Source organism: Archocentrus centrarchus, chromosome 18 (assembly GCF_007364275.1).
Source record: "Archocentrus centrarchus isolate MPI-CPG fArcCen1 chromosome 18, fArcCen1, whole genome shotgun sequence".
Lineage (NCBI taxonomy): Eukaryota > Metazoa > Chordata > Actinopteri > Cichliformes > Cichlidae > Archocentrus > Archocentrus centrarchus.
In genome coordinates this window covers 10862836-10984237 of record NC_044363.1, presented here as the reverse complement: position 1 = coordinate 10984237, position 121402 = coordinate 10862836, and the positions used below count along the sequence as shown (strand labels likewise).

The 121402-nt window shown below is 41.1% G+C and overlaps 4 protein-coding genes and 1 long non-coding RNA gene across 10 annotated transcripts; 1 reads left to right on the top strand and 4 right to left on the bottom strand.

The window, feature by feature from the left end:
• Positions 1–10202: 10202 nt before the first annotated feature.
• LOC115796880 (serine/threonine-protein kinase DCLK2-like) lies at positions 10203–32042 on the bottom strand. The gene is made up of 15 exons (XM_030753353.1): positions 31607–32042; positions 22887–23284; positions 17843–17969; positions 17118–17243; positions 16267–16337; positions 16078–16153; positions 14960–15065; positions 14327–14384; positions 14071–14190; positions 13681–13827; positions 13138–13271; positions 12005–12082; positions 11743–11839; positions 10940–11020; positions 10203–10817 (listed from the first exon to the last, which is right to left on the bottom strand). Exons 1-15 carry the CDS (start codon positions 32040–32042, stop codon positions 10692–10694), a joined length of 2181 nt encoding a protein of 726 aa, XP_030609213.1. The 3' UTR covers positions 10203–10691.
• Positions 32043–44477: 12435 nt separating this feature from the next.
• Positions 44478–61945, bottom strand: LOC115796876 (NLR family CARD domain-containing protein 3-like). 4 transcript variants are annotated; one of them, XM_030753347.1, is made up of 11 exons: positions 61360–61447; positions 59283–59425; positions 58761–58845; positions 55161–55265; positions 54799–54870; positions 49670–49860; positions 47504–49274; positions 46829–47002; positions 46267–46440; positions 46099–46145; positions 44478–45963 (listed from the first exon to the last, which is right to left on the bottom strand). In XM_030753347.1, exons 3-11 carry the CDS (start codon positions 58829–58831, stop codon positions 45431–45433), a joined length of 3138 nt encoding a protein of 1045 aa, XP_030609207.1. In that variant the 5' UTR covers positions 58832–58845; positions 59283–59425; positions 61360–61447; the 3' UTR covers positions 44478–45430. The 4 variants fall into 4 exon arrangements, with proteins under 4 accessions (XP_030609207.1, XP_030609204.1, XP_030609205.1 ...); XM_030753344.1 differs by lacking the exons at positions 59283–59425; positions 61360–61447 and adding an exon at positions 61643–61945; XM_030753345.1 differs by lacking the exons at positions 59283–59425; positions 61360–61447 and adding an exon at positions 61643–61945 and having other exon boundaries at positions 58761–58842.
• Positions 61946–62640: 695 nt separating this feature from the next.
• Positions 62641–63539, top strand: LOC115797552 (uncharacterized). The gene is made up of 3 exons (XR_004021432.1): positions 62641–62729; positions 62795–62860; positions 62936–63539. It is a non-coding gene; the product is annotated as an uncharacterized LOC115797552 (long non-coding RNA).
• Positions 63540–65554: 2015 nt separating this feature from the next.
• LOC115797091 (NACHT, LRR and PYD domains-containing protein 14-like) lies at positions 65555–85465 on the bottom strand. 3 transcript variants are annotated; one of them, XM_030753566.1, is made up of 11 exons: positions 85387–85449; positions 85217–85273; positions 83147–83213; positions 82799–82900; positions 82195–82296; positions 80266–80477; positions 78015–79803; positions 77638–77811; positions 77098–77271; positions 72173–72219; positions 65555–71415 (listed from the first exon to the last, which is right to left on the bottom strand). In XM_030753566.1, exons 3-11 carry the CDS (start codon positions 83206–83208, stop codon positions 70886–70888), a joined length of 3192 nt encoding a protein of 1063 aa, XP_030609426.1. In that variant the 5' UTR covers positions 83209–83213; positions 85217–85273; positions 85387–85449; the 3' UTR covers positions 65555–70885. The 3 variants fall into 3 exon arrangements, with proteins under 3 accessions (XP_030609426.1, XP_030609424.1, XP_030609425.1); XM_030753564.1 differs by lacking the exon at positions 85217–85273 and having other exon boundaries at positions 85337–85465; XM_030753565.1 differs by lacking the exon at positions 85217–85273 and having other exon boundaries at positions 85387–85443.
• A 7483-nt stretch (positions 85466–92948) lies between these two features.
• Positions 92949–102747, bottom strand: LOC115797448 (protein NLRC3-like). The gene is given in 16 exon segments (XM_030754030.1): positions 92949–93197; positions 93199–93389; positions 93392–93485; positions 93487–93551; positions 94393–94439; positions 94978–95151; positions 95800–95973; positions 96238–96391; positions 96394–96555; positions 96558–96692; positions 96695–97048; positions 97051–97974; positions 97977–98012; positions 98322–98533; positions 102122–102199; positions 102686–102747. Coding segments are annotated over 16 exon segments (3036 nt in total). The 3' UTR covers positions 92949–93023.
• Between the last annotated feature and the right edge of the window lie 18655 nt (positions 102748–121402).

Genomic DNA, 121402 nt, shown 5'->3' with positions numbered 1-121402 from the left:
CATGGCAAAAGTTGGGAAACTGCTGTGTTGTGTGGCAGTCACATGAAAAACAACCTTGCTCCATAACATAAATTTAATAACTGCCACGGCTCCCCAGAGCCCTGTACCCCTCCCCTCTCCCTTTGTTCTCTCTCACTCCCTTCCTCTGGCCTCTTGCTTTCTTTCCAGCTCTCAGGTGTTTGCATGACTGGGGTTTCCAGCAGGTGTGCTCAGGGGCTGCAGCAGCTGTTTCATAGCACCTGAGTGTCATGTGATGCTGTAGCAGGCAAGGCAGAGGACCCCAGTGCAGCACTCACTCGGAAAGAACTAAAATTAAGCTTTGGCTTTATTGGCGAGGATATAACATAAAGCGTAGCTGTGCGGGACCAGCAGCACAAAGAGAATACTCACAAGCAAAAGAACATAAACAAAAACCTAAACATCAATGAAGACCTAAGAACTATAAACTATGAGCATGGCATGAACTATGAACTAAGCATGGAATGTAAGGCACGCAGCAGGGAAGTGATGACCACTACACTTGACCGCAAAGATGAGGACGCTACGAGGAACAAACAAAGGAGAACACAGACAATCTGGTCTTTAAGTCTGACATAATTTCCGGGTCCAGATGCCCCTAAATGGACAGCAATGGCAGCCCAGTGACAGTTCACTATTACATTCGGATTGGTCAAAACAACGAGGGACACAGCATTGCGGCATATTGAACACAGGACAGTTTGGACTGGAAATGGAATTCTATGTCATCACTTAACAACTGGATTTGTACACAGAAGGATAATGAGGGAATAGGCAAAGGGTGAGGAGCACACCTGAACATAATTACAGAGATGAGACAAGATGAAGCAAAACCAAACACAAGCGCACAGGACAAAGGACTGTCAAAATAAAACAGGAAGCAAACAAATATGGTACATGCAGACTTAACACATAGGGAGACTGGCACACAGAGGGAATATAAACACCATACGTACACATTACTGACATCATATGTGCTCTGAAATAGGAAATTTTGGAAGAGGAAAGCATTCGACATTTTAATGTCAAATGTTATGTTCAGAAACCTGGCAGCACGACTCTGACTTCCGGTCCAGGAGAAGGTCTCGCTGCATTATTTCAGAGCCGGTTCTTATGTCATTCAACAAAAGTTGGACATTTTGCTTCATTTGAACTACAGCTGGGTAAAGTCGGGAATAAGGATCCTTTTTATTGTGCTCTGGTGCATCGTCCACCCGGCCCAAACAGCTTCTTTTTAAAGGAGTTCAGAGACCTCTTATCCTCCACTATGACGATAGGGTGTATAAGGTGTATAAACCAAGCACCTAGGCATGCAGACTGCTTCTACAAACATTTGTGAAAGAATGGGTCACTCTCAGGAGCTCAGTGGATTCCACCGTGGCACTGTGATAGGATGCCACCTGTGCAATAAGTTCAGTCATGAAATTTCCTTGCTATTAAATATTCCACAGTCAACTTTTAGTGGTATCATAACAAAATGAAAGTGACTGAGAACAATAGCAACTCAGGAATGAAGTGGTAGGCCACATAATATGAGCTTTGAGGTGACTGTTGTGCTTTGGTGCTATATATAAATACAATTTAATTAAAATTGAAATGAATTGAATGATATCACAAAGCGGGGTCAGCAGCTGCTGCACTTTCTGCAGACTCAATCACTACAGACCTCCAAATTTTATGTGGTCTTCAGATTAGCTCGAGAAACCCATTCCATGAAGCTCTCTACACACCCATTCCGTGTAGAGAGCTTCATGGAATGGGTTTCCATGGCTGAGCAGCTGCATTCAAGCTTTACATCACCAAGAGCAATACAAAGCATTGGATGCAGTGGTGTAAAAACTTGCCACCACGGGATGCTAGAGCAGTGGAGACGTGTTCACTGGAGTGATGAATCACATTTCTCCATCTGGCAATCCAATGGACAAGTCTGGGTTTGGTGGTTGCAAGGAGAACGGTACTTGTCTGACCGCATTGTGGCAAGTGTAAAGTTTGGTGGAGGGGGGATTACGGTACGGGGTTGCTTTTCAGGAGTTGGGCTCGGCCCCTTAGTTCCAGTGAAAGGAACTCTTAATGCTTCAGCATACGAGACATGTTGGAGAATTTCATGCTCCCAACTTTGTGGGAACAGTTTGGGGATAGCCCCTTCCTGTTCCAACATGAGTGCACACCAGTGCACAAAGCAGGTTCATAAAGACACGGATGGGTGAGTTTGGTGTGGAAGAACTTGACTGGCCTGCACAGAGTCCTGACCTCAACCGAGCAGAACACCTTTGGGATGAATTAGAGTGGAGACTGTGAGCTAGGCCTTCTTTCGTTTGTTGTGATTTGGCGCTATATAAATAAAATTGAATTGAATTGAATTGAATCCAACATCAATGTCTGACCTCACAAATGGGCTTCTGGAATAAGAGTAAAAAATTCCCATGAACACTCCTAAACCTTATGAAAAGCCTTCCCAGAAGAGTTGAAGCTGTTATTGCTGCAAAGGGTGGGCCGACATATTAAAAACTATGGATTAAGAATGGGATGTGACTCATGTTCATATGCATGTGAAGGCAGATGAGCAAATACTTTTGGGAATGTTTTATATCTAAGTTTCCAAGACACAACACTTCAACATTATGCCATTGCATTAGTTTAATTTTCACAGTTGAATGCATTTTTTTCTCAGTACAAATCAGGGTTTTTCCCATCTTCTCCACCCTGACATCAGCAAACATACAAGTTTCATATCAACACACATCACATTACAGATCATTGTTAGCATTAAAACATGTCTACAACATGTCAAACGCTGTTCTTCACTCTTCTCCTTTCACGTCAACCCAGGACTAGTTTTCCTAAAAAGTACCTCAAGGAGAACTTAAGGTTAATTTTCCAGAATCTTGGAGAAATTTTCTGGCTGTTAATGTCCAGTTAAAGGCTAATGGATCCAGTGTGCCTGTTTTAACAAATGGATTGTGTTTACATTTAGTAATTCAAGAATTTGTGTACAAAAATTCAATTATTAAAATTTTCAACACACTTTAGCCGATTGTACTGGCCTTTAAAAAAAATAAAAAAAATAAAAATCAACCTCAGATTCAGAGATTCCTTTTTGGAAAACCAGCCCAGTTTGGTTCAAAATCCTAATTTTTCTAGTGCATTAAAAGAAAAAAATCTGTTCTTGTCTATAATGAGGCATGATGTGAAATGTTTACACAAAAACACAGACACACACACACACACTGCATTCAATCAAAACACAAACAAAGGGCCCATTAAGCACAGCCACCCTTGTCAAATTACTGAAACTGAATCAGCTGCTCTGCACAATCCAAAACTTACTAATGACATGCTGGGAAATCCTTCCTTTTAACGATTAACATGGATTGAATGGCAAAGATTGTTCTTTCATTTGTCAGCTACTTTTCCCTGGTGAAGTGAGTGCAGCAGGGACCAAACATCTAAAACTAGAAACACTATTTACAGTGAAAACATGACAATGATGATGCACTCACATCCAAGAATGAATGCATTTTCTGCATGTTTGCAAAACACAAAGGAGTCAGTAACTTCCAGGTAAAAAATATCAGGCAGACTAATAGTACGAATCAAGATCTAAAAAACTAAGACTGACACACAGATTCAGCTGCAAGCTTACAGCATTTTGTAAAGTCACTCTTGATGCTGATTGTGAAACTCTGGAGGAGCTCAAAAACATTAAATTCATCTCTTGTTTTCTTCTGGTTTAATTGACCGCACAGCCTGAACATTTTGTCTCAAAGTCCTTGAATGCAACAACGAACAGTTTATAAATCATATTTTCATTTATTTATTTAGCAAATTTCATTACCTGATAAAGTGACACAGAAGGCAGGAAATGAAGCTAACGGAAATTTGTGGAACTGGTTAGCAGTTAAATTTGCACACTGGGCCCAAACATGCAAATCTGACGAGCTAAAACCAACGTGCCCAAACACAAATGCCACATTTTAGCTTCTTGTTGACGCGGGTGGCTGCAGCGCTATCAGTAGCAACAGAAGGCTCTTCTTTGTTTGGTATGAAGCAAAGAGAAAATAATTAAGACTACTGGGTTCATAGCAGGCATAGAAGGTCAAAGGCTGAGCTGCTGAGTGAGAGTTTCTGAACGAGGGTTCGGTGTGAGGAAATAAGTAAGGCTGGCTTTTAGCAACATCCTAAACACATCATCAGTGCTACTGATTATTACTGAGTGTTACCATAACCAGTTATTGAATACATTACATTATGATTTTGACTTTCAATACTGCAAAATATATAAACATAAAAAGTAGGGCAGTAATGTGGTGCTGATAATGACAGTCTGGCCACAATTACATTGTTATGGGTTCTGCTGACGATTAAGCTGCCTTTTTCCCCCCTATCTCAACACGAGTCACAAAAAATAGCAAAGAAAACTGAACAGCACATTTTAGAGAATTCCCTGTCCCTGCTTATACTAAATGCCTTTTTATTTGAACCTTGAAAAATGAAATCTTGTGCAGTAAGATGCAATGGGACATCTTGGATCCAGCATGGACTTAGAAAGGAATGGGAGGGTAACCTCTAGAAATAGGTTAGTCAAGTTAGTTTGCCCTGCAAATAGTGCCTTTTTACTGTCTATATCATGACTGTTGGACAAAGGATTAAATAACTGGTGTTTTACAGAAATGATCTGCGAGCAGATCTTCCACTCAGATTACTTATCTCTAAAAACAATTATCTACACCTTAATATGTGGATTCGGTTGGCTAGGGAAGATTTAAGCTACTTGAAACATTCAGGTTTCTGTTTGTCATGGTCAGGTTTGAGCAGAGTTTGGCTAGATACAGGTCCACGAGGAGACCTAAAGAGGGAATATTAAACATTTTATGTAGAAATCTTGAATTTTATGTCCACTATCCTAATGATCTGGCCCCAGAGGGAGTGTGCAGACTAGCTGATGGATTCCAAGATTAGATGATCACAGATGGTGCCATCAGCCTGTTACTCAAATTATTGTCCACCCATCCATCAATTTTCTGGCACTTATCTAGGTTTGGGTTATTGGGGCAGCAGTCTAAGCAGAGAAGCCCAGACCTCCCTCTCCCCTTCCAGCTCAATCGGGGGGACACTGAGGCCAGCTGAGACAGATAATCCCTCCAAATTATTGTCACGCCTGATGTATCTTGCAAGCCCTGCAGCTGTTGCTCCTTCTTATGCATCGCCTACACGTCTGGTGTTGCTGTAGCTGGACTTTTTGGATTGAAATGTGAGTGCACCAGGAAGCTAAACTAGCTGCTTTATGTGCAGTATGTATTAGTCGTAAGTTTCCTGCTGTTCTTAAACAGTTGCAGATGCTTTTTTTCTTTAAACAACTTTTCCCATGTTGTTGGAATTAGTTTATGCATAATTACAATTGCATTATTTATTAAAAGCTTGTGCAGCAGTGTCTGTGATCACCCAGTTAGAGCCCAATAGCTGTAATTCATAAATATGTGAATGTGGCAGAATGCACTAGTCCTTTGAAACACTTTGTGAGCTTAGAGTTATTTCATTAGTTTCAGCCATGAACACATCAAACGCTCCTGCCAAACTCTCAGTGAGCAGCTCCAGCCAAAGGTCAAGGCCATGGAAAGGTTGTGCTAGGCTCAAAGGTTGCGGTAAGGTCATAACACTGCATTAGGTCAACGCATTTACCCAGATGACGATTGACACTTGGTTTCAAGTTTTAAAGAAAGTAATCCCCATCCCTTGACACACATATACACTCTACTAACTTACAAACCTCTAATGTTCCAGTTTTTCCACAGGAGATCAAACATAATGCCGTGGAAATAAGCTACCTGCACACATACACACACACGCACGCACACACACACACATTTTGTTTAACAACAGGCATTCCTTCATCCTCACTGATGTATTATCAGTAAAATCACAGACAGCATGATGGATATGGGGATGGAGCGATATGATTGGTCGATGTCACATCTTACAGACACATGACCACATAAGGAAAGAGCTCCGTCGCTGTCCAGTCCTTCATTGCTACCAAATCTATCAGGAACTTGGCTTTAAGGTAAGAACTCTTCCATTACAGTTCATCAACACCCTTCAGAAACCTTGAATCTCATTTTTCCTCTTTCTTTTAGTTGAATAAGTAGCTAACTATTGAAAATACATTTTAAAATGTCAAAATGTTCCAATATCAATGTGGAAAATTATTTGTTTCATCCAAGAAACATCGGCTCTTTGGGTAACAAGGTTTTTTCAGGGTGCTGACACCAAGTGTCTATAATGAAATTGTTTTTTTCATTGTAGTACTATTTGTTCAAATTGCTACTGTTTCTCTACTTCACAACTGGCTCACACAGACAGACACCAACAGACAGAATGATATTTACAGTATTTACAACATATTTTATCCTCCGTAAACTGCTGTAAACCGAGGAGAGGCAGCGAGCTTGGGGACTGGACTCAAAGGTGACCTTTATCTCAGCCATACTGCAGGTAGAAACTTTCAAAGGTTGTTGAAATTGTTTTTGAAAATGTGACATTTTGAAGTCCCTCAGTTAATTTCAGATACAGTACGAAGCCTGGGGGAACAGGTAAAGGACACGGAGGCGAGTGAGATGGTAGGACACATCCTTCAGAGGAACAGAAGAGGATTCAGAGTCTTTGTAGATAAGGCTCATTGTTTTTGGTTTTCAGTGTCTGAAAACTGGCTTGGGAAAAAAAAAAAAAAACTCTACTGAAAAAGTGGTAATTGGGCTTTAATTTAACCATGTAGCCGTTTAGCTGCTTAATTTTACGTAATTTGTTTGATGATATATTTTAACTGTTCTTCCGCACTATTAGCTAACTAATAGTTGTAATAGTTGTGTTGTAATTTTACCTTAGCTGTATGTATACTTAGCTTGCTATTTATTTTTTGAGCACTATACAGTAATGTGAGAAACAAAGCTTTCACAGGACTCTATGCAGTCCTGTGAAAAACTAAGTGCACCATGTGATTCAGTAGCTTGTACAATCCACTTTAGCAGTGATAAGTTTAAGTAATCCTTCTCTGTATGACTTTATCGTCTCTCACATCATTGCAGAGAAATTGTGGTCCACTATTCTTTACAGCGTTGCTTCAGTTCATTGAGATTTGCAAGCATTTGTTTATGCACAGCTCAAAGATCTGGCCACAGCCTTTCAATCAGGTTGAGGTCTGGATTCTGGGCCATTGCAGCACCTTGATCCTTTTTTGAGATATAGCTGAGATATAGTGTTTTTCAATCAAATTGTAATGGATTGTTTTTTCATCCTGACCTGATCTAACCATTTCACTATCTGGTTAGCCCAAGCAGACTTTTTTTTTTTAACATGCTGTATATCATTTGTTTAAACTACATGCAAACTTGTTGTACAAACAAAAGTTTGCCATTATTGGCTTTTATGAGTTTAAACTATCAAAATGTGAACTGTGAGCTGTTTTCCTGTTTACAGTCTTTAAGCTAATATGTCTGATATGCCAATGTCTCTCAGAAATAAATCATATTTCCCAAAATGCAGACTAGTTCTGAATGCTTTAAAACAAAAACAATGAGCCTTTACCTGTTGCTATAGTGAATCTTAACCTTCTGAACATATAGGAAAAAATACAGAGATATAGGATACTGAAAGGAATTAACCAGCAGTGTAAACAGGCACAGTACTCAATCATCTCCTCGGTTTGTGGGTACCAAGTAGAAGAAATGAGAGACGTCCTTCGGGCCAGCAGAAGGAGAGCTGGAGGGCAAAGTCAGAAGAAATGGGACGTTTGCTGGAACAAATGGAAGACATCCTGGTCACCTAGCGGCAGGGTCTACAGAGACAATAACCCCTAAACCAGAGGGAGCATTTGAAAATGAGTCAGGTGTTCATATCTTAATGAAAGTGGCTGAGGCCTTTTCACAGCCAGTCACTGTCAGTTTTTCAGTGTCATCCAGATAAGAGGTAAGAGCCATTTACGGGAAATGGCTGTATAGTCCAATGAGACACTGGATGATGAAATAAGATGAGTCCAATAGCACCTTCATGGTGTCCCGGTGTTGATATGCTGTGCGTCCTTCAAGTATCCGGGCGTTTATTTCATTAGTGTCTCATAACACCAAAATGAGTATTTAATAGCTATCTAATGGAGCTCATCAGCAGCAGAGTCAGGTCTTGTAAAAGTCTTCAATAGATTTAATGGCACAGGCCAAAGGTGGGGATGGTGTTCACAGGATAAACAATACTGGGGAACCTGGTTTGCTGGCAGTGAACAAAGTTTCACTGTTGCAGACCAGAGATCAGAGACTTATGTGGCTTCCAGTAAAAAAAGAAAAAAATGAAAAAACTACAGCCTTAAAGACCATCCATCCAACCAAGGGATGCAAAACAACTCTAGAGTAAAAGAAAGGGAACGTGTTTGGTTTCCAGTAAATCAAATAAGAGAAACAGATTGCGAGACCAGTTTAAGGGAAACGTATTTGGTTTGTTCAAGATGACACAGGTTGTGTGTTCTAGATCTTATAAGAAGGGGACTTGTTTGGTTTTCAGTTGATACAAGGAAACTTATTCCGGTGATGGACTTGGTTTTCCAGAAGATATAGAATGTATTCTAGGTCAGATTTGAGTAACTTGAGTACAGTGACAAGAACACATCATCTTTCTTTAAATAATTATACAAAAACATCTTCATTTTTGACTGGATTTGAGGGCACTTATTTGGTTTCCATCTGGTGAAAAGAGGTGTGTTCTTGACCAGATTTGAGGGAATTTAATCTCCAGTTTCCAGGACATGACAAGTTCATAACCAGATATGAACTTGTTTGATCTAAAGGTTGATGAAAGAGGTCTGAATGAACCTGTTTAGAACCGATGCACAGGACTAGAATGAACCTGTTTAGAACCGATGCACAGGGCTAGAAGCTAAAACAGGAACTATTCTGAACAGGTTTGAGGGAATTTGTTTGGTCTCCAGGTGACGAATTAACTTTCTGTTTTCAGGACATTAAATGAAACATACTCTACATGGATCAGAGAATTTTTTTGGTTTCCAGTTGATGACATGGGATTTGTTCTAGAGCAGGCCTGAGAGAACCTGTTTGTTTTCTATTTGATAAATGGTGACATGTTTTAGGTCAGATTAGAGGGAACCCATCTAATCTTTCACAAGATGAAGGCCAGATAGACAAGAGAACATTTTGATCAAAGAAGACGAAATTGAACATACAGTGGTCCCTCGCTATATCGCGGTTCACTTATTGCGGCTTCACTGTATCGCGGATTTAAAAAAAAAAAAAAAAAAAAATTCTGTTTCGCAGAGTTTTCACTATATTTCAGGATTTTGCAGTTATATGGGTATTTCTGTTACACCCCATAACTCTGTTCATCACTCGGACGAAGGGATAAGATACGCCTACGCCTTTAACGGAAATAGAAGTTATGGATGAGGGAGAAGTTGCTGCACCACCTTCATTGCCATCAGTTCTGCACAGGTATATAATTCATCATCTTCATCATCAAGTTGTAGTAAGTGAGTGAGAAAGGTTTATGGGAGTGTGGGAAGGATTTATAAAGCCTTAAAAATATATATAAATAATAAAATAAATATATAATAAATATTACGCTGCTACTTCGTGGATTTTCACCTATCGCAGTGGTCTCTGGAACGTAACCCCTGCGATAGGTGAGGGATCACTGTATTTTAAATTAGATTTGATGGATTTTTTCAGAGAATTTGATTTTCAGATTAAAACAGGACTGGCCAGGAGACGTGCTCTAGACCAGACATAAGGAACTTGTTTGGTTTCCAGACTACTAAAAACGATGCACTTTAGATGAGTTTTAAGGGAGGTGTTATTTGAAGGGAACATATTGTAGACAGAGGTCAATGAATTATTTCATTCTCAGAAGATAATATAAATGAATGTATTCTAGATCTGATTTTAAAGACAGTTGGTCGGTTTCTAGTCAGTAAAGTTAACAGGTTCCAGAGGAAAGGATAAGGAAGCCTGTTTAGTTTTCGATCCAACAGACCAGTGGTGAGGGAACTTGTTGGCTTTGGTCAGATTTCTGGTAGAAGAAACGGTAACAGGTTCTGCACCAGAGGTATAACAACGTGTTGGATTAAAGGATATGAAAGGACTGACTTCCAAGGAGAGAAACAGGCTGGTTTTCACACCACAGGAGAGGGCACCTGTTTTACTGTATATCTCGTAGGCAAAATGGTATTATTTGTGGAATAGAACTGAAATAATTAATGAGGCATGATGGGGCTGGTTTGATGTCAAGTAGATTTAACTGGATTTATTTCAGATGAAGGAATCTCTTTTTGGTCTCTAGGAGGAACAGGTGGGTAAATTTCTTTAGCTCGATCCAGATATGTTCTGTTCTGTTACCTGAAGGTGAAATTAAATAACAAAGGGGTAGTAATTGGTTTGGTTTCAGACACGGACAAGAAAAAGTCAGAGTTCCAATCAGACTTGCTGACTTTCAGACAAAAAAACTCATTTAGGTTCCAAATTAAGGTGACAAGATGTTATATAACAGGTACTAGACCAGAGGAAATTCATCTGGTCTGGGAATTCATCAGATATCCAAACATAAAGAAAGGTTTTGGGTTTCCAGTGGACCAAACAAAGACTGTTCTGTTCTTCCGTTCAGTGAAAGGGGGATGTGTTTTAGACCAGAGGTGAAGGAACTTGCTTGGTTTCCAGTACTGGGGATTCCTGCTCTGGATCCAGTGTGTCCCCACTGCTCTGGTCTTCAGTGCTGCTCACAGTGTTGGATTCTAAGGGTGCCTCATCCTAGACAAACACATCATGATTTACTATGAAAATAAATATACGCAGTGAGTATCAATGGCCACAGAACACAAGCCTAAGTATTTTTGCAGTACTGATGTGTTTATGTGTCTGAGGGTTCTTACCGTCACCCAGGGGTGCGACAGGACCTCCTCGGCAGTGAAACGGGCATCAACATTCACCTGCAGCATCTGACTTATCAGCATCTGAGGGGCAGGTCATGCAACAGTTAAAAATCTGCAGTAAATTGAAGCAACATGCTGTTTTTTGTTTTAGTTTTCTACATAACAGAAATATATATATATATATATATATATATATATATATATATATATATATATATATATATATATATATATATATATATATATATATATATTTATATATATATATATTTATTTTTTATTTATTTTTATTTATTTTTTCTACAGGATGACCTGTTCTTATTTTACAGCTCTTTTGAGCGCTGCTTTGAAACCTTTATTTGTTTATATTTTTGGCAATTTGGCACCATAAAAAGCAGGCTGAATTTGTTATTGTTTGCAGTGTGCCCACACATGTACAGACATGAAGGAAGCTTCCAAACACAATAATTCACAGTTCAGGTTCTGTAGCACCTGTCTCCTGTGATTTTTAATTTGTGGGTTATAATATGCAATAGTCATCAGAACTAAGATCTTATGGCTAGTCATTCCCTGCTTCCTGATCCTGCCAAATATGAGATAATCCCACTGAAACTTCACAAAAACAGGCAAATAGACAAAACACAAGCAAACTACCAACATCTTTAGCAGTTTGAGAACACACACACTGTACACTGTATTTCAGAGACGTTTTATTGTACAAACATGCAGGACTTGAGTAAATGTCTGTGGGAACAGTTGTGTTTGTTTTTGGATGTTGGACACCTGACGATGGTGAGTGGTACCTTTGCGGGCAGGCTGACGGTGTCCCAGTCTGGAGACGGAAACTCCAGCTTCCCTCTGAGGATCTGATCAAACAGCTCCTCCTGGACATTATTCTCACTGAGGAAGAGAAGAATCAGGAACAGGTAATGATTAATGTGACCAAAATGATGATGAAGCTCACATAATATCAAAACAATACCAAAAAAGATGCTGCACTAATCAAACAAATGAACTGATTAACAAATACATGACTGGATGAAGAGAAACCTTGTATTAATTCACCTTCTGAAAGGAGGAAATCCACACAGCAGGATGTAGGTGATCACACCTGCTGCCCAGATGTCCACCTTCAGGCCATAACTACACACACATGAACACAACAAAGTAATAAAGGTGACTGTTAGCCATAAATAAGCTTCTATGTGCAACAAAAGACAAGAAGCAATTTCTTTACAAGCAAAAAAAAAAAAAATTTACACACTGCAAAAACACATGTGACATCTGACCTAAGTTACACTGCAGGATACATATCACTCATTCTGGAGGTCAAAGACTGTTTTAAAAACTCAATAAATTTGACATTAATTTTTATTAACTAATATATTCATTTTTAATGAAGTGAAATTGTGGTCAGTCAATTTGAATCAAAGTTTTTGGGGGTTTTTTACACTGAGGATTTTTAGTCATAATCAAAGTTTTTGAAATGTTAAAAACAGATAACAGTGTATCATCTGTAATATATACAGATTTATTAAACCACCGCCTCATGTGGTGCCAGAGCTGCCCTAAATTAATACTGGTAATTACCAAAAATATTTTTTTTTAATGTTTCTGTAGTGGTTAGGAGTATGAACAAACTCTTTAATCAAAATTATATTTTTAATGCTAAAATATATTGTTGCTATTCAGGATTTTTCAAATTTACTGTTTCACAAAACAGCTGAAAAAAAAAACAGTAAAACACATTATTAATATTATTTGATTTGATTTGATATTATTGATCTGAAGAGAAAAAATAGTTTTAGTGGTTGAATGTTGCTTAATTAATTTCTGATTTCTCAGAGAAACGTGCCGGCTCAAATTCATTTTAAAAAAGTGAATTCAATGAATTAAACAAGCTTTTGACAGATTTGTAAAACATTTGTGTTTCCTTTTGTAACAGGCAGCCTAATAAATTGTCCAGGTCACTCACAGTGACATTTTAAATCGGTTATTCATCTGTCTCTTCCCTTTCACATTTTTATTTTAATGAATGCAGAAACTAGCTTAAATACACTCTCCATGTGTAACACTCTCCGGTGTTGTTCTGTAGACTTAATCTAATATTCCTGCTTTTAGCCAGCTTGGTCGTGAAGGTCACATCAACTTTACAAAAGCAGCTTAGCATCAGTTTGGGGTTTTGGGACCTCTCATACCCGGTCTCGGCGATAATCTCTGGGGCGACGTACGTCGGTGTGCCACACACGGTGTACAGCGGTCCTTCTACGACTGTCGCCAAACCAAAATCCCCCAGCTTCAGTGACTTAGTGCCGTCTGGATACTCACACACCTGCAGGATACAAATACATGAAATCCTCCCAGAGTGCACACAAAGACAGAGGGTAAGCAGCACCACAGACTTACTGCTTTAACCTGCCAATCATGGTTTCAAATAAACTGAGCAGTCAAAGGAAGTAATAATTACTCAGCATCAATCTGTAATCGACAATAATACTCATTTTTAAAAAGAAATGAGCACTATAATAAATTTACATTCACTGAAGTACTTAGAAAGTTTGTATACATATAATTTAATCATTAATTTATACCCAAAGTATAAAAAAAATAAGTCAGTAAAGTACTGATAATTAAAATGTGTCATTTACACTGTTTTATCGGAATTTTTTTGATATTTTTTCCTCAAGAATGCAAATCCACAAAGTATGGCTGACACATGATCTGTGTTTGTGTGTTTATACCAGCAGGTTCTCTGGTTTGATGTCTCGGTGCACGATGTTCATTCGGTGCAGGTACTTTATGGCTCCGGCCAGGTTGAAAACCATGGCACTGGAGTCTCGCTCGCTGTACTTTGTGGAGGAAGTGATGGCGTCAAACAGATCACCGCCCTGAACAGACAAAGGTACAAAAAATAATAAATTCATCATAAGCTTTGAATATGTCTTCATATCATCATAAACAGAGTGAGAACACTGGACTGCCAACAGCTTATTTTTATTAAACAGTTCTTTGGTTTCAGAAGCTGGAAGCTGAGAACATTCAGAACATGGTTTTCGCTTTAATCAGCAGTTGTAATATTGCAATGTGATAAATCTTTGTGGCTCTGAAGAAAGAGGAAGAAGAGGAGGAACCTTGACGAGCTCCATGACCAGGAAGAGCTGAGTGGGCGTTTCATCCACCTCGATTAACTGGATGATGCTCGGATGTCGAACTCTCCTCAGGACCGCCACCTCGTTCTCTATGAGGTGCTCCTGTTCTCACACAAATACACACACACACGCACACACAAATACACACTCACAGATGTTGTGTCTTCATCGCTTCAGAGGACTTTACGTCAGCTCAGATTAATTTTCCCTGAGACTGTCAGGGATCAGTGAGTGTTACCTTCCCACAGCAGCGAGCTTTGTCGATGATCTTCAGAGCGTACTCCTGTCCTGTCGACCTGTCAGTCAATCAAAGATAAAACGTTACAGGAGTCATGGGAGTCATAGTCACCTAATGAATCATAATGCTGAGCTGCTGCACTCAGAGGGCCACACAGAGTCCCGGTCACACAGAAAATCTCTCTCACACAAAGTCTCTGTCCGTTTGTTTCTTTGACCACAAACTCCTCCCAGACCATCAGTTCAGCAGCCAAACTTGGCACACAGGTACATCTTAGGCCGTACCTGTATCACATCATGTTGCCTAGCATACACCTAACATGGGGCTAAAATTACCAGTGTTATTTAGCATTTATGCACATGTATCATAAAAGCATTGTATTGTTTTTATTTCACAGAAAATAACATCTAATTTATACCCACAAAAGTTGAATTATGCATGATATATTATAATGCCATCATGTTTCCTGACAACCACGTAACAAAGGCCAACATGACACATTATATAAACATCTGCCAACCCTGCTTTTTGACTCTTCTCATTGTGATTAGGCCCATCAGTGTGCCAGCAGAGCAAACAGGCCAAATGATACTATATCACAGTGATGTGCTGGTGTATGTAACTGTCATTTACCTCTCCACGCACTCCTTCACCACGGCAAAGTTTCCATCTCCAATCACCTTTCCAACTTTGTACTTCTCATTGATGGTGGAGGAAGAAACTGATCGATTGCCGTTCACTGCAAAGACAAGATGAGACATTGGCCTTTTCAGACGTCACTGACTTCCTCAAATTTGAGCGCACAACCTCTGAGTTAACTTGCAAGTTTCAGGGTTTGTCAGCGTTCTCGAAGGCATCACCTTAGAAAATCCGCTTTAAACCCACAGATTCAAAGATCTGCTGTCATCTTTACCCCCTTCTAAGCCACCGAGTCTTTTCTGCTACAGAAGTCTTCGATCTTTATTTGGTCCTTTGACTTTTAAGCACTTGTGCGACCCTCAGAGTGTAAGCCAGGGACTATGCACTGATGCCAGAGGCTCAAAGCTTTCCAGCTGCCACTGGCTGCAGGTTCTCAGCTACCCTGCGTCCTTTTATCAAGAAGCTGTTTTTCAAAAATTCACTTTGAAATTCAGCCTGAAAACTCTCAGGTCTTTCAAACAGCTGTCAAACTCACTGAACTTCAGTGTGTGTGTGTGTGTGTGTGTGTGTGTGTGTGTGTGTGTGTGCGTATGTTTATAATACCTTGTGGGGACAATTTTCCGGACATATACTACGTTGTGGGGACCAATTGCTCCTTGTGGGGACTGGAACCTTGTCCCCACAAGTGGAAACCCTGTTTTTGGGTCAGGGGTCAGAGTTAGGGCTAAGGTATGAATTGAGTTTAGGTTAGGGTTAGGTATGTGATGGTTAGGGTTAGGAAAAGGGTAAAGGTAAGGTTTAGGCTGTAGAAATGAATGGAAGTCAATGGAAATTCCCCACAAAGATAGCAAAACACACTTGTGTGTGTGTGTGTGTGTGTGTGTGTGTGTGTGTGTGTGTGTGTGTGTGTGTGTGTGTGTGTGTGTGTGTGTGTGTGTGTGTGTGTGTGTGTGTGTGTGTGTGTGTGAGTTTATTTTTTTTTTTGTTAAGTTGCTTCTGGTACCAAGAAGTTGACATTTCTTGGTCACTAACTTCAGACCAGACACACACATGCGCACACACACACGCACATACTTGATTAAAAGGTAAACACACACATAGGACACACTCACCTTCACCTTCTGCAGTGTCGTCTGGCTGCTCGGCCTCTCCGTTTACATCAGTGGAGGAAGCACGACGAGGTGACATCTGAAGACAAGAAATAATTATTAACTAGAAAAGCAAAATCCTCCTCCAGACACCAACTACAAAAAAAAAAAAAAAACAATAATCAAATCAATCAATCATCTGATCATTGTGACCTTGAGACTCCGTCGGGTCCCAGGGCTGGTGGACGGACTGGACCTGGATGACTTTCCAGAGGCCTCATTGGCTGAAAAGCAAGAAGTGATGTGATTAGTTAAAATAATTGGAGTAATCATAAGCATGTGGAGCATTGCAGAGGTCAAAATCTGATGGTACTTTTCTGTGTTTGACAAGATTCCCAACACCACCAGCTGAAATGCAGCTCCAACCATGACAGAGCCTCCACTGTGTTTTATCGATGGGTGTAGACACTCTGTCCTCATCTCTTCTGTACATGTTGACAACAATTTCAACCAAAAATGTCAGATGTGAATTCGTCACTCCATCAGACCCGTTACACTGATTTTCAGTCCAGTTCAGCCTTTTCTCCCTGTTTCCCTTCTGTAAGAAGGACTTCCTGACAGCCGCCCTCCTACTGAGACCATTTCTGAGAGGCTTCAGTGAACAGCAGGTGGATCAACTGAAGGTCCAGATGAAGGTCTCAGCTCCTGTGTCGGGTCTTTGCTGGATTTTTTTTAAGGACATGACTTTCAGATACTGTTCATCTGCTGTAGATAAATCCCACGCTCAAGTTCATGTGTGTGTGGAGGCAGAGGAGTGAATACTTTTGGCAATATGATATATACAGAAATGAAGGGTTTGCACAGTACTGTAAGTGCTTCAACCTGGAGGTGAATTTCAGCCCAATATAGCCCAAGACCACTCAAGAATAAAATATATTCACTTTTAATTCAACTCTATTTGGTGGTGAGAGAGCACGCTGTGACTAAAGGGTTACGGCTCTGATGCTCAAAGAGAAACAAGGACACCGAGCAAACGTAGTGGAGGTTTTCTTGCTGCTTCATACCTGGGCCAGGTGACTTTGTCCTGGACGGGCCTTTGGGTGGAGTCCTAGAGGAGGAGAAGCCGGAGCCGCTGGGACTCTTGGTTGTTTTCTGAGGGGCAGACGAGCGAGGCACTTTGGCCCTGCACTCTGGAAAGAGGGAGTTGTTACAGGATTAGTATAAACCCTATCCCAGTTTCAAGTAAACCTTAATAACAGAAGCTGGAGTACTTTATTACCCCGCCCCCAGAGGGGGGTGGTATTGTTTTTGGTATCTTTGTCTGTCTGTTTGTTAACAATAATACAGCAAAATTACCCATCTGATTCATACCAAATTTGCCTGAAAGATGCCTGGTGACCCTTAGATCACCTGATTACATTTTTGCCATAATTAGGTCAAGGTCAGAGATCAAGTTTTCTGAAACTCTTGTGAATGTGATAATTTGAAAATGATGTGAGGTAGGATGTTCAAAATCACACCTTAGATACATCTACTAAACATCTTGGATGAGTTTGAATCTCGATGACCTCGAGGTAAAGCACAAAGGGAATCAGGGATTCAGTGTTCAGAGAGTGACGGCAGTTAAAACGTCTGCCGGGGGCGGGGTTTGTTGTGCCCAGCACCACTTTGTTATTGTGTGTAGGTTATAGGTTTCCATTTTCTATTTCTTTCCATATTTCTAATTTGTTGTGTGCTAATAAAAAGAACAAACACTAATAATACAGAGATGGGTGTGCGTCTGTGTTACCATTAACAAAGGCCTGTGTTTTCCCGCTGTGAGTGAGCACAAAGTCGTCCTGAGCGTAGCGGAACTTCTCTGGACCGCAGGCCATAAACACGTCGTCATCCCCGAAAAAATCCTGCAAGCAGGTCAGCTGCACGCACACACAAACACACACCGAGAGCACACATTGATTTATCAAATTTTGGGAAAGCTGCAGGGGCATATGTGTGTGTCTATGTGTGTGTGCGAGAGAGACAAAACAGATGACAGATGGGAAATTTTGAATCATGTGTACAGCTGGCAATGCTTCAACGGGCTCTGTCTCTCTCTCTCTCACACACACACACACACACACACACACACACACACACAAGCATGCACACACACACAGGCACAATGTGTTGTCTGAGGAACTGTCTTGAGGATTAAACAGAAATTGCAAATCAAACTGTCCGAGATTTAGGCAAAGAGGGGAAAATAGCAGAGAGGGAGGAGCGAGCGAACAAAGAGCGGAAGAGGAAAAAGATAAAGAGAAGAAGGATGAACAAAGGTGTAAGAACGGATATAAAAGATGTGAGGTTTACAGCAAAGGCTCAGTCACGAGCTGCACAGCAAAATTCATCCATGTTTCTTCACACAAACACAGACTGCTCACAGTGCTGGTTGGAATATGAACGTGTAGATGCACAACCATCCCAACGACAGTTACAACCCGCCCAGCCGCTCAGATTGACTACAAACACATTTGATTTTAGTTAATTAGCTCTTTATCTAGTTATCCCGGTTTTTCATAAGTAACAATTAACTCCTGAACTCCTGTGAATGATTCCTCTCTGACAGGGTTTGTCCATCGAATGCAGAGCTTCCACCATTTTAGACTCGTGCCCAAAATGGCTCGCTATTGACTGCCTGCACAGCTCATTGATCTAAAGACAAAGACAAATAGACAAGTATCGAGAATAAGCTTAGGCTGTGAGTTTGTAGTGTGTGGTCATAGTTTCAAATGCTGGTGTGAAGAGGCCCCAAGAATTGAGCCAAATAAAAAATAAATCTCTCTAATCACCAGCACAGCGTCAGTGGTTCAGTATAATTAACCATTACAGACTGGTGTTAGCCAGAAGTTAGTTTTATTGGTAACTGAGGTATAAGTAGCCAGCAGTAATTTCACCACTTTTTAAAAAAATGTTTGGGGGGCTTTTTTAAAAATTAGATCAGAGTCGGGCTGCTGTGTTTAACCTTGAGACACATGGCATCCTGCTTATCCTGTGAGCTAAACCAGCGCTCTTCCCTCTTTCATTTGACCAGACCTCATGATCAATGGGACATTTTCTAAATTTTTGGAACCGGTTACTTCGTTTTCAGTACTTTCTGTTGAGGTGTTGCAGAGCACGTGATTATCTGGCAACCACTGGTCAGTGAGGGAAAAACGAGTAGTTCCCAAACAGCTGCAAGTGCAGTTTGATCGCAATCATTGGGAAAATGATTGCTAAAGTCCCGGTCACACAGTCCTAAAAAGACTGGTCACTGACCGAAGTCCTGCTACTGCTACAACCAACCGTTAGCAAGAACCTTTTTGTGGTTGCGCTGGTTATTAGCCGTGGTCGTAGTTTGAATGAAAGGGTCAGACTTCTACAATCACTGCCCTGCCACACACTGGAAATAGAGACCATTTGCCTTCATAGTAAAAGCTGAGCCCTTTTGGCTGCAGCACTTGGGCACACATTTTATATTGAAGGCAAAACTCCTACATTCCTAATTTTTTAAGTTTTACTGCTACTCGGCTAACAGTTGACGAGTATTTGCAGATAAACATTAAAAACTACACTAGGGGTTTTTTTTGGTGTAGCACCTTCTTTGCAACCGATTTCACCCAGTGAGAGCCAGAATCCTCCAGGAACCACTGCCAACCAGTCGGTTCATGTATCATGTCCAATATTAAGGGCAACTCTTGAGCAATGCACGCTTGGCCCCACATGAGATACCTCAGTATTTTATGTTACTTTCTTTTAACTTTTGCTTTATTAGTATTTATAATTATCCTTTACTTATCAGTCACCATGGTGCATTGATACGATCCACCTGATCCGGCTTAATACCAGCCTACCCAATATGCCATTCTAGCTCCTTCACTGGCTGATCCACTCAGACGCTGCACTGTTCAGCTGCTGCTCCACTGGTACCCAGGAATTTCAATGCTGTATGGTTGCCCTGGAGACCACACTCCCCCTAACGGGTCCGGAACTGCCGTGTGCGTCTGCAACGAGGAGTTGTTACTGGACGGCTGGTCGCTACGGCAACCACAGTGTCAGTGTGTGTGTGTGTGTGCGCACGTGTTTGTGTGTGTGTAAAACAGGCTTTCTGTCCCACTCTTTAAAGAAGCTGCGCAAATGGAAGGAACAGTGGGAGAACACACACACACACACACACACACACACACACACTTTGGCCTTGTTCCAGCAAGACTGAGGGAAAGTGAAGCACTCTGAGGCAGAAAGACAATAAAAGCCTTCATTACAATTCACGCCCTTCAAAATAAAACCATTCATTAAGAGAAAACTATTATTTGGATTTTTTTAACACAATTCTGAGAAGAAAATGACAGCCTGTCTGCAGCCTGTCTGCAGCCTGTCGATGTTCTCAAGTCTGCTGAATTGATATTCATATATAAAATATAGTACATACAGAAAAAAACGGCATCACTCAAGAAACGGATTAGTTAAATAAAAATCTCCAGCCCCAAACCTGAAATATAAATTCAAAACTGGACATTTCCAATGCATCACTGACTTGTTAATTTTTTCCAATTAATGAATTCATCTTTCTGACTCAAGAAAAAAAAAGCCCATTAGAACTCAAGTTGATATCTTTAAAATGATTGTATCCACTTTAATGTGATGTAACTATCATAGACAACTAATGGGGAAGTTATGGTTCAGCGTGTTGGAAGCTTCAGACTGCCCAGCTACCTGCAGGGAGCGTCTGTTGCCAGATGAGGGATACTCTTGCTTGTGGTATTGTTGGTCTGTCAGCCAGCCACGGAGGAGACTGAAGTTACAACATACAAAGCGCTGAAGTGAAACTGGGGTTGTTCACTGCAGCCACTGTGTGTAGTGTTCACGCTGTATTCTCTGATGAGATTTTGTGCTTTTTGCATTTCTCTCTGAATCCTCTCGTTTGCTGATAGGTCACCAGCTCCTTTCAGTGTTCACTGCTCACTGCATGCTATGTCATTACCAAGATGCAGAATGTTAGTTTGTGTTAGTTCTTATTAACTTTTAAAAAAGGGTCACCATTTTTATGTTAATTTTGCCAGTGGGAATCTTTTCAAAGGGAAAACAATAAGACTGAATTATGCAGGGAGATGCAATGGTTGCTTTTATTTTGAAAGCAGTGTGTGCAAAGAGTGCCTTTACTTTTCCTAAGGCCAATGGTGCTGCTGCATCTGAACAAATGGAGACAGTTTTGCCTCTTGTGTGTTTTTGTGGGTGAACTCAGTACACTGTGTGTCAGTGTGCATGCATAAAAGTGTGTGTGTACAAATCTGAGCTGCATTCACTACAAGCTTCTTTCAGTCACACTGGCGCCTCGACATGCTGTCTTTGCTTTATTTCAGCTCTCCACTGTCATCGTCACACTTTATCTGTAACTTCAAAGACAGAACATGTGCGGGCGTGTGTGTGTGTGTGTCTCTGTGTGTGTGTGTGGTTAAAAATAGCCCTGCCAGTGAATGTGTGATAAGTTTAAATCCTTAACCCAATATGAGCTCACAAAAGCATTTTAAAGAGGATCAGCTCCTATTCAGACTCTGTTCAACAAATTAACTTCAGCTGACTGCTGCAGTTCTGAGGCTTCAAACACATGTACTTAAAAAGAGCAGAGGCTGCAGATTTAAGCTTCAAGGAGACTCTGTCCGTACACTTTACACTGAAAATTGCACCTTAAACTCACTCTTTTCTACATGATGAAGACCAAAATGAAACACACTGCAGGAGTCATTTTATAATGAAGCGATGTAATTTCACTGGGCCTGTGGTGTCCGATCGTACTTCAGTTCAGGGCTGAACGAAACATCTGAATTTACTTGTTTTACTTTTCTAACTAAAAATGCTGCCAAAAAGCTGGAGATTTTGAACATGTGCTGTCTAATGCAGGTTCATGGCAGTTTCAATTGTGTGCTGGTAGACATATCTAGTTGTTTATATAGTAGGTGGTTTGCTGTATCAATAACTGGAATCATCGTGACATTTGATCAGTGCTTTGGTGGTAGGAAGCACGGATGAGCCATTGATGAATTATATGGGTTTCATCTTTTGTGGTTGTGGACCACAATAACTGGAGAGAATCCACCCAAACACACAGACTCCACACAGAAAGGCCGCAAACAGATGGAGGATTTGAACCTACGACCTTCTTGCTACGAGGCAAAAGCACTAAACACTTTATTTGGTTTCGAGTGACGATTCTATGTACACATTTTTTATGTCCCACAGACCATTTAAATTAAACGTATGACTCTCTCCCCATTTATTTAAACAGGGGCTTGGTCCAGCTGAAATAACTGAGCCTTGCTTCTACAGGGAGTTTGTTATAGGTGATACTCAGTTTGAACACAAAATAGCCTGAATCTAAAACTCCTGCAGTGACTCAATCAGACCAGCAACAAACTGTAGAAGCACTTATAATTCACAGCACAGGATGCAGGAGTGAAGTCTCACAGAGCGAGCTTTTCTGTCTACAGGCGGGTGTAAATCATGACCTCAGTTGTGCAGTTTCACTCATTAAGGATTTTCTCCTGAGCTTCCTCGAGGCTATATCAGGTAGAGTGAGACTAATAAGAAGTGAACAGGCTGTCTCCTTAGTGGATGGAGCGTAAGTGCTTTGATTCTGCAGGGCAAATACCACAACATGCTCTCCACTGAAGCTGCTTAACATACTGTAATAGCCTCCACGCTTGCCCCTTTTTAAAGATTTGCAAGATGTTAGTTACAGATGTGATGATGCTCTCATGATGTGGCTTTTTCAGTGTTTCGGCCAAAGAACAAAACAGGAAAACCCAAAGTTATCCCACCTGTTTCCCATCCAGCGTGTAGAGCCTCTTCACTGCTCCGGAGTCCAGCTTGATGGCCTCGGTGATGTCCGCCAGCACCTGTTCGAAGGAGTGCGCCGTCTTCTTGTTCAGGAGAATCCTCACCGCCTTGCGAGGCTTCACGCCGCTGCGGATCACCGTCACCAACTTGGGTTTGATGAAGTCTTTGCTCTCTCTGCCCTCTCTGCCCTCTCTGCCCTCTCGACTTTCGGGGCGATCTTTGGAGACGCTCGTCGACACTCCCGTAGATGCCGTGGAGGTTTTGCTTGAGCTTGCCGAAGCTATCCCAGTGCTGGCACCGGGCTTCCAGCTTGGGATGGAGATCTTGGTGTAGTCGACCTTCCGGTAAGGCTCATTAGAGGCACAAACGTAGCATTCACCTGAGCAGCAAGAGAGGGTGAGAGAAAGAGGAAGAAAAGTTATATTAAAAACAAATAATGTGAAAGATTTTTAGGAGAAATGCTGTACTAGAAGTAACAAAAAAAGCTGAGCACCATGTAGTGGAAAAAACAGCATTAAGAATTTTTCTCGTGGTGTGTTCGAGGACACCAAATACAGCTTCCAAATTCATTTTTTTTAACTTAATGAATGCAGTTTGGTCCACAAACAAACAGCCCATGGAAGCTTTTGGTGCAGACTTTAAATTTCTTAGTGTCTTTGAACACACCACCAAAGCTTTCTGAGCTGGTCCCACAGCACTCACCTGAGCAGAGAAGGAGCGAGGAGACGAAAAACAAGAAAAGCTTAAATATTAGTCTTAGATTATTTTGTTTATTTTCAAGGTTTTACAAAGTAATGGAAAATTTGTTTTTCAACTCTAATAACCTCTGTGTACGTCTTTGGTATGTAACTGTAATTTTCTAGTACAAAGACCAAGTGTGTGAAGTAGAAAAATTTCTTTCTAGGTTGTGTCCAAGGCCATGACACACTTACTGTATTATCAGGCTGAAGTTACATGTGGTGGGAAACTGAACTCCTCACAGCTAACAGAACAAGACTGTATCAACACAATGAGTATAAAGGAACTGCGGTTACTTTGCTCTTCGGTCAATGCCGGTGCGAAGACTGTTCGTGCTGTATTGATCCCTTTGCAAAGGTTATATTCTTACTTTCAATAAATCATCATAAAATCAGTTTGATTTCAGGGCTCAACTTATTTTTCCACAGCATACAACACCAAATGTTCAAAGACACCAAATGTATTTATTCCTGACATCATACAATAAAGAATTTAAAGCCTTAATAATTCACAAAATCAATATTATGGTTTTGGGCTTTTGTTATTTTGCTCCTTGTTTTTATTTTGTAGTTAACTTTCCTTGTATTTTATAGCATTTACCCTTTCTAGGCCGTCCACCATAGATGACTATTTATCCCAGACTAGTGACCAGCTCTCCAACAATTACTTTGTTTTAAATTCAAATAAGACTGAGGCCATGATCATAGCTCCTCTTGAGCTATATCCTAAACATCAGTCACTTCCTTCTGCTCTGCTGTTTGTAATCTTGACGTATTATTTCATTCCTCACATGTGAAATCTTTTCCACACTCCGATTGCTTTTATTTAAGGAACATTACTAAATTGTGAGCCCATGGATTAGTCTCCCACTCTGACTTTGTTTAGCTTATTCTGTGGACTCCTTTAAAAAGCAGATTCAAATATTTTTATTTAACAACACTTTTTGTTGAGATACTTACTGATAATAACGTTTTAATTATTTGTTTTTCTTTATTCTATTTTGTTTTGTATTATATTGCTATTAACTGTGTTTACATTTTCTATTATTTTTGTGATTAGTACTGTTTTTTATTATTTTGATTGTGACCTTATGCCTGTGAAAACTGGTTTATAAACAGATTTTACTTACAGTGTGCAACAGTAGGAAATGGGCTTTGAAGTACAGTAGCAGTCATGTATGTTTACCATATGAACAGTAACATGTATAAAAGGCAGCTCTCGCAATGAATCAGCTGTCATGGTTCCAACCCTTAGACAACATAACAGGATGCTGAACGCACCATATTTTTATTTATATATAGAAAAAAACCTGCTGCTGCATTTTGTTGGCCTGAATGCAGCCCTGTTCTCCATCCTTTGTCCAGCTACTGTACACTGCCAGTTCATTTCCTCGTGCCTCACAACTACTGCAGTCTTTTCCTTAGTTGGATTTTTACTGGATGTTCCAGTTTTGTGCAGTATGTTTTGTTCCCACCCTTTAGAGGAAAAAAGATCTCTTTACTTTAATATAGCATTGTTACAAAGACTCTGGCCATCAATTTAAAATCCCCTCATGACTCTAAACACACCATCAAGAAAACCTAACCAACCTGTTTCTAACCCACACTAAAGGGATAACTTTAACTCAAACACAAAGGCAAAGTAAAGTGACACTAAAGGCGACCTTGAAGACGGGAAACCGTGCTTTGTAATCTGTATCTGCTGTTATTGTCATGAATGCCGTTAAAAGGTGAAGTGAGTGAGTGATGTTCAGCAGGGCGTTCGGGGTCGCAGGTTATTTGAGACCGCGGTAATACGAGCTTTGTGTGTGACGGGATGAAGCGAAGGTGACAGCAGATGTCAGATTCACTCCTCTCACTCTGTCTGAGCTGCTGGAAAACTGAACAGCTCGTCAGAGCGTTCACAATCCATGCAGGAAATATGGAAATGGCGAGGCTGCAGTGTTTCATATCACAGTGTAGATCTGATTAGTCCTACTGCGAGGAGTATGACAAGAAAATGTAAAATCTGACTCACAATCCAGTTTTAGCCTGTTTCACGTAAAACTGTAGCAATACTAGAATTAGCTACCCTATCCTACCTTAACACTGACTGATGTACTAATAGAGCTTAATTTACATAAACTCTACCCTACAAACTAAAGATGTTAACCCAGGCTTCTCATTACTGCAATGCAACTAAAAACACAGTTTAATCTGTTTCTTACAGTTTGGTTTTGTTTGGGTGGGGCACAGAGTAGAACCACTATTCCTCCACATCACACTGAGCCTCTTGAGGTGGTGGCATCTGACTAGGATACCTCCTGGATGCTTCCTATGAGTCCTACTGGTAGGATGCTCCAGGGCAGACCCAGGACATGTCAGAGAGATTATGTCTCACATCTCAGCTCGCCTGGGAAGGCTGCGGTGTCTCCCCCAAGAAGACCCGGAGGCGCTGGTTGCTTACTCTGCTGCCCTCGCAACCTGGCCCCAGATAACCAGCAGAAAGTGGGTGAAATGGATGCATTTATGGAAAGCTAAGAAAGCCACCATCCAAACCCTTTCAATTCAAGGTTTTTTTTTTTTTTTTTACTACATGTGGAGCTCACTAAAATTTAACAGGAGAGGTTTAGAAAATCAATTTCAATTAAATTTTATTCATATAGCGACAAATCACCAATCATCTCAAGGTGCTTTATACTGTACGTTAAAGACCCTACAATAAAACAGAAAATCCCAACAATCAGATGACCCCCTATGAGCAAGCACTTGGCAAGAATGGGAAGGAAAAACTTCCTTTTAACAGGAAGAACCCTCCAGCAGAGCCAGGCTCAGGGAGGGGCAGTCATCTGCTGTGACCTGTTTGGGGTGAGGGGAGGGAGACAGGACAAAAGACATGCTGTGGGAGAGTTCTGTTCCCCCTTTATTATCATTGGTCTTCTTTTATATATTTTAATGTCTTTTACTTAGATTACCCACTAATGTGTATCTGCCCAAATGTATTTGATCTTTGAATCTGTCATCAGTTAAATCCATTATTTTAGACTGTGTAAAAATGACTGAATATGAGATAAAATTATAAACCTCACTAAGTCTCCAGCAGACTGCAGCTGATCACATGTAGCCTCCAGTCACCATCCTGTTTTACCTTATATGGTTAAAAATGGCTCACCTTGTACTGACTCTCTTTGTCTACCTTTCCAACATGCACACCTTTCACTCTCTTTTAAAATCACACGCACATGCTTGTCTGTGCCAGTAACCCTCAAAAAACACCATTTTTTTCCTCTCTTTGTTTCCTCCCCACCGCATGTTCTCACACACACACACACACCCTTTTTCTCTGCAGGTATTGTGTGTGTGACCTTGTCTCTCCACGTGCCAGCGTTCATTTTGCTATTCGAACCAGATGGACAGGATTGCTGTGGGTATTTATTCAAATACATAACACTAACTCTACACAGATACCAGCACAGTCTCAGTTCAGGTGCTGCTCAAGGTGAAGAAGTTACAGCCAGGAATCTAATCAGTTTTTTTTTTTTTTTTTTTTAATAACTTAATTTTTTCCACATCCTTAAAGAAAAAGAAACACATGAAATTATTCATCTTCAAAGGTAGATGTTAAAAAGTTCTCTTATTCATTAAGTATTAAGAATTTGTGGTTTATTTCTGGAGGTTGGGAAAATTTTTATGTGTTAGTTTAAAAACACTTTTCTAAGGCTTTTGTCTCTATTATTTTCTATTGTGAGCATTGAATTCACTCAACTGTCAAGTTTTTTTGTCTATAAAAAAATCCACCTCAAGCGCTGGTACTGGTTTGAATCAAATGCAGGACTTTCACCCAGGAGACTGAGGTTCTATTTTTAGCCTTCTCACTGCTGTTTCATTTCTTTTTAAAGAAAGTTTAAAAGTTATGGCAATTCATAGGCGAGTCCCCTGATATAAATAATGAGAAAAAAGGAAGCCAGACTTCCTCGGGTACTGAAACTGTTATGTTAGAAAAAGATTGTGTTCTGGCTTTAAAAAAAAAAAAAAAAAAAAAAAAAAAAAAAACTTTTATCAACATTAACTGCATGTTACAAATCTCCATATTTTTTCTTGGTTTCCATTTTGCTGAGACTGAGCTGCTTTTAAAGAATAATTAAGTAAATTATTGAAATTAAAAGCAATTATTACAACAGCAAACTGTAGATTTCTTTAAAAATATAAACGTATTGCTTAAAACAAGTAAATACAGATGCATCTCTACAGATAACGTCAGCTGTTACTGGTATATGAGCCAATTTTCATGGATGTTGCCAAGCCTAGAAGATCATGATATTTGAAGTCTCTGTCACAGTCCTTTTGAAATGCTAAACCAATAAACTTGACATTCAGCAGGACACACACAGATCAATCATCCCAATGTGGTACATTAGCTGTGCTGGAAAGCAGCTAATCACCGGACTGCAGGCCTCCATGTTTTCCCCTCTTTCACAGCTCAAACACTCAGTTAAGTTGTGAGCGATTACTTTTCCACTTCACACTTGCAGCTTTGAGCCTTTGTGGTCTGTGTGTCGTTTGTTAAGTGCGTCAGGGTGATGCATCTGTCTTTTAGAACATCTCCGCCCGAACAGCTTCCTGGCACTAACGCTCATCACAGGACATTAATGTAGTCACACATCAATACTGATGATAAGTGATGTTGCTCAGGCACTGGTCTGTTTCTCGCTAAATGACTTTGGGGCAAGAGGATGAGCAGCCTGAGTGGACCTCGGAGTTGCTGTTAAATTATCCAGGGATATTATTTCCATCCATCCATCCATCCATTTTCTTCCGCTTATCCGGGGCCGGGTCGCGGGGGCAGAAGCCTAAGCAGAGAAGCCCAAGCTTCCCTCTCCCCAGCCACCTCCTCCAGCTCATCCGGAGGGACCCCAAGGCGTTCCCAGGCCAGCCGAGATACATAATCTCTCCAGTGTGTCCTGGGTCTACCACGGGGCCTCTTCCCGGTGGGACATGCCCGGAACACCTCACCCAGGAGGCGGCCAGGAGGCATCCTAATCAGATGCCCGAGCCACCTCAACTGGTTCCTTTCGATGTGGAGGAGCAGCGGCTCTACTCTGAGCCCCTCCCGGATGGCCGCACTCCTTACCTTATCTCTAAGGGAGAGGCCAGCCACCCTTCGAAGGAAACTCATTTCTGCCGCTTGTATTCGCGATCTTATTCTTTCGGTCACTACCCAAAGCTCGTGACCATAGGTGAGGGTAGGAACGTAGATCGACCGGTAAATCGAGAGCCTCGCTTTTACGCTAAGCTCCCTCTTCACCACGACGGACCGGTGCAGCGTCCGCATCACTGCAGAAGCAGCCCCAATCCGCCTGTCGATCTCCCGTTCCCTTCGCCCATCACTCGTGAACAAGACCCCGAGATACTTAAACTCCTCCACTTGAGGCAAGAACTCGTTCCTGAGCCAGAGAGAGCACTCCACCCTTTTCCGGCTGAGGACCATGGCCTCAGACTTAGAGGTGCTGATTCTCATGCCAGCCGCTTCACACTCGGCTGCGAACCGTTCCACTGCGAGCTGGAGGCCCCCCCCTGATGAAGCCAACAGAACCGCATCATCTGCAAAAAGCAGAGATGAGACTCTGAGGCCACCAAGGAAGAAGCCTTCCGCCACCTGGCTACGCCTAGAAATTCTGTCCATAAAAATTATGAACAGAATCGGTGACAAAGGGCAGCCCTGACGGAGTCCAACACCCACAGGAAACAAATCCGACTTATTACCGGCTATACGGACCAAGCTCTCACTGTGGTTGTACAAGGACTGAATGGCCCGCAACAATGGGCCAGACACCCCATACTCCCGCAGAACCTCCCAAAGAACACCCCGAGGAACACGGTCGAATGCCTTCTCCAAGTCCACAAAGCACATGTAGACTGGTTGGGCAAACTCCCACGCACACTCGAATATCCTTGAGAGGATAAAGAGCTGGTCCAGCGTTCCACGACCAGGACGAAAACCGCATTGTTCCTCCTGAATCCGAGGTTCGACTAACGGACGCACCCTCCTTTCCAGCACCCTGGCATAGACCTTACCGGGGAGGCTGAGGAGTGTGATCCCCCGAAAGTTGGATCATCGAAGTTGGATCGAAATCATTAGGGGACTGAGCACTGAATATGTGAAGGCATTATTGGAATCGCTCAGGTTAGTCTTCTTGCTGTTATTATTATTATCCATTTTCTTTCACTTATCTTTTTCAAGGTCACCAAAAGTGGTAACGATTTACATATTTAAGGGGTCTTGTGGTACGTTCTTTAACCTACAAATCTAACTATCTGAAGATGCACAAAAAAGTCACCTAGAACTTTGCCCTGAACCCAATGGAAAATCCATTTTTATTGGGATTGATGCCTGATGGGATTTTAGCACAACTTTTGCCATTTCCAGGCATTATTCTTGAACAAACTCCCCCTAAAGAATTGACTGGATTAACATAATATTTGGGCAGTCCAATCTTAAGATCTTGGTGATGTTAAATGGTGAAGCTTTTGGGTTTCCCTTGAAACGTGTCAGTGACGGCATGGCAGATTTGACTGTTTCACTGTGGCACAAGCTCATTTTGGCTGCTCATTTATTCACAAAGGGACACCACAGCGTGCATGTAAAGTATCCAGTCTGCCCCAAGATCCATGTTTGGTAACAGTCACGAACTGGAGACATCTATGTGCAACTGCTGAGTCACAGTTGTTCTATATGATATACAACAATATAGACTGTAATTGTTGGAGGTTCTGTAATACCATGCTAGTCAGAAGAAGTGATATATGTTATATGTATGTGTGCAACAGCCAGTAAGTTATCCTGGACTTGGTACATCCACATGGCTGCAAGAAACAGCTCGACAAAAGCAAAGGTGTGTGATCCTGATCATCTCTGCTTGCAGCTTTAATTAATGGGATATCAATTTAGAAGTGAAAGGAGTGTGACTAGATGTTGGGCAGGGATGATTTTCATACAAGGTTTCTTAAACTTTGCTTGAACTATGTACTTGCTGGTAGGTACAGTTGATTCACATTTAGTGTATAATATAATTTGTGGTAAAGATGATGGGATATGGCCCCAACAACCTTAAAGTATTCCCACCAATAATTAAATACACAAAATCTTCAACAGGATTAACATTGCTATTTTTTTGTCAATATGTGAAACTGTAAATCTGACAACCACATGTGCATGAAAGTAATATAAGGAGGATACCATTTGTTTAGTATTCTGCACAAAAACATTGGACAAACCATGTCTGGAATTGAGTATCACTGTATTGATTATGTACTTAACAGTCTGATGTTGATGTACACAAAAATAAATAATTCAACAGTCTTTGCATAACAAAGGCCAACAGAGAGCAGAGAGGAAGAAACATGAGGATGTTTAAACAGGACAGGTCATTTGACTGATCTACAGCAAGAGTGATAAACTGAAGTCTGGGCAGTTACGACTCAATGACAAGTGTCTATTGTGTATTTATTCTAAGGAGAGGCAACATTTGCATTGATAACAAAGATCTGATAGACAGCAAGACAACTACTACTAATAAAGCACCGTATAGCAAAACTCTCACAAAGAGAACATTGTTTAGGTGGTTGCCTAGGACTGGAAATGGCTCTAGACCAATTTCAACTAAATTAATGAAGATAAACGATCCAGGAGATCAGATGTGCAACAGAGACTTCCAAAATGGATGAGTATTGGTAGAGCTACTAACAATCCAATTAAAAAATGCCAGGACTGGCCTTAAGCCCAATAACCATCTTAAAATATTCCTACTTACCATAGTAAGTGTGCACCCATAGACAATTAAAGTTGGACAGAGAGCTACTGTGATGCCACCCACTGATTAGTGAAGTCACCTTATGTAGCTTCAAGATGAGAGTTTTTTTATACACTGGCTAAAGGCTTGTGATTGACAAGTTTTGTAAAATGAAAACCTAGCTGCTAGTCTTACCTTCCACCAGCTCATCCATACTGGTGATCTTCTTGCTGCCATCTATAGTGTAGATCACCCGCACTCCTTGAGGCAGATGCAGGTTATCTGCCAATGACCGTGTGAGCTCCATTAGCAGAGCATCATACGATCGAAACCGGTCACTAGAAACAGCGTACACCAGACCCTTAAAGTACCGGTCCCCATTGCGATAAAACCGGACTTTTTTGGCCCGTTTCTCTGAGGTGAGCGCCTGCAGGGTGCGGGTCCGGTAGTAGCTACAGTTGGCGCTGTGAGCAGGACTAGGGACCAGGCTGCTGCCCCTGGAGCTCGGGCCAGACCCTCCACCACCAGCACTGCTGGTGGAGTCATCTCTCTTGGCCCGGGTGGAGCGTCCTCGGCGAACCTTGTCACGCTCGTCAAAATGCTCCAACTCGAGGGTCTTACTCAGAGACATGGTGGATAACAGTCCAAAAAATGTTTGACAGAATCCCTGCTAAACAAGATTCATCCTCTGTCAGCAGGAAAAAGTGAGTCTTATCCTATCTATGTAGTCCAGCTCCTGCTCAAGTTTAGATAATGTGCTATGTGTTCAACTTTGGAGACTTCCTTCTATCCATCAAACAAAGTAAAACCAGTTGCAGTGATCAAAAAGTAGTTAGAAAAGTAGTTAGATTGTGTAATCCCAGCTATAATCCCATTATATCAACATGAAGACCACTAAGATGATCAATGGTCCAATTGGCCTGACTGAAGAAGCAGCAGAGTGATGCGTAGACTCATCATAGCTCATTTAAATCAACCTTAGTCTTCATAATCCAGGTGCAGACCCCAGAAACCACATCAGGTCACTTTGATGTAAATCCAGCTTAAGTCAGAACTCAAAAAAATCCGTTATCCAATTGAAACATCCTTAAAAATCAGGTACTTCGTTAATGCTCTAATCCATGAGGCCCAGTGGTCAATCAGTTCAGGGTTGTAGCTGCAACATATGGAAGAATAATTTTCAAATGTATGCAACTCTTGAATGAGTGAAGTAAAAATGAAACTTTTTCTTTCACTTTAATTTAAACTAATGCGAACATTGAGGTGAGTCTGATGCATGAATCATTTTCCCAGCAAGCCTAAACCTCCACTTCTGTCTGTCTGTGTCCTCACAGTCACCTTCCTGCAGTCTCAGTAACTCCGCTGTAACCTCAGTGATCTGGCTTTAAACTCAGCACTTTGATGAGCAGACCTTAGACAACCCGTTCAATCGACTCCAGGTTTAGAATTGGGCCAATGGCTCGCAGTCCCGCTAATCCAGCTTGTTTTGGGATTTATGTCTCATTCAAAATTTATCTTCCAGTGTCCTCACCATCCCTCCATCACTGGCAAAAAAAATAAATAAATAAGAGAAGAAAAGACAATCACATGGTTTTACTGACAAGACAGATCTCTCCATCAACAGATGCTTCAAACAGGAAACATTCAGCCTTTAACTCTATACCAGTGCAGAAACAGAGCAGGAATAAATTTTTAAAAGGTACTTTTTCTATTTTAAAAAGCATTTGTTTATAAATAGTTTCAGGGTTTTTGCTGGCTCCGAATGAGATCTGGGGTTGACTAAACTTTCTTCCATCACATATCTGTGGACTTTCCTTTTTTATTTGACATTTTATGAACAAAAATGCATTTTAAACTTGATTAAAGCTTGATTCAATTAAACCACTCTGCTTGGTGACTGTTTTATGTTTTATGTGCAGGAAAAAAAATCTTCTGAAATGAATTAAAACCATCTACACCATGTGAATACACAGCTATGACTTTTCATGTCATGCACAGATGTCCAGCACATTTGTGTATTATGTTGTAGAGATATCAACTGAAATTGAGCTGGGCTGTACTCTCACACTAAAGAAACAGCATGGCACGGTGAGTCAGCCTGGCACCCTGAGCCAAACATGAAACCCACCAGCACTGTTCAAGTTAACTTTAGCTCAACATTTGTGCAGAATTCATGTCATTCCCATTTATTCGACTTATTTGAGTAGCTAGAAGAGCTGAGACTGTGCTGCTTTTTTAACACAAACATAAAAATATAAAATAGTAAGAAATTATCTTTCAAGACAGGAATATAAAATAATTTCATAGGAGAACATAACCCTGAGACTATACTCGACCCTGCTGGATCTTGTCCCTGCTTGGAGTCTGTCAAACTGCACAGAGCAGGTGAGGAGGGCAGGAAGTCATATACAGGAGAGACATCAAGAAATTTCAAAATAAAAGGTCTCATGAAGACTTAACACTCCGCCCCTGAAACACTTCTGATGTGATTTAATGCTGCAAAAAAAGATGGAACAAACTCCTTGAGAAAGTTGAATAACCTGCCCACTGTCTTTTCCTATTATCTAGTCTTGGCTGAAATATTTTAAAATAAGTGTTGTGAGACGTCACCTCGCTGTCTGCTGGACTTCCTTCTGTTCACAGCTATTAGTTGTCTATCCAATGCCATATTTAATGTGTATGTGATTGCTTTATTGCAACAATATAATCAATATTTCTTGCCTTGTAAGAGTAACTGAAACACCACAGTACTATAGTATATTATGTTATAGTACATCTGGCTGTCTGTGATGCAGTTTTGCCATTATAATGCAACCAGTGCTGGGTGGAGTAATAGCGACACTGTTTCCACCACATTTGCTGGATCCGTCCATCCAACAACTGTGCTAAATCTCTCTGGTAAAAGCAGTGCCACCTTGTGATGAAAGCTTTTATTACATTTTGCAGGGTTTTTACAAAAAGTACCTTTAAGGATACTGCAGGCTTGCATTCAGTGCTGGTCTGAGCAGCATGGGTTTTCACTGAAGATCATTAATACCTTGTTTTTCTTCACCATTCTTCATGTTAAATTATGCATTCATATCAGGAAGTACAGGTGTCACAGTGTCTAACTGAAATCAATTTTCCTGCACAGCCATTGTAGGAGATTTGCATTGATTTCCAGTCATATTAGATTTAGCTTAAGCCCAGTGAGAAATTAAACCCTGCAGATTAAATTATTTGAAAACCTGCGCTCGCTCTCTCTCTTCTCATCTGATAAACAAAATGACTTTATCCATCTATCCGCCCAAACACTGCCAAGCTGCGCTGACAGCGCCATCACACACGTACACTGAAAGGGAGGCACCTACTAATAATGCCGTGGAACCGGTCTGTTGCTATGGAGGCTTTCTCCTCTTCCTCCCCGGTGCTTCTGTTCCGGCGGCTCCTGGCGGGATGAACCGCTCCGAGCGAGCCGACCCGATCCAGGTCTGTCCTCTAACCTGGGAAACAGGGATGCAGCAGGAGCGGCGGGAGGCTACGCCGGCGGAGGACCGGGATGCACCGAGACAGGCAGCATGGCCGCTGCTGCAGACAGACACCGGCTGAAACTCACCCCCGCCCTTCCCCTTCTCTCCGCGGCTGTACGTGATGACAGCGTCCCTCCCTCCCCCTCTCTCTCTGTGTCTTTGTCAACCTCGCTCTACCGTCTCTCCCCTCCCTGCCTTTTGTCTGACTCGCCCTCAAATTCAACTTTTCTTTCAATATTCTTGCATTATTAAAAGAAGGGGCGTCAAATATGAGGCCCGGTGGCCAGGCTCGGTCCGCCGGAGGGACCATTGTAAATAAAAATATATATATATTTTTTAAATGCCTTTAAACCCAAAATAGATTAATCACTTTTCTTTTCAAACAAAATTATTCTTCCTCTTGGAGGGATGGAGTACCAGCTTTATTAGACATGAATGGAATAAAAATTTATAGGATAAGATTTGTATATAAACAAATGGTTTAAACAAAGTAGAACAACTCAATAAAAAAAATACAGTTTGATAAGATAGTGCAAGAGGATACAACTTTATTGAAGGGACGGGCAATAGAAGAAAGTGAAATAAAATAAAATTCTGTAATAAAAAATTAAAATACAGCAAGTAAAAATCTAAAAATAAATACAGGTGTTTGAGTTCAGGATCTGTTTTTGACCATTTATGTCTTCACACTTAAAAAAAGTTGTGTTTTACAGACTCTCTCCATCCATTTTAGTTTTATTCTGATTTTCATTAATTTGTCATAAAAGTAAATGCATAATAAATAAAATTATAGATGAATTAGACTGACATCATTACTGCTTTCCCCCCCTATATTACAGTAAGATGATTATTGTCAATTTTTCTTTAGACCATAATAATCATAAAGAGAAAATCTGTGACAGGTCAAAAGATACACTAACTGTGAAATTTACAGTCATTTGAACCAGTGTTTAAATAACACTGGCAGTGGTTTTATTGGTGATCATGACATCATTTTTGGTTGTTTGTTTTATTTTTGTTGTGCCATGATCCGGGGTGTATAACCAATTGTTTTTTTTAGTTTATGGACCTTTAAGTTTGAATTATCTTCTGTTGATTCTTGTTTTGCTTTGTGTTTGCTTCCTTCATGTACTTCTTTTTAGGGTATTTTTGTCCCGAGTTCTTGGTTCCTGGATGTATTTGAGTTTAGTTCTTCCCTCAGTGTTTCTTGTTCCATCCTCTTGTGTCAGTTCCACTATATTAAGTTCATTCATGTGTCTGTTTCCCTGTTTAGGTTTCACTCCTCACTTCTGCTTTATTTTGATAGTTTTGATATACACCACCCTCCTTTCATCCCTAACACAGTCCACAGTCTATACCAGTATAGATATCCAGCATATTTTTTTCCCCATTGAGATCTGATGTGTTTTAAATGTGTTGCTTTAATTTTTTGGAGCAGTGTATTTATATTCATGTCTTCTTGTTCCTCATAGTTTGCAGCTTGCTTTGGACTTTGAGATTTACCTGTTGGATTTCTGCAGTCTAATAAAGCATCTCACTCTCTGTGAAGTGCATCCAGCTTCATGTCTCCACGCAGTCCTTCAATCTGCAGACCATCACGTTATTTACACCTCCACTTTGTGCCAGTGAAACAAGCTCCTTCTGATTGAATATGCTTTTTGAAGACAATTCAATTTTAACCTATTTTATTGTATCTATATTGTACTGTTTAATTTTTAATTTGAGAATTATTTATTCACTTATGTTTAGTTAAATGTTATTGTGTTTTCTGATATTGTCTTTAATCTATTTATAACTTTATTTTACACATTTTTATTGCTATTATTTATTGCCTGCCCTTAGTTTACTTCTATTTTAATGTTTGACTGTGTTTTTCTCTTTTTTGTCTTTAATATATTTTACAGCTTTTCAAATTGCTCAGTCATTGTTTAGAAGCTATACAAAAGAAGCTAAACTGATTTATTAATTAATTGATCCATCACACTGTCCCTAACAAATACAGGGGTTGGACAATGAAACTGAAACACCTGGTTTTAGACCACAATAATTTATTAGTATGGTGTAGGGCCTCCTTTTGCAGCCAGTACAGCGTCAATTTGTCTTGGGAATGACATATACAAGTCCTGCACAGTGGTCAGAGGGATTTTAAGCCATTCTTCTTGCAGGATAGTTTCCAGGTCACGATGTGATGCTGGCGGAGGAAAACGTTTCCTGACTCGCTCCTCCAAAAGACCCCAAAGTGGCTCAATAATATTTAGATCTGGTGACTGTGCAGGCCATGGGAGATGTTCAACTTCACTTTCATGTTCATCAAACCAATCTTTCACCAGTCTTGCTGTGTGTATTGGTGCATTGTCATCCTGATACACGGCACCGCCTTCAGGATACAATGTTTGAACCATTGGATGCACATGGTCCTCCAGAATGGTTCGGTAGTCCTCGGCAGTGACGCGCCCATCTAGCACAAGTATTGGGCCAAGGGAATACCATGATATGGCAGCGCAAACCATCACTGATCCACCCCCATGCTTCACTCTGGGCATGCAACAGTCTGGGTGGTACGCTTCTTTGGGGCTTCTCCACACCGTAACTCTCCCGGAAGTGGGGAAAACAGTAAAGGTGGACTCATCAGAGAACAATACATGTTTCACATTGTCCACAGCCCAAGATTTGTGCTCCTTGCACCATTGAAACCGACGTTTGGCATTGGCACGAGTGACCAAAGGTTTGGCTATAGCAGCCCGAACGTGTATATTGACCCTGTGGAGCCCCCGACGGACAGTTTTGGTGGAAACAGGAGAGTTGAGGTGCACATTTAATTCTGCTGTGAGTTGGGCAGATGTGGTTTTATGTTTTTTGGATACAATCCGGGTTAGCACCCGAACATCCCTTTCAGACAGCTTCCTCTTGCGTCCACAGTTAATCCTGTTGGACGTGGTTCGTCCTTCTTGGTGGTATGCTGACATTACCCTGGATACCGTGGCTCTTGATACATCACAAAGACTTGCTGTCTTGGTCACAGATGCGCCAGCAAGACGTGCACCAACAATTTTTCCTCTTTTGAACTCTGGTATGTCACCCATAATGTTGTGTGCATTGCAATATTTTGAGCAAAACTGCTAATTGAACCTTCACACTCTGCTCTTACTAGTGCAATGTGCAATTAATGAAGATTGGCCACCAGGCTGGTCCAATTTAGCCATGAAACCTCCCACACTAAAATGACAGGTGTTTCAGTTTCATTGTCCAACCCCTGTACATCTGCTGTACTCGCAGTAATCTTTGAGTTTGATGGCACTTTTTGTCAAAAACCTCTGCAAAATTTAATGAAAACGTACACCACCAGATGGCAGCATTTTATCAGAAAGTAGAAGTGTAGGTAGGCTGTGAAGTCTAAACTTAACGTGTAAATTTTGTGTCAATAAATAAGAGACGGCCATCAAAGTCAAAAATACCTTTGATAGTGTAAACAAAAGTCAACTCTAGAAGTATGTTTCATCCATTCATCCATCCATCCCTGCTTACGCATTCAGGGTCACAGAGGGGCTGGAGGCCATACCAGTTTTCATAAGGATACCCTGGTACACCCTGGACAGGTCATCAGTCCAGTGAAGTACAAGTTTTCACTGAAGCTGATTGTCTGCTGTATTTGACTATGCAAATGAATAATCTTGAGATACTGATTTCCAAAGCAAATTGTTTCTCATTTGCAAAGACAAGAATTCCTACATTTGCAGATGTTGTGAGGGAAAACGATATTTTCCCCACCAATGCTCACACACAGTTAACTACAGACATACAGTGCTATGAAAAAGTGTTTGTCCCCTCTCTGATTTCTTAGTTTTTGCACATTTGTCACACTTAAATGTTTCAGTTCATCAAATACATTTTAATATTAGCCAAAGATGGCCTGAGTAAATACAAGTTTTTAAAAATGATTTTAATTATTAAGGGAAAAAAGGTTGTTTAAAGCTATCTGGTCCTGTGCAAAAAAGTAATTACCCCCCAAGCCTAATAACTGGTTGTGCCACCCTTGGCAGCAAGAACTGTAATTAAGCATCTGTGATGACTGGCAGTGAGTCTTTCACATCACTGTGGAGGAATTTTGACCCACTCTTCTTTTTTTTTCAGAATTGTCTTAATTCAGCCACATTGGAGGTTTTTCAAGAATGAAAAGTCTGTTTAAGATGAATTTCAAAGCATCTCAATCAGATTCAGTGGCGGCGCCAGGGGGGCACTAGGGGGTGCTATAGCTCCCCCTGGAAAAGTCATAGCACCCCCGTAGCACCCCCAAGAAAATAACTTGTGTCTGTGTGTGATGAGAACTGAAAGAACAAATGATTCTTCATAGCACCCTCAGTAAAATGCACATTTTCTACTTTGAACTCCATGAACAGATTTAGTTATTTTACACAGATGTGGAGGAGAAAGAAAGCTGGAGTCATTTTTTCTATATTTGTGTTTTTCTTTCAGTTCCTGTACAACTCTGCTCACATTTGGCTTATCATCCTTTAGCTGTACTGAGTTTTCCAGCAATGAAGTTGAAGATTAACTTAAGCCTGTCTAGAGTCCTGCATTGTGGTCTTCATACGTGCCTGCCACACAGTGTTACAGTTAATCAGTAAGTGATACTGAATGATTATAACAGTAGGAGTAAAAACTAATTCTGCTTAATGAGTGATCTAAATATCTGATGAAGCTGTGGTGGTCACTGAACAGGGAACCTTATCACCCAAGCTGTGAATATAAAACCACGAAGAAAACCTAAAACTAAGTAAATAGAGAAACATTAAGAACTGCCGTGAGGAAAAAGCAGGCAGCGCAGGTCCCGACCTGTTTCTCTTTGCTTCCTGTCACTCTGCAGAAAAGCTGCTGTGGCCAAAAAAAAAAGAAAAGGAAAAAAAAAGAAATAAAATAAAACAGTGATTAAGGTCATCAGTAGAACAGTAAAATAATAAAAGCCTCCAACTATAATTAATGAAACATTAAAAGAATCACTTGAAATACCAGTTAAGACTCAAAGGCTGGACAGTGTTTGTTTTTTTTTTTATTTTAGTATGAAATATGCCAACAGGTAAAATGCAAATTTTAACATACGAGGAAACTGGTTTCCCATTGTTACCATCAGGAGCAGTGGGAAGAACTCCAGATGTAAACCAGCACTCTGGTCAAAGGTCACAGTGCCAGAAGAGTTAAAATAACATTAAATGAAATTTTTAAATAACAGGAACTGAATCCCAAACTGGTGAATATATGTAGGAAACTCCTGTGGCTTTACATTACAGCAACAGCTCTTCACCTTTGACCCAGTTTGATGATAACAGTGAATAACTCTATACAGTGAGCATGAGCCAAAGATCAGATTATAGACAAGCCAAGTCTTACCATAAAATTTATAAAAGCAAATCTGTAATCTGCCAGCTATGTTAACGAGTTGCAACATGGATTTGTTTTGTATTTTATGAGTGTGTTTTCTGTGTTATATAACAGTTTTTCTATTGGGTACCATTCATTTCTTATTAATGGTTTCTATTATTACTGTAATTACTAGGGCTTGGCACTGTTTTTACCTGGAGGGGTGGTGGAAGGTGCAGTGAATGATGTGATGTTTGGGCTCTATTGTCTCCCTTGTTTTTTCTGTTTTTATGTTTAAAAGAAAGTTGAGGGGGAAAAAAAACAGCTAACCAAAGCTGCAAAATACAAACTCAGCTGCATTCAGTGATATTAAACATGCAAAAACATCTGCAGGTGCGTCTTTCTTCCTTTGATAAAGGCTTTTATTGTGCTGTGTGGATAAAGAGTCCCGCGGTTTCCTTTGTGGTGGTGAGAGAGGTGACAGCTGTGAGGCAGACAGTTTGCCCCACCCACTGCTCTCAGCTAAGGAACTGACTGTAAGTTATATGATGGATGAACCATCCATCCATCCATCCATTTTCTTCCGCTTATCCGGGGCCGGGTCGCGGGGGCAGAAGCCTAAGCAGAGAAGCCCAGGCTTCCCTCTCCCCAGCCACCTCCTCCAGCTCATCCGGAGGGACCCCAAGGCGTTTGCAGGCCAGCCGAGATACATAATCTCTCCAGCGTGTCCTGGGTCTACCACGGGGCCTCTTCCCGGTGGGACATGCCCGGAACACCTCACCCAGGAGGCGGCCAGGAGGCATCCTAATCAGATGCCCGAGCCACCTCAACTGGCTCCTTTCGATGTGGAGGAGCAGCGGCTCTACTCTGAGCCCCTCCCGGATGGCCGCACTCCTCACCTTATCTCTAAGGGAGAGGCCAGCCACCCTTCGAAGGAAACTCATTTCTGCCGCTTGTATTCGTGATCTTATTCTTTCGGTCACTACCCAAAGCTCGTGACCATAGGTGAGGGTAGGAACGTAGATCGACCGGTAAATCGAGAGCTTCGCTTTTTTTTTTTTTTTTTTTTTTTTTTTTTTTTTTTTTTTAGCCTGTCATGTCTGGTAGATCTTGCAAGCAGAACTGTGATCTGAATGCGTTGTTGTGCCAAACATATTTGCTATTTCAAGATGAGCTCTATAGGTTCTCAATAGGCTCTTCTTGTTGACGTTTTAACCCTTTATTTTATTTATCTGAGTTATTTTTCCACATACTATGTAACAGCCAGAGCTGACAGGCTGAAGAAGAGTGACAGGCTGAAGAAGAGTGACAGGCTGAAGAAGAGTGACAGGCTGAAGAAGAGAGCTTCGCTTTTACGCTAAGCTCCCTCTTCACCACGACGGACCGGTGCAGCGTCCGCATCACTGCAGAAGCAGCCCCGATCCGCCTGTCGATCTCCCGTTCCCTTCTCCCATCACTCGTGAACAAGACCCCGAGATACTTAAACTCCTCCACTTGAGGCAAGAACTCGTTCCTGAGCCGGAGATGGCACTCCACCCTTTTCTGGCTGAGGACCATGGCCTCAGACTTAGAGGTGCTGGATGAACCAATAATAATTATAACATGACCAGACTTATATGCAATTTCTTAAAGGAGACATTTTTTCTGTTCTCAGGTGTGATTGGTCACCTACTGATCGGAAGGTCAGTGGGTTGATTCCTGGCTACTCCAGGCTACATGCCATTGTATCCTTGGGCAAGATACTTAACCCCAAGTTGCTCTCTGACGCAACTGTCGGAGGGTGAATGTGTGTGAATGTTAGATAATTAAAGCACTTAGCGTAATTAATCATGGAAGTGCTTGTATGAATGGGTGTGCATGGGGTAAATGTAAACGTGTTGTGTAAGCGCTTTGAGTGCTCATACTGAGTGGAAAAGCGCTATATAAGAACTAGTCCATTTACCATTTACCATTAAAAGGTTGGGAGGTGTGTGTGTGAGAGAGAGAGAGTGTGTACCTGCCTTATGTTCAAAGTAAGAGATTAAAAGGTACACAATCTCCACTTACTGACCAATCAGTTCTCTGGAAAATACAGTGGGTACATTAATGATTGAACCCATTTCTAAAGGTGTAATTAAGAGGAAATACGCCCCAGATGTCATTAACAACCCATCCAATCCATACATGCAAAGAAATAAAACCACAGATGTCCAGAAATTAAGTTATGTGTAATAATGAGAAATGACAAAGGGAAAAAGTATTGAACACAAGGGAGGTACAAAAAGGGATGGAAAGTCATGACACCAGTTGAAATCTATCAGTAATTAAACAACAGTCCTACTTCTTAGAGCAAATTATTATCAGCTGTTTCAGTTAAAACTAATGGCCTATAAAAAGGTGTCTCATTACCAAGAAAAATCTCATGATGGGTAAAACCAGTGAGCACTTTGGTTACAGAAGAATTTCTAAACTAATGAAACGAGCCCTGTTGAGGCCATAATCCAGAAGTGGAAAGAACATCATTTCACCATAAAGCGGCCACGACAAGGTGCTCCCCGCAAGATTTCAGACAGAGGAGTGAAAAGAATTATTAGAGTTGTTTAAGAGCCAAGGACCACTTATGGAGAGCTAGAGAAAGAGCTGGAATCAGCAGGTACAATTGTTTCAAAGAAAACAATAAGTAATGCACTCAACTTCTATGGCCTCTATCCACACTCACCATGCAAGACTCCATTACTGAAGAAAAAGCTTCTCTTTCAGCACACGGCAGTGGCATGCTTCAAGAAACTGAAGGAAGGATGAATGGAAAAATGTACAGAGTCATTCTTGATAAAGAATCTGCAGTCACAGGATGATTAAGACAAAACAAGGGTGAGCATTTCAGCAAGACAGTGATCCCAAACACACAGCCAAGGAAGCACTCAATTGGATTTAGAGAAAGAAAATAAAGCTACTAGAATGGCCCAGCCAATCACCTGACCTGAATCCAACTGAAAATCTATGGAAGGAACTAAAGCTAAGAGTTCATAGGAGCCCACAAACTATGGAAAGGACTCAAAATATCTGTGTGCCTGTAATGCTGGATTTGCAATTTGTAAATAACATTTTGTGTGTAACTTCAGGTACTTGTAAATGTGTTCAAATATAAATACAAATATTAAGAAATTACGAGTACAAAATAAAAGTACAATTACGAATTCAAAAAAGTTCCTACACATACAAACGGTTAAATACAAGTACATGAATCACCTGATACACATGGACAAAATGACTGTTACGCACAAATCAAGTTAGGAGCGCATAAAGTTTTTTGAGACATTTCACGCTTCCGGAGCGCTCCTAGATTAGTGCGTACATGGTGCGTTTAAATGCTGGTGGAAAGCTGGGTCATCTGAGTTATATTCGGAGTCTAGTGTTTTTTTTTCCGCTGAACTTATTTCACTCTATACTTTGCGAAGTAGCAAAGACGATTTTGTGTGGAAAATGGGATACCTCAGCACCCCTTAGTTATAACACATACACCTACATCTACTTTTTAATATTCTAAGATTGTTTATATATATGCATTTGTGAGCTGTACAAATGTAATTACTTGGTTAAAAGAAATGACCACTAGGTGGTGCAATGCTTCTCTGGCTGGGAAAACATGGCAGTCAAACTGAGGTGCCGTTTACACGAGACCGTTTTCATTTTGAAACGGCGTCGTTTTGATGCGTTTCGCCCTTCTGTTTACACGACAACAGAGTGACAACGATGTGTTTCGAAAACGGGGTCCAGAGTGGAGCATTTCAGAAACACACCGGCTTGCGTTCTCGTGTAAACACTTGTGTAAACACCGGGGTGGTTTGAAAACGCTCGACTCGCACATGCGCACTATGGTTGCGACGGCCACAGTTTTTCGCGCACGTGCAAATTGATAAACAATACTGGCGGATTCACGAGTGCTTCTTATGCTTTTCTTGTGTTTTTACCGTTTTGTAATTCAACGTTGTGTGCACCAGCGATCCAACCTCATCGTCAGTCCACACAAAACCTCTCACATTGGCCGTTTTGTAAGTAATGAACAATTTGCCGCATTACCTACTGTGTCACTCCACGCATGCACGTCTTGCATAAACAAACTTTGCAAAGAGAACACCAACGCCAACTTGTGGCCTGACATGGGAACTACATTGTTTTCATCGTTTCCATCGTTTCACATGTCATCATATAAACGCAGATCGTTTCTGAAACGCCATCGTGTAAACGCATCAAAACGACACCGTTTCCAGTGAAAACGGCTTCGTGTAAACGGCACCTGAGAGACACAAAGAGTAGGAGACTGTCATGTCCTGGGTCCTTTTGACCCAGCATTTTTGGTTTCTGCTCTGTTTTGTATTAGGCTTGTCTTTTCTGTGTTATGAATTAGGATTTTAGATTTCCATGGTTTTTTGATTAGGCATTTGTGTTAGGTTTCTGTATCCCTTTGATGTCACGGCTGCGTTGTGTTTTTGCTTTCCGTGTTGTCCTGTTCTGTCGTTCTGTCTATGTATATTTTGTTCCCATGTTTTAGTCCCTTGCCTCATGTCTTGTATTTAGTTTGGCATCCTGGTGTTTTCCCTATGTGTTTAGGTTTCAGTTCTGGTCGTGTTTAGCTTCTGGCTGTGTGTCAAGTCTGCGTCCTTGGGCCCTCATCACATCTCCTCTCCTGCAACCTGTCATCAAACCACAATCATTGCCTCTACTCACTTGCTCAGCCACACCCAAGCCTACATGCTGGTCGACATCATAAAAATATCTGATCTGATTCATTAATTAATGAATCAATTCTTGGAATTTTACCCTAAAGCATTATAATTTTGTTCATTAAGTAAAAAGAGTAAAAATACAACCCAACAGCAGGATTGCTGCAAAATTATTGTCAGTTGGGCAGAGAGCAAAAGGAGGCTAAAGGAAAGAAATTAAGCCTAATTTTTTTGTAAGCGAACACAGCCAATGAGGTATGTACATGTTTATGTCTGTATTTTGTTATTCAATAAGTATGCAAGTCTTTAGTGTTAATATTTTTCATTAATTTTCTCAAGAGTTAATTGTTACTTTGTCTGTTTTATTCAGTTTTCATGTGCTAAATTTTTTAAATTGATCAGTTTGAGGAAACCACTTGTGTGTGGATGTACTTGGTAACACTTGGTGAAGGTTATGTTACTTGACAAAATACTGCAGATGACTGAGTGTGAAGCTCAACAGCAGGATAGAGGGGCTCATTAAAGGCTGTTTTGTAGGTATGCAGGAGGCTGCAGCTGTCACTAGAAACCCTGTAGAAGGACAGAGTGCCCCCTGGCCAGTCCACGTACACACCCACCCGACTGGTGCTCCATCCAGCCAGAGGCACCTCTACCTTCTTGTTGTGGTGCATAATGTAAAAAGCACCATCAGAGGAAACCAGACACCAAGATTTGTCATTGTGTCCCATCTTGAAATAATTAGTCTTTCCTTTAACGTCCCTTCTTCTGAATGTAACCCCAACGCTTAAAGGTCCAAACACTTCCACCTCCCAGTAGTAGCGCCCATTGAGGCTCTGCTCACACAGCACCTGCTGCCAGTGATCAAACGTCTCTTTGTGATCAGGATGTGGAGGCTCATCCTCCACCCAGGTCACTTTTCTGTTCTCTTCTGAGAGACGTAGTTTCTTGTCTGCTGTGCTGGAGTCCAGAGTGAGCTCACAGGCATCTGGAGATTAAAAAAAAAAATGTTCCCAATAACAAAGAGAACAGAGATCATTTTGAATATTGATCTACTGTTGCTTTTAAATTATAATTTAATTAATTTGTTGGTCACTGCATCAGTAAATATCCAGATGCTTACATTTTTTTAATCCTGGTTTCATCCTGTGACTCCCGCCATGTTCAAAACTGTGGAGAAAAGTAGTTCAGATTTAATTAAGGTTTTATGAGCAGTTTAAAGGTTACCATTATAATCGCAACATAGAGTAAACAATTCTTTCACGTCAGTAAAGTCATAGGCTTTAATTACCTGAGTGTGCTCAGCTTGTATCGAGGATCATTCTTCAGCTCAGTCAGCTGCTTCTCTCCAGCATCTCCTGGATGATTGTAGCTCAAGTCCAGCTCTTTCAAATGGGTGGGGTTAGACTGCAGAGCTGAAGCCAGATATGAGCAGCCCATCTCGGTGACCAGACAACCAGATAGCCTGACACAACAGACAGTGTCTCTTTTCAAGTAATGGCAGTTGTACACACTGATTGCAGCAGTTGACCATGATTGGTAGCTAATTATTAAGCCTCTGGTGACAAATCGTCACAAACAAACCTTAATCAACACAAAGCCATACAAAAGCCCATTTCACATCACTGCCTGCTATGTAACCAAGATAGTGACAGCAGAGACACAATTCTTTGACCATTTATGTACAACATCTAAGGTATTATTCATAAAGAACCTCACTGAAAGCACAGTATCAACTAGGTTTGTTAGTACACAGTGCCACATTTCTAGCAGCTTTTTTTTTAGCTTCTCCCTGGCTAAAACTAAAATACCATCCATTCATTACAAGCGTCTTTGACAGTGTGTGTTAATACCTGAGTGCCTCCAGTCTGCAGCACTGACTTGACAGTCCATCACAAAGTAACTTCACCCCCAAATCTTTCAGGTCATTGTTGCTCAGGTCTAGATCTCTCAGGGATGAGTAGAAGAACTTGAGAGTAAAAGCCAAATGCTCAGCCCACTTTGAAGTCACTTTGCAGTCTGCTAGTCTGTCAGTAGATGTTAAAGTATCAGTAAAGAGAGCAAAAAGTTGTTTCACTCTGTAGACAAATAAATACATATAAAGTTTTTACTACTGATGTAGCCTAATGTTTTAAAACCTCTTCTCTTTGTTATACAGTTTTGAGTAGATAATGTGAGCCAATTTATCAAAACCCCTGTGGCTCATCTGGTAACAGAGAAGACAAGTTTCTAATTATTTTGTAAGCGACCATCACATTAAATCAACAGTAAGGATCATAGAAGTCTTTTTTTTAATTCAAACTGGGACAACATTTAGAAAATCAACATCTTTCTCTAAATAGCAACACCTGAAGCTCACTTAATAAGACCTTAAACTCATCAAGAAAGTGATTACTGTGATCATGACTTAAAACAGCACTGACTGTTGATCAAAATCAGCTTATTTCAGACAAAACAATCTGGTAGACAAGTATATTTACCATCCTAACATGAATCAGCATGAAAGTTGAATATTTCAGTGAACTTACATGGCTTTTCTGCTGCTCCTCACTGCTGGTATCAGCCTCCTTCTTCCCTCCTCTGTTGTGTTGTAACTCTTTAAGTCCAAGACATCCAGATCATTCTCTGATACCTGCAGCATGTATGCCAGCGCAGAGCAGTGCAGAGGAGACAACTCTGTTTTTGAATGATCTGACAGTTTGAGATATTCCTGAATCTCATCTTTGACTTTGTGGTCTCTCATCTCAACCATGGTCTGGAAAAGGTTGATGTGGTTGTCTGGAGAGAGGGTCTTCCTTCGGACAGACTTGATGTAAGTCAAGATTTTCTTGTCAGTATCTTGACGTGAATCTGGAGGAGTCAGCAGACCCTGAAGGACTCTCCGATTGGGTTCAACCATGAGGCCAAGGAGGAACCTCAGGAAGAAGTCCAGGTGGCCATTTTTATTATCCAGCACTTTGTCTACTGTCATCTTCAGAAGTTCAACTAAAGTATGTTCTTTTTCCTCTAAACTGAGGAAACTGTGGAGCTCTGTGGTTTCATTTTTAATGAAGCACTCATAGACGTACAGAGCTGCACAGAACTCCTGTAAGGTCAGATGCACAAAGAAGAAGACTTTTTTCTGGGAAAAGATTTTTTCTTCCTGAAAAACTGTGGAGCAAAATCCAGAGTAGATGGATGCTTCTTTGATGTCGATGCCACAGGCTTCCAGGTCTTCCTCGTAGAAGATGAGGTTGTTCTTCAGCACCTGATCAAATGCAAGCTTGCCGAGTTTCAGAAGAAATTCTCTGTGTGTCTTCAGAAGCTTCTCTTTGTTTGTCTCAGCCGTCTTGTCATATTTTCTGTTTCTGCGCTTTATTTGAGCAAACAGGAAGTGCGACATCATCTCTGTAAGAGTTTGAGGAATTTCAGTTTCTTCATCTCCTCCAAAGACTTCCTGGAATAACACGGCAGAAATCCAGCAGAAGATCGGGATCTGACACATGATGTCGAGACTCTGTGAAGACTCAATATGTTTAATGATCCTTTCAGCAAGAGCCGGGTCATCACTAAATCTCCTCCTGAAGTATTCTGCTTTTTGAGGGTCATTGAACCCTCTTATCTCTGTTACCATGTCAACATGCTCTGCAGGGATCTGATTGGCTGCTGCTGGACGGGAAGTTATCCAGACATTTGCATCAGGAAGAAGGTTCCCCTGGATGAGGTTTGCTAGGAGATTACCCACAGGTGCTGCTTCCCTGACAGATGTTACCATCTTAATGTCCTCAAAATCCAGCTGAAACCTGCTTTCATCCAGACCATCCAGGATCAGGACAATCCTGGTTTTGGTGTAATCCACCGAATCTTTGAGATCAGGGTGAAACAAAGTCAGGAGCTCATGCAGACTTTCCTCACCTGTAATTAAATTCAGCTCCTTGAAAGCAAGACTGAAAACAAAATCAACATCTTGGTTTGCCTTCTCCTCGGCCCAGTCAAGAATGAATCGCTGCACAGCAAAGGATTTCCCAATGCCTGCAACACCCTTCATTAAGACTGTCCTGTGGGGTTTTTCATGGCCAGACAATGGTCTGAAGATGTCACTGAGGTTGACTGAGGAATCCTGAGATGATTGCTTTTTCCATTTACTTTTGAATTCATGCTCTTCATGCAGCCCTTCAATTTCTCCAGTGGTGATAAAAAGTGTTGTGTAGATGCTCTGCAGTAGATTTTCTTGGTCACCATTACCTTCAAATGTCAGGGTAAATTTATTTTTCATTGCTTCTCTCAGATTTGTTTTAGCTTTCACAAGGAGGATGTTCCCTGTAAACAGACAGTAATTTTTTTTTAGATTTGTAGAGAGGAAAGTTTTACTTTTTCTTTAGCAAGTAAAAGCTGCTTTTGGTAAAATCACAGTAAAATTTGGCATGTCATTTTGGTATACTCAGTTTCAACCTAGAGTCGTAGATCAGAAGTTATACAAACAGAGCATATACAAATGTCAAAAGAACCTTCCACACAACCACAATAGGTTATTATTGCCCTTAGCCTGAACAGATTCAGGACATATTCAACATTTTGGAATCAAGTTATTTGTTACTATTCAGCTGGTGTAGCACAGTTATAATCATTTTTGTTTCCAACGTAACCAAAGTTTAATTCAACAAAGACAATTACCCCATATAAATGAGAGACCTTAGTGATCTGTGTAAGCTTACCTGTGTCTTCACCATTCTTAAACTGGTATTTTTTGACACACTCTGGGCAGGGGTTTTCTGCTTCTGAACCAGACCAGTCCCTGTTTGAGCTCACACACTGCTTGCATGACCAGTGTCCACAAGCAAATTGGATTGGCTCCCTCAAAACCTTCTTACACACTGAACAGGTGCTCACATCCCCACTCAGATGACTGCAGGAAGAAGAACAAATACACAACCTTCATTTAGTTTCTCTAATACCATTTAAAGTCATTTTCTCAGAATTTGAATTATTCAGTAAAATTTGTTATAAGCTTCACTCCGTTAGATGAGGTTATGGCCCATTGATGTCTTTTCACCTTTGCTGATGTTTTGCCAATCCAAATATCATCACTAAATATTATCATAGGCCAAAATTTTAAGTCAGACCTCACTGAGTCTCAGTCTCTCTTTAATGAGAACATAGCAGCACTGCTTAGGTTTTCCAAAGATGCTTTAAAACAAACCAAAGACACCTGGAACAATGTCCTTTGTATAGACGAGGCCAAAGTGAAGATGTTAGGCCATAATGCACAGCATTGGGCTTCGAGAAAACTAAACACAGCGTATCAGCACAAACACCTCATACCAACCATCAAGCATAGTGGTGGAAGGGTGATGGGCTTGTTTTGCAGCCACAGGATCTGGGCATTGCACAGTTTATTCAAGTTGAGTTGCCCATGAACTCCTCTCAAAAATAAAGTATTCTAGAGTCAAATGTGAGGCCATCTGTTGAGTCATGAAACAGGACAATGACCCAAAGCAAAGCAGCAAATCTACAACAGAATGGCTGAAAAAGAAAACATTCACTGTTGCAATGGTCCAGAAATCAACATGAATGCTGTTGTGGGATCTTAAGAGAGCTGTGCATCAACAAATGCAGACAAACCTCAATGGACTGAAGCCACACTTGTAATGGCCAGTAATGGTACGGTGTGACACATTGAATATATGTTGGTCGAACAAGGAAGTAGGAGAGTAAAGATTATTCAGTTGACTTGCATTCTGACAACTGTGTCCTTGAATGCTTATTAGAATAGAGGAACAATACATGGTTATTGGAATTACCGCGGCTGTTGGCACCAGACTCGCCCTTCAATGGATCCTCGTTAAAGGATTTAAAGTGTACTCATTCCAGTTACAGGGCCTTGAAAGAGTCCTGCATTGTTATTTTTCCTTACTACCTCCCCGTGTAAGAAATTGGTAATTTGCGTGGTTGTTGCCTTCCTTGGACGTGGAAGCCATTTCTCAAGCTCCCTCTGACAATACAACAGGCAGTATGGTGGCATGGTGGTTAGCAATGCTGCCCCACAGCTAGAAGGTCCAAGTTTTATTCCACCTTGGCCGGGGTCTTTCTGTGTGGAGTGTACATGTCCTCCCTGTGCTTGTGTGGGTTTTCTCCAGGTACTCCAGTTTCCTCCCAGAGTAAAAAGGAATGCAGTTACTGGGCAGGCTGGTGACCTGTACAAGGTGCATCCTGACTCTCACTCTTTGTCAGCTGGGATAGGCTTCAGCCCCCCATGACCCTGAACAGGATAAGCAGGAAGAGAATGGATGGATGGAACAATGAATCACTAAGAGGTCACTCACAATTATCAACATTTTCTAGAGAGAACTCTTTTTCTGTGTTTTTGTTGTGTTGTTTATTTACTGTGCGGTGTGTCAATTCTGCATTTCTGTCTCCGTCTGTCTCCTGTTTTACCTTGTCAGTCCCTTGCAGGGTTATAATAGTTTGGGATTTTACATTGTAGTTTAGTTTTAGTTCATTTTTACTTTTTTTTTATCTAATTCAGTTAGTTTTAATTAGTTTTCAGAGTGATTTTGCTCATTTTTATTAGTTTTTATTTTTGGATTAATGCGTAGGTTTGGTTTAGTTTTTGTATTTTTATACTTTGTCAGGTGCAAGATTCAAGGTGTAAGAGTGACTGTTGTGTAGTAAAAACTTGACAAAAGATAAAATTTAAAGTAATATATTCAACAACCAACTGTTCACAAGGCAGCAGCACTACATGCAATATGTGTGTAATATTAAGGACACACATGAACATCAACAGGGAGAAACAAAGAAAAATATCAATTCCAAAACTCAATAAATACTAAAATAAACTCCCAATAAACTTCAGCATCAATGCAACAGATTAACAACACCTTCATGTGGTGTTTGACAAAATCAAAATGAACACAGTGAAGGAGTCAAAGCTCAAATCCAGCTGCATCCTGATGTTCTCACCACCTGATGCTGCTTCTGTTATGGAGCTAGCTTGGTTAGATATTAGATGCTTGCTAACTGAACTTGTAGGGTCTTTGCGGCGTCTGTACACAACCTAAGTAAGTTGCCGACCTCACGTCCGCATTTATGCTTGTGTCATTAGACTGTGTGTGTTCATTACCTTGTGGTCGTGTTCTGGTGTCTCATATGCAGTGCCAGCTGGGACTTTTTTTTTTTTTGGCTGCAAACATATTTGTCCCTGTTTTTTTCACTTTCCTCATTCCCTCATGTCCATTCTGATAGTTTCAGCAGTCTCCCTCCAGGAATTTGCTGACATTTGTGAGTCCTTACACTGATTCCATTCCTGGACTGTGCGGTGCTTATTGAGGAAGAAAGAAGCCTCAGCATTGAAGTTTACCAGAAGCCCACACACACAGACCAGTATGTACTCTTTGACTACCACCACCCTCTGGAACACAAACTTGGGGTGATTAGGACTCTGCAACACAGGGCAGAAATCATTTGTATAGCAATTTAAATACAACCAGTCGCTCGGTTGTCACTGACGTCACCAGAAAAAGTCACTAAATTTGTTGCTATTCGCTTTTTGGAAAAGTCGCTAGGCGAGTCTGAAAAGGCCTAGTAACAAAGTCACTAAGTTGGCAAGACTGGCCACTGGTGTCATCAAAAACTGATTGCAGCTTCTACCATATGACAGGAATGTTATTCATGACTCAAAATTAATTGATTAGACAGACAGATTAGTCAACAGGTCATCTACAACAATTAAAATACCAGCAATAATTTTTTTGGCAAATACCACAAGTCACTTTTTGGCACAACTCCATCTGCCAATCCCCTACAGGAACATGTAGGATTCATGTAAATACCTTCTGAATAAAATCCATCATTGTTTTCTGTGGTTTCCTGTGTACAATTTCCATTTTTGATTCAGCTTTTTGGAACAGTGCTTCTGCTTCCTCGTTGAATTAATCTGCAGTGGCTTTAGCTGCTTTCCACACCTGCTGAGCTGCACTCACAGCTTGTTTCTGTCTAATATCGTCAGTCATTTTGTGAATCGATGATGGCCTATCTTAGATAAATTAATGAGGCCTGCAAACCATGCAATAGTGCAGTGGTGTACAACTGAATGAGAGTAGATGCTTGCATTGGCAGTCAGGCAGCAGTGCTAAATTTACATAGTTCTGACTGACTGTAAGAGACATTTCTTGTCCTTTATTTTGATTTACATTTTTTGATTGTAGTTTGAGTGTCTGCATACTAGAGGGCAGTAAGAGGTGACAGGTTACCGTATTTTTCGGACTATACGTCGCTCCGGAGTATAGGTCGCACCAGCCAAAAAATGCATAATAAAGAAGAAAAAAACATATATAGGTCGCACTGGACTATAAGTCGCACTTTTTTGGGGGGGGGGGGGGGGGGGGTTGATAGAATCCGAGACCCAGAGCAGAAATTCCATCTTGAACGGCAATTTAAAATAATAATGGATTAAAGAACAGGACGAACACGGTTACGCCTACGTTATGCTAACGTAACACATTCAGCTACATGACGCACAACGAACACGTGTTCGGTATGTTAACGTAACATTAAGTTATTCAGATAACCATAGCATAAAGAACATACTAACAAGTTAACCAAACCATCAATCCATTGAATTCTTCATCCTCGGTGTCACTTCTAAACAATTCCGTACACTCCGTAGACGAAGCGCCGCTTCCTCTTCTGTGTCGCGTTAGTCAGACTCGTCGTCAGCTGCAGTTCCAATTATTCCAGCCTTTCTGAATCCCAACAGGATGGTTTGTCACTGAAGCCCATGTTTTCTTGATCCATCCAATGACTTCCAGGAAAGTTGGGTGGCGCATTCTCCCAGTTGCCGTTAAGCTGTGCTCTCCATCCATCATCCACTGCGCCCACAGGTTACGCAAGACTGGCTTAAAGCTGCAGTTCACGGAGATGTCAAGTGGCTGGAGTATTTTGGTTCATGTGTTATAAATGTCACATATACGTCGCTCCGGAGTATAGGTCGCACCCCCAGCCAAACTATGAAAAAAAGTGCGACTTATACTCCGGAAAATGCGGTAAATAGGTGAGGGAATAATGACAGTCAGGTGTGCTGCTAGCTGGGAGGAAGCACAGTTTTTTTTTGACCACCACTGTAGTTTGAGGTCATGGGTGGCCAGAAATTGAGCCTGTCTTTTAGTTGCATGCAACTTGTTTGTGTCAAGCTAATAAGTGCTTATTTGTTATGGACACTAACATGAAATAAATGAGATGTTGTGGATTGCACTCATTTTTTTTTTTAACCCACAGAGACGTGTCAATCAAGCAATCACGCTGGCATAGCAGCCCCTCGGTTGTGGCCTGTAAAGTGGTGGATCAAGTTACTACACTGACATTTGTAACTAAGCGTACATTGGGTGTTAACCCCCTCCTCCCTGGTGTACGCTCTGGAAAATGCTGATAGCTGTGAATGATCCCTGAAGAAGAGTGAGCCAAAATTCCTCCATAAAAGTGGGACATGGGTAAGGTCATAGTGAAAAAAATTATAAGTTATTGCTGCTAAAGTGGTTCTACATGCTGCTGAATCATAGGGTGTACTTAGTTTGCATGGAATCCTGTAAAATTATTGACAAGACTGTATGTCACAGAAACAAATCTCAGTTTCTCTCTATAAACCAACCCCCTTAAAAAAAAAAACTTTATTTAACCAAGCAAACAGATTAAGTACATTTTTTAATTTACAACTGTGGCCTGACAAAAGGCAAAACCTTTTACGGGGAAGGGAATAGGGAGAATCAAATAAACGATACAGAAAAATTAATAACAAAACAATACACAACAAACTCTTGAATTTTTGAATTGCAGAAATGACACTCACCTGAGCTGCTGGTGTGTGGCTTTAGCACACTGTGTGGAGACTGAACTTGCAGACTCAGTTGCACTCTGAAAACTGAAAAGATAAATATTTTTTAATGAGAATACTTTATAATCATTTATTGAGCAATCTAGGACATGTCTATATGTGTCTGTGCATCAACAACGGCATTTTCCACAGTTCAAGGAGTTTTTAAGTCATGTGAAAGGTGACCACCTATATTTGTTCTTGGGAAATCAAGTTTATTGGAAGTTTCAGTGGAAAAGTGCTTTTAGATCCATATGCTATGGCTCCTGGTATATGGAAGAAATCTGTCAGGCACAGGCAATATATTTTATGTTTGCAAGTACAAAGTTTACAGTTACCATTTTGATTTCTCATCTCCAAAAATGGGTGGAGCCATCCTGGATCGATCACTTTTCAGGGAGACAAAGCTGGGACCTGTGGACTCTGCAACACTCTTCTGTGAACTAAAAGGATTTTGAGTTATTTAACACTTCATTTATTTAGAGAGAAGTCACTTTTACTAAACGTATGTAATTAATCCACAACAACAGGGGAAATACTGAGAACCATTCAAATGCACTGCAAACATAATCTGTGTCCTACGTAGATACACTTCAAATATGCTGTAAACAAACACACAGGACACACATCACACAAACAATACACAGTAAACTGCATCTTGTAAAAAGTAAAATATCAAAACTTCCATTAAATGCATTTAAATATTATACAATATATGATATTATTCAATATATGAATTGTAAATATAAAAAGAATCAAATGTGCTGCAAATAATTTAATTAAAAATGATACAAAGATGCCAGGCACCAGACAAAGTTATTCAGAAGACCCCTATGGAAATGGCCTCAAGGGAACTGTTTACCCTGCCTGGGATAGGGTTACCGGGGTCCCACCCTGGAGCCAAGCCTGGAGAGGGAGTTGGAGGGAGAGCGTCTGGTGGCTGGTCAATAAGCTGTTGTGCCCGGCCGGGCACAGCCCGAAGAGATGACATGGGCCCACCAGTGTGTGTTGGGCGGTGGCCAAGGGCAGAGGCGATCCCCAGCTATCGAGAATGGCTATTGGGACCATGGAATGTCATGGAATCTGGTGGAGAAGGAGCCTGAACTAGTGTGTGAGGTTGAGAGATACCAGCTAGATATAGTTGGGCTCACTAAAATGCATGGCCTGGGCTCTGGAACCAGTCTCCTGGAAAGGGGCTGGACTCTGTTCCAGTCTGGAGTTGCCCTCGGTGAGAGGCGGTGAGCTGGGGTGGATATTCTTGTATCACCCCCGCTTGCTGCCTGTACATTGGAGTGTTCACCGGTACACGAGAGGGTTGCTTCCCTGCACCTTCGAGCTGGGGAATGGGTCCTGACTGTTGTTTGTGCCTATGCGCCAAATGACAGTTCAGAGTACCCACCCTTTTTGGAGTCACTGGGTGGAGTGCTCAAGGGTGCTCCATCCGGTGACTCCATCGTCCTGCTGGGAGACGTCAATGCAATGGCACTTCAAGGCAATGACAGTGAGACCTGGAAGGGCGTGACTGGGAGGAATGGCCTGCCCGATCTGAACCCAAATGGTGTTTTGCTATTGGACTTCTGTGCAAACCACAGTTTGTCCACAATTAACAACATGTTCAAACATAAGGATGTCCATAAGTGCACATGGCACCAGGACACCCTAGGTCACAGGTCAATGATTGATTTTGTAATCGTATCACCAGATCTGCGGCCATATCTTCTAGACACTCGAGTGAAGAAAGGGGCTGAGCTGTCAGGTGATCACCTCCTGGTGGTGAGTTGGATGTGGTGGCAGGGGAGGATGCTGGACAGACCCGACACACCTAAATGTGTTGTGAGGGTGTGCTGGAAATGCCTGGTAGAAGCCCGAGTCCACAAGATGTTCAACTCCCACCTCCAGCAGAACTTTGACAGCATTCTGAGGGAGGCTGAGGACACTGAGTCTGAATTCTGTGCCTCCATTGTTGAGGCTAATGCTTAGAGCTGTGGCTGCAAGGTGGTTGGTGCCTGTTCTGGTGGTAATCCCTGAACCAGATGGTGGTCACTGGAAGTGAAGGGAGCCATTAAGCTGAAGAAGGAGTTCTATCAGGCTTGATTAGCCTGTGGTACTCTGGAGACAGCTGATGGGTACCGAAAGGCCAAGTAGAACGCGGCTCGGGCAGTGGCCAAAGCAAAAACTCGGGTGTGGGAGGAGTTCGGTGAGGCCATGGAAAAAGTCTTTCAGACAGCATTGAAGCAATTCTGGCAAACCATAAGGTGACTCAGGAGGGGAAAGTGGTGCTCCACTCACATGGTTTATAGTGCGGGTGGAGTGCTATTGACTTCAAATGAGGCTATTGGCAGGCAGTGGAAGGAATTACACTGGCACAACTTCTATAGTGGAAGCAGAGTCGGGAAGAGGGGGAAGACTCACCCATCACTGAGGGTGAGGTCATTGAGGTGGTTAAACATCCCTTGGGGTATCCTGTGGGAGGTCCTGAGGGAGTATGGGGTGTCCGGCCTGTTGTTGTGGGCCATTCAGTCCCTGTACAACTGCAGTGAGAGCTTGGTCCATACAGCTGGCAAAAGTTGAAATTGTTGGTGTTGGACACCACCAGGGCTGCCCTTTGTCACAGATTCTGTTCATAATCATTATGGACAGAATTTCTAGGTGTAGCCATGTCGTGGAAGGTTTCTGCCTTGCTGGCCCCAGAATCTTATCTCTGCTTTTTGCAGATGATGTAGTCTTGCTGGCTTCATCAGATGGTGGCCTCCAGCTTACAGTGGAATGGTTCGCAGCCAAGTGTGAAGTGGCTGGTATGAGAATCAGCACCTATAAGTCTGAAGCCATGGTCCTTAGCCAGAAAAGGGTGGAATACCCTTTCCAGCTCAGGGACAAGTTCCTGTCCCAGGTGGAGGAATTCAAGTATCTTGGGGCCTTTTTTACAAGTGACGGAGATCGTCAGACGAATTGGCTCCACATCCGCAGTGATGCGGATGCTGCACTGGTTTGTTGTGGTGAAGAGGGAGCTGAGCGTAAAAGTGAAGCTGTTGATTTACCGGTCAATCTGCATTCCTACCCTCCCTATGGTCACAAGCTTTGGGTAAGAATAAGATCGGGAATACAAGCGGCAGAAATGAGCTTCCTCTGAAGGGTGGCTGGCCTCTCCCTTAGAGATAAAGTGAGGGGTGCGGCCATTCAAGAGGGGCTCAGAGTAGAGCCGCTGCTCCTCCACATTGAGAGCAGCCAGTTTGAGGTGGCTCGGGCATCTGATTAGGTGCCTCCTGGGCACCTCTTGGGTGAGGTGTTCCGGGCATGTCCTACCGGGAGGAGGCCCCGGGATAGACTCAGAACACACTGGAGAGATTATATCACTTGGCTGGCCTAGGAACGGCTTGGGGTCCCCCTGGATGAGCTGGTGGAGGTGGCTGGGGAGAGGGAAGTCTGGGCTTCTTTGCTTGGGCTCCTGCCCCTGAGACCTGGCCCCGGAAAAGCCGAAGAGAATGAATGGATAGATGGATGGATGGATGGATGGATGGATGGATGGATGGATGGATGGATGGATGGATGGATGGATGGATGGATGGATGGATGGATGGATGGATGGTACAAAAACAACATATGACTGAAACTGAGAACATTTATTTATTTTTAAAATGATGTGCGGCTGGCATTAAAATGAAAATGAACATTTCAGGAAGTTGAAATGGGGCAAGTTTACTGCTGTTTCATCATCTTTTTCTCAGAGACTGAAGAGGTGAACAGAGGAAAAGTGAAACAACTATTTGCACACACAATGTTTCATAGTTATGAACCCCAGCCTTACTTCTGAAACACAACTTGCAAACCAATGGATTTTGTTTTTATTTACATTCTACACTCTCTCCCTCTGCTTTGGAAACAGGACTATTTGTTTAACTTTTCATTTTTAAGTGTCTGTTCCTCGGTGGGGATTTTACCTGTCTGATGGATCACAAGATTCAGAAGTCGTGTCAGGTCTTGTTGATAGCTTCCTCCTCTTCTCAGACATGTCTGCTGCAGCTGCTGCAGAAAAAAACACATCAATGAAATGGTAATTTAAAAAACACAGTATCCTTGCTAATCTGGTTTTGAGTCATTGTGACAAATTTTAACTTCAATGATTTACATGTTGTGGAGTGCATTTAAGTGAGAACCCAAATACAGTGGCGCTGAAAGGAAGATTTCAGTAACAAAAATGAGAGCAGTTTATTTGGCTGATTAAAGCTCCAAAACATGAATCCAAAACAGAGGCAAAAAGAGTCCAAAATATAAAGAAAAAAAATCCAGGAAACACACAGAGAAGCAGTGAGGCAGGCCAGCAGTACAACACAACCAGAGATCTGTACTATATTCATCTTATCCAGGTAACCTCAGGGTTAACTCTGGGTTTTCTGTACAATGACAGTGGTTCACTTCTTAACTGGGTAAATTACCATGGTCACTTATGTTCTGAATCTAACCTGCAAGGTATGAAATCACCGCCTACTGACCAATCAGTTCTCCAGAAAATAGCACCACCATTCCTGGAAGATCAGTTGGACCACTCCGGGGAGGACAGGAGGATTTAAAGTTTTCCAGTAGCATCTGACGTCTTTGTGTTTCCCTGATGAACATCAGTAATAAACGTAGGTGATCTATAAAAGCTCAGGCTTTTCTTATGACGTTTGTCTTTGCTGTTACTGACCTCTGACTATTATCAGAAACTCAGTAAAACATCACTGCTGTAGGTGTAAGAGAGTCACTATCGGTGAAGCTGAGATTAGATCAAATTAAACTGGCAACATTCAAGTAGTTTTTGTCTAAATCTCATGAAGAATTTCTATCTAATTATGGCAGAAATAATGAAATTCTCTATTAAAAAAGGGAGGTTGCTACATTCTATCTGATAGATTAAATGCTTGCTGAATTTCTTTCCTTACTAATGCATGTGCAAACTCAAGATGAATGCTCAGAGTTGCCGATCTCAGAGTTGGTTTATTTGTAAACTCGGAGCTTGAAGGGCATGCTTCCTGGAATAGGGCCCTGAACCAAGACGATGACTGTGGAAAACATGCAGGAACACACTGAGGGCTAATGAAGGAAATGGAAACAGCTGCATATAAGAGATAATATCGGGCAAGACAATGAAATGGGCAGAATTAAAATTAAACACAAGACACAAAGGAAAAATACCAGATCCTTTCATATCATATTTATATATTTATGTATATTTTTAAATTTCTATTTTATCTCTTTTATCTTTTTTCTATTTTATCTTATCTTAAATCACAGTGACAAAGAGACAAATAATAATGGAAATGCACAACTTACACAGAATAGATTAACAATCTGTTTATATGTGAAGATCAGAGCCAAGGTTTAAGTACCACTGATAATTGGAGAAGTGAAAATGGTGTGCCTGCCAGGGTCCTTGGAGAACTACGTCTACATGACACTAACGGCCACATGTTTATGTGGTTGTTAGTGCCACGTACACACACACATAACCCCACCTCCATGCTTTGTCCCCTTTGTTCCCCTTTTGGATGTAATTCAAATACAAAGCAAACAGTGAAAGAAGTAAATTAAAAAGTCCAGTTTGCATCATTAGGAGTTCGTTTTTATTAATGACTTATGAAAATACAAATTTCCAGGAAGCTAGAAGTAATACTAAACATATTAGTTTACACAAAGAGGGAGAAAATAAGGAACAGACCAAATGTCTCTTACAAAACAGGCATAGCAACAATAACTACAGGAAAATATCTTCCTGTACATTTGCAGGGGAGATGTGAACATTTATCCTGACAGTTTGACTGATAGTCAAAGAAAGAAGAAAGAAAGCTACAATGTGCTCCTCAGTCTGACAAGAACACCACCTCCCATCAGTGCTAGTTTGTGTTGCCTTTGGCCTTTCTTCATTTTTTATTGTAAATAAATTGCATATTTTGACCGTTCATCAGTTCAGTGTACTCTTTGGCTACCACCTATTTTTCTGTTTTATTTTTAAGCTGCATCATAATACATTACTGTACATGGTATCATTTGACTTTTTACAAAGAAATCCACTGTAAAAATACAGTATTTGAAATATGTCAAAGTTGATAGACAAATTCTTGTCAATTAAAAATTCAATATTCATTTACATTGTTCATTGAGTAGATTTGTTTTTAAGATGTGGATTTTAGTTCTCAAAAATATTATTTATTTTTATTTTTTGTTGACAAGGAGTAGTAAAAAATATTTTTTTTCTATTAAAACGTGATTGTCAAATACTGTAAAACAATATTTTACCACACTTAAAGAACAACAATTCTAAGTGACCTGTCACTGACTAAGACAGAGTTTATACTGTTGATCTAAAGTGAAATCAGCAAGGTTACATTTAATGGCTTAAAATGTGAGTCTAAATGTGTTTTTCAGAAGGTTTGCTTTTAATATTTTTCATGTTTGTCATTTTAAAAGTATTTGTTTTTCATATGTATCTTTTTTTTTTTATGACTTGTGATATCAGTAATGATGGAAGACCTGTGTAGGTTAATGCTGAAGCACACTCACCTGCGGATGGCTTGTATTTTAAAATCGGTTCTCGGGATCTTTCATAGTAAACCACACATACTGCCAAACAACCACTGTGCTGAGCTGAAGATGATTTTATGATGTACTCACTGAGTCAGTTGATCTTATGTTTAGGTGTAGGTGCAAACTAATCACTATGGATACGTCATCTTAGAAACGAGCAACGCTTTGCAAAAGCAGAGAAGCGTTAAACGAAGGTTAAACGCTTCTCTGCTTTTCACATTTTGAGGAATTCACAATTCACGCTTGAGGTCCAACTTACTTTTGTTTTAAGGGGGGAAAGCTCGTCCCAGTCCTTTCTACTTCTGTCCGTGGGTTCTTTGTGTGGACAGGTGATGGAGACAATGGAGTAAGTCCACGTGTTGCTGCAGATTTCCGATCTCACTCAAAAAAGGCTTCAGGTGTTAAAAAGTAATTATCGCGAATATAATCGCTTAAACTTAAGCTAAAGTTTGATTAATGTGAGCCACATCTGTCTTTCCCCTTTAAATCACCATATTGCAGATTTTATAGTGAAGCCCGATTCCCCCTGGCGTTAGGGCTTTTTCTTTCATGGTCTACAAATGTGAGCAGGGAAATTTTTTTAATGCTTTCTGGTGTTACACTGCTGTGCACTAATGCACAGCAGTGTGCACAGCAGTGTAACACCAGAAAGCATTAGTGCACAGCAGTGTAACACCAGAAAGCATTAAAAAAATTTCCCTGCTCACATTGCTGTGCACTAATGCACAAAGACAACGCCCACCCCGCCCCATTCCAAATAATCAATCCAAGTAAAGAAGCAGTTCTGAAAAGCGAAACAGGCATAAGGCGCGCTGTTTTATGTGTTAGATTTAGTGCAAGTTGCAGTAAATTGCAAAGTGCTTGAAATAAGCTCTATGTTCTTTACTCTATGTTCTTTACTCTATGTTCTTTACTCTATGTTCTTTACTCTATGTTCGCTCTATGTTCTTCCTCTTTTAAAATAACAACCTTCACTGCTGCCTCACAGCTAGAATGACATCCAGAAGGGTTCGATTCCACCTCTCCCTGTGTGGAGCTTGCATGTTCTCCGCATGTCCTTCCTTCCTTTCCAGTCCAAAGACGTGTAGTTAGTGGGGGCTAGGTTAACTGGTGACTCTAATTTGCCCATAGGTGTGAATGGTTGTCTGTGTGGCAGGACAGTCTCTTAATGAGCCTGCCATTCTTAACCACTCAGTGGTGGGAGTGACTGTATATAAACAGCGCCTCTACCTGTCTCCTCCTTACTGTCAGCTGATTGTCATTTCTGGTCCCAGTCTCCAGCAGACTAGCAGAGCTCCATGCTCCTGACACCCGTATAGGCTGCGTTAAGCAGATATCCTGCTATGGTGAGTGTTTCCTCTCTCTCTGCATAGCAAATGTGTTTCTGAAGCTAACGCTGTTGTGGTCATAGGTGATCGTCAGCTGGCTGTTTGTATTGCGTTTCCTCCAGTGGATGCGTGAGCCTGTTTGGGAGTAGGTAGGTGGGTGTTAAATCGTCATCTTAAGCATATTATAGTTGGCTGCCATTTAATTGAATTTCTATTAAATGCAGTGTCCTCTGGCTGCCTTATCTGGGGCGACAACTTTCTCAGCTCCCAGCTGACAGGAGCCGCTGCTGTCCTGTGCTGTCCTGTTTCGTCTTGTCCTGTTTTGCCCTGTCCTGTATGGCCCGGTGTCATTCTGTGCCGCCCTGTTTTCGCTGTTCGTCAATGAGAGTTGGGCTGTTGCCGCTGTCTTCTTCACCGCGTTCTGGTCCTGGGTCCCGCTGCCGCTTGGGTCGTGGCCACAGTGTCCGCTGGCAGACGGTAGCGGTATCAGCTGCGGTGCTCGGCCTTGTGCCTATAGCTTAAGCCATCTCTGAGGCTTAGTTTTGACGTGGTTTCATACCCAGTGTTTTAACAAGTGTGAGGCATTCACTGTTTCATGATTGTGCTCATTTGTTTATTTTTTTGTTTGTTTGTCCTGTATTGATTGTTTTTATTTTATTTCAGTTGCTGGAGGCCGTGGGTGGTGGCAGTACTAGTGGCTTGGGTGGTGGTTTCCCCTTACCCCTGGTTTTCGTGTTTGCTGTGGTTTCCTGGGATTGGAGTCTTCACTCACGGGTGTGGTCGTCACGTGTCTGGGTGATTTTTAGTTTGCTTTAAAGTCTTTTGTTGTTTTGGCATTCCATCCCCCCTTGCACTGGTCTGTGCCCTATAGGCCCCCCAGCTATTGGTAAATGTTGTAGTTTTGTTTCATGGTTTTTGCATTTTAATAATTTCTCTTAAAATAAAATTGTATTTTGAACCTCATCTCTTGCCTCCTTAGTGGACGAACTTGTGTGCTTTCAGTTAAATCCTCAAATTCCCTGGGTGAAATTCCCAGGGTGGCGTTGTCTAGCAATTCATTTATTAAGTTCTGGTTCTGTTATTTATCTCATACTACATTAACAATTACACCATACACTCGCACCCTCCGCCGCCACATCTGCAACAGGCTGGTGAACTGTACAGGTGTAGGCTGCAGGTTCTCTCCGTTACATCGGTCTATGACTTCCTCTTGATGTGTCAAGACGCTTGTCTTGGTCATGTAATATGTCACCGCTAAACTTTACTTTAACAAAGCTTTACTTTTTTCCGTGCCTGTTGAGAACTGAAAGAACAAATGATCCTTCATAGCACCCTCAGTAAAATGCTTAGCCCCCCCTTAGCACCTGCAGAAAAATATTTCTGGAGGGTTTTAAAAATGGCACGGTTGATTCTGGTGAAGGAGTCGCTCTCATTACTCAGAGCTGGCCCGAGGTTTAGGCGACATACGCGGCTGCATAGGGCCCCCTGACCACCAGGGGCCCCCAAGGTCACCTACATTTGTGATGAAACTTTTTTTTTTTTTCCTAAAAGAAAGAAGAAACTATTTCAACTCTCCACATTTGTACAATTGTAACAATACTAATTTAATGAGTAGGCCATTTTCTGACTGACTTTGAATGTCAGCGTGTATTTGGGTAGTTTGGGCAGGCATATGCATCATCAGTGCTCCAGGTGACCTGATGGTCCGTCAGTTATGGTCATTTGTAAATGAAGCTACAAAACAGAAATATCACAGAAAGGACCTGTCCCTCTGCAAAAGAGGAGGAAAAAGAGAAGATTAGAGGAAGAAAAAGAAGACAAAGGTATGTTTCCATGACCAATTACAATATATTTAATTGATAACCAACTCCAAACGTAGTTTCACTAGCGGCTTTAGTCACAGACTGTATTATAAAGTGTTCTCGATCAAAGTTCTCATTATTAACAATGCAATTGATATGTTATTAGAACCTTGCTCCCCAAAAGCAGTCAACAGCTGTCACAGCCAGAAGGAAAATAGTTACTCTTGGACCCAAATGCAGCACCACCACAAACATAAAAAGTAATTTTAAGTAGTTTTATTTTACTCAGTTCAGGGGGTAACCACGGGACATGGGAGTAATGGGGGCGGGAGGGGCGGGTGTCTTTCTGAGCCAGGTAAAGGAGTGTCCACTGAGGAGATGAGATAGAAGTTAGTCCAGAGGTCCAGTTTCCTTTCATATGCAGTATGCAGGTGTTTTGTTGCATTTCATGAAAAGCCATCCAGGGAGAAGTAGCAATGCAAAGATTTCCAGCAAGAGTCTGGAGATGGAGATCCAGCTTATGGGACTGGAGATTAGAAAGAGAGGCCAAGAGACAATCTGGCAGACAGCAGATGCAGAAGTTGGTCTTTCTTCATTCACCAAGTGCAATAAAGAAAGAGAAGAAGAGCTTTATTTGTCACATACATGCAGTGAGATTCATTCTCTGCATTTAACCCATCACACACATGGAGTATGTAGTACACACAGCACAGCATGGAGCAGGGGGCAGCCAAGGGGCACCACCTGGGGGGGGGTGGGCTTGCTCAGGGAGCCACAGTGATGCCAGCCTGAGGATTTGAACCAGGGTCCTCTCAGTGGTGAACCCTCTTCTTCTCCCCTAGGCCACCACTCCCCTTCACCAAGATTCACCATCTTCATTATTATATGTATACACTTATTTTATTTTTTCAAAATGTACATATTTTTATACATTCTCTTATTTTCTGTATTTTCAATGCATTTTATTTTCTGTATATTTTTAGATTATATTATATTTTTGTTTTTATTTTAGAGAGTTTGATTTTCTGTTACATGGCACTGAACAGGAGTGGCCCTCCAATCTCATTGTATATCCTGTATAATGACAATAAAGGCATTCTATTCTATTCTTTATACGATGACTGATGAGGCTCATGGCACAACAGCAGCAGTCAGGTACTCCAACCCAAAGGGCGTGTCAGCTTGCTCAACCCAGCAGGTGTGGAGGAAGGAGGATCAACAAAGGAAAATAACTGAATCTGGACTGTGACCAGGACTTCCATTAAACGCACTGAAAGACATCACACAGGGAAATCCTTCACAGGTGGATACGAGTAAAAAAAAAACTGGCACAAATTCTCTGTTATGTTAATGAAAACAATCCAAATCTGATCTGATGTCACAAAGAGCAGGAGAGTTGCCAGCATTATGCAAAACATATGCAAAACTGGAGTATTGCAAACCACTGGTATTTTCCCTGTCAGAGTCTAGACTAGTGGTTCCCAAAGTCAAGAGTGCTGCAACCCCTAAAAAACAAAAAATCTGAGCAGGGTTACTGCTGGGTGTTTTAATGCTTTCTTTGATTTGTAAAATATAATGTTTGATAACAAACAAACAAATAAATAAGGGTTTTGGTGCCTAAACCAGAGGAAGAGAGGGAGGAAGGGAACTGCAAAACACAACGGTTCAAACAAACCAGGATGTTGTTGGCAGTTAACGGCTGCTGTTATGATTGAGTGCTTCAAGTGCTCAATCATAACAGCAGCCGTTATGTTTGTCTGTGAGTTCACAGAGAATGAGACAAAGCAGAGCTGAAAGCATGTAACTGCCACTGTGTTCACCATTTACCTGAGGACAAAGGACAGAACATGACACTGATAAAAATGTACCTTCTAATGCAATCGTTATGATTGAAACCTGGTTATTCAAATTAATTATCCTATAAATAATAATCCTATAAAAATTCCAGTAAAGAATAAATACATAAAGAGGCTTCAGAGGATTTAGTTTCATGTAGTTCCTGAATTAATATCATTAATAAGAACATTTCAAAAGCATCACTGCCTCAGATTTTTTTTTTTTTGTCACAAGTCTCCCCTTTGCTCCTGCTGAGTTAAATAATTTGCTACCCATTTATTATGCAGACTCTGAGTGTGTGTCTGTGAGAACACAGTTTCCACACAGCTGCACCTGCTTGAACACCATATAGCTAAAAACACCACCTGCTAGATTGTGTAGATCATGTACTGGGTGACAATTTCACAGTTTTACACAGAGGTTTGCTTTACACGTTTTGTTTGTTTGTTTGTTTGTGGTTAACACATTCGATCCACCTTGCAGGTGAAGAGCTGAAACGGAGGAGAAGCACTCAACCTATAAACACAAATTTAATTACTTTGGTGTGAAGTTTATAAGCTGGTAATACAGAAAAATATTTCTCTTACATGCTTTCAGTTTTACATTGATTTAACATCCAAGAAGCAGCAAATACTCAAAGCATCACTTTCAGGAAGAGCAGCCAGTGAGATACGAATGGTTTACTGTAAAATATCCCAATTTCATTCTTCTTCCTTCCTGCTGCCAACAGCAGGATCTGATTCATGAGTATAAATGAGATAAAAACTTAAAATTGATGGGGATAAAATGATAGAGAAACATTGAGCAGCATCTCCACCACATCTGCTGATGCCTTCATTAAATGTATTCATTAGAACAGCTGTTACCATTTTATTGTGTAATTCATGTCTTTAAAAGCAGGAGGCATGAAGTAAGGACAGAAAACCAGGGCTGCAGATGAAGCAAACATCTGAAAGTTTTCCTTCCACATAAACCAAACGTCACTTTGCAGCTTGTTCCACTTTTACTTCATCCTGAGAGCAGCTCAAACTTTCATATCAACACTGAAACGATGGTTTTAAATTTGTCAAACAGGAAGCATATTTACCTCATTTATACAGACACAGCAGATTGTTTCTGTTTCCAGCTCACAGCCAAACACTGATGACATGAATAAAATGTGAATAAACAGAGTACATTAAACACTGAATACACCACATGACAAAACATGGTCATACTAAATAAAGTAGGTAATTAATGAAGTAGCATATACAGTGAATATAGTGTAGGTGGGATCTGTAAAGAACAAAATTCAGCAACAAACTTTAGCGTTTGTCTCGTAAAATGCTACAAACACGAGTCTACAGAATTCAGGCCAAACACACAAACATGATAAATACTGATGTGTACAGAGCCAAACACAATATTTCAATTATACACAGCAGATGAATTAATAAATATTTAGCATCATATATCTTTGCAGGGAGAACTGAACCTTTGAGCTCAAAAATCTCAACTGCTAAATTTTTTACTTTAGAGACACTCCAGAGACATTCATGGTCCCCAGAAGAAGATTCCTGAATTTGTAGGTTTTCCCAATTTTTTTTATTTTTATTTTTATTTATAATTTTATTTTTTGCTGCTGATTACCAGGAACGTGCATTATTTTTCAGAGTGGTTGGTCTTATTTCCAAACTAACAATATAAGCTGTATTTTGAACTGATGTTAAATATAGTACACTTCACCTAAAAAGATGTTAGCATCGATACTGTGAGCATGCTAATGTAAACGCATTCATTCAATAAATAATGTTTAAAATGAGATCTCCGCCAGCAGCTGCAACCATACCTGCATTCATACAAACTATAAACTCTGTGTGGAGGGTTTGGGTTGGATATAATCCTAATTCAGGATAATCAGCCTGATCTAAGCCATCAATCATGAGCTGGGTTTAGGCAACCCTTCATAGCACACACCAGCCAAGGTACTTCATACAGGCGGCTGCAAGCAATTACTGTCCTCTACAACTGCTAACTGCTGTGGCCCAAATTCTAAATTGTGTGTGATGCAGAGAGAACGATGGAGCTGTGTAAAAGTCTTGAGTCACTCCTCATATCTTTATATTTTACTTCCAAGGAGGTGGACTTTTAAAAAAATTTTTTTAAAAAAGTGGTCTTAAGCATATCAGGTCTAACAACAAAGTGATGCAGGTACATCAGCTATTTATATCCCTGTATGATAAAAAACAAGAAGACACAAAAGAGTGAACTGATCTGCTTGTCAACACATTCTTATAATACTGGAAATAAACAGATTATCTACAAATGACACATTTTACAACAAATCTGGACAACAAGACAAAACGTCTAAATAAAGACGTGTCATTAAAGTAAATGTAGAGTTTAGCCACATCTGTGACAGGTCGGTTGGGTAGTACTATGTGTATCATATTATGTGTAAAAATAGTACTTCACTTACTCAAAGTGGCTGCTTATATACTGCCTGGTGTACTGTGGTGATTACTGCTCCTGTACACAATGTGAATACTTTCTATAAAAAACTTGCTAAAGTTTTTAAGAATAGTAAATTTAAATTAAATTTTATTTATACAGCTAATTCACAACAGCGGTCACCTCGAGGTACTTTATACTGTACAATCAGGCGACTCCCTCTGAGCGAGCACTCTGCAACAGTGGGAAGGAAAAACTCCAACCGAGGGAGACAGGACAAAGACATGCTGTGGAAGAGCCAAAGATTAATAATATCTAATGAGTGAATGCAGAGTGAAGTATAAACATGCAGAGTGTGAAAAGAGGTGATTGAAGAAGAAACACTCAGTGCATCATGGGAGCTCCAAACTAAACAGTGGGATTAAAAGTGGGAAAGGGGTTTTATTTTTTAAAATGTATTCTTTTTTTGTTAGTTTTTTTTTTTTTTAATTTATTTTAATTTTAAGGTTTGTTTTTTGAGTGCAAGGCATTTTCCTTTTCCCTTAAACTTATAAATTTGATTAGGAGCTGCAGTAAAGGTTTCTCTGCTGTGATTCACTCTAGTGAAGAGTGAGGTAACATAAGCTGGTGGGTAAGTTGATCCATCGCCTGCATCTGGACAAGTCTGCACAATTTCTGTCTTATGACCTTAAAAGTAATTTACATTTTCATTTTCATCTCACTGTGGAAGGAAAAACATTGTGGATGAAGTATATTGTATTTTTTGGCATGAGATCAAAAATGTTTTGAATTTAAAAATAAATTTTTCACTATGAAAAAGAGACAAGCCAGGACAGCATCATGATCTGCAAAACATGAAGACAGCATCATTCTCCTCAAGTTTCAGTAACCTCTCTGTCACAGCCAATCATCTGTGGGCAAATACCAGAAATCACTTTTTGGCCGGCGTTCAGTTTTTGGACCTGCGGTGAGGCCGGTTGAGAAAATTAAGCCTTGACAAATTCCTTGGAACAGATGAAAAAAGTAAGAAGCTGTGAATTTGTGTGAAGAAGTTTAAAAAAAAACAAAAACTGATGAACTGATCCACCCCTTAGTTCTCAGAAATTGTGGATTTCCAATTCTGTGTTCTTTCATTGTTTTCAATGTTTGATTTTCACCTTCACATCAGGCCTCACTGTGATCAGCCTGAAATAAAGCAAAGGATGGAGGGCTGCCCTCACTATTTTTAGAGGCTTGGGACTCTCAGCCACTCCCCAAGTTTGTCTGTCAGAGTCTGCACACATCTGCTGCTCTTCGCTCCTCCAGTGAATGATTTACTGTTACGTGGGTGCCTTAGCTATACAAGTAGATGAAAACTAAATGAGGAGCACCAACACCAAACGCAGGAGGATGGCAGGTCTCTCTGGGTGGAGAGCAGGTAACAGTGCAGACCACCAACAGTGGAGGGAGGTGTACAGGATGCAGGTGCTGTGAGGTCTACAGCGTCTAAACCTGGTGAGTGACAGGCTGGTTTACAGCCCACCAAGAAACCAGAAAAAAAAAAAAAGAAAGAAACCAGAAGTGACTTTAATATTAAAACTTTAACTTTTCTTGAAATTATCAGGCTATAGAAATGCTTTTCTTGAAGCCATTTCTAAAGTAGTCCCTCAAACTGATGTAAAAAAACAACAGGAACTTATTTTGAAGTAAAAATGTAATAAATTAAAATTAATTTTAAGGAAGTTAGATTTCACAGGCTAGTGGGAACCCTGGTATTTATTAGTCAAGAACAGCTGATATTACTCCACTCTCCATTACTGTACTACAGCACAATGTAACCAACTCACTGTTATATCAAAGTATATAACAGTATGAAAATGAACAGTAAGTTAAAAAGATGTCTGCTTCTGTGGAGAATGTAATATATAAATTCACATCAATCTGGTGTGTTGGTCCTCTCTGTCAGCCTCTCTAGCGTTCAGCTTTTTCTCATCCACTTTTCTGCTGTAGGAAAAGATTTCTGGGAGCTCTATTTAAACTGGATACTAACAGATAGGAGCAGCTAACTATGAATATGTCTGTGGAAATCTACACTCTTTGGCTGCTCACCTGAATGCAGTGAAAGTTCTATATTGGCTGACAAAACAATACAGAGGAACTGGTGTGAAGTTCAACAGCAGGGTAGAGGGCTTCAGTGAAGGGTTCAACTGTTTTGAAGGTGTAAAGGTGGATGAGACTGTTGGAGGAAACTCTGTAAAAGGACAAAGTGCCGTCCTCCCAGTCCAGATACACCCCAACCCGACTGCAGCGCAAACACTGAGAAGATACACAGACACTCTGTTTGCTGTGCTGAACAAAACAGCCTTCATCAGAACAAATCAGACACCAAGACTTGTTGTTGTGTCCCAGCTTGCAGTCGTCCACATCCCCTTTCCTGCCAATGCTTCTGTATGTTAATCCAATAAAGAAGGGCTCTGACGCCTCCACCTCAAAGTAGCAGCGCTCTTTCAGTCCCTGCTCACACAGCACCTGCTGACAGAGATATCTGTGATCAGGATATGGCTGCTCCTCCTCCACCCAGGTCACCTTTCTGTTCCCTTCAGAGAGAAGCAGGTTCTTGTGGGCTGTGCTGGGGTCCAAAGTGAGCTCACAGGCATCTGGAGGGAAGAAAATTCAATTCAGTTTTATTTATATTAGGGCCACATCACAACAACAGTCTCCTCAAGTTAATTTGAAAACAACTCATATTATTATAGATTTAATAATACAGTTTGTGAACACTGCTGGCAGCACTAGGTTCAGTGATGAGCAGTAATCCACAAAAAAAAAAAAAAAAAAATTCCATCAAAATGAAGTCATTCCTGGACTAAAAGTCAAAAAATCTTCTCAAAAAAGTTTTTTGAAGACATCAGTGACGTTTAGTTTCCCTCTAAAAAACCATCCAGAACCACAACAGGAAAGTTTCAAGCCCATTACAGCAAAAACAAAACTTATTTTTTACAGTTCTTCATTTTGTAATTGTTTTCTTTCAGTATGCTGTATTTGTACATACACTATTGGGTCTAATGAGTAACGGTTTTCTCACTGAAAACATTGTATAAAGAGGGGCCACTGATGATAATTAAAATGTTCTAAGAGCAACTCTTGTGTTACTGATGGGGACTGTGTGAGGTGTTCTCTGGAAGCTCAGAGAGCTGCTTTATTACAAAACATCTGCCTGAACCTGAAATCTGTGCGTAAAAACTCTCCTGTAGGATCTGTAAATAATCACACTATGATTATCACAGGCATCTGTTTCTTTCTGCATACACTGTGAGGATTTATTTTTATTAAAGTCAAAGAAAGGAACAGCATATTTTAAGATTCAGACATTACAACATTCAACAAATGCTTCAGATTCCCACAGATACTCACATTTCTTTAATCCTGGTTTCATTCTGTGACTTCCACCATGTTTAAAACTGTGGAGAAAAATGAGGGTTAGAGAAGAAATGTTAGAGCAGAAAATTAAATTGTTAATTAGAAATTTCTACATTTATTATTTTCACCACCCATTACAGGATTGATTTCTTGCATACAACCATCTATTAAAGAATGGTGGGTGTAACACTGCATGTAATGTAACACATTACTGTTAATTCAGGATTACAGTTACACTTACAATTATAGTGTTACTTGTGTTACAAAGGTCCTTCAGTTATCAGGAGGATAGAAAGAAAAAAATACATCAAATATGTGTTTCTCTTTCTGTGCTACAACAGGCTACAACTTCTGAGTTATGGAGATTTGGACATTATGTTTATTTTTAAAAGGACAAACACATGATGGTAAAATGCAAACATTGTACCACTAACACAACATGAGCTCTTAGCAAACATCTGTACAGACAGCATGCTAACACAAAGCTAGCCAAGAACTCAGAGTCATGTCGAAGCTGAGTGGCTGCTGATCCCAGGCCAGCAGCAATAGCCTGAGCAGTCAGGCTGGCAACATTGTAGCATCCACTTGTGTCTCTACACTTTTATACAGTGGAATCATTGTGGTGATTGTTTTGAAGTGTCTGGGCCGGTTTTATATTTTTTTGTGTTGTCAGCTTTGTGTTCAGACTTAAACACTAAAAGAAAGATTGTGTGTGTGTCCTCAACAGGATGGGGGTAGGGGGTGGCGGACTGTAGCCTAAGGTATATAATGTTAATTTGTATGAGACATGTATTTCAGATTATGGGTGCCCAAACTTGCGGCCTGTGGGCCGCTTCCGGCCACGCCCCCTTCTGGTCCGCGAATTGATGTCAAAAATAAGATACAATTTGGCCCTTTAAGTTACTTTTTTGCCATTTCGCTTAACCCTCTTAATTGGAGGGGAAGGCGAAATGGCAAAAAAAGTAACTTAAAGGGCCAAATTGTATCTTAATTTTGACATCAATTCGCGGACCGGAAGTAGGGGGTGGGGCCTGAGCGGCCCGCGGGCCGAGTTTGGGCACCCCTGATTTAGAGTAACAAAGTAAGGTAATGAGTAGTGTAAAAAATTACTTTCTCTAGTGTATAATTAAGTAAGGTGCTAAGAAAAGTAACAAGTAATGTGTAATACACTACTGTTTTTTTTAATTATTTCTTGGTACTTGGAAGAAAACAGTAGTGTGCTCCTCTCAGTTTCCACCTATTTGTAATAAATGTCATAACAGGGTTTATACAGGAATCCTAGAGTTCAATTTACTACTTTTTACTCAGTGACGGCTGGCCAGAAGGGGGCGCTTGTTTTTTTAAAACATTGTGTGATTGGACAATCCGTGATTCGACTCATTAGCGCAGCTGCAGTTCGTTAGGTCGATTCACGTTTACGTTTGCAAAGTGGAGTAGTTTCAAAATGAGAGAAAATTCTGTTTTGTCTTTACAAAAAAATGCTTTTACAAAGCGTTCACTTGAAGAAAAAAACAGGATAAAGGAGCTTGGACCGGATCGTCCCAATTTACAAATTCAGCAGCAGGCAAGTGATCGTGGACGATCCTACACGCGGGCTTTTTCCAGCTCTTCTTATGACAAGCGGAGTTGGCTAGCTGGATGTGATGTAAGCAATGCCTTTTACTGCTTTCCGTGTTTGCTATTTCAAAGTTCTGGCACGGAGGCAATGTGGACAACAACTGGGGTAAGAGACTTAAAACATCTTTCAGAAAAATGCAAACGGCACGAAAACAGCCGCAGCCACCTAGACAATGCAATGAAGCTAAGTTTTTGGGGGAAACTTAGCATTGCTCAACAGCTAGATGAAGGCTACAGGATTGCTGTTAGAAGGCACAATGAAGAGGTGACAAAAAAATCAGCACATCCTTTCTAGAATAATAGACTGTTAAGTTTTGTGGAGCCTTTGAGCTGGCCTTGCGTGGTCATGACGAAAGTAAGAGCTCTGAAATCCCGGGATCTTTCGTGGGTTGGTTGATTTTGTTGCTTCTCTTGATGGAGTACTAAAAGAGCACCTTGAGAATGCTACTGTGTTTAAGGGAACTTCGAAAACTGTGCAGAATGAGCTACTGGACTGTATGTTTTCTGTTCTGAAGGAGCATATAATCAAAGAAGCACAGAGCAGTGATTTTCTTTCAATCCAGGCAGACGAGACTGTGGATGTTGCTACGCAGTGCCAGCTTGTGCTTGTACTACGCTATATCGATGCCAAAAACACTGTGCAGGAAAGGTTTTTTGAGTTTATCCCTCTGCAGTCGGCTACAGCTGATTCCATTGCTACAGCCCTAAAAGAACGTCTTGCAACTATTCTTCCTGAGGATCAAAAGGCTAAGCTAATCTGTCAGGCATATGATGGAGCCAGCGTGATGCGAGGTGCCACTGCAGGTGTTCAGAAGAAGATACAAGATGTGTACCCAAATGCCCACTACATCCACTGCTATGCTCATCAGCTCAATCTAATAATGCAACAGGCTACTTCTCACATAACCAAAGTTAGAATTTTTTTTTCTAACCTTAGTGGATTTTCCAGCTTTTTTTCCAGATCATCCAAGCGCACAAGCGTTCTTGATAAAGTTGTGGCCCACAGACTACCAGCATCCAGCAATGTCAGATGGAACTTTCACAGCCGTGCCATCAATACTGTGTTTGAGCACAGAGAGGACCTCATCCGCTGTTTCCAAAGCATACAAGACTCTGGTGACTTTGACCCCATTACCGTCAGAGAGGCTGGAGCATTTGCCATGCTACTGGAGGATCAGGATTTTAAGTTCTTTCTGCAACTTTTCCACCATATCATGCCTCATGTGGACCTTCTCTATGCCAAACTCCAGAAGAAGGTCATAGATTCAGTCTGTATCCAGGAGAGCATCCAACAGTTCCAGCAGGACATTCAAAAGATCAGGTAATTGTTTAAATAGCTGATTTTTCTTTTTCTTCTTCTTCTTCATTATTATAATATTGTAAGTATTTCTCTTTGGCAGAAACCACTCCATGGTTGGACAAAGCAGTGTAGGTAGTAGTCAGCCAGTGAAGAAGCGTCGGACACTCAGTGTAGAAGACCATGAAAGGATTGCTGCAGAGGTGAGTTGTTGTGGAAAATCACTGTTACACTGGTTTATAGTAGTGTTATTTAATATATTAGGAAGATGTGCGTTGTAGTTAGAAATACCTTTAGTTGTGTCTATGCTGTGTAGGTATGTTGATGTAATGTTTGTCAGCAAGATATTTTATTATTTAAGTTGTACTGAAGTTTATGGGTAATGGGGAATAAAACATTTGGTTACTGAATTTTGTATAATCTTGTCCCACAAAAATGCTGTAACACATTTCATAACACAGCCTTAAAAAATGGCAGCAAATGTTATTAAAATCAGTAAGTTTATAAATAAAATGTGTTCCTTCTTTCTATGACTTAATAGAAAGGACAAAATAACATTTCATATTTATAATGAAAAATGTGATTATAAAATCATAATCTTCATGTTTGTCCTTCTCTCTTAAGGTCTGTGATATCATACTGGGACACACCAGGGAGCGCTTTTCTTTCACAAACCACCTTGTTAGTGCCACACTCCTGCAGGGGGACAGATTTGAACAATACAACACAGCATTTCCTGAAGATGCACTGAGCAACACCTTAAAAGCCTATCCAGTGCTCAATCGAGGTAAGCTGAAGACAGAGCTTACTCTCATCTACAGCAAGGAAGAGTTCAAAGCCTGTTATGGTGCTGTGGGCCTACTCCAGCTGTTTATGGAAAACAATCTAGAAGAAGTCTTTTCAGAAACTGTCACGCTCTTGAAGATCCTCATCACCACACCCATGACCACAGCAGAAGCTGAAAGGTGCTTTTCAACTCTGAAAAGAATCAAGACTTTTCTGAGAAACTCAGTGACTCAGGACAGGCTGAATGCATTGGCCATGTTGTCAATGGAGAAAAGACTAGTCACAGAGATGACTGACTTTAACAAGAATGTAATTGAGAAATTTGCAGGGCAGAAGGAAAGGAGGGCAAAATTCATGTTCATATAGTGCTATTTTTTAAGATTTGTTTTGTTTGTTTTTCATTTGTTTGTGTGCGCCCCCCTCAGTTTTTTTAGCACCAGCCGCCACTGCTTTTACTACCTATTTTTACTACCTCTACAATATTTTTACTACCAGCACAAAATCGAGCAGCAGCCTTTTTTGGGGTGGCGGTGGATTTACAGCACTAAGCCATGTAAGATGATCGCTCATCTCTCACCAAAGATAAAAAACTTTATCCCACTTACTTGAAGGTGTAACTGTGACTTTGTCTTGACTCAGACCTCATACACATTAATATTCCAAACACATTTCAAAAAGACTCAGGAAATGTGTTTTTTTAAGTATATAAACAAAATGCAATGAAATTCAAGTTTCACAAGCCGATTATTTATTTTCTACTACAATATTGGAATACTGGTTTTCTGCTGAGGTGTGACGGCAATACTTGTGCTCGTAGCTGACCTTGAGGATGCAGGTGCAGTGCTTTGTGTAGCACCAAAAAACTAAATAGGGATCTGCTCCCCACACGCACGAATCCTCTGCTGGTGAACGGTGGATACTCTTTGTGATTTGATCGCCATCACACTGTTCCAGGCCAAATTTATATTTTTTCTGCACACTTTACAAAACGCCTCTCGATCATTCCCCATGACCGGCTTAAGTCAGTCTTTGAATGCCGGGTCATCGAGCCAAAGTTGTGAAAACGTACATTTTCCCATGACGAGGCGCAAAAGAAAGAAGAAAAACATCTACTGGTATTACGTGTCAAGCTGTTACTGGTGTGTGTGTGTGTGTGTGTGTGTGTGTGTGTGTGTGTGTGTGTGTGTGTGTGTGTGTGTGTGTGTGTCAAGTTAATTACTTGAGTTTGCTGAGCTGGTATTGTGGATCATCCCTCAGCTCAGACAGCTTCTTCTCTCCAGAGTCTCCTGGATGGTTGTAGTTCAGGTCCAGCTCTTTCAGATGGGAGGGGTTTGACTTCAGAGCCACGACCAGAGAATCACAACCTTTGTCTGTCACCAGGCAACCAGATAACCTGAGGAATTATGGGGTTTGAGGTTTTAGAATAGAATAGAATGCCTTTTATTGTCATTATACAGGATGTACAATGAGATAGGGATACTTTAGGGATACTTTTAAGTAGAACTGCACCACCAGTAGTACATTTCTTGCATGCCTGAAAGACTAAATGGTTGCAGGAATGAATGTAAAGAGGAGAGATGCTGCGAGGTGAAATTAAAGTTGGGCTCTATATTAAATTCTTTTTTTTGTTTAGTTTTTTTGTTGTCAGGAGAACAGACATGCAAACAGCCTCTGCTAAGAGAGTTTTGCAGAACATTCGGTGGGTTATCTGTAAATTACATTATGCTGGTATGGTCTATAATTTGAAGATTTAATGTACCTCAGAGTTTCCAGTCTGCAGCACTGACTGGACAGTCCTTTACAGAGCAGCTCCACTCCTGAATCTTCCAGGTCATTGTTGCTCAGGTCCAGATGTCGTAGAGGTGAGAAAGGGAAGGTGAGAACAAAGGCCAGATGTTCAACCCACTCTGCAGTCACTCTGCAGTCTGCTAGTCTACAGAGAGTGATGGGTTTTAATAATGTTTAGAAATAGATATAAAGAAAAAAGAAATATTTAAACATAAACATAAAAATGTGTAATAAGCATGTGATGTCTATTGGGAACATGGAGGTCAAGTCCTGTTTCTATTCTCTCTCTTACATTCTGGTAAACAGTCTTGTTGACTGAAATTTAACAGTTAATCTGACAAAACTTACATGGCTTCTCTGCTGCTCCTCACTGCTGGTATCAGCCTCCTTCTTCCCTCAACTGTTGTGTTGTAACTCTTTAAGTCAAAGACATCCAGATCATTCTCTGATACCTGCAGCATGTAGGCCAGTGCAGAGCAGTGCAGAGGAGACAACTCTGTTTTTGAATGATCTGACAGTTTGAGATATTCCTGAATCTCATCTTTGACTTTGTGGTCTCTCATCTCAACCATGGCCTGGAAAAGGTTGATGCTGCTGTCTGGAGAGAGGGTCTTCCTTCGGATAGACTTGAGGTAAGTCAAGATTTTCTTGTCAGTATCTTGACGTGAATCTGGAGGAGTCAGCAGACCCTGAAGGACTCTCTGATTGGGTTCAACCATGAGGCCAAGGAGGAATCTCAGGAAGAAGTCCAGGTGGCCATTTTTCTTCTCCAAAACTTTGTCTACTGTCATCTTCAGAAGTTCAAGTAAAGTATGTTCTTTTTCCTCTAAACTGAGGAAACTGTGGAGCTCTTTGGTTTCATTGTTGATGAAGCACTCATAGACGTACAGAGCTGCACAGAACTCCTGTAAGGTCAGATGCACAAAGAAGAAGACTTTTTTCTGGGAAAAGATTTTTTCCTCCTGAAAAACTGTGGTGCAAAATCCAGAGTAGATGGATGCTTCTTTGATGTCGATGCCACAGGCTTCCAGGTCTTCCTCATAGAAGATGAGGTTGTTCTTCAGCACCTGATCAAATGCAAGCTTGCCGAGTTTCAGAAGAAATTCTCTGTGTGTCTTCAGAAGCTTCTCTTTGTTTGTCTCAGCCGTCTTGTCATATTTTCTGTTTCTGCGCTTTGTTTGAGCAAACAGGAAGTGCGCCATCATCTCTGTAAGAGTTTGAGGAATTTCAGTTTCTTCATCTCCTCCAAAGACTTCCTGGAATAACACGGCAGAAATCCAGCAGAAGATCGGGATCTGACACATGATGTCGAGACTCTGTGAAGACTCAATATGTTTAATGATCCTTTCAGCAAGAGCCGGGTCATCACTAAACCTCCTCCTGAAGTATTCTGCTTTTTGAGGGTCACTGAACCCTCTTATCTCTGTTACCATGTCAACGTGCTCTGCAGGGATCTGATTGGCTGCTGCTGGACGGGAAGTTATCCAGACATTTGCATCAGGAAGAAGGTTCCCCTGGATGAGGTTTGCTAGGAGATTACCCACAGGTGCTGCTTCCCTGACAGATGTTATCATCTTGATGCCCTCAAAGTCCAGCTGAAACCTGCTTTCATCCAGACCATCCAGGATCAGGACAATCTTGGTTTTGGTGTAATCCACTGAATCTTTGAGGTCAGACTGTGTGGGATTAAATAAAGTCAGGAGCTCATGTAGGCTTTTCTCACCTGTAATTAAATTCAGCTCTCTGAAAGCAAGACTGAAAACAAAATCAACATCTTGGTTTGCCTTCTCCTCGGCCCAGTCAAGAATGAATCTCTGCACAGATAATGATTTCCCAATGCCTGCAACACCCTTTGTCACAACTGTTCTGTGGGGTTTGTGCTGATCAGACAAAGGTTTTAACACATCATTTAGGTTGATCATTTGTTGTTTTGAAGATCGACGCCGTTGCAGTTTTGGTTTGAGTTGCCTGACCTCGTGCTCCTCATGTGGCCATTCACTCTCTCCAGTGATGTGGAGCTCTGTGTAGATCTTGTTCAGGGAACTTGGTTTGTCACCATTACCTTCAGAGACTGAAGAATATTTTTCTTTCATTGCTTTTTTAAATTTCTTCTTTGCCTCCAACAGATGGACGTAACCTGTAATGCAATGAAATCAAGACAGTAAATCCCAAAATGCTCAGTTGGTTAACACTAGATCATTTTAGTTTGGTCACTGAAAATTCAAACATCACAAAATCCTGACCCGATTTGGGGAGTTTAACTCTTTTTTTTTTTTAAGTTTGAAAACAATGATTTGCAAATGACTTTAAATGGTTGATAAGGGTATAAATGTGCTTTATAAATGCAGTCCAGGTACAGAAACCTTAATACTCTCACAAAATGAATGCATGTTCTCAGAATTAAAACTTTAACCTCAAACAAATTCATATTTATCAAAAGATCAAATCTATTTTTTAAAATTGTTCCATTTATTATCACACAAGTTCTCTTTAACCTAAAGTTTACTATATGATTCCCAACACTGATGATGTACTATTTTATTACTAGTATTTTTTTTTATTAGGAAAAACAGTAGTGACATAAAGTATCTGAAGTTACCAGAGTCTTCCTCTGTGTCTTTCTCTTGTTTAGGTATTTTTCTGGATTTCTTCCCACATTGAGGACATTGAGGGTTTTCTGCTGGTGAATCAGACTGGCCATTGTCTGAGCTGAGACATGATCTGCATGACCAGTGTTGACAGCTGAGCTGAACTGGATCCATTATAACATCTTTGCAAACTGGACAGGTGGATGGCTTCTCAGTTATTGGTCTGTAGGGAGCACAACAAATTAGATATTAATTGCATTACCATTGAACAGTGGTTCCCATAGTCAAGAGTAGTGTGGCCCAATTAACAATTGGCACATCTGACAGCACCAGCTTGTGAAATTTTCCAGGCTAGACTCCTGTCTTCACTCTCATCAAACTACAAGAGAAATGGTGAATGGACTGGTTTATATACAGCACTTTCTACTTTGAGTACTCAAAGCGCTTTATGCAACAAGAAAGTGATGCATTTCCTTGAAAATTTGATTAAAATAAAACATAAACCACCCTGGCTGATGGCTATAAACTGCTAATAGCTATTAGTCATATGTAAAGCAATAATTTCAATATGTGACCCACTTGCCACAGGTACACAAACTTCAATACAAGAGCAGTACATTTAGGTCAGAGTAATGAGTAATATCACAAACTAACCACCTCCTGTTACCAGTTTTAATTTATAAATAAATACATTTATTTATAGGGTGGAGTGCCCTCTCTGGCTGAGGAACGAGTTCTTGCCCCAAGTGGAGGAGTTCAAATATCTCAGGGTCTTGTTTACAAGTGATGGGAGAAGGGAACGGGAGATCGACAGACGGATCGGGGCTGCTTCTGCAGTGATGCGGACGCTGCACCGGTCTGTCGTGGTGAAGAGGGAGCTTAGTGTAAAAGCGAAGCTCTCGATTTACTGGTCGATCTACGTTCCTACCCTCACCTATGGTCACGAGCTTTGGGTAGTGACCGAAAGAATAAGATCGCGAATACAAGCGGCAGCCACCCTTTGAAGGTTTCCTTCAAAGGGTGGCTGGCCTCTCCCTTAGAGATAAGGTGAGGAGTGCGGCCATCCGGGAGAGGCTCAGAGTAAGAGGCGCTGCTCCTCCACATCAAAAGGAGCCAGTTGAGGTGGCTCGGGCATCTGCTTAGGATGCCTCCTGGCTGCCTCTTGGGTGAGGTGTTCCGGGCATGTCCCACCGGGAGGAGGCCCCGTGGTAGACCCAGGACACGCTGGAGAGATTATATCTCTCAGCTGGCCTGGGAATGCCTTGGGGTCCCTCCGGATGACCTGGAGGAGGTGGCTGGGGAGAGGGAAGCCTGGGCTTCTCTGCTTAGGCTCCTGCCCCCGCGACCCGGCCCCGGATAAGCGTAAGAGAATGGATGGATGGATGGAAATAAATACATTTACATAAAAACATGTAACTATGGGCACTTTGGAGTGATTTCAAACTGAATTTCTGTTATTACTGCAGTCCCCATGCAGTACCTTCAGTACACATTTTGGGAACCACTGTCATTGAACATAAGTTTACCTAATGGAGAAAATCAAAAACATGTTTGTTCTCTCTCCCTGATTGTCCACGAGCTGAATAAGCAGTTATGGAAAAATATAAGGATGTTTACACTTTACTGTGTTTCACTAAATGGGAGAGGATGAACAAACATTGTAGAGTAACTAAATTTGACATTTTTAACTGCTTTCCAGAGGAATCGTACAAATCCCTTTATTAAAGAGATCATGCTGTGAGCTGCAGACTCTTGCACAGTGTAAGTTTCTTTTTTGTTTATTTGTTTGTTTGTTTTTCTTGAGTAGCTGTGAATAACACTTTATAAATAAATCATAGTGCCATTCAAAATTTTCATAGTCTGCATAAACTAAACATCTGATAAATTATTAGTTTTGCAGTCCAAGACAGTATATTTACATTGCATTATATTAAATTTACCTTTCTGGTTCATTCCCAAAGAAGGGCGGCTCAAACCTGGATCTGTCACTCTTTAAAGAAGCCTTGCTGGGAGCTGCAGATCCCGACACACTCCTCTGTGAACTAGAAAGAGAATGAACCATATGAAAACCTCCAAAGGCACTTTCTGGGACTGAGCTGGCAGCAGTAGTGCTTGTTGTGCTCTGCTCAGAGAGTTTGGTGTGCTGACATGCAAACCAGTTCTCTGCCTGCTGCAGATGTTGGTTACAGCAGCCTTCCAGCTTTCAGAAAGCAGAACAAGGACTTCTGTCTCCAGCTGCAGTCCAACACACTGAAGTTAGTGTAAGTTTGCAGGATGAGGGACTGGAGTGAACTGAATGGCAGCAACAACCTTCACAACAGCAACCAGTTTAAAAGTAGAGTTAATACAAAAGATGGCATGACGGGCTGGGACTTTATAGTAAGCAGTGACTAAAATGTTTAAATAGCTGTGTATAACACCTTATAAATTAATCATAGTGCCATCCAAAATTTTCATAATCTGCATAAACTAAACATCTGATAAATCATTAGTAGGATTTGCAGTCCAAGATAGTTTATTTACATCGCATTACATCAAACCTACCTTTCTGGTTCATTCCCAAAGAAGGGCGGCTCAAACCTGGATCTGTCACTCTTTAAAGAAGCCTTGCTGGAAGCTGCAGATCCCGACACACTCCTCTGTGAGCTAGAAAGAGAATGATCCATATGAAAAATGTCTTATCAACATGAATTTACTGAATTTGTCTCAGTGTGTTTAGTCTGTCTGGTATCAGTTTACCCAAAGGTGAGATATTAGAGCTTTCATGGAACATTTTAATTCTAAGTCCACAAAGTGATTCTTTTCAGAAATTAGTTTAACAACAATATCAGCAACCACTGATGACAGCACATTTAAAGTGTGTGTGTGTGTGTCCTTATATCTAATTATTACCTGGTTGCAGACTCACTGGAAGGCTCCATGGATGTAGATCGCCTCCTTTTCTTTTCAGCCATTTTTGCTGCAGTGAACAAACACAACAGTAGAATTAAAATGTAACACATGAACAGCTCTGTTCACACTGCAGTTTTTGACCACCGTCCTCGCTCACACTGGGATTGGACAACTGAACAACTGGAGACCGAGTTTATCATGCCTTTTTTTGTGTGATATTCTGTGTATGTTTTATCATTTGATTTTGTTGATTTAGTGATTTGCCTTCTTGTGTATTTAGCTCAGTAAAGAAAATACATAAATAAGCTTGTAAAACACAACTCCTGTGCAGCACCACAATTTGGAGCCTCTGTTATGCTGTCCTTACGCTACAATGTGACCAACAAAGTCACAGTACAAATGTTTGCATGTCATTTCCTGTAGCTGACCTCTGCAACATTTATGTTTCAAAATAAGTCAGAAAACTGAGAAAGCAGTTTTGTTTCCCTGAACATTTGAGTTAAATGGCGTTCTTCAGTGTTTTACGTATCAGGCATTGTCGATCCACTGAGGACTCGTGCAATAAGCATGCTGGTTATGAAACTCAGTGAGAGGATCTAAGCAAAGAAAACATGTCAGTTCACATTCTGGAAACACAGGGTCTCAGTACTGAAACATCTGCATCTCTGCTGACACGTGCAGGTGGCCGGTGATCAGAGTCACCATATTACTATTAAATGAGTCCTGTGTTTAAACATGCATGTGATTAAATAATTAACCAAAACTAAAAATAAGAAACATCTGTTTGATAAATTACTGGAAACTGACTAAAATGCACAGAAATCCTTTTAACTAATCCATTTTTATATATTTCTGTCTTTAACATGAGTTACAGTTGTGGATATGGCTGAATTCTGCCTGATATGGAAAGATCATCCTTTATTCTCAGGTAGAAGTAACATAACAGAGGATGAAAATCAGAAAATTAGCTTTGAGTTGTGGACAACACCTTCCTGCAAAGCTTTCACAATAAGACTGAAACTGACAGAAATATTCATCATGGAGCTACTTTGTACTTTTATACTCAGAATACCTTTCAGAGTCTCTGGAGCTTGAAAAAAAAAAAAATATCAAGCTCCAGAGACTACTATGACCTGGATGACTGAGAATCTACACAGACACAATACCTTTCAGAGTTTGTACTTTTTCACTTTTTCTTGAGTTAAAAAGTTGAATCAGTGCTTCAGCTTTTACAAAAGTCTGTTTTCTGAAAATGTGTGTACTTCTACTTCAATGAAAAATGTGTGTTCTTTTCAGAAATTGTTTTCAGAAAACAATTTGATTTCAATTTTTTTTTATGTATTTTTGAATATCTGCTGATGCGGCAGTGATTGTGTCCATATTTCTATTTCTAAGCTGCAAAAATTTCCAATGTCTACAGCCATTTTATTAGAGAATGACTAAGGATGTACTTGAGGATTGGTTGAACAGGAATTTTAGGTTAATTGTTGATAACAGTTTGATTAGATCGTTTTCACACAGATATAACCATGTACCTATATATTATTAAATCTAGGTAACATAATGCATTTGACTTATCTACTGATTATCTAATAGTAGCCAAATATTGCATTAACCATTTGCAGCTTGTCTTTTCACAAATAAACTTAGAGCAGGAACATGGCTCCATATGATTGTACCAACCTAGTTATAATATTCTTGGAGATATGTAAATATGCCTGTATAGTGTTGCTTATGTTGTGTATCACTTTAGTTTTTATAGAATATGCAAAGTTATCAAAAATGGCAATAAATTATATTATTTAAGTCTGTTAAAGTATAGACAGCTAAATTTACGAGATGTACCTAAAGGCAGCATGGGTTCAACAGCATGTAGATGCGCAATTTTTTTTCAAGCGCGGATGGGCTGACTCCGGTAACTTGTATCCCTTGTAGTTGAATTACGGACGATTTTCGTATGACAAACCCTTAAAAAGCGAGCTCGATTGTTTGTTTTGGTCTTTGCGTAATCGGTTTGACAGAAAACACCGAACTGTGTGTGTAACTACACGTGTTTGCGCTGTTATTTACCTCTAACTAATAACGATGACGCACTTACGAAAGCTCCAGCCAACCACACAGTCGATTCTTCCTCCGTGGTAAAGAAAAAAAAAAACATATAAACGCTACCGCAAATGTTAAAAACCCTACCTCTCGTTTTATTCTTCCAAATCCATAAAGTGTTTATCTCTGCAACTCACGCAAGAAAGCACGGCGGCTTTACTAGTTTGTTGTTTTGTTTCGTTCTTCTTCTTCTTCCTCCTCCGCCTCCTCTTGCTCCGCCTCCTCTTCTTTTTTGTGGTTTTAATGGCAGTTGTCAAACCAGCTCAGAGGTACATTACCGCCACCAGCTGGCCTAGTGTAGACTGGGCTGTCGTACTGTAATAAAAAAAATAAAATAAACTTCTCAAATCCTACCAAAAAACTTGTTTTGTCTCAAATAAGGGAATATAGCCTGCTTTTACTTTTTTCAGTCTTTCTGAAACAAATCAATAAGATCCCATTCTGTTTTCATGTCACCATTTTTGGATCAACTGCCTTCTCTCAGTCCCATATTTTTGACAGTACATGATCTACAGTCTCGTGTCTTTCACCAGTCATATTTCCCCTCACAGTGTTCCTCCATAATAAAAAGTGTATGATTTGTCTAAGTCTTGATATGACCATCTCCTCTGTCCTACTCCTTCTCGTACTTCTCATTTCTCCTACTCCTGCTCTCTCATGGCTCATTTGGATGCATGTAAATACATAAGTCTATGTGTGAATAAAATTAACTGAAGTAGGACAGTGCAGTGAGTTTGGGGTCTACAGTCTTATTTAGGAAATTAAAAATAACTTCACCAATCAGATCAATATGCTGCACCTTCAGAAACATCATAAGTCATCACACATTTCTCTCTGCAACATGAATACAATTCTGCCTGTACACTTTGTTAAAGGAATACACCTTCTTTCAGTTGGGGGGCCCTCTTTTGGGTGGTTTACAAATGCATGTCTGACATGAAGACATTTGCACAACACCTGCTGGATGTGGTTTAGTTTCAGCTCTGCTTCAGGAGAAGTGGGGTAAAGTGGTTTAGGGAGCAGTGCCAGGCAGTTGAGTATCTCAGCTTCCTTTTGATGGAGGCATGCTGGGAGCAAAGCTGTCAGTTTACTGGTCAATCAATGTCCCTGCCCTTACCCACTGTCATGAGCTCTAGTTAGTGACCGAAAGAGCAAGATGGCAGATACATGTGGTGGAAAAGAGCATTTTCTGAAGGGTGGCTGGCCTCTCCCTTCCCTTGGATGGAATTTTCCATTTTATTCACAGAATATGTTAAAACAAAATCTCTTTTTTAATAGCAAAAAGGAAATTCTCATCTTTTTCCAGTGAAGCCTTATTCTTTTCAAAACAGGATGAGGCTTGAGGTTTATTGTGGTTTATTGTTTAGTCTTATTTTTGATCCCTTTGGTCATTATAGTTTACAATTTATTGGAAAATCTCTCCAGTGGAACATTCATTAGCACAGCCATCACAGCAACAAGGCCCTGTGCTCAAATCCACCACTGGCCCACTGCTGGTTCTGTGTGGAGTTTGCATGTTCTACTCATGTTTGTGGGTTCTCTAAGGGCCCTCCCACAGTCCAAAGACATGCATGTTAGTTTAATCAGTGATTTTAAGTACCCTGCCCAGTGTCAGTCACTTGGTTTCCTTAACAAGTTAAAAGGATGGATGGAAATGCAGTACCAGTTATGTACCAGCATTCAAATTGATTAAAAAATTACATTAAATTAATTAGGAGGCTGTCAGTCTTCAATGAGGAGAGTTTGCTTTAATTAATCTGACTTTATGTGAATTTTCTTCTCTGCATTGACTTTAAGGATCATGAGAGCTAATGTGTCCTGAGGTCAACCTGTGCCATAAAACCACCAGCTTCCCAGAAAATTCAGTTCAATTAACTGCACAGCAATAACTGAAACACAGAATCATGCAGGAGGCCTCATATAGAGAGTTTCACAACTAGTCATAAAAGACTGTTGTCATCTGTCTCACACAGCCGTTAGACTGTATCTGGACTCTTTCCTTTTTAAAATATCCTTGGTACTTTCTTACTAATGGATACTTCCTTTTTCTGTTAAACTGTCAGTTTGCCATCTGCCATGTGCTCCTCTATGATTCATTATCTGAACCTCTCACAGTTTGTAATGGTAATTTGAGAAAAACATTTTAAAATACTTTGAACAGAATAACATAGAATTATTTCAGAAAAGCAAACACTAATAGTTGAAACCATTCAGAGATCTTTTTAAACTCTTTAAACTAAACTGCTCATCAGTTATTTAACTGTAGAAACTCCCAGTGAAAGTATAAAGGTTTGTTTGTAGTAGCTCATTTCATAATCCTTAAACTCAGTGTGCTTTACATTTAAAAACCCATGTAGGTTTACAGTGAATTAAAGCGGTGAAAACAGAAAAATAAAACTTACAAAGAAGTTTTTACCGGCTTAGATAAATCATCTCTTTCACTCCTCCAAGCAATACAAAATTCAGCAGCTAGACTCCTAACCCCGCTCTAGCACACGAGCACGTTACCCCTATTTTATTCTCTTTACACTGGCTCTCAGTTGCTTTTACAATTCAGTTTAAAATCCTCACCCTTACATACAGAGCACTCAATGGACCAGCCGAAGACTATATATGCAATGTGTTGCTGTTCAGTGCCTTTGTTCACAAGCTCAAAATCTTTTAGTTGTCCCATGTACAAGACTAAGGACTGTCATGGTCCTGGGCTGGTGGCCCCGTGTTTTGTGTTCTTTTGATTCTATTTCAGTTATTTCTCTGTTTATGTTTATTAGTTCTCTTTTGTATTCCTGTTTATTTCTAGTCCCTGTTTCCCTGTGTCAAGTCTACGTGTACCTTGTCTAGTCACCAGTTTTCTTCTGTTCTTTGTCATGTTGTTGTCTATCTATCTGCTGTGTGTGTGTGTGTGTGTGTGTGTGTGTGTGTGTGTGGTGTGTGTGTGTGTGTGTGTGTGTGTGTGTGTGTGTGTGTGTGTGTGTGTGTGCGAGCGTGCCCTTGTGTCCTGTATTTTTAGTTCTGGCTTCAGCCCAGTTTATTTGTTATATGGTCATCTTTTCAATAAAACTACATTAAGTTCATTTTTCATCACTTCTGAGTCCTGCATTTTGGGGTCTTCCTGCTCCTGCCACAGACCGACATGACACCACATCAGGCAGCTCTGGGACTGTTTACCACTCCAGCTAAAAACAGTTGAAAACTCTTCTGTTTAACCAGGCTTTCTGTTGACTTTATTTTTATTCCTTTTCTTTTTAATATGGTGATGTTAATATGTTTTTAACGTGGTGTTTTATCTGTTTTTTTGGTATTGTGTTTTAATTATTGTACAGCGCTTTGTGACTTTTTGTTTGTGAAAAGCACTATATAAATGAACTTTACTTACTAAGTAAAAGTAAAAGACAGAGACAGAGAGAAACACACATTATTGGTGTAGGCCTAAAAAATAGTGTTACATGAGAATGGTTTTCATTTAGTCTGTTTCAAAGGTGTAACGTATAAAGGGGCAGATAGGGCAACACCCCAGGGGTCTGAAGGCAGGAGGGGCCAAGTCAAAATGACTGTCATGGGGGCCCCTCCTCCACATTATATTCACATTGTTATGGTAGAGCTGACACATTACAAGAGTTTGACTAAATGTTTAAGTCATGTTTCTATCTTGTGACCCAAAGCATAACTTTATTTAAGTAGTATATGTTTTCCTTATGAACTGAATTTTTAGCTGCAAATATTTACTCAGTCATTTTGCAGATTAAAATACTCACCGTTTCTCACCGTAGCTGATGATGAAGTCTTTATGCTACTTTAGCGAGGCTGAATCTGTTTTGGGCCTCTTTAAAGAAGATGGTGTGAGTTTATGGTGCTGATTAAAAGCTGGAATGACAATATTATTGATTATAGCTATACAATATTATTTTCACACTTATAGTGTGTGTGTTGTGTTAGCTCTGGTACACTGTGACAGTAAGGGTCCAACAGAGTATGTCCCGCGGGGCCTGTCACAGAACTGTTACGCCTGTGGTCCATGAATAAATGGTTTTCTCAGGTCACTGCTGTTTATCAGAATGATGTGTCAACATTGACACCATATTGCTCAGGGGAACTGGGCCTCCTAATGTATGTACAGTATGATGGAGGCAGAGGTCTACACAGAATTCAAATCATCATAACTTGCTGGATTTTTAACTAATTTACAAGCTGTTCAGTTTGTTGTAAAATCCTTAAACTATATTTATTATACAGGTTATACAGTTCACTTTAAGATGGGGGTTTTTGCATCAGAATGATTATCACATGCTGATAATTACTGTAATGGTTCCATAATATGATATTTAAGGAACCATTAAAATCTGCACCTTCCTGTGTGGCATTCTGTTGTAAAACTGCACAGTTGAAGCATCAGCATTCAGCTAAGTATTAATTTATCTATTTGACAACAAGCCCCACAGAGGTGATTAATGAGGAAAGAAGCTCTCTGTGGTGAAGTAAAACTGATGTTAGCAGTTGACCTTTGCTGTGGGATGTTTGTGACACTAGTACATATTTGAGAAGTAGCTTCATCCACAGTGAAGTGCACACTGTTAAAAACTAGAGTTTTGCAGCTGTTTTAACATATTGGTAACATTAACTATATGCAAATAACACACTGAGTATAAGTGATGGGCAAATGATACTGAGGCTTTGGCACTTGTGTCACTGTTTCTGAAGCACAGTGATTGAAAATACTGCTGTCACGTGACCCATGACCTTTGAACCTTTGGATGCCATCACTGCTTCACTTTGTGCTTCATTGCTTGAAAATGTTTCAAAGCGTTTCAGAGGCTCATAGTGGATCCATATGTTGTGAGCCAAAAACAGCTTTGAGTGGTTTGGTGGTATACAAGCTCTAAGCTCCATCATTATCAGAATCAGAATCAGAATCAGAATCAGAATCTTTATTGTCATTGTACACAGAAGTTGCACAACGAAATTTAAAATACATTCCTTTCTAGGTGCCTCAGACAATAAATAATAAAATAATAAAAATATGAGTGATAAAAATGATTACTAAAATACAGTGCACAATAGTAAATTAAGACGAATCTAGCCCCAATACACACCAACGCACGCACACAGTCAGCACTACCACCCCACATCACTGTCCAAACCACACAGAGTTCAGTTCAATGATAGCCCTGGCATAAAAGCTGTTCCTCAGTCTGTTTGTTCTGGCCTTCATTGTCCTGAAACGTCTGCCTGATGGCAGTAGCTGAAACAAGGAGTGTCCAGGGTGTGAGGGGTCCTGGAGGATGTTCTGTGCCCTCCTCTGGCAGCGGGCATTGAACAGTTCCTGGAGGGAGGGCAGGGGACAGCCTATGATCTTTTGAGCCGTGTTGATGATTCGCTGGAGTGTTTTCCTGTCTGCTGCTGTGCAGCTGTTGAACCACACGCACAGACAGTAGGTCAGGATGCTCTCTACACAGCAACGGTAGAAGGACACCAGCAGATTCTGGGTCAGATGGTTGTTCCTAAGAACCCTCAGGAAATGCAGTCTCTGTGGGCCTTCCTGACAATGCTGGTCGTATTGATACTCCAGGTCAAATCATCCTGCAGATGTACTCCCAGGAACCTAAAATCTGAAACCAGCTCCACTTCATCCCCTCGATGAACAGAGGTTGAATGACATGTGTTGTCCTCCTAAAGTCTACTACCATCTCCTTTGTCTTAGTGGTGTTCAGGATCAAGTTATTCTCACTGCACCACCTTGACAGCTGCTGCACCTCGTCCCGGTATGCTGACTCATCCCCGCCTGATATGAGCCCCACCACAGTGGTGTCATCCGCAAACTTAATGATGCAGTTACTGGCATGTATGGAGGTGCAGTCATGTGTGTAGAGGGTGAAGAGTAGGGGACTCAGCACACAGCCCTGTGGAGAGCCGGTGCTGAGGCTGATGGCTGAAGAGAGGTGGGGACCTACTCTTACCCTCTGGGAACGGTCTGTCAGGAAGTCCTTGATCCAAAGACAGGTGGAGCGTGGTATCCCCAGATCTGACAGTTTAGTCACCAGTCTGCCAGGAAGGATGGTGTTAAACGCCGAGCTGAAGTCCACAAAGAGCAGCCGAGCGTAGTTCCCCCCCCTGCTCCAGGTGAGAGAAGGCAGAGTGGAGGGCCATGGCAATGGCGTCCTCTGTGGACCGGTTGGCTCTGTAGGCAAACTGGTGGGGGTCTAGTCTGGGGAGAGACTGGAGATGACGTGAGCCCGTCATCATATGGTTTGTGAGGAGGTTTGGAGAGTGGATTGGGTGTATTTTGGCGATTTCCATGGCGAGTACAATTATGCCCAGCAAATCAGGGACCCTGTCAACACTGGACAGTAAACTAAAAATGTGTCCATATATGAACATCATTGGTTTATGTCTAAACGAACATCTTAAAGAAAATTCCCCCAATGTTCAGGTCTGCCAGGATGTTGGTTAACTCCAGAATGTTTCAACAACATCGACACAGTCATGATGAGAGTTCATAACTGCTCCAGAGAAACTTACACTGAGCTCCTTTTGGCAGTTTTGTTCAATCATCAGAAACAGTGAAAACTGAACTGACTGATGTAACTAATAACAAACCTCACAACCTGTGATAAAAGCTTCATGCAGTGCAGCTCTCTAACAGTTTCATTATTTCATGTTAAACAGAGACTGTTTTTCACTGCAGAGCTCTCTCAGGGCTCTTTTTTTTCCCCCTTTTATAACTTAATGCACTTATTTTATTTGACTTAACATGTAGGCATGTAGATCTTTTGAAAGATAGCCTTATGTTCAAATAAATGTAACAGAACAGTTGATCGTGCACTTTGTCTGAACTGGTTTTGTGGTAATGATTTGATATTACAATCATCAGCTGAACTTTGAAGCAGCTCTAATGAAGGAGCTGCCCTCTGAAGAACTAACTCTAAATGCTAAAACTTTTTAAAATTAAAATCAGACTCAGAGTCAGCAGAAAGTGTTGTTGCCTCTTTAAAGCTCATGGTGAGCCTTTTGAGCTGCTAACACAACACACCAGCAGCCACAAGCTGAACCTTCAAATCATAACTGTTGCAATCAAAGGGATTTATTTACAGTTTATTGTTTACGATTAATTTGTGCCATTAAAATAAACAGGGAAAATAAAAAAGGCAGCAAATTAACATCTCCAGGTCTCCAGGGCCAAATAGAAAACAAAACCCCCACTCTTGCTAGAAAGAAAAGTAAATACTGAGCTCCAGGGTGGAACAAAAATACAACGGCTCAGCTTCCCGGCTGCCTGCAAAATAGGAGAAAAATGTGCATAAACAAAAATGGTGGAAAACTCCTACCAAGCTTCCACTGATAAACGCTACCAAATACAACAGAACAAGCACATGCCACAGGTTAGCCACTTTCACCTTCCAGGATCACTCTAAGCAAAACCAGCACTAATCCAGCAACCACACACACACACATCATTGCCAGCAGCCAAATGAATAATGTGCTCTCAAACTTTTCAGGTGTTGCCTCGTGTGGCTCTAGTTTTGCCAGCCAGCCTCTTCTGGCACTGCCCTCTGAACCCTTCACTCCATCTCTCCCTCTGCAGCTGAGCAGCAGCCACACCATCACCACAGCAATCATTTTCATACATTTTCATATTCTCCTACTTCACTGTGATCACACAAGGTTGTTAACCTCCATGCGCTACAATAAGGATGTAATGAGAAATTCAAGTCCCAGCTATTTTGGATCAAACCTAAGCCCTCAGTGGTTTGCTTCAGAGCAGTCATGAAAAACTTTGTTAGCTAAAGAGTGCAGAGGAATGGGTGTGAAGCGCAACAGCAGGGTAGAGGGCGTCAGTGAAGGTTGTTTTGAAGGTGTGGAGGCGGATGAGACTATTGGAGGAAATTCTGTAAAAGGACAAAGTGCCGGCCTCCCAGTCCAGATACACCACCCCCACCCGACTGGAGCGCAAAACACTGAGAAGATACACAGACCTTCTGTTTGCTGTGCCAAACAAAACAACCGTCATCAGAACAAATCAGACACCAAGACTTGTTGTTGAGTCCCAGCTTGCAGTCGTCCACATCCCCTTTCCTGCCAATGCTTCTGTATGTTAACCCAAGACAGAAGGGCTCTGACACCTCCAACTCCAGGTAGCAGCGCTCTTCAGTCCCTGCTCACACAGCACCTGCTGACAGAGATCGAACCTCTCTGTGTGATTGGGATATGGCTGCTCCTCCTCCACCCAGGTCACCTTTCTGTTCCCCTTCAGAGAGAAGCAGGTTCTTGTGGGCTGTGCTGGGGTCCAAAGTGAGCTCACAGGCATCTGGAGGGAAGAAAGCAGATTCTATGGCGGATCATCTACTGTAGAGCCATTATCAGATATTTAATTTTACACACTGAATTTCAGGGAATCCAGGTTAGAATATTCTCCACATTTGTTCTTTCTGGCACTCAACAGGAAACAGTCACTTCAGACACATTCACACAGCTGCATTCAGGTTTAGGTCAGGACCAAGTATCCAGTAGGCAGCATGCAAGATGGCCACTTACAGTAAACACACTGGAATGATATCTGTGCTATCGGTGCACTCTGACATGGAGGCCACATGTTAAAGAGACAAAGCCTCCGGACATTTGCATTACCTCATGTACCTCTGTCCTAGAAAGGATTTTAATAACACAGATTATGTTCACTTCTGGCACAGTGCTGCTGAGCTACACAGACTCCAGTCACTCAGTTCTCAGGGATATGAATACTTGGACCAAGATTTATTTTTGTAGGGTCTTTACGTTACAATATTAAGCTCCCTCAGGTGACTGTTATTGTGATTTGGTGCTATATAAATAAAATTGAATGGAATTGACTTCCATTTTACAAAGTGTGAAGGTATACATTATATTGGCGATTTCTAGAAAATTATGCAAAACGTGATGCAACAAAGTAGAAAACCTTTTTTAAAAATTTATCTATTTATGAATTAATGACCATAAACACTGACAGTAGACAAGATTTGAAAAATTTTTTCATAATCTACAAATACAGGAAACTCCTTGTAATGAGTAATGTCCAAGATTTTGGCCGGGATGTTTTTAATTGGTTATTAAGTAAATGAATCTACAGTTTGCAGTTTGTAAGTGTGGTCACAGCATTCACACATACTCACATTTCTTGAATCCTGGTTTCATCCGCTGACTTCCACCATGATCAAAACTGAAGAGAAAAATGACAGTTTTCATGAGAATTAGCAGCATGATGCACATTAGTATTAACTAGAATTTACAGAAACCTTTTACAGTGTTTCCACTGTTGCTTTAACATCAGTCTTCTTAAATGTGCAATTTTGCTGTGATCCAATAATACTTCACTTAGTTCTCTAGAACATAAAAATATAGCAATCTTATCATCCTAGTTCATGTGAAAAAGGTCAGTGAAGTTGATTTTTAACAGATGTAAAACCAAAAACTACAAGTTATGATGGAGCAGAATTCTTAAAAAAAAAAAAAAATGTTTTCATTTGTTCATTTGTTTTACTTTTTTGTTTGTTGTTTTATGAAAAGTGTGTTTTAGAATAAATGGAGAAAAAAACAAACTTGATGGATGAAAAATAAATCTCCATTTTGACCTGCTAACTCGCCCACCTACATCAAAGACGACCCACACACGCCGCTTCCCTGAGCTTTTCTGCATGGTTTGGTATTGAGGACTGTCTCTGAAACAGTCCTTAAGACACAGTCAGAAATGAAATTACTTGACTTTGCTGAGCTGGTATCGTGGATCATCCCTCAGCTCAGAGAGCGTCTTCTTTCCTGGCTCTCCTGGATGGTTGTAGCTCAGGTCCAGCTCTTTCAGATGGGAGGGGTTGGCCTTCAGAGCCGTGGCCAGAGAATCACAGCCTCTCTCTGTTACCAGACAACCAGATAACCTGAGGAAAAACAATGTTTGATACTTCAGAATGTGTACGGGTGCAGTAGCATACAGTATTTCTTCCATCACTTAAAGTCTAAAATACAGCAGGGGGAACATATAGAGGAGAGCTGTTTGTGGGGCGCAATTTATTGAGAAAGTTAAGTTCCACAAAATGTTAGTTTTGTGGAACTCAATTATTTTGATTAAGTGCATCTCAATTATTTTCTGTTATGCCCCCCTAGGAAGAAGAAAACCTTTTGGCCCACCCCCCCCCCCCCCCCCCCCCCCCCCCCCCGGCTCCCTAACTCTTCACCATAACTATAAATAATCATGCCAAAGCCTGCTCTATGCTGAATACGCAAAAAAAAAACAAAAAAAAAAAACATACATCATAGACCTGTACTTACTGCGCACACTCTGACAATGAGAGCGCCACTTCCACCTACTGTTGGGTATGTGCAATTACACTTTATTCTAGTACGGCCAAAAAAAAACATGTTTCCTGGTGCCCCCCCAAGGGGGCACGCCCCACTATTTGAGAAGGACTGGTTTAAACAGTAAGATTAATGGAGAAAATGTCTGAAACTGTTGAAATAATAACCGTTGCCAGTGGACAGTCATAATTTGCAGCAGGTTTGGTTTGTTGTCCATCCATTTAATGTACCTCAGAGTTTCCAGTCTGCAGCACTGACTGGACAGTCCTTTACAGAGTAGCTCCACTCCTGAATCTTCCAGGTCATTGTTGCTCAGGTCCAGATGTTGTAGAGGTGAGAAAGAGAAGGTGAGACCAAAGGCCAGATGTTCAACCCACTCTGCAGTCACTTTGCAGTCTGCTAGTCTGCAGGGGGTGATGGGATTTTGATAATATTAAGAAAAATAATTTTGTTTACTTAAAGTTACTTAAAATATACATCCGTATATCAGACACATCAGAACATACTAAGTGTGTCCAAACCTTTGACTGGTACTGTATATAATTTTCTTTGAGAACATGGAGGACTTGTCCTTTTCACTTTTTGTATTGCGTCCTGTCCGACAATCTTACTGAATGAACTCTGTTAAGGGTTAACAGTTAATCTGACAACAATGAAATCAAACTTACATGGCTTCTCTGCTGCTCCTCACTGCTGGTATCAGCCTCCATCTGCCCTCAACTGTTTTGTTGTAACTCTTTAAGTCCAAGACATCCAGATCATTCTCTGATACCTGCAGCATGTAGGCCAGTGTAGAGCAGTGCAGAGGAGACAACTCTGTTTTGAACGATCTGACAGTTTGAGATATTCCGGAATCTCATCTTTGACTTTGTGGTCTCTCATCTCAACCATGGTCTGGAAAAGGTTGATGCTGCTGTCTGGAGAGAGGGTCTTCCTTCGGATAGACTTGAGGTAAGTCAAAATTTTCTTGTCAGTATCTTGACTTGATCTGGAGAAGTCAGCAGACCCTGAAGGACTCTCTGATTGGGTTCAACCATGAGGCCAAGGAGGAACCTCAGGAAGAAGTCCAGGTGGCCATTTTTATTATCCAGCACTTTGTCTACTGTCATCTTCAGAAGTTCACTAAAGTATGTTCTTTTTCCTCTAGACTGAGGAAGCTGTGGAGCTCTTTGGTTTCATTTTTAATGAAGCACTCATAGACGTACAGAGCTGCACAGAACTCCTGTAAGGTCAGATGCACAAAGAAGAAGACTTTTTCTGGGAAAGGATTTTTTTCTTCCTGAAAAACTGTGGAGCAAAATCCAGAGTAGATGGATGCTTCTTTGATGTCGATGCCACAGGCTTCCAGGTCTTCCTCGTAGAAGATGAGGTTGTTCTTCAGCATCTGATCAAATGCAAGTTTACCGAGTTTCAGAAGAAATTCTCTGTGTGTCTTCAGAAGCTTCTCTTTGTTTGTCTCAGCCTTCTTCTCATATTTCTGTTTCTGCACTTTGTTTGAGCAAACAGGAAGTGTGCCATCATCTCTGTGAGAGTTTGAGGAATTTCAGTTTCTTCATCTCCTCCAAAGACTTCCTGGAATAACACGGCAGAAATCCAGCAGAAGATCGGGATCTGACACATGATGTCGAGACTCTGTGAAGACTCAATATGTTTAATGATCCTTTCAGCAAGAGCCGGGTCATCACTAAATCTCCTCTTGAAGTATTCTGCTTTTTGAGGGTCACTGAACCCTCTTATCTCTGTCACCATGTCAACGCACTCTGAAGGGATCTGATTGGCTGCTGCTGGACGGGAAGTTATCCAGACATTTGCATCAGGAAGAAGGTTCCCCTGGATGAGGTTTGCTAGGAGATTACCCACAGGTGCTGCTTCCCTGACAGATGTTATCATCTTGATGCCCTCAAAGTCCAGCTGAAACCTGCTTTCATCCAGACCGTCCAGGATCAGGACAATCTTGGTTTTGGTGTAATCCACTGAATCTTTGAGATCAGGGTGAAACAAAGTCAGGAGCTCATGCAGACTTTTCTCACTTTTAATCAAATTCATCTCTTTGAAAGCAAGACTGAAAACAAAATCAACATCCTGGTTTGCCTTCTCCTCGGCCCAGTCAAGAATGAATCGCTGCACAGCAACGGATTTCCCAATGCCTGCAACACCCTTTGTCACAACTGTTCTGTGGGGTTTTTGTTGATCAGACAAAGGTTTGAAGATGTTACTGAGACTGACCAAGTCTTTATACCCTGGTTGCATTTTCTGTTTTTGTTTGAGTAGTCTAAACTCGTGCTCCTCATGTGGCCATTCACTCTCTCCAGTGGTGATGTGGAGCTCTGTGTAGATCTTGCTCAGGGAACTTGGTTTATCACCATTACCTTCGGAGACTGAAGAATATTTTTCTTTCATTGCTTTTTAAATTTCTTCTTTACCTCCAACAGATGGACGTAACCTGTAATGCAATGAAATCAAGACAGTAAAATCCCAAAGATGTTTAGATCGTTAATAGGAGATAACTTTATTTTTGGTCATAGAAGAACTGTAAGATCAAAAAATCCTGACCTGGTTTGAGGAGTTTAATAATTTTTTAAAGTTTGAAATAGTGATTTGCAAATTACATTAAATAGTTGATAAGGGTGTAAAAGTGCTTTATAAATGCAGTCCAATTACAAAACATGTAATACTCTTGTATTTAATCAAAACAATCAAACCAGCCACAACAGTGGAAGAAATAATTGTGGCATGAAGTATATAAACTTACTAATATGTCCCTTTGTGTCTTTCTCTTGTTTAGATATTTTCCTGGATTTCTTCCCACATTGAGGACATTGAGGGTTTTCTGCTGGTGAATCAGACTGGTCCAACTCTGAGCTGAGACATGATTTGCAAGACCAGTGTTGACAGATGAGCTGAACTGGATCCCTCATAACATCTTTGCAAACTGGACAGATGGATGGCTTCTCAGTTAATGGTCTGTAGGAGGGATAACAAATTAGACCTTAATTTAAACACCAAAACACAATTTACCTGACAGATATATGAAATTGCCACTTTTTCTCGCTCTGATTGTCCAGGTTCTTGCATCAGGTTCTTATAGTTCTTCTCTTATGTAGCCCTCACAAAGAGAAAAACAAGGATTACCATCACCAGCTACAGTCCCAGACCACAAAGTCACTGCAAGTCTGCAAGATGGGAGACCTATTGGCGAGGCACCTGAATTACACTGATAACACCAAACAGCAATCCGCCAATCCTGAAGGCTGGATAAAGAAAAAAAACATGATTGGCTGAGAGCAGCTAGTCAGCAGTGTCTGAAAACACTAAACAGTAACTGTAAACTTCAGCTGAATAACATTAAAGAAGCTGCCACTGAGCTGAATCAGTTTTTCAATAGATTCAGTACTGGACCCCCTGTTGCCCCTCCTCACAGTGCACCATTCCTAACACCTCCTCAGCCATCAAACAATCCACCACTCCACCCCCCACCCCCTCCTCCATGCTTAGCTTGAGTGTGACTGCTGGCCAGGTGAGGAGACAGCAGTATCTCTTCAACCTCAGTCTGCTAAAGGAAAAAGTACCGGTGCTGTGGAAGTCATCATGTTTAGTGCCGGTACCAAAGAAAGCCGCCCCTTCTGGCCTTAATGATTTCAGACCAGTTGCCTTAACATCACATGTCATGAAGGTGCTGGAGAGACTGGTTCTGGCCTGGCTTAGCTTGCAGGTGAAGCATGCTCTCAACCCTCTTCAGTTTGCTTACCAGCCTCATGTGAAGGTAGATGATGTAGTTACTTACCTGTTGCATTGTGCTTACTCTCACCTGGATGGTACTGGTGGTATGGTGAGAATCAAGTGCCATTAATACCATCCAACCACCACTGCTGAATGAGCAGCTGCTCAGGATGGGCGTCACCTCTTCTGTTATCTCCTGGATTGCTGACTATCTGTCAGAGAGGCCTCGGTTTTTATGGCTGGGGGGGACCCTGTCTGATGGGGCACCACAGGGGACAGTTCTAGCTTCATTCCTGTTTACCTTGTACACCTCAGTTTTTCCAGTACAACAGTGAAACGTGCAACCTGCAGAAGTTCCCTGATACTGCAGTGGCTGGGTGTATTAAGTGTGGGCAGGAGTCAGAGTACAGAGAGCTGGTGAGGAACTTTGTGGAGTGGTCCAGCAGAAATCACCTCATTCTCAGTGTTAACAAGACAAAAGAGCTGGTAGTCGACCTCCAGAGGAATAAAACTACGACTAAGCACATTAACATCTTAGGAGAGTAGGTGGAAACGATTGAGAGCTACAGGTAACTGGGTGCTCACGTGAACGACAGAGTGGACTGGAGGACTAACAGTGATGCTGTGTTTAGGAAGGGGATGGGCAGACTCTACTTTCTAAGGAAGCTCAGATCCTTTACTGTGTGCAGGCAAGATGTTGGAGATCTTCTAACCAGTCAGTGATAGCAAGTGCCATCTGCTTTGCTGTTGTCTGCTGGGGGGGCAGCGTCAGTGCCAGAGATGCCAGCAGGATCAATAAACAGCAAGGCTGGAACCATCAGAGGTCAGAATTTGGGGACTTTTGAGTCGGTGAAGGACAGGAGGTCACTGAAAAAACTGCTCTCTATTATGGACAATCCATCTCACCCACTTCACTCCACACTGCTGAGGCAGCAGAGCTCGTTTTCTCTCAGACTGATTCAACATTGCTGCCATAAAGAACACTTCAGAAACCATTCCTACCATTCTCCATAAAACTGTATAATAACTCTTCTTTCTGTGAAAGGTAAACACACCTGTCAGGACATAAGAGCCTACACACAAAATTTTGTATTATATCCTCTCACTGTTGTCTTCCAGATTCTTTTGTACATATTCTGAGTTATGGTGTATATACTGCATTACATATTATATTATTTATCAATGTGGTTGCACTACTTTTGTACAATTTGTCAGCCTTAATATAACTCTTCCTTACCTACGTTTTTATGTTTTTATATTGTATCTATTTTGTTTCTGTATGTATAGTTTATTACTCATCATTGGCACTCTCACTTTGATCTTTAGTTACTGTAGATTGTGTCAGCTTGCTGCTATTACACAATAATTTCCCTTCTGGGATCAATAAAGTATCTACAGTAACTACTACAATAGTAATGCATTTAAAAAAGGAATATGTGTTGTAACCTTAAGTTGAACTCAGGCTTTCTACCCACAACAAATGCCACATATAATCATGTGATGACTTGGGTTCAGCTAAATCTGTGAAACTGCTGTATTCAGATTTTGGATCATAAAGACAGTGACATCATGTTTGTCTCACCTCTAATACATGTTTCTTTGGACCTGTTCATTGTAGATGTTTGCCAGAGAAGCAGCATGAATGCCAGGTTGGTGATCATTTTACCATTTATGCACTTCAGTGGAAAGAAATTTAAACCAAACTGGATTTTTGAACTCTTCAAGGGTCAAAAAGAAGCTGTGACAAGGGACCACTCAACAATCACTAAGAGTCTGCGCTTCTCCTGAGGTTAGGTAATTGATTAGAGCTGCCTTTCTAGCAGCTGTTCTTTAAGCTTTTTAAAAGGAGCTTTAGTAGTGTGTCAGTAATTATAGTGCAAACATCAGTGCCTCTTTTTAAAAGCGGGATTCCCAAACAAATCCCACCAGTCCACGGTAAGCTGGCTTATCTTGTTACTTCCTGCCTTTGCTCTTCCCCCAGTCTGGCATTCAATGATTCTGCGTCCCACCTGTACATCACCAACCACCTGGAAAACTCACCTGCCTTGCTTTGTGAACTCTTGGATTATGGCCAAATCCCCTGTATACTTAAAACCTGCAGCTTCTCCTTCACATGGATGCATACCTGCCTGCCTACTCTCCACCACATTGCTCAAATAATCCCAGACCCCAGCCAGCACTCCAATAACCTCCTCCAGCTGAAGTTAGTGAATAGCTGATGATGTACAGGCAGGAGGCAGAATCATCGAATGTGAGACTGCACTTTGCACTCATAATTTTACTGTTTAATGTAGCGGCAGTCCTTGTTGTCATTCAGCTGCCTCTCCATTAACTCTGTCATCCCATGCATGAAGTCCAAAAGTACTCATCCTTGTTCTGCTCCGCTCAGAGAACTTGCTGTGGTGACACGCAAACACCTTATAAATTACAGCGCTATCCAAGCTTTTACAAAACATCTGATAAATCCTTATCAGGATTTTCATTTACATACTAAATAAATATAAATGAGAATTACCTTTGTGTCTCAAAACCAAGTGGCTCAAACATGGATCTGTCACTCTGTAAGGAGATCATGCTGGGAGCTGCAGACCCTGACGCACTCACCTGTGAACTAAACAGAATAATTTGTTTACTTGTTAGCATCAATTAATTTAATGTGTTTTGTCTATCAGTTTTCAGAGTGCCAGAACTTGCGATATAATGGCATTAATGGAACATTTTAAACTAATTTCTAAGTATATCCATAGCTTTTCATTTCAGAAGATATTTTAGCAACAATTTCACCAACCAGCAATAACAGGACATTTCAGTTATGATGAATAAATTTACAACCTTTCAAAGCCGACTGGCTCAAACATGGATCTGTTACTCTTGATAGAAATCTTGCTGGGAGTGGTACTCATCTGTGACCTAGAAGGAAAGAAGGGTTTTACAGGCTCAAACATGACTACAAGAAAGGAAAAAAAACTCTGATTATCATTTTGATCACAGCATTAATGCATAATGTATCTTAGAGATTTGTTTGTGCTGAGGATGCTGGATGAATAACCACTGCACTATGATTGCCTCTTTTACAAGCCCTCCTATTTGGTTTTTAACAGCATCAACTAACAGCAGACAGGCTGACTAATTCACAACACATTATGCAACAGCAGTCTTACAACATGCAGGGAAAACATGTTGATCAGAATTTGAAGGATCAGTACTTCATCACTGTTTCTCTGTACAAACATGGAACAATAAAGGACCAACATTCTTACTAACACGTTTCTGTGTGTGTGTGTGTGTGTGTGTGTGTGTGTGTGTGTGTGTGTGTGTGTGTGTGTGTGTGTGTGTGTGTGTGTGTGTGTGTGTGTGGTGTGTGTGTGTGTGTGCGCACGGGGGCTTAATGGTTACCTGGTTGGAGTCTCACTGGAGGACTCTCTACGTGTAGGTCGTTTCCTTTTCTTCTCATCCATTTTTTTCTGCAGGAGTGGACAAACATCACAGTCATTGGAAATAAGGATGTAAAATGTGCAGTTCTGTTTATAACTCAGGTTTTGGCTGTAGTCTAAGTTCATACTAGGATTGGGCATCTGAACAAATACAGCTACTGGCATTTGACTGAGTCCATCAATGGTTGTTTTGGGGTTTTTTGGGGTTTTTTTTGGGGGGGGGTTGTCAGTTTATTTTGCAAATGTAGTTCATTGTGCACCAAATGAAAAATAACTCTAGATTAAAATTAACATTGCTGATACTTTATTAAAAAATAATAAAATTGACCAAAGTCTGAAGAATCTGATGCAATATGTTTATTGTGCAATTGCAACTCAAAAGCCACAACACACTAAATAAGACCCATGTTTAACTGAACTGACTGCACATGCACATTCTAATTCCGGTTTATTAAATTCCTATTTATTAAAAGCAATTAACTGTAACATATAAAAACGTGTCCGCATACACCTCAAAGTTTATAGCTGCGCTCCTGGTCACTTGCTCATTTATTAACTCGTATAAAAATGCATGGACACATTACCCCAATCCTTCCATCCCTTCATTGACTCCATGTCCATTTAGAATAGATTTTACCAATTTATTGCTCACTTTCAAGGCGTTAAACAGACTGGTGCCTTCGCTCACCTGTTCAGGGTGGATGGCTGGAGTAATGGCGTGGGGTGAGCTATGGGAATGAAATTTTCTGTTGACCGCTTTCATATATATATAGGCACTGTATTTTTTAGGAGTTTTAATATTTGTATGAATGTTTTTATTGGAAAGTAATTAACAAGCCTTACGGTTATTTGTATGTGGTGTGGTGTCAGCAACTTTTCTCCCATGTTTAGCCCGCGGCGGCTCATCAGGCTTTGTGGATCATTATTGAGCCGCAACATCAACTAACCAATTCCTTTTACATAAGCCTAAAACTGATTAAATGCCTGTCGCAGGGCTAACACGGAGAGACAGACAACCATTCCCACCTATGTGCAATTGAGAGTCATCAGTTGATCTAACTGCATGTCTTTGGCCTGTGGGAGGAAACCCACATAAACACAGGGAGAACAAATGCCCACACAGAAAGTTCCTGGGCCAGACCTTCAGCAGTGCTAAGCTGCCACACCACTGTGCTGCCCATTTGTTCTACTTTATTTTTATCTTATTTATTTATTGTGTAACGTGTTGTGTTTTGCCCTAATTTTCCGCATTTAAGTGTTGTTCTTGGAGCTCTATACTTTTAATGTGCAGCAGTTTGGCCAACTTTGTTGTTTTCAATGTGTTATAGTAATAAACTGGACCATGACCTTGGTGAACTCTGCGTCATATCGAAAGCAAAACATTTATTAGACCGTCCTTATCACTGTGATCTGATTTCACAAACACACCCAGGGAGCGCACATAAAATCAAAGCCAGAAGCCTCAATCCTGTAAAACAAAAAGTACCTATGGGAAAAAAACTAAAACAGATTCATTATAATCTTCAAACAGGAGAAATAAAGAGGGCCATTTATCTTCAGCAGCTGAAGTAAAAGTCGCTCCCTGTTTTATAAACTCTACAAACTAACTGTATTTTGTCCAAGAAAATTGCTGCAGATTCTACAATAGCATCGTTGTAAATTTGCAGTTTTCAATAAACACGTTAATTAATGTGTGTCTTCATGATATTGCTATAGATGTTTTTCAACATAAAAAAGTAGAAGTTTCTGTAAACTTCAAAATGAAAAGAGTGTTTTCATGACAGTAAACAAGAAAGCACCTTCCTGTAAAGTTAATGTTTCCTTTCCTCAAACAAATAAAGACGTGTTCCTGCTTTTATCTTCACATGTAACAAGAAAAAACATTCAAATACCCATCATCAGCTTTTAAAGGTGGCATGTTTTCTTCCTGTTACTCAACGTATGATTTAACTTCAAGAATCAGTCAGCCCACCTTAACATTACAGCCCAGACCATTCACTTTTCTTCATTGGCTTTCCTCCAATAAGTGAACTTAATGAACTGGATTGTGCTAAAGGTGAAATTATATTTCTGCACACAGTGAAGCGGCACAGTGCCAGCAGCGCTGCTCCAGCCGCAGTGGATCACTTTCTGTCATTAAAAAGTCAGATTTAAATGCCAAAACATCAGTTCAGCTATAAGGGCAGGACACTCCACCCATGTCTCCTTCCGCGGTCAAACCAGCCGCTGATCGGCCGAAGCTTAAATTTTCTTGCGCTTCAACACTAAGCTTTATGGTAATGCTCGTCCTTCGTTGCCGATTTCTGTACAGCGGAACAAAAATAACCTGTAGTTGCTTTTGATTTATATATGTGTTCTCGTTCTGTAAAACACTATGACATATAACAGTAACATTTATTAAATTATGCATTTTAAGACAAAGTTGTGGTGTGTTTGTGTGTGTGTGTGTGTGTGTGTGTGTGTGTGTGTGTGTGTGTGTGTGTGTGTGTGTGTGTGTGTGTGTGTGTGTGTGGTGTGTGTGTGTGTTGGTTTGGCGAAATTAAGAGAAGTACAGCTCCCAGAAGTCCTATTTTTTTCCTCAATAAAGATGTGTTCCTTTAGTCGTTTGAAATTTGTTGGTAATCAAATTCTTCAGTCATGATTCGCTCTCATTACAAATTTATTCAGGTCTTCATCATGGCCTGCACTGCTGATTTTGCAGACATCTGGGATAGGCTCCAGGCTGGATGGATGGATTTGGCTAATATTCATGCAGGAAATCATAATAAATAAAGCCAGGGTCAAGTTATATGAATGTACAATTGTTGTGTTTATGACGCACATCAAATCCAAAAACTTCTCCTTCAGCCACCCACACAGTCGCTTCTCCCTGGGTGGTAAAGTGAAGTGACTGAACAAAAACTACCGTGAATTGAATCCTTACCTCTCGGTTTATCCCTTTAGTCCAAAAAGCGCTTCTTTCTGTCCGTTAGACAAAAACTACGGAGATTTCCGGTGTTTCAGTCGGGTTCAGCCCAGCGTGCTGTCCGCAGCTGTCCATCAAATCCACCAGTTTTATTACAGAGCTCTAGATAATGTGGAAAGAGAGGCCAAAGTCCTCAGAGCAAGAATCATTCCACATCAGCAGCGATCGGTCTGTGGCACACATTGATGAAAACATTTTAAAAATAATTTGGATAGAAAAAATAATAATTTCAGAAAAACAAACGCAGATAGTTGAATCCATTCAGAGATCTTTTTAAACGACTCCTTTCTCCCCACAGAGAGATGACTTCTTTAACTGTCTAAAGCCCGCTGACAGTATAGAAGTTTATCTGTAGACAATAACCCGCTGTAATGCAGGCAGGTTGAGTCTAAAGCTGGGATAGGCTCCGCCCCCCGTGACCCCTGAAAATAAGGTGGATATAAAAGAAAAAACGTTTTATCCTCTGAACACTTTAACACTATAGATGCTGCTCAGGAAGTGTTTAGGCCTGATGTCTGACAAGATTTATATATTTAATTAAAAAAGTTTTATTACTTTTGTTATTAACTAATTCTGTGAAAACACCAAATCCACCAATACTGTCTCCTCAAAGCTTCCAAAGTGTTAAGTTCTGTTCTCAATTCTTCTGTTAGACACTGTTTTATTTTGGTGAGAACTTTTATTTTGATATATCCTGTGTGGCGAATGGAACTTCCTGCAGAAACTATTGTGTTTTTTTTACTTTGTTTTACGACAAGTGTAAACGTTTTACAACCATGGCTACTGAGCACATTTTCCAGAGCTGTGATGAAGTTGAGAATAAAGGAGTCAAGAGACTAAGAAGTGTGTGATCATTTACGACATGGAAGAAGCTGCAGCAAACCCAACAGGTTATGGGCCCAGGCGCAACACAGAAGGAAGATGGCAGAGATTAACTTTTGATGGCGATGAAAACAACTACGAACTTTGGGAGGTAAAGTTCCTCGGCCACATGAGAATAATAGGCTTAAAGGACACAATCCTATCTACTGGTAATCCAGATCCAAGAAAGAATGCAGAATGCTACGCGGAACTAATTCAATTTCTTGATGACAAAAGTCTGTCGTTGGTGATGAGAGACGCTGCGGATGATGGCAAAAAGGCGCTACAAATTCTACGCAGCCATTACGCCAGTCAGGGTAAGCCAAGAATCATCGCCCTGTATACAGAGCTAACGTCCCTCAGAAAGAAGCCAGACGAGACAGTGACAGACTATATCATACGCGCTGAAAAAGCAGTAACCGCCCTGAGAAACGCCAAAGAAGTGGTAAGTGACGGACTGACAATCGCTATGATTCTGAAGGGCCTCCCGGAGTCGTACAAACCTTTCGCCATTCACACGACGCAGAGCAGCGAGGAGTTAACATTTACAGTGTTCAAAAGCAAACTCCGAAGCTATGAAGAAACAGAAAAGTTTGACATTAAACCAAGATCAGACAACGTGATGAAAGTGGACATGACATCGGTGACGTGTTACAGCTGTGGTAACCGCGGCCACATTGCGAGGGACTGCCGGCAGAAGGGAGTACCAAAGTGGTGCAGCTACCACAGGAGCGCGACACACAGCGATGAGACATGCAGGAGCAAAATCAAGCACAAAGATGATGCAAAGCAAACTGCAGAGAGACGAGAAAACAAAGAGGAACAACAGACATTTGTATTCAAAGTCAGTCAGTGTTTTCTACCAAACAACTTTAAAGAAAATAGAATAATGGTAGATTGTGGAGCCACATCTCACATCATCAGAGAGGAAAACAAGTTTGTGAGATTTGATGATACTTTTGACCCAGATGAACACTACATGGAGCTAGCAGATGGAAGCAGGATGAACAACGTGGCACTAAAGCGAGGAGATGCAGAGGTGCTTTTAAAGGATTCAGAGGGGAGAGACGTCGTGGTCACACTGAGAGGAGCCCTGCTCATCCCAACTTACCCACAGAGTATATTCTCAGTGAAGGCAGCCACGGCTGATGGAGCCACAGTAACTTTCAGAGAGAGACAGAATAAACTCATAACAAAAGATGGGACACACTTCCACATCAGGGAACATGAGAGACTCTACTACCTGAAAACGGCAAACAACTACAAGCAGTACATTGAAGGTCAGGTAAATGACATGTCAGGTGACAAAGTGAATGCAGCCTACGATGTCAAGACATGGCATGAAATATTGGGACACTGCAATGTAGATGATGTACTAAAACTGCCAGATGTGGTTGAGGGCATGAAAATCACAGGTAACTCAATGATAGAGTGTAATGTCTGCACAGAGGGAAAGTTTACCAACAGTAGAAACAAGAAACCAGATGCAAAGGCTAAGATGCCCCTAGAGTTGGTTCACACTGATTTAGCAGGCCCTATTGAGCCTACTGGGTTAGAGGGACATAAATATGCCATTTCATTCACAGATGATTTCTCAGGTGCCGTGTCAGTTTACTTCCTTAAAAATAAAGGTGAGGCAACTTTAGCGACGGAGAAGTTCCTAGCAGACAGCGCACCATGCGGTGAGGTAAAATGTATCAGGTCAGATAATGGCACAGAATACATGAGCGGTGCTTTTCAGTCACTGCTAAGGAACAAAGGGATAAGACACGAGACATCATCCCCTTATTCTCCTCACCAAAATGGCACTGCTGAACGGCAATGGAGAACCCTTTTTGAGATGGGAAGGTGTCTATTACTAGAAAAGAGGCTACCAAAAGTACTATGGCCTTATGCTGTTCAAAATGCTGCTCACATTCGTAACAGATGTTACAACGACAGAACTAAAAACACACCATACTTCATGCTAATAGGAAGAAAGCCAGATCTCTCAAAAATGTGGGTGTTTGGATCAGAGTGTTATGCATACAAACATGATCAAAAGAAACTGGACCCCAGATGTGAGAAAGGAATATTTGTAGGGTACAGTAGGAACAGCCCAGCATATCTGGTCTATAATCCACAGACAGAAAAAGTGTTAAAACACAGACTGGTGAGGTTCATTAAAAGGAACAGTATTGAACAACAGACACAGACAGATGAGTGTGACCCAGAAATCCAGGGATATAACAGAAGAAACCCCAGTGACAAAAATGGCATAGATGTACAGCAGAGTCAGACTGATGCAGGAAACCAATCTCAGTGCGAGAATGATGAAAGTGTGAACACAGGTGTTACAGAACAGCTACAAGATGAGGAAAATATAGAAATTATAGCACAAGATGGACAAAGTACAGATGCAAAAAGTGAACAAAATCAGAATCATTACCCACGAAGAGAAAGGAAGCCTCCAAAACACTTGAAGGACTACCTACCAGATTTTGAAAATAATGATGTAACTCAAACCACTGTAGACTGTTGCTACAAGGCAGTGTGTGGAATCCCCCAAACTTATAGTGAAGCCAAGATGTCACCCGATGCACACAGATGGGAACAGGCCATGAGAGAAGAGATCAGCTCGCTTAAAGAAAATGACACTTTTGAACTGAACCTTCTACCAGAAGGTAAAAACACAGTAGGAGGAAAGTGGGTGTATGCACTCAAAGAAAACACAGAAAAGGGGCAGATCTTTAAGGCCAGATACGTAGCAAAGGGCTACAGCCAAACAGAAGGTATAGACTATCACGAGACTTTTGCCCCAACAGCAAACATTACATCTGTAAGGGTGCTGATGCAGGTAGCAGTACAAAACAATCTTACCATTCATCAAATGGATGTTAAGGCAGCATACCTACATGCTCCAATAGATGAAGAAATTTTCTTGGAGCAACCAGAAGGATTTGAAGAAACGTCAGAAACAGGGGAGAAGTTAGTGTACAAGTTAAAGAAATCCCTCTATGGTTTAAAACAGTCTGGGAGAAACTGGTACAAGCTTCTAAATGATCACCTTGAACAGGACAACTTCGTGCGAAACCTGTCTGACCACTGTGTGTATCGCAAGCAGGTCAAAGATGATATCATTATTGTACTCATTTGGGTGGATGATTTAGTCATAGCAGCCAGCAATAATGACCTACTTGACAGTTTTAAGGGAGCCATGAAGACCAAGTTTAACATGAAAGATATGGGAAAAATATCATGTTTTCTGGGCATACGATTTGAAACAAAAAGAAGGAGAAATCAAAATGAGTCAGAAAGAATACATCCTAAAAATGCTTGAAAGATTTAAGATGTCTGAGTGTAAAGCCAGGTCTACACCAAGTGAGCAAAAACAGGATGACCTTAAAAATGAGCAGGAGGATACAGAGGAGGTTGTCAACTCAAAAGAGTACCGTGAGATAATAGGCAGCCTTATCTATGCCATGACCTGCACCAGACCAGATATCAGTTGGATTGTGAGCAGGCTCTCACAGACACTGGCAAAGCCAAAAGCAGAAAACTTGGTGGCTGCAAAACATGCACTGAGATATCTGAAAGGGACAAGTGACTATGAACTGAGTTTCAAGAAAAGTGAGGAGGACTTGAACTTAATCGCATTCAGTGATTCTGATTGGGCATCTTCAATGGAAGACAGACGCAGCACTACAGGGTATTGTTTCAGCCTTACTAAACAAGGTCCAGCCATTTCGTGGAAATCAAAGAAACAACCAACAGTGGCTTTGTCAACTTGTGAAGCTGAATACATTGGTTTAGCAAGCACCACTCAGGAAAGCATGTATCTAACTCAGCTGTTAAATGGTATGGATAAAAGAGGGTACAAATGCACAGTGATTCACGGAGACAATCAGGGAGCCATTGCACTGAGTAAGAACCCAGTGAGCAGACAAAGATCTAAACACATTGATGTAAAGTACCACTTCATTCGTGAAGCATTCAGCCAGGGAAAAATAGATGTCATCTATTGCCCAACAGAAAACATGGCTGCTGACATACTGACAAAACCCGCAACCAAAGCAAAACTTGTTAAATTCAAAATGTGGTTCTTTGGAAATTAAGTATCTGGGTTACAATGATGAGAACAAGGGGGGGGTGTTAAGTTCTGTTCTCAATTCTTCTGTTAGACACTGTTTTATTTTGGTGAGAACTTTTATTTTGATATATCCTGTGTGGCGAATGGAACTTCCTGCAGAAACTATTGTGTTTTTTTTACTTTGTTTTACGACAAGTGTAAACGTTTTACAACCATGGCTACTGAGCACATTTTCCAGAGCTGTGATGAAGTTGAGAATAAAGGAGTCAAGAGACTAAGAAGTGTGTGATCATTTACGACATGGAAGAAGCTGCAGCAAACCCAACACAAAGGCAGTCAGAATATTTAATCCGAACTCAAAGTGCAGAAAAATGGTGGAAAACCCGATTTTCAGGCTCCTGTGAATCCCCGTCACCTGTGACAGTGTCACGGTCCTGCCTTGTGCCCAGCATGTTGTGTTTTCCTTCTTATGATTCGGTGTTATGGTGTTAGTTCATTCATTTAGAGTCTTAGTTTGTTTACGGTTCCATATTTGTTATAGTCATTCATGGTGTTTCTCTGTTCCCTGTGTCCTTGTGCCTTTGTCATGTCTCTGGTCTTGTGTGTTGTGGTGTTGTTTGCTTCTTGTGCAGTGTGTCAAGTCTGCGTTCTTGTCTTTGTCTAGTTGTTTCCTGTTTTACTTTGATAGTTCTTGTCTTGTCTGATGCGCTGTGTTTGGTTTTACTTCCCTTTCTCGTCTGTGTAATTAGTTTCAGCTGTGCCCTCACCTGCCTCACAGCCCGGTCACGCACAGTGACAGACAGGTTTACTGTGAGCAAAGTGGAGAAAATTTGAAAATTCATTTTGTCTTGGATAATTGTTTTGCAAAAGTAGCTATTTGGGCTTTTTACACCAACAAAATTATAATCCTACTTCAGTTGTTTAATAGTGCAGTTTATTCAAAATTTATTTAAGTACCTAAAGTAAATGCAGTCATTTTGCTTTTCACAGGATAAAATCTGTGTGCATTTCTTTTGCATGTTTTGATCCTCCAGATCCATGCTAGGTCATTTCTAACAAAGAACCAAATGAGGTACAACAGACTGAGGAAAGTCCCTCAGCCTGTGAACATGAAACCTATCAGTGACCTGCTCTCAGTAAATGGGGATTTACTGAGAGCAGGTCTGAGTCACAGGAGCTCTCCATGTCAACACAAAGCCAGGGGGAACCTGCCTGTTTGCCTGCACCACCTTTTGCATCATTAATGATGTCATTACTTTGGGATTGTGCTGTATTATCAGCATTGTGCATCAGTGTGCTGAAAAGATCAGAGTGAGTCATGCTCGTCTGTTTTCAGCTGAAATGAATGATCCTAGGTTGTTGTATAGTAATAACAAAGTGTGAAACAACATTACAGGTAACTTAAAATATTAATTTAAAATAATAAATTATATTTATTTTATCCTTAGAGGTTTTGCCAAAACATGTACATCTCTGTCCAAGGAGGGAAGGGTGTGTGTAGGTCACCACTTCTTTTTGCTAAGTAGAATAAAACTGCCACGATTAGGAATATGTATTGGAGGAAGGCAGGGCTTCTTTTACAGAAGCTCTTATTGCTGATTGGAGAAGCTTGTGCCATGATGCTGGAACCAACCACTGAATGAACCAATCTGAGAAGGCCAAGTCTAAACCATCTGTTTCTGAATTGATTGTGCTTGTAGGACAGCTTAGCTTAGAGTCTATGCACTGTGTGGAGGGGAGCACAGGCAGACTGCTGGGATGGCCTGTGTCTGCCTGAAACAAATGGCCCGTGCACATGTGCTATCTTCTGATTCTTTAATATATTAAATGTTTTATTTAAAATTAAAGTGTTTTAGATGCCTTCACAAATAAAGAAAACACGCCATGACAAAGAGAAACTTACACTCTGAGCTCTGTTTGGCAGTTTTGTTCAGAAACAGTGAAAACTGGACTGACTGAACAGGTTATGAACAAAGCTCATAACCTTCATGCAGCACAGCACTATGATGGTTTATTATTTCCTGACTGCTGTTCTCTCTTAGGGCTCTCGTTCCTTCTGTAACTTAACCCAGTTATTTTATTTGTTTACTCTGTAATGTGCAGGGACGCAGATCTGTTCAAAGGCAGCCTTATGTTCAAGTAAGTCTAACAGAACTGTTAATTATGTACTTTCTTTGAATTAGTTTGCCCTCTTGTGGGAATGATGTGATATTGCAACTGTCTCAATCTGTCAGCTGAACTTCGGAGCAGCTCTGATGAAGTGGGGATTTGAATACCACTTACTTACAACTCTGAATGCTAAAACTGAAAATTATTATTTGTGATCACTCTAACAGTCAGCAGAAAGTTTTGTTGCCTCCTTAAAGCTCATGTTGAGTCTTTGCCTTTGACCTGCTAACAGCTGCTGACGGGTGCTAAAACAGCAGCAGCTGAGGATGCAGGTGGATGAGACTGTTGGAGGAAACTCTGTATAAGGACAAAGGCCCGGCCTGCCAGTCCGGATTCACCCCAAACCGACTGCAGTGCAAACACTGCAGACCTTCTGTTTGCTGTGCTGAACTAAACAGTCTTTATCAGAGCCAATCAGACACCAAGACTTGTTGTGTCGCAGTTTGCAGTCATCCACATGGTCAGGGCTCTGACGCCTCCACCTCAAAGTAGCAGCGCTCTTTCAGTCCCTGCTCACAAAGCACCTGCTGACATAGATCAGACCTCTGATCAGGATATGGCTGCTCCTCCTCCACCCAGGTCACCTTTCTGTTCCCTTCAGGGAGAAGCAGGTTCCTGTGGGCTGTGCTGCGGTCCAAAGAGAGCTCACAGGCATCTGAAGGCATCTGTATGAACTTTGAAGACATGATGGCCACTCATTAGTCTGCACTGAAATGATTATTATCTGTTTGTATTCCACAGGTTCCCATTTGTTAAGGAAAATTATTCAGTATTATATCTCCAAGAGTCAGAAGTATCCGTAGGTTTAGCAGCTGAATTAAGATCCAGTAATGTATGTATGGGGTAAAATAAAGTCAGGAGCTTGTGTAGTCTTCTCTCACCTGTAATCAAACTGAGCTCTCTGAAAGCAACACTGAGAACAAAAGCAACGTCCTGGTGTACCTTCTCCTCGGCACAGTGAAGCATGAATCTTCACAGAAAATGATTTCCCAGTGCCTTCAACACCCTTTGCCACAGCAGGTTTTCTGGTAATTTCTTTCAGTAGTCTTCAGGAACAGTTCTCCAGTCTTCTTGAAGGACATTCAAAGCTCTTCTTTGCTGAGGTCCGGGCTCTGGGGAGGCCAGTCCATCACTGATAGTGCTTCATTGTGTGTTTTTCAGTCCAGGTAAGCTTTTAAAGCACTGTCAGTGTGTTTGGGATCATTGTCATGCTGTAAAGCTGTTACCTGTCAGGTGCTTTAAAGGTGGTATTTTATGGTGGATCAGAATCTGATGGTACTTCTCTGTGTTCATTATTCCATCAGAATTATGAACCAAAATTTTCTAATTGTGATTCATCACTCCATCAGACCTGTTCCTGTTTCTTAGTTTTGCTTTATTCACTATGCTGAAAAAAGTTTATATTAAATGTTGGAGCAACAAAGCACGTCTTATCACACTGCCATCGCTGCCATAAATCGGTACCTGTGACTTTAAAGGTCAGAAAGGAGCAGCTTCCTGTCTGAACTGATGAAGCTGCAGATGGTGTAACCTCTTCACAATAAAAGCATCTCTAACACTCGAAAATAAACACCGGCGATAAAAATATGAAATAAAAAAATTACCTACTAAATTATTCTACAGTTGCTTTTCACCAGAACAATCCTAATTGAATAAACATTATACTGCAAAGAGTATTCACTCGTCTGCCTTCACTGACAGATTAACTTGAGTAACATCCCATTCTTAATCTACAGGGTTTAATATGATGTCGGCCCTTTGCAGCTGTAACAGCTTCAACTCTTCTGGGAAGGCTTTTCATAAGGTTTAGGAGTGTTTATGGGAATTTTTGAGAATTCTTCCAGAAGCACATGTGTAAGGTCAGACACTGATGTTGGATGAGAAGGCCTGGCTCACAGTCTCTACTTCATTTATTTATTTTTATTTAAACCGTTATTTAACCAGGCGAACAGATTAAGAACAACTTCTTATTTGCAACTGTGGCCTGGCAAAAGGGGGAGCCTTTTGAAGGGAAAGGGATAAAAGAATTAAAAAAAGAAAAAAGAAAATAGTAACAGTAAAATTACAAGACAGTGTACAACAATAACAATCATAAAAGGAATCTAGCCACATTACGTAAAACAACTACAAACATCCTTAAGAACATTTTTTATCTGTCTCTTAAAGGTGAATACTGAGATGAGGGTAGTCAGTTTCAGTGTTCTCTGTAAGAAGTTCCAGTCATTTGGAGCAGTGTTTGCAAATGCTATGTGGCCAAAATGAGGTGTTCTCTCAGGTTGAGGTCAGGACTCTGTGCAGGCCAGTCAAGTTCTTCCACACCAAACTCGTTCATTCATGTCTTTATGGACCTGCTTTGTGGTGTGCACTCATGTTGGAACAGGAAGGGGCCATCCCCAAACTGTTCCCACAAATTTGGGAACATGAAATTGTCCAAAATGTCTTGGTACACTGAAGCATTAAGAGTTCCTTTCACTGGAACTAAGGGGCTGAACCCAACTCCTGACAAACAACCCCGTACCGTAATCCCCCCTCCACCAAACTTTACACTTGGCCCTATGCAGTCAGATAAGTACCGTTCTCCTGTCAACAGCCAAACCCAGACTAGTCCACTGGATTGCCAGATGGAGGAGTGTGATTCATCACTCCAGAGAACACGTCTCCACTGCTCTAGAGTCCAGTACTGTGTTTTACACCACTGCATCCAACACTTTTCATTGCACTTTGCATTGCACTTGGATGCAACTGCTCGCCCATGGAAACCCATTCCATGAAGCTCACTACGCACTGTTCTTTTGCTAATCTGAAGGACACATGAACTTTAGAGGTCTGCAGTGATTGACTCTGCAGAACATTGGTGACAACATCCACTGACCACACTGTGTGATTTTACATGGCCTATCACTTCATGGCTGAGCTGCTGGCATTACCAATCATTTCCACTTTGTTATAATACAACTAAAAGTTGATTCTGGAATATTTAGTAGTGAGAAAATTTCATGACTGGAGTTGTTGCACAGATAGCATCCTATCACGGTACCATGCTGGAATTCACTGAGCTCTGCATGGCCAGGGGCTTGGATTGATACACCTGTGTCCATGGAAGTGATTGGAACGCCTGAATTTAATGATTTGGATTGGTGAGTGAATACGTTTGGCAACATAATGTATGCATGTTTACAGTACTGTGCAAAAGTCTTGAGCCCCCCTTTTGTCTTTATATTTTGCTTCTGATAAGTCAGCTTTTTTAAAGTGCTCTTGAGCAACAGTTGTCCATTTTTCTGAAGTTCTTTGTTGGACATTTGCTACATTTTCACTAATTTTCAGTCCAGTTCTTGTACCTGACCATTTTCAGAGGAATGTTAGACCTCTGACCTTTGAATCATTCAAGCACAAAAAGGCTCTTAACTAAGAGAATGAACCAGTGTTATGTCTACACGTAACACACAACTTAGCAAAAAAAAAAATACAAATATTTTAAAGGCTCGTTGTTACAGTAGTTAAATTTATGAAAAATGCCAATTAAAACAGTTTGACAGCATAAAATAGGATTTTTGCACCAACAAGCTGATTCCCAAAGAGCTGTTAGCTGAAAACTTGGCAGCTCTCAGGGTGTGCAGTGTGCCCTTAAAAATCTGAAGCATTTGGACAAGTGGAGGACAGAAGAACCATGAGGCCTAAACAAGGTCTTATGGAGTGATGGACCCACGTTTGACATTTTCGATTCAAATCATGGTCAGTATGTATGGAGGAGGTCAGGAGAGGTCCAGCTGAGTGTCTGCAGCCATTTGTGAAACACAGTAGAGGCTCTGTCATAGTTTGGACTGTATTTCAACCAGTGATGTTGGAGATCTCATTAAAATTGATGGAATTCTGAAAGCAGAAAGGTATCACAATACCAAGTTTTACATAAACATTTTTTTAAATAATTGAAGGAACTTTTATTTTGAAAGAGCGTTAGTGGTTAAACGAGCCACGCCCCCTCCGAGCACGCGCCAGCATCCTGATTGATGATGAAGGTGACGGTGATGATGGTCACCGTGGGAAAACCTCCGAGGGCTCCAACTTTTACCGAGGCAGCCAAACTTCGTTCAGAAGTGTTTGAATTTTCTCGGTCACAGACGAGACAGTTTTTAAAGGTGTCCACATTTCACGGCTGGAAGCCACGACGGTAAAAACACGAAGGAGAAACGCTGACTTTAACGCAGAGACCATCGCGCTGATTGAGGAGCCGGTGGAGAAACGGTAAAAATGGAAAAAGTCAGTACTTAACGGCAGCAGCTTACAGAAACGAGGTTGAAGGAACGCTTCAGACTCGTTGAATTATCTGTTTTCTCAAAAATGTGAAACTTCAGTGCGGGTCCGGTTGCGCCAGATTTATGTAAAGATTCGCTAAATTAAAGTGTTTGACATATTATACATGCATGAACCGTACAGGTGTGCGCGCTTGTGAGAGGATTCTGAAATTAACCTCATGATTTCGGCCGGTAAACTTTGAGGGTTACAGTGTGGTGAATTGCAGCTATGCAGCCGTGTTGCGCTGTGCTGCCGTCTATGGCTGCAGGTTCCGGACTGAAAAGTGATTAAAGTCTTAATGAGGCGAAACAGACTCACAATATGAGCCGAACGCTTCAGCGGGGAACAGAACCCTCATTAGAGTAGAGTTTGAAGTAATATTTGACACATGTGAACGGTTGACATTAATATTAGGGCTGCAACGATTCATCGATTAACTCGATTAAATCGATTCTAAAAATTTATCGACACAAATTTACTGTGTCGATGATTCGTTTAAACTCTGCAGCGCTCAGCTGTCTCGGTGTAAGCGGCGCTCCTCACTAGCATTAGCAGCATTAGTGCTGACGTTTTTTTGTGGGTTTATTGGGGGCTGGCAAACCAACATAGAACTGCATTACCGCCACCTACTGGACTGTGAGTGTGAATCACTCACGTATACACAAGCACACATTCTAAAAAGCTCTCCGTCGCTGCGATGGATTTCATTTAACACAGAGTGGATCATCTAGAGTTGCCACCTGTCTCGTAAAATACAGAACCCCGTATGTTACGGGACTCCGTGGAATACGGCTCCGTAACATGCCGTGTTCCGTACTTTACGGGACGGGTGGCAACTGTCGCTGACATGCATTTCCACGCCTCCACTGCTCTCTGTGTGTCTGTGTGTGTTGTGCTCGCTGAGAATTTCAGTTGCTATTTTTGTCTTTACTTCAGCTGTAGCTACCAGAACTGGTTTGCTAGCGAGCGCGGGCCATTAGCACTAGCGATGGTTCGGTACCGGAAGGCCCGCCCCCCAGGACCGAGGGGCTCCTTCAAAATATTTTTTATACTTTAATCCCTTATTAGTGACTAAATATAGACCTGCAGTAGAAACGTATTTTCGAGAATGCTTGTGAATACAAAGCATTACACCATTACTCACACATGCGCCATGGCTCCCGCAGCCACTAGTTTTTCAAAACACTCATAGCAGGCAGCGGTTTTAACTGCGCAAGCGCAAAGAGGCGAAGCTGTGACGGTGAGCTCAAGTAGTGAAAAAGGAAACGTTTTTCCAGCGTCCAAAACAGCAGCTTTTTCTTTTAGTAACCACCATTAAATCTGTGAAACAGCTGGAGGTCCTTCATCAAGCACCTGATCAGCAAGTGTTAAGGTGAAGAAAAGAGAACTTTGTAGCTGCTCCATTCACCGCTGTTTGTTCACATGGCGAGAAACTGCATTACGGAAGTTAAAATATGCAGATAAACTGTTAATAAAAAAAAGTATTTCTTATCCGATTACTCGATTAATCGCTGGAATAATCGATAGAATACTCGATTACTAAAATAATCGTTTTATGCAGCCCTAATTAATATAGCGGCCCCTTGGATGGTATAAACCAGACACGTAGAGTTTCAAACGGGTGTCGTTTATTTCTACTCCTTTGGTAAGCACCAGACAGGGGTACTGTGACACTTTGCCATCTTGACACCGGGAAAACTACAGAACAAAGCAGATATAATTCACAAACAATTCTTATGAACATTATGTTACAGTATTAGTCACACTTCCAAATAGTAAATAAGTGTTAACAACTCCATAACCTTTCCTTTAAATAAACAAATAAAACTTTCAAACACATATTACATGCAATCTTGACAAACTATGCAATTTACTCATATGAACAAATGAAATGACACTTTTTCAGGTAAAACAAATAACATTTGTCATAGAGTGTCTGTGTAGATTCTCAGTCATCCAGGTCATAGTAGTCTCTGGAGCTTGAAAAAGGCGACTGGACTTCTTTTTGTTTCTTGAAGACGTTTCACCTCTCATCCGAAAGGCTTCTTCAGTTCTCAACCAAAAGGTGGAGAGACCCAGGTATTTAAACCCCTGTGGGCATAGTCCCCTGGAGGTGGTTATGACCCTCTATTGATCATGTGCGTGAACACATGTGCCCAGGTGTGAAGGGGGCGTGGGTCATATTTAATCAGTGGTTTCAGTTGAAACCAATTTAGGACTTCGCTCTATTGTTTCATGTGGCCTATTGAGGTCACTGGAACAAAGGTGTGAATGGGGGTTGAGACGTCTGGGAAGGGAGCTCAGGACAGCACTGTAAGCGGGGGAAAGTTGGTGACGTAATCCACCTCCTCTGTTCAATGATGGTTGTTCACAGTGGACATAGATGGCTTCTTTCACTCCTCTTTCAAACCATCTGTTTTCCCTGTCCAAAATGTGAACATTGGCATCCTCAAAAGAGTGCCCTTTTTCCTTCAGATGCAGATGTACTGCTGAATCTTGTCCTGTCGAGGTGGCTCTTCTATGTTGTGCCATTCGTTTGTGAAGAGGCTGTTTGGTTTCACCAATGTAGAGGTCCGAGCACTCTTCACTGCACTGAACAGCATACACTACATCGCTGATCTTGTGTTTGGCGGGTTTGTCCTTGGAATGAACCAGTTTTTGTCTTAGGGTGTGACTTGGTTTGAAGTATACTGGGATGTCATGCTTGGAGAAAATTCTTCTGAGTTTCTCTGACAAGCCTGACACATATGGGATGACAATGTTGTTCCTCTTGTCCTTCCTATTCTCTGTGGTTTGTGTTTGGCCTTCATTCCTGTGCATCTTAGCTGATTTGATGAAGGCCCAGTTGGGGTAACCGCATGTTTTGAGGGCTTTCTCAATGTGTGTGTGTTCCTTATGCTTCCCTTCTGCCTTAGAGGGAACACTTTCCGCACGGTGTTGTAGGGTCCTGATCACCCCAAGTTTGTGTTCCAGAGGGTGGTGGGAGTCAAAGAGGAGATACTGGTCTGTGTGTGTGGGCTTCCGGTAAACTTCAATGTTGAGGCTTCCATCTTCCTCGATAAGCACCACACAGTCCAGGAATGGTAACTTGTTATCTCTGGTGTCCTCCCTGGTAAAACGTATGTATTTATCCACTGAGTTGATGTGACGAGTGAAGGCTTCTACTTCTTGGGTTTTGATTTTGACCCAGGTGTCATCTACATATCTGTACCAGTGGCTAGGTGCCATCCCTTTGAAAGAACCAAGAGCTTTACTTTCCACTTCCTCCATGTAAAGGTTGGCTACAATGGGAGACACTGGGGAGCCCATGGCACCTCCATGCTTCTGTCTGTAGAATCCATCATTGTATTTAAAATATGTTGTGGTAAGGCAGAGATCTAAAAGTGCACAAATCTGATCTGGGGTGAAGCTGGTTCTGTTCAGTAGGGAATCGTCTTCCTGTAGTCGTCTTCTGACGGTCTCCACTGCCTCAGTTGTGGGTATGCAAGTGAAAAGTGAAACCACATCAAAGGACACCATGGTTTCATCTGGATCCAGTACAAGATTCTGGACCTTGTTAGTAAAATCTGTAGAGTTTTCAATGTGGTGGGGTGTGATGCCAACAAGCGGTGATAAGATGGTGGCGAGGTGTTTGGAAATGTTGTAGGTGACCGAGTTTATACTGCTGATAATGGGTCGAAGTGGGACTCCTTCTTTGTGGATCTTTGGGAGTCCATAAATGCATGGAGTGGCTTCTCCAGGGTACAGGCGGTAGTAAGTGGGGCGGTCAATGGCTTTTTCCTTTTCAAGTTGTTGCAGGCAGCAAACAACTTTTTTCTTGTAGTTGCTTGTGGGATCACGTCTCAGGACCTCATAAGTATTGTTGTCACTGAGGAGTGTAGTAATTTTGTTGTGGTAATCCGATGAATTCAGCACAACCGTGCACCTCCCCTTGTCGGCTGGCAGTATGGTGATGTTTTGATCCTTGCTTAGGGCTGTGATGGCCTTCTTCTCCTGAATGGTGAGGTTGGATGGAGGAAGTCTTGCACTGGAGAGAGTGGCTGAAACTTTCATCCTGATCTGTTCTGCTTCAGGATGAGAAAGTTTGTTATTTCTTATAGCGGTTTCTGTTGCTGTGATGAGGTCTACTATAGGAAGCTGTTGTGGGGCTATGGCAAAGTTGAGTCCTTTGGCTAGCACATTTTCTTCTGGTTTGGTGAGGACCCTGTCTGATAGGTTCTTCACCCACTTTCCTTGGTTTCCATTGCTTATCGTGTCGTCCTGTTTGTTAACAGATGAATGGTATGCCTATACCTCATTCCGCTCTCCAAGGGCGCTAATCA

Excerpts from the sequence above, each read along its gene's own strand:
- LOC115796880 (XM_030753353.1), bottom strand. The coding sequence starts at position 32,042 with ATGTCTCTGAGTAAGACCCTCGAGTTGGAGCATTTTGACGAGCGTGAC. Across the intron at positions 14,385-14,959 it reads GTGAAGGAGTGCGTGGAGAG|GTCGACAGGACAGGAGTACG; the intron begins GTAAATGACAGT and ends ATTGACTGACAG. Across the intron at positions 12,083-13,137 it reads GAGATTATCGCCGAGACCGG|TTATGGCCTGAAGGTGGACA; the intron begins GTATGAGAGGTC and ends ATGTGTGTGTAG.
- LOC115797091 (XM_030753564.1), bottom strand. The coding sequence starts at position 83,208 with ATGGCTGAAAAGAAAAGGAGGCGATCTACATCCATGGAGCCTTCCAGT. Across the intron at positions 80,478-82,194 it reads TTTGGGAATGAACCAGAAAG|ACCAATAACTGAGAAGCCAT; the intron begins GTAAATTTAATA and ends TGCTCCCTACAG. Across the intron at positions 72,220-77,097 it reads TACCAGCTCAGCAAACTCAA|TTTTAAACATGGTGGAAGTC; the intron begins GTAATTAACTTG and ends TTTTCTCCACAG.
- LOC115796876 (XM_030753344.1), bottom strand. The coding sequence starts at position 58,831 with ATGTCTGAGAAGAGGAGGAAGCTATCAACAAGACCTGACACGACTTCT. Across the intron at positions 55,266-58,760 it reads TCTTGTGATCCATCAGACAG|TTCACAGAAGAGTGTTGCAG; the intron begins GTAAAATCCCCA and ends AAATCCTTTTAG. Across the intron at positions 46,441-46,828 it reads TGCAGACTGGAGGCACTCAG|GCTATCTGGTTGTCTGGTCA; the intron begins GTATTAACACAC and ends CTGTTGTGTCAG.